The sequence below is a fragment of the Balaenoptera acutorostrata genome, chromosome 15 (genome assembly GCF_949987535.1).
Source record: "Balaenoptera acutorostrata chromosome 15, mBalAcu1.1, whole genome shotgun sequence".
NCBI classification, from domain to species: Eukaryota; Metazoa; Chordata; class Mammalia; order Artiodactyla; family Balaenopteridae; genus Balaenoptera; species Balaenoptera acutorostrata.
In genome coordinates, this window is record NC_080078.1 from 70,205,513 (window position 1) to 70,349,691 (window position 144,179).

The 144,179-nt window shown below is 41.8% G+C and overlaps 1 long non-coding RNA gene across 3 annotated transcripts; it reads right to left on the reverse strand.

Moving 5' to 3' along the window:
- Positions 1-8,692: 8,692 nt before the first annotated feature.
- LOC103016951 (uncharacterized) lies at positions 8,693-81,016 on the reverse strand. 3 transcript variants are annotated; one of them, XR_003624434.2, is made up of 4 exons: positions 80,826-81,016; positions 18,996-19,194; positions 13,399-13,580; positions 8,693-8,980 (listed from the first exon to the last, which is right to left on the reverse strand). It is a non-coding gene; the product is annotated as an uncharacterized LOC103016951 (long non-coding RNA). The 3 variants fall into 3 exon arrangements; XR_452045.2 differs by lacking the exon at positions 8,693-8,980 and adding an exon at positions 12,159-12,892; XR_009005474.1 differs by lacking the exons at positions 8,693-8,980; positions 80,826-81,016 and adding exons at positions 12,159-12,892; positions 47,554-47,706.
- Positions 81,017-144,179: the final 63,163 nt, after the last annotated feature.

Below are 144,179 nucleotides of genomic sequence, written 5' to 3' on the forward strand. Positions count from 1 at the left end.
ACATGCTCAGATGCCTGGTTCACATCAGGCCCATTTGTAACCTCAGAGAAGTGGTTCTCAACCAGGTGGGATTTTGCTCCCAGGAGACAATAGGCAGTGCCCGGAGACAGCTTTGGGTCTAGGGTGGAGAGGGTGCCATGGGCATCTAGTGTCATGTCACTGAACACCCTCCGATGCCCAGGACGGCCCCCAGAACAAAGAGCCATCCCGTTCACAATGTCAGCAGTGCCGAGGCTGAGAAAGCCTGCCTTAGAGTCAACGCCACATTACGTGAAGCAACTGCAGCAACTCTCCGCCTCTTGAAACCTAAAGAATCCAGGAAACACAATGCTTTTTCACTCCTGCCATATCGTTAGTACTTGAGGGCACTTTGGGGAAAGATAGATTTGTATCCTCCACAGCTCATGGCTTGGGGGCCTGGGGCAGAGCAGTCATTTAATAGAGTGGCTTTGCCTTGAAATTGAAGTTGGTTTTAACCTGTGGTTTAAATCGCACAGACAAAGGCACCCTTGGAAATCACTCAAATCACACATAATACTTTGTCCATTCAATGTACGTGGCTTGGTGTATAGACAAAAGGGCTTGGCTAGTGCCGGGTTTTCGTGTTTAAAACTTTGAAGCTTGGGGCTTCCCTGGTGGCGCAGTGGTTGAGAATCTGCCGGCCAATGCAGGGCACACAGGTTCGAGCCCTGGTCTGGGAAGATCCCACATGCCGCGGAGCAACTGGGCCCGTGAGCCACAACTACTGAGCCTGCGCGTCTGGAGCCTGTGCTCAGCAACAAGAGAGGCCGCGATAGTGAGAGGCCCGCGCACTGCGATGAAGAGTGGCCCCCGCTTGCCGCAACTGGAGAAAGCCCTCGCACAGAAACGAAGATCCAACACAGCCAAAAATAAATAAATAAATAAATTTATTTAAAAAAAAAAAAAAACAAACTTTGAAGCTTAATATGGAAGACGCACAGCATATCAAAAGGGTTTCACATCATGAGCTGTACTAGGAAAGCTGGGGCTCTGATGCACAACCACTGAATAGAAGGACTGGGGAGACTGCCGAATGAATGATCATTTCTCCAACTTCTGCTGTATAAGGTGGGGACAATTAATAGTACACATCCCACAAGCTGTTGTCTGGATTAAGTGACCCAGGGTATAAGAGGATGCTATGTATTCTTTCAAGCTGGTATCACCATTTCTATCTGCTAATGGTAATAGTAATACCTCTAAAATCCAAACTGGAGTGTTGCAGATCCAGTGTGATATTAAGGAGAAATGTTTTCTCCGTAGCACAGAGTCATAACTTTAGCGTTCATATTCTAGGGAATCCTTGCAGGTCTATAGGAAGACTCTGGAAACATTAGTCAGGACTAAATTTCTCACATCCAGAAGGAACAGGCTCTAGAGTTATGAGAAAAAGAAAATCTTTCTGTGAGATCTATGTGTCTGTGGGATAAGGACTCTAAAAAGAAAGGAAGCAGATGGGATTCACAGATTCAAAGAAGGAAGGTAGAGGGGAATCATTCCATAAGAATTTATCTCAAAGCAGGACTGTGGGTGATGAATCTAAAAGAATTTTCTTAAACTGAGGTCTGAAGATCAGGAAACAGGGAGGTACAAAATATTTAAACAAAATAATAGAAATGAAAATTATTTTCACATTTACAATTATCTTTAGCGATCATTTATTCAGTGCCCATAAGGCTTTAGAAACCAGATTAAGTGTTTCACACTTATTACCTCATTGAATACTAATAACACTAGGGGCTCTATTTTCAGACCCAGTCACCCCGAATTAACCAGTTACAGAGTTGGGGCACAGAACCTAGCATTTACACTCCAAAATCCAAGACAGAATCTTGACCCTAAACCCAAGTCTTCCCCTGCCCACAGTCAAGAAAACTTGATGTAAAATCCATTTATCTCAGTGGCCATCTCTGCAGAGGAGAAACATATTTCTTTTTCTACTGCTAAGTGATTAGGAAGAAATAAAGAGCATTCTCCAATATTCCTAGCACTCCCTGATGTAAAGCACTTGCTGCCATACATGCATTTGGCTGAGTTCTTCTGCAAGCTAATCAGCTATGAAACACTCACAGCCAAGGATTGTCATCATGATATAGGTTTTGTGAATGAGATGTGGAACTAGGTCAAAGCAGAGATAGGCTGATGTGGAGAAAAACAAAAAGAAATAACAAAATTTTAAAATGCACCTATTTCCTAACATTATTTAACCAAAACGAGCCCTAAAGAACTTTCTTTTTGAACAGATTCCTATACCTTGTGAGAAATTTCCATGACCTCTTCTCTGCGTGTAAAAGGAAGGCACATCACTAGAAAGGTAACTTACCCCTCATTTGTAATAAAGTCTTAAAGTTTACCTGTGCCTTTCCAGATATGACCTTCGACCTCGAGTTGTCAAGCTGACTGCTCCTGGCTTCCTTGGAGCTGATGTCATGCCATGTACTTCTGCATTCAGCAAATCAAGCCTTAGGTCAAATTCCATGCCTCTTTGCAAATCTATAGAAAATTACCTTTCTCAATAACCTGGGACTAATGTTTTAACTCTTAAGTGACCAATCCTTCTTATTAGATATAGAACAAAAACGAGTTTTTCAATAATTGCCTGAAATCTTTTGTGGTCAGGAGGTTTATTCTACCTCATTCTACTCTATTGTATCCTGTTACTAAAATATATTATAAAATATATAACCTGCAACATGTTAAAAATATACAAGTTATAATATTTTGTATTATTAAAATTCTATTGTTATAAAGTGATGATTTTTTTAAAATTTTTGTTGGAGTATAGTTGCTTTACAATGTTGCATTAGTTTCTACTGTACAGCAAAGTGAATCAGCTATATGTATACATATATCCCCTCTTTTTTGGATTTCCTTCCCATTTAGGTCACCATAGAGCATTAAGCAGAGTTCCCTGTGCTATACAGTAGTTTCTCATAGTTATCTATTTTATACATAGTATCAATAATATATATATGTCAATCTCAATCTCCCAATTCATCCCACCTCCCTTCCCCCTTGTATCCATATGTTTGTTCTCTACGTCTGTCTCTATTTCTGCTTTGCAAATAGGATCGTCTATACCATTTTTTAAGATTCCACATATATGCATTAATATATGATATTTGTTTTTCTTTTTCTGACTTACTTCACTCTGTATGACAGTCTCTAGGTCCATTCATGTCTCTAAAAATGACCCAATTTTGTTCCTTTTTATGGCTGAGTAATATTCCATTGTATTTATGTACCACATCTTCTTTATCCATTCCTCTGTTGATGGACATTTAGGTTGCCTCCACATCTTGGCTATTGTAAATAGAGCTGCAATGAACACTGAGGTGCATGTGTCTTTTTGAATTATGGTTTTCTCTGGGTATATACCCAGTAGTGGAATTGCTGGGTCATATGGTAGTTATATTTTTAGTTTTTTAAGGAAACTCCATACTGTTCTCCATAGTGGTTGTATCAATTTACATTCCCACCAACACTGCAAGATGGTTCCCTTCTCTCCACACCCTCTCCAGCATTTATTGTTTGTAGATTTTTTGATGATGGCCATTCAGACCGGTGTGAGGTGATACCTCATTGTAGTTTTGATTTGCATTTCTCTAATAATTAGTGATGTTGAGCAGCTTTTCATGTGCTTCTTAGCCATCTGTATGTCTTCTTTGGAGAAATGTCTATTTAGGTCTTCCACCCATTTTTTGATGGAGTTGCTTTCTTTTTTGATTTTGAGCTGCAATTCTTTGTCAGTTGCTTCACTTGCAAATATTTTCTCCCATTCTGAAGGCTGTCTTTTCATCTTGTTAATGGTTTCCTTTGCTGTGCAAAAGCTTTTAAGTTTAATTAGGTCCCATTTGTTTATTTTTGTTTTTATTTTCATTACTCTAGGAGGTGGGTCAAAAAAGAGCTTGCTGCAATTTATGTCAAAGGGTGTTCTGCCTATGTTTTCCTCTAAGAGTTTTATAGCGTCTGGCCTTACATTTATGTCTTTAATCCATTTTGAGTTTATTTTTGTGTATGGTGTTAGGGAGAGTTCTAATTTCATTCTTTTACATGTAGCTGTCCAGTTTTCCCAGCACACTTATTGAAGAGACTGTCTTTCCTTCATTGTATATTCTTGCCACCTTTGTCAAAGATTAGGTGACCGTAGATGCATGGATTTATCTCTGCGCTTTCTATCCTGTTCCACTGATCTATATTTCTGTTTTTGTGCCAGTACCATACTGTCTTGATTACCATAGCTTTGTAGTATAGTCTGAAGTCAGGGAGCCTGATTCTGCCACCTCCATTTTTCTTTCTCAAGATTGCTTTGGCTATTCGGAGTCTTTTGTGTTTCCGTACAAATTGTACAATTTTTTGTTCTAACTCTGTGAAAAATGCAATTGGTAATTTGATAGGGATTTCATTGAATCTGTAGATTGTTTTGGGTAGTATAGTCATTTTCTCAATATTGATTCTTACAGGCCAATATCACTGATGAACATAGATGCAAAAATCCTCAACAAAATGCTAGCAAACCTAATCCAAAAACACATTAAAAGAATCATACACCATGATCAAGTGGGATTTATCCCAGGGATGCAAGGATTCTTCAATATACACAAATCAATCAATGTGATACACCATATTAACAAATTGAAGAAGAAAAACCATATGATCATCTCAATAGATGCAGAAAAAGCTTTCGACAAAATTCAACACCCATTTATGATAAAAAACTCTCCAGAAAGTGGGCATAGAGGGAACCTACCTCAACATAATAAAGGCCATATATGACAAACCCACAGCAAACATCATTCTCAATGGTGAAAAACTGAAAGCATTTCCTCTAAGATTAGGAACAAGACAAAGGTGTTCACTCTCACCACTATTTTTCAACACAGTTTTGGAAGTCCTAGTCATGGCAATCAGAGAAGAAAAAGAAATAAAATGAATCCAAATTGGAAAAGAAGAAGTAAAACTGTCACTGTTTGTAGATGACATGATACTATATATAGAAAATCCTAAAGATGCCACCAGAAAACTACTAGAGCTAGTCAATGAATTTAGTAAAGTCACAGGATACAAAATTAATACACAGAAATTTCTTGCATTCCTATACACTAACAACAAAAGATCAGAAAGAGAAATTAAGGAAACAATCCCCTTCACCACTGCAACAAAAAGAATAAAATACCTAGGAATAAACCTACCTAAGGAGGCAAAATACCTATATGCAGAAAACTATAAGACACTGATGAAAGAAATCAAAGACACAAACAGGTGGAGAGATATACCATGTTCTTGGATTGGAAGAATCAAGTGATGATTTTTTTAAAGATTGCTAGGCTTTAGGAAAGGGGCTGGCAAACCATGGTCCAAAGCCTGCCCACCACTTGTTTTTATAAGTAAAGTTTTATTGGAACATGAACACACTCATTCATTTACATATCATCTGTGGCTGCTTTTGCATTACAACAGCAGGCTTAAGCAGTTGCAACAGAGATAAGATGGTCCACTAAGCCTAAAATATTTATGATCTAGCCCTTTACAGAGAAAGTTTGTTAACCACTACCTTAAAATTACATAGGAACTGCAATATTGAAACTCATTGTTTTGAGTTAAATGAGAAGTTTTGCCTGAGTGATAGCTGAAACTGAGATTTATTTCCTGCACTCTATTTTATCAAATACAAATTTGGGACCTATCTTGCATCTAGGAGTCCAGTAAAATGTTAGGGCTCTGTCCCCAAATATCTTAATATCATTAAGGATGTTTTATGGATCCGTTAACTTCTCTAAGACTTTTGTAGAAGAAATGACACCTTTCAGGTTATGACCATTTTACACTAGAGTATATGCATTCCTCATGCCACTAAACTCTGGACATTAAATTCTTTATCTACCTCCAAATGTCTGCACCCTTCTCATGCCTCCCTCTTTCTATCCCGTCTGGCACTAGTGCCATAAATTCTGATACCCTGGGAAGGGTTAGATAGTTCTATTAGCTAGCATGTTTATGTCATCAAGAAACCAGGTTTAATGTGATGTAGCATGTGATAGGAACAAACCCGATATGTGCAGCATGAGTGGTGGGTCCACTCTGTGCCCATACCTTGTCACCACAAGGTTCTTCCCCATGGGCTAGGTTGCCAGCCTTCCATTTCTTCTCTGTCTTGATGACCTGTGCCTCTGGTCTTCCCCTGCCATTACTCCAATGTAGAGCTGTACCCTTGCCATTTGGTATTTGGACTGACCCCAATGACTTCTGGTTTGACCTTAATGACCTAAGCTCTTGAACTATCCCTACAGGAGACCTAGAGCATGGCCCCTACTGAACAAGCTTGTCTCCACTGTGGCTCTGGCTCCAGCTGGCATGGGGTAAGAAGTGTGGAGCTGCTGAGAGGCCAGAGGCTGTTTTGGCATTTAATTAGAGGCAGAGGTCCTTACACATTAGAAAGAAGCCGGGCCAATAGGGAAGGAACTTGACTTAGACTTATGGACTGTGCAATTCTTCAGTGAACCTGACATATTCTGCTAAACTCTGTGCCTCATTCCTGGTTTCAGAAAAGCTAGAACCACCTGTGCTGAAAGACAATCAGGGAAAGTTCTTCTGGGGAATCTCAGTAGGGGTAAGAGTAACAAGACAGACTGAGATGAGATTGTTAGAAGCCTGAAATGCCAGACTACAAAGTTCCTGAAATTTCTGGCTAACCTACATTATAAGCATTTCATCTTTAAACTTTTAGGTTAAAAGAAAAAAAAAACACCTCTCTAATGTTTTAATGCAGAGGAGGGACTGCCTCATGGTTGGGAAGATGAACTTTGGAGCCAGACTGGCTTGTTCCAAATTCAGTCTCCATCTCTCACCAGAATACATAATCTGGGACAAGTTTACTTGACTTTTCTGTGCCTCAGTTTCCTCTTCTGTAAAGCAGAAACAATGGTAGTGAGCACCGCATCAGGTGATCCTGCAGAGCTCTTGTTGTTATAATTTAGCATTTGCCAAATGTTAGATCGTGAGCAAGGTAGTCCAACTCACTTACTTTTCACAATGACTAGGAACAAAGTAGGAACAATTAGCACCCCTGTTTTACAAATGTGGAAACAGCGGCTCAGAAAGTGTAAGTAACTTGTCAAAGATCAAAGAGTGAGGAAACAGCAAGATCTAGAAACAAACTCAAATCTGTCCAATTCCCAACTTCAAGCTTTTAAAGATTCTGCTATACCTCCTGGTTTGAGGGGGGAAAAAAAAGTAGTTGCATCGAAAGTGATTCTTTTAACTCTTTAGGCCCTGTGGAGCCTTGCTCTGGAGCTCACCATCCATGGCCTGAGATATGAATGCAGATGGTAGAGGCAGGGGCCAGGGCTGGTTTGTATTCAGTTTACCGCCTTCTCTTGGAAAAAATCAACCACATGTAATGAACAAACAGATGTAGGAAATTGTGGATATTTCTTTTCTGATTTTTAGATTTTTAATGAGGCATTGATCATGATGCATGTTTTGCTAATCTAGAGCATTTACCCTGTTCATTTGCTGCTTCTCCCCTTATCTTCTCACTCTCTTCCCTGTGCAGTTTTCGTCAGTGCCCCTTTGCAGATACAGGCTATTGTTTGATGGATGTTTCACAGAGAAGAAAATCTATCTAATTCTTACAAACAAGGAAATCTAAGAACACACACACACACACATGCACACACTATATCAATATCTATATACATATAAAGAGAGACAGAAATTTAGAGAGAGAGGAATCTTGTGGCTCAGTCCACAAGTTGATGTGGAAACATCATTCTCTTGTTCATACTTACTGAAAGATGGATCCCTATTAGAAAGATTTTTGGTATTAGATGATACTGAGAGGGAACAGTGAATTATAATTTACACATTTATATATCTCATTTTGACTCTGATAGAGAGGAATAATACCATGAGTTACAACCTCTGTAGATTCGTTTGACCCAATTCAAGGGAGCTAAGGCCGGGAGGAGAGCAATGAGAAAGAGACAATGAGGCAGGAGGCAAAATGGGAAACTTCTGCCTGAGTTATTCTGGAAGTGCTTATTTTATTGGGTGCTTACTCTGTGTTTGGCTCAATACTAAGTGCTTTCCATAGATTAACATGTCCCACCAACCCTTTGAGCTAGGTCTTGTTGTTATCCCCATTTTCCAGATGAGAAAGCTGAAGTTAAGAAAGGCTCAGTAACTTGCCCAGAGCCACACTTCTCACCTCAGGTTGAGCTGAAGCAATATGACCCCAAGCCGACTTGATTAACCCGGAAGGTGGTCTTAAGGTAGGCAGCTCCTAGGACAGAGGTGCTCTGATGTATAAATGTATACTTATTGGAGTCTCAGCCCAACCAGGATTAGGACTAGACTAACAGTGTGTGTTTTTGTGTGTGTGTGTGTGTGTGTGCACGTGTGCGAGTGCATGCGCTCTGCAAGGACCATGTATGAATGTGTGCATTTTAGGGAGCCAGCAACATCACTGGTGTAAATGTCATGCACACCTGAATACAAACGAAAAAGAAGGAGGGAAGGAAGGACAGAAATAAAGAAAAGTGAAGTGCCAAGTTGTACCAGATGTCAGTAGCAGGTAAGGTGAGTTTTTTTTTTTTTTTTTTTAATATTTTAGGTTACAAATACAAATTGACTCTTTTTATTTATTTATTTATTTATTTATTTTTGGCTGTGTTGGGTCTTCGTTTCTGTGCGAGGGCTTTCTCCAGTTGCGGCAAGTGGGGGCCACTCTTCATCGCGGTGCGCGGGCCTCTCACTATCGCGGGCTCTCTTGTTGCGGAGCACAGGCTCCAGACGCGCAGGCTCAGTAGTTGTGGCTCATGGGCCTAGTTGCTCCGCTGCATGTGGGATCCTCCCAGACCAGGGCTCGAACCCGTGTCCCCCGCATTGGCAGGCAGATTCTCAACCACTGCGCCACCAAGGAAGCCCCAGGTAAGGTGAGTTTTAAGGACACTTTCAGCTGTGGGAGAAAACCCAATGGGACTAAATGAATAAGCCAGATGTAGGAAGACCTGAAGTTTAGCTAATTCAGAGGTTAAACCACTCCACCAACGACCCAAGTGCTTTCCATTTTTCTGCTCTGCTATCTTCAGCTTAGGGCCTTTGTCCTCAAGATGGTTCCCCTCAGGCCAGACAGTTTGAGAGTTTACATCCGGACATGAAAACATTCAGAGGAAGAAGAAGACCATCTATTCTGATGTATTCTTAAGGATTAGGGAGCCTTTCTAGAACCCACCATCAGCTTTCTCTTTGTGTCAGTTAAAACCAGTCACAGACCTACTTCCACACCAGTTCCTGGGAAGAGAAGTGGATCTCCATGGCTTAAACTGACCCTTTGAGATAGAGCGTGTCCTAAGAGTAAACCACTGTGGCCATCAAACTCCCAACACACTGTGTCCCATGCCAAAGATGGCATTTTTGCTAAATACATGAACTCACAGACTGTGTTGAATGTTGAGTAAAGGGGCCCAATGTCCAACCTCCCAGAAGCAGAGGACTCATGGGAAAGGACTTAGGGCTTGGGAGAGCTCAGCTCTGCATGCTGTGTGCCATGTTCCCTCGGTCCCCAGGGCTGTTGCACACGTATCCATACGTTGGAGCTAGAGAAATGGTCCATACACACAAAGCCCCTGCCTTCAAGGACTTTAAATTCTAGTGGAAGAGACAAAAAATGAAGAATAGACATACAATTTATATGGCAGCAAAGAGTAGTCTAAAGAAAAATAAAGGGAGATAGACTATAACAAAGGATGTACATCCTTCTACCTGGAAAGACCTCTTCATCCCTGCCATGCTATTCGCCCAGCCCAGTTAATTCCTGTTCTTCTTTCAGGTCTTAGCTTATGTTTCACAATCCTTTAGGGTCTTCCTAGCTTCTGAAGCTCTCTCTTCTCCTATAAGAACTTCTTCTTATCACCAGAGTTGCAATCTTATATATATTTATGTGAGTGTTTAGTTGTCCTTGTCTATATCATAAGAACCAAAAAAACCAGGAAGTAAGTCCATGGGCTCAAGATTCTATCTCCAGCAATGAGCACATTGCTTAGCACGTAGTAGTCACTTCATAAGTTTTTTTTTTTTTTGAATAATGGAATAAGAAACTAAATAACATAAAATACTGGCTTCTGGTAGGGCCACAGAAAAGAAGCATCTTTCCTGAGGACCACGTGCCGCTACCTAATACAGCACATCAAATCCCGGGTATCTCCAGCCTAGTTTGCCTGCCCTGAACCGGTTCCCTAGGTTTGCATGCTTTCCACAAATGCCAAAAAGTGATTGAAAAAATATATAGATCAGATAGTATTCTTATATCCTGTTCATCACTGAGTAGCAGAAGTATTTTTTTTCCTGTACAGCCTGTACCCCATGGAGAGGGCACAGGGAGCACAGAATCCTCTCTCTCCTTGGAGGTGTGTTTTAAAAAGCTCTAGAGAATAAAATTGACGGCCAAGACTTTGCAACACCCCTGATGATGAAAGCTGTATCCAGCCTTGCTTCTTTGTATATAGCAGAGCAGCAAATATAGTATTGCAGACCATGGGGGGAAAATGTACATATTGATTGTTATTATTGTTATTATTATTCCCAGATCTATTTTGTCTCAAGCATAAAAGACAGAAAGGAAGCTACATTTCATTGAGTGTTCATGTTGTGCTAGACACTTTTAATAAAAATATTAATGATAGAAAATAAGATTATTTAAAGGCTTGCCTGCAAGATCTCATTCACTCTTTGAGACAGATTTCATTAGTATACCCATTTTACAGATGAGAAAACAGAAGCTCAGGATGGGAAGTCATTGCCTGAGATCACATGGCAGATGAGTGACAGAGACAGGTAAGCCAGGTCAGTCTGTCTCCAAAGCCTTGTGTAAGTCTGTAAACTTACTGCTTTAGTTTGGATTCCCCTGCTGAGAGCAGAGAATTAGAAAGAGTTTGGGTGCAGGAAGTTTATTTGGAGAGTGATCTCCAGAGACAGGATGGAAGGAGCTGGGTACATGTCAGGAAGAGAGGAAATGCCAACATAAGAGTGTTTGCTATGGTTTCAGATTTTAACTCTGTGGGACCTCTGGGAGATTGGGGCATTTATCCACCTGCTTCAGTTCCCCACTGGCTAAGGATAGCTCCTGAGGGTGTTAATTCTTCTACCCTTTCAGGAGAGGGCTGAGTAGGCTCCAGAGATTTTGAAAAAGACCTTGAGCCAGAAAAGCAGAAAGAAGTTCATCAAGCACTTAAGGCGAGGTGCTGTCAAACATGAGTCTTCTGCACTGGACTCTGAAACAGCACCTGAAATCGCAGGTGGGCTGAGAGATGAGGTACTGAGTGGGCAGTGCCCTTTGAGCCTCCATTTACAAGCAGATCTTTACAGTTGGCTTTCTTTCTGCTGTGCCACACTCTGTTCAACTAAGTTTGAACAAGGCTTAATGCACAAGGATGCAAGAAACCAGATCAGAGAAATCCCAGCCTTCACCCTCAGAACAGCTGAGAAGGGCATGAGACAGGGATATCACGACTCTACCATAAGACGGTGCTCATCTAAAGAAGAAAACACCAGGCAGACTTCCTCTGAGATCTGTCCTGGAAGCAGGAGGTCATCATTATCTCTAGAAACAGAGCTGATCTCTGTCTTATTGATATTATATCTTTACAATATAAACATCGATGTTTCATCAGTCTTCAGAGTTCGCTTTGAGTAGTGAAGACACTAGCATTTTCATTTGCCTTTTAATCAGTGAATGGCTCCAAAATTATTTATTTATGCATATCTATAAAGACACAACAAGAATCTTTGGGGGACGGGCATCCTATACATCATGTTTGTGACTCTTCATCAATTTCTCCCCCAGCAAATGTGCAGAAAGGATGGAGCATTCCACGGCCCTGTAGGTTTCTAGCTTTGTCTTCACTCTCAGAACAAGTGAAGAAAAGACTCGAGGCAATTACTAGAGAATGGACTTGAGGATATGGGGAAGGGGAAGGGGAAGCTAGGACAAAGTGAAAGAGTGGCATGGACATATATACACTACCAAATGTAAAATAGATAGCTAGTAGGAAGCAGCCGCATAGCACTGGGAGATCAGCTTGGTGCTTTGTGACCACCTAGAGGGGTGGGATAGGGAGGGTGGGAGGGAGGGAGATGCAAGAGGGAAGAGATATGGGGATATATGTATATGTATAACTGATTCACTTTGTTATAAAGCAGAAACTAACACACCATTGTAAAGCAATTATACTCTAATAAAGATGTTAAAAAAAAAAAAAAAAAAGACTTGAGGCAAGTCCCTCTGTTTCAATCAACCAGGAAGTGATTCTGGATGATAATAAGAGAGGATAGCAAAGAAGGGGAGAAGGGGGAAATTACTGGCTTGGTCAAAGATTGCAAAACGACACCAGTGATTAAAACATCTTATGCTGTCCTCGGGCTGCAGAAGCTATCACTGACAAAAGATCTCATACACACACACACAAAAGGAAAGAAATTAGCCATTAAAAATATTTCAGCATAATGCAATTATTACAGCTGTATAATTGAATGGGGAAACCATTGATCTGTAGTAGAAAAGAAATTGCTCTTCTCATTGTGTTCCTATGAATATGTGAACATTAATCTCCATCTATAATCAACGTTCATTTCAAATCTGATTGCGTGCTACTAAACACCCGTAGCTATGCTAACATTATGTTAATACGGTTCAACATCATAGCTCCCAGCTTCACAGCACAAATATTTTTCTTTGGCAATCAATAGTAATTTCAGCTGAGTGGATGGAAGTCACGTTTTAATGGTAATCTTTCCTCCAAGCCTCCAAGTGGAAACTCAGTTGGTGTCTTAACATGGCTGCAGTGCGTTGCATATAATCAGAAAAATTAACCTGAAAAGAGAGAGAGGAAGGAAGGGGGTGGGGGATGTGGATTAGAACTAAGAAGCAAGCTTGACAAAACTCTAAATCTACCTAATAGATGAAAGTGCTCATTAGGTAGGAAAGAAGTGAGGATGGGTGGGCGGATGGGATTGGATGAATGTATGTTGGCCGGGGGAGAGGTGTGCAGAAAGGGGGCTGGGACTGTTAAGAAATAAACTATTCCTCTGGCTGTAAGCCAATGGGGTGGAGCAGCCGGTACCTGTGCAACCTGGATTTTGCCAAAGCAACAGAAAGGTGTGAGGAAACAATAGGAAGCTTGACAAACCTGGATGCGAGCTCTGTGGAAGCACCTTTGCTTTTGAAGCTAACACTCGGATGTCTCTTCTTTCTCTTACTCTTTCATTCATTCATGTATTCATTCATTTATAGCAAGCAATAGAAAATTTTATAAATTTTTATATTTATAAAACTAAAGAAAATTTGGAAAGTGAAGAAATTTACAAAGGAGAAATTACCTTTTTAAGCACCTGTACTGCTGGGCACCAGGAATATAAGAATGAAATCGGCACATCTCTGTGCACAGAGAGTTGATGTTCCAGAACGGGGGTTAGACACATGAACAGCTTACATTAACAGCCCCTATTGCTTTGGGAGTTCTCTGTACCTTCCCTGCTCCCTTAGCCATGATGTTCCTTTTCTGCCACGAGAAAAAGAGACAGAGAGAAGAATTTTTGCTACATTCATTGGGCAAGCATTAATTTCAACCCCCAAAGACTTACCTGAAGGAATTTTTAGGTGAAATCACTGGCTCAGCTCCTTCATCTAAGGCTGCTGCCCTCCAGGACTCCTTGTCAACCACACCACATCCTCCCATAGCTCCTTAAATCACAGGCTCAGTCTCTGAGAAGGGTCAAGTTTATGACCGTCAAGTCTGTGTGTTGTTTATTATAAGGCAAAGGAAAATAAAACAACACAAGAGGGTTCCCAGACTCTTTTCCTTCCCCTAAGCGTTAACAAGGATTCTAGTGACGTCCCTTTCTTTCACTGCTCCCTCAAGCTCCCCGCCCTCTCTTGCCTGGGTCCTATTTTGAAGATCAGAGGGGAACATTCTCTGAAGGACAGCAGGGTAGACACTGAAATGAGAAGGGAAATCCAGAGACGAGATGACAATGGGCCAATGAGAAAGGATGAGGAGAACACTTCCAGGTAAAAGGCCATCAACGTTAAATATTTGCTTGTTTTTTTTGTAATTGAGCTGCATGAGCTGCTTGTAAATATTGGAGATTAATCCTTTGTCAGTTGCTTCATTTGCAAATATTTTCTCCCATTCTGAGGGTTGTCTTTTGGTCCTGTCATACAGAGTGAAGTAAGTCAGAAAGAGAAAAACAAATACCGTATGCTAACACATATATATGGAATCTAAGGAAAAAAAAAAAAAAAGGTCATGAAGAACCTAGTGGCAAGACGGGAATAAAGACACAGACCTACTAGAGAATGGACTTGAGGACACGGGGAGGGGGAAGGGTAAGCTGTGACAAAGTGAGAGAGTGGCATGGACATATATACACTACCAAACGTAAAATAGATAGCTAGTGGGAAGCAACCGCATAGCACAGGGAGATCAGCTCTGTGCTTTGTGACCACCTAGAGGGGTGGGATAGGGAGGGTGGGAGGGAGGGAGATGCAAGAGGGAAGAGATATGGGAACATATGTATATGTATAACTGATTCACTTTGTTATAAAGCAGAAACTAACACACCATTGTAAAGCAATTATACTTCAATAAAGATGTTAAAATATATATATATATATTTGCTTGTTTGAGTTCAGAAAGAGGAGAAATTTGTGAAAGAGAAACTGCCATGGATATGGGAAATACTGAAAATATTGGATAAAGGGAAAAATTCTTTTAATGTTTTCTTATAGTTTGCTGCTTATTCCACTTTATCAAGCCCTACAGAGACCTCAGTAGAGAAATTAACATCTCTTGACTATTTGTTTTCTTCTTTATAATTCCAAAGTGAGGAAAGATTTGAATTACTTTTACTTATTTCTTGTAATCTCAAAATGCTTTTTATAGGATGACAGTAATAATTATTATCAAATATGATTTACATAACAAAGCTCAAACTATTGGGGAGCCTCTCTCAGATGTATTCTTTATCCCCAAAACTCCTGCTCAACTTTAATTTCATCAGCTCTGCTTGGATTATTGTGACTGTCTCTCCCCTGGCCTCCCTAGGACTTGGGTTTTTACCTTTTAATCTGTCACCTACAAGATTAACCAAAAAGCTTGCATGATCAGGCATACTTTTCAAGACATTTGGAAGCTAAGCATCCAGAACGTGGAAACAAGACTATATATTTCCATCCATGTTTAAAGTCACGCTATAGCCAATGAAGTACTTGACAAAATTTCACTAAACTTTCCGTTAAATGTTTAGAAGCCTATTTTGAGTTTTACTGCTTATTAGCAAAGCCAAAAAAAAAAAAAAAGTCACTGGAGAAAATACTCAATCTTCCCAACACAAGAAAAACAGCTGAAAGATTACACAGAAAACAGTATGGTAACAAATAAAAACGTATTCCTTTGTCAGCAGATTCAGTTAGAAGATGCAGAGAAAACCTTGCTGAAGATCTGAAGAGTCAAGTGTTAAAAGAAATTATTTGGTGTGTGAGGTCTGCTGTACAGTTGGGTGAAAGTACAGATATTTCTAACATTTCCTTACTTGTGGAATTTGAGACATGAAATACAGAATAAACTTCTTTTTAACACTGAAGAATATATGTAATGGAGAAAAAAATATTTCAGCAATACATGACTTTGTTATGAAACCAATATTTTATGAAATAACTCTAAGTGGATCTACTGATAGAGTGACTAATTGAGTGGGATTTATTTTTCTTTTTAACTCCAGGAAGGTTACAAAGAAAGCTCTGGACATGAAATTCATAGACTAGATCATTACATCCATAGCAAAAACATAAAATAAATTAAAATAAAATAGTTGAAGTCGTAGGTGTGCAAAAAATGTTTACAGTTTATTATCATGTGCTTAATTTTGTAAAAGATCTTTAAAATACAAAAGAATATTTACCTTTATAATGAGATAGTGACAATAAAAATAATTTTCATAATGTAGCAAAGAACTTCAAGAGCTGCTAGCTTTAAGGTTATTTATTTTTCTTTTATAAAATGACAAGTGTTTTAAGTTTACAGAACAATTTTTCTGCCACTGAAATACCTGTCAGTATAATGTCACTTATCAGATAATTTAATAATAATAATAACAATGATGTTAAGAATAATAATAAATATAACCTCTCACTTCAAGGTTAAGGTGACATTTTAAAAACAAGGAACAAAGTATCTGTTCAGTAAATGAAACAGGCTATGGAGAGAGTGGTTTGAAAATGAATGTTGGAAAACATCTTCTCTGTTACAAATTTTGTTGCTAAAAACAATATAAATGCACTAATTATAAGAGCTCTGCCTATATACTTGGAAATACATCACAGAGCTGTTTCACCTGTGTAAAATTCTTCTAAACCAAAAGTTGTAGTGGAATTTGAAGTGTTTGCATGAACATATCGGGGCAACACCTTCCGATCATTTTGTGAAACTACTAATTGGCATTATGGAAGATAAATTGTCTCTAGATTCCATCAAAAACTGCTGCATAATTGGTGGATGAAATGAGGTTGAAAAATGAGTTTGATGATGAAGAAAGCAGAGCCTGGGGTGCCCTTCTTTTGCATTTTGATCTATGTGTCAATTCCGGGGATAGATTGCTTTGTAACAAACCACTCTTAACTTTGCATGGTTCTGGTGTTTGAAATCCTCAGCTGAACAATTCTTAGGGTATCTGGAGCAGTTGCAATCAAATGCAGGTGGGGCTGGAGATACCTGAATGCTTCTTTTTTTTAAAAAATTATTTATTTATTTATTTATTTTTGGCTGTGTTGGGTCTTCGTTTCTGTGCGAGGGCTTTCTCCAGTTGCGGCAAGCAGGGGCCACTCTTCATCGCGGTGCGCGGGCCTCTCACTATCGCGGCCTCTCTTGTTGCAGAGCACAGGCTCCAGACGCGCAGGCTCAGTAGTTGTGGCTCACGGGCCTAGTTGCTCCGCTGCATGTGGGATCTTCCCAGACCAGGGGTCGAACCCATGTCCCCTGCATTGGCAGGCAGATTCTCAACCACTGCGCCACCAGAGAAGCCCTTCAAATACTTTTTAAAGTTCGCACAGAGCTCGTGTGATTACAATGACTGATTCCTTTTCTTATTTTCTTTAACACACGTGGACTGACAAAGGATTGTTTTGTTTTGTTTGTGGAATGTAATGCTAACAGCTAATGTTTATTGAACTTTTCTGATATGCTGATATGCTGAGCTCTGTTCACAAATGATGTAATTTGATCCTCTCCACAAATCTTTTAGGTAAGTACTCTGTGTATTTGGATTCCTTAGATACTAAAGACTAAAGCACGGAGAATTTTGTGACATCCTGGGTCACACAGCATCTAGTACCAAGTGGATGAGAGTCACCCAATCTAATAGCAGTGACTGAGCTCTGTCCTGCCAGGAGGTTGAAAAGTGTAAAGATATACATGTTAAATTACATTTTATTACGCATTTCATGAATTAGTTTCATTCTAATTTATTAAAATAGATCACAAAAAAATATAGTATATCTTTTCTGTAGAATACTATATAACTGTCACAAAGGATGAGGTAGGTACTTATGCATTATTTTGAAAACAAAAATTGTAGGAATATATAAAATATACATATAGAATATACTTACTATGTATCTATTATATATATACAGAGAGAGAGATTCCACATTAGAAACTGTTACATGTAGTTCACACTGGGAAATGGGAATTGGGTTTATTTGACAAGAAGAAAGAAAGGCCCTTTTTTCCTTTTCTTACTGTATTACTTAGTGCCATAGTGGATGCGGCTCTGGGCTTGCCTCAGCCCACCCCAAAGATTACCTACAGCTTTGCCTACAGTTCCCATATTTATTACTTTGGCTTCGACCTCAAGGTCCCCAAGCCTGCTCTCTCTCTCTCTCTCTCTCCCTCTTGCCCTTAGGATTTTTCTTGCTCTGCTGGCTTGGCCCAGGTCAGAAGCCCCTGTGAGCAGACCTCAACTCATGAGTGACAGAAGTTATGGATAAACACTCCTACGTCTCTGAAGTGTGTTCTTCACAGCTTCTCATGGGTCTCTGTGGACCCGTTATCCACAGCAACCCCCCTCCCCTTTTCGCACCCCCTTTACTGGCATTCCCCCTTCCCTGTCTCAGTTCCCAGCATGCTTCCTGGGATCACCTCCCAAATAAACTGCCTGCACCTGAATCCTTCTCTCAGCATCTGCTTTAGAGAGACCCCAAACTAAGACAAACAGTATTTGAACTTTTTCTTGTGCTCATGTAACTTAAACAAGCAAACAAAAGACGAAAGGTGTTATTCATTCATTTAAATGAATATCACCATCAAAGAGTGCACTATTTCCAGGCACCAGCATGGGTTGCATTATCCCTGTTGCACACCCTGGACTTCTGGCTGAGGGTCTGAGTAGCCTTCTGGTTTCCACTAATGGACAGGAACACATTCTGAGGCCACATTTGCATCTAAGGAAAACCAGGCTCTGGACAGGGTCTCTCCAGCAAGGCTTGGAGAGCAGGATCCCAAGCTCACTGCCTTGCAAAACGGTAGCATGACTTGTTTCTCTGTTTCCCGTCCCCACCCCCTCTCGCAACCACCTTTGATTTAACACAGCTTAATGCTCATCACCACACCATTACTAAGGGATGCTTGCTTCCCACGAGCACGTAGCCTGGGCCGAGAGACCCCGCAATTCATTGTCTGGCTCTGCCATAGTGCCCTGGGCCCTGGCCCTGGGGAGCCAAACTAAGTCGTCTCAAGATTACAAGCCGTTTCAGCCCAATCAGAGGTTATGGCCCCTACTTTTTAACATCCTGCTTTTATTTGCAGGCTATGAAGTGTAATAGTTCACCATTTTGGTTTAAGTATCACCATAAAAGTCAGTGAGATGGAACAGGCCATAAGTAGTTCTTTTACATAGTGTAGCTGAGGCTGGGAGCTTACCTCTTCATTAACCCGCAGAAATGGCTCTGAAATGAAATGCCGGGTGGGGGCTCCTCAGCGTCAGGGATCAGTCAGGTCCTGTGAAGTCACAGCCACCTCCTTCTGACCCCATGTGCCTCACTTTGTCCCTTCCTGGTGCCGATGGGAGTGAGTTGGGAACTCAGGAAGGAAAGGAGCAGATGAACGTCGTAAGGAGATTCTGTGGATGAAACACCCAGCTCTGGGATGAAAGGTGAAAAACTCTTCCCGATACAGAGCTGTTTGCCCAGGAAGACATCTCTCCTTATCAACCACCGGCCATCAAGTGTTCTGGGTAGCCAGAATCTGTCCCAGAGGCATAGAATCTGCAGGCATAGGCTGTGGTCTGGATGTTTTGTGTCTCCCTCAGAATTCAGACTTTAAAATCCTAACCCCCAATGTGATGGTATGAGGAGGAGGGGTCTTTGGAGACATTAGGGTAGAGTCCTCATAAATGACATAAGTTCTCTCATAAAAGAGACCCCACAGAGATCCCTAGGCCCTTCCACTAGGTGAAGACACATGAGAAATCAGCAGTCTGCAGGCTGGAAGATGGCTATTACTAAAACCTGACCATGCTAGCACCCTGATCTCCAGCTTCCAACCTCCAGAATGGTGAGAAATGAATTTCTGTTGTTATAAACACAGAAGCTACCCAGTTTGTGGTATTTCATTATAGCAGCCCAGATGGACTTAAACAACATAGTATGACAAAACAATTTTATTCTGCTTATCAGGGTGGCATTTGCTTATGTCAGAATTCCAGGGGACATTTTCTACCCATTCCATGGTTCTGTGAGAAAAAAAGAGTTCTTTAGTGAAATAATTTGGTGGAAAAAGTTAACCAGGGATTTTTCACTACATAGAATTTAGGACTCAAAGAGCTTTAATATGTTGACAAATACACAAATTGCCAAAGATTTTTATTTGAAACTTTTCTCAAAGAATTTCTCTTAGAGTTCAAGTTTCATGCCTTACTGACATAAGGTGACCTTCCTCCCAATGCACACATGGAAGATTCAGAACCTTGCCCCATCCATGGTGACCTAACACTTGAACACACAAGAACCAAACACTCCACTGCACTAAGAGATACATATCACCCCCTCCTTTTGCAGCTGCCACTCATACACTAAGGTTCCCATCCCTCTTGCCTAATTCCGCCCCTATCCCTAAAGGACAGGGTGAGAGTTTGTAGCCAAGACAAGTTGTCTTCATTTTCTTTATTGCCAAGCCATTATTATCTATACGTTTATTATCCCATCTCCTTTTTCTCTGCCAGCACCAACTCTCTATATCCAATTTTACCCAACAGATTTTTTTTTAATGAAGAGATCTACCCTTGTCTTATAAAAAGAGCCATTCAACCCACTTTCTCCCATGACTAAAATTTGATAGGTCTTCAGTACATGTTAGTGTCTTGTCTTGTCTTTCCATTCTTTTCTTTTCTTAGAAAAAAAAAATCCTAAGAGCTAAAGCTCTACAGAGTGACTCTCAGATTCGATGGGGCCAAAGGCCCACACTGACCAAGGATGCCATGGTCATGTAGCAAGACATAGGCAACTCCTTCTTATTTTCACATTCATGCCAACAGTGCTAATCTATCACAGCATAACCTACCTCTTTACATCCCTCCTGTGGATCCATTAAATTTTCCCTGAAAGGTAAAACCTGTTTGACCTCTCTGCTTTGACTCTTGCTTCCTTAAAATCCTTTCTCTTGAAAAGCCTTTCCAATCATCTTTATCTTCCTCATAAAGGTGAAGTCATGGTCATGTGGCCATCTCTCAACAAACATGCATTGTCTAAGCCAGAAAAACTACTCTCCTGCCCCTTGTAAGGTCTTCACTTTGCAGAAATGCCTCTTTTATTCAATGTCTTTCAAGTTGTCAAACATCGCCCTTTCTGGTCCATGGTTCCCCATTCCCTTGTCTCGTGTGCACATCTTGAGGTAATGGGGTAAGAAGGAACATCATACACCAGTTCCAGAGCTTAAGCCCAAGAATATTGGAGAAATCTCTGCTCTACTAAGTCTGTGGCTATGGAAAGAGCATTTCTTTTTTCATTGTACAAAAGAGATCTGTAGGAAAGTCTGTCTTTAGACACCCAGAAATAATGTGTGCTCCCTCACCAGTAAGAAAATATGGCATCTAGAATGGGGCAAGTCCAATCTTTCATTTTGCTAATTGCAGAACCAAATTTAGCTTATCAATGGAGGCAGCTCCTTCTATTTCAGCCCAGGTTCTGTACTCGGCAAGAGTGTAACTTGAAGTCACCATTCAGTAGTCCACTGACAATATGGAGTTAAAGAAGGAAGCTAAGATGTAGCCTCTATAATCCACACATAGAAGATTCAGAACCTTTGCTCATCCATGATAACTTAGCACTTAAACACACCAAAACCAAGCATTCCACTGCATGAAAATATACCCAACATCTGGTCCTTTTGTAGCTGTTATCCATTTACTAATGTTCCCATCCCCCTATGCCTAGTTCTTGGCTCCCTACCTCTAGATGATAGGATGGGGGTTAAAACCAAGTCCCAGGCACTAAGCTCTCCATAAAAAACAGACCTCTATCACATTCACTCTGCATGGCTGTATTTCTGATTCACTGTCCTCTAGCTATTTATTTCCTTCAACTCCACACTCCCCAAAATATTCCAACAATAATTTTGCATTTTCTCCTAATTTTGCTTTTACTGTTTTTTTTTTTAAGTTTAGGTTCCCCATTTTCTTATCCATTATACTCTTGATTTAACCTCCACAGCTATTTTGATTATTCCCTTTAGATTATTCCCTTTTGATTATTCCTTCCATCAAACTTATATTGATACCCCCCTGGGCTTTCTCTGGCTGGTACATGGGGGCCTGTAAACTGTTTCTTTGCCAACCATTTACATATTTCCAAGGATGTAGCTACAGCATTATTCTTACTGCCACCTTTTTGTCAAGAATAACATTTCTAATAAACTAATAGCAGCAGATTCTCTCCAGAAAAATTATGGAGCTCTCATCAAAGAACTATGCTATTGTCCTTTCCCCCAAAGTGCTGCCTTTGTTGGTACTTGCATCATTTACCATTTTTCTTCATGTTTTTAGGAAGCTTGGCTTTCTCATCTTTTAATTATTCCTCTGGAACAGTTAGATATGCCTTGGACCTCATACGCACAACATCAAGATGGTGTATTTTCCTACAGGATTAAGGATTAAACTTGCCACTACCCGTCCCTACATGACTAATATGGGTTGGTTTGTGTCCCCTCAGTATAAGGTATCCAAAACACATTGAAATCATCTGAGACATGAGTAAGATTTAGCTTATTCCCAATCCTCCTAGATCCCAGCACAACAAAGACTTCCTTGAACTGGTGACTTTATGATTGTGATCCATTGCCTTGGGCCTCAGATGACAGAATAGAGCAACATTAAGACCAACAGGGCAGAGCGAAGGGCAGTGGGTGTCCAGAACTTGAAACAGCCACCACCGTCTTCCTCAAGTTAACCTCTTGAGAACTCCCTGGGGAGATGAATTTTGTACCCAGGACTCATTTATCTTCTACAGTATTCTCCTAATTGGCTTCCCGTCTTCCTTTCATTTCTTCATAAAGTACAGATACACTACCCCACTAGAGCTAATATCCCTGCTGCTGATTTGTGGACATTTCATCACCTGATGCTCTTGCATCCGTATCCATCTATCTATCTATCTGTCTATTTCCTAAATTATTTTCCTGTGTATTTTTCCAGATGTTTGGAATTGCTAGAAGTCTGAACTCTGATTTACAGAGTGGAGGCAGGGGGAGGGTGTTATTTAATGCAACATGATTTGAAGTGTCACACAGTCTGTCTATATTTGGAAATATCTACTTTCCTGGCATCACACAGAACCAGACACAGCCTAAGGCCTTATGTTTCCTGTTTAACTTAACAACCTACACAAGTGTCTCTTTTACATATTATCAACGTGTCTTTAATAGTCTTGCAATTCCTGAAGCAATCTGAGTCTGATTTGAATATGAAAAATCCTGCAGGCTGTGGTATGTGAGGACCCAACTGGCTCACACAACCAAGTACAGTTTCAAAATACACACACTAGCCCAGAAAAGTATCTTTCATGCCTTTTGAAGAACACTTATTCTTTTTTTTTTTAATTTATTTATTTTTGGCTGTGTTGGGTCTTCGTTTCTGTGTGAGGGCTTTCTCCAGTTGTGGCAAGCGGGGGCCACTCTTCATCGCGGTGCGCGGGCCTCTCACTATCGCGGCCTCTCTTGTTGCAGAGCACAGGCTCCAGACGCGCAGGCTCAGCAATTGTGGCTCACGGGCCTAGTCGCTCCGCGGCAAGTGGGATCTTCCCAGACCAGGGCTCGAACCCGTGTCCCCTGCATTGGCAGACAGATTCTCAACCACTTCGCCACCAGGGAAGCCCAGAACACCTATCCTTAATTGTTGTATTTAACATGTGTTTAAGGCTCATGGTCTGGTAGGATCTTTTCATTCTGTTTTTATCTCTGTTTTGACATGGGATGGGGTGGGGCAGGGTGTGGTTTACGAAAACAGCTCAGTGAAATAGCATAAAAATGATGCACTTTCTTGCTCTGTCATATTGGTCTCCACTCTCTATCAGTAAAATATTGGCTACAAATAATTTCTACAGTCCTCCTTGAAGGCTTCCAACAACAGCACAGATGTGTGTGTTATACACAACATTAGCTGTGGAAAGAATAACAGGGTTAAAGAAGACATTTTCCAGTTATAGGGAGAGGCAGAACCACTCTGACTTTTTTAGGGTGAAAGCAATCAACTGTGAGTCTCATTGGGGTAGCCTTGGTGAGCCCTCCAGACTAGAAATTCAGACACCCAACTGGTATTTTGTCTCCTGAGTGAATGAGGTAGCAATGAGGAGTAATATGAACGAAGCCTAGGGGAAAAAAAATGGAACAAGAAAAAAGATGGCCATAATTAGTCTCTGGACTGGATAAAGTTACCCCTTAAATTCACTCATCTCCAAGTTCACTGAACAACTTTCTAACATTTTTGTTGAATGTTCACACCAGGGAAGAAGTAGAGGAAGAGATCCTTGATAATAAACAGAAGAAATATATTCACCTGGAAAGTAAAGGTGACTGTACATTGGTTCAATGTTATCTGGTTTATACATCCATTGTTTATGAGTTTGGTTACTGTGAGTTGGTTCCAAGAATTTGAGCATCAGACGAACAACAAACAATCAAGTTATATTTTAGGACATGCAAAGTTGAGAGGTTGTCACTTCTTTACCCTGGCCCATTGGACTCCCTCTTTGAGAGAATTTGAATCTTGAGTCAAGTATAAAAATTCATAACTCACTGGAACTATATTTCTAGAGGCACTTTTTGAGACTTCCCATGCATTCCTATTGCTGAGATTCCCTCAAGCTCTCCTGATTTCTATCCTTCTAAAGGTTGAGAAGTGCAGCTTTTCCTTTACTTCTCTGAACTATCCACTATATACTTCAAAAAAAAAATTTTTTTTTTTTTAATTTGCTTTCATTAGCCAGATGTGAATTCTATTTCTTGCAACTTGGGACCATTAAGTCATTCAGGAACCACGAGGGCTTTTCCATTTGGGTACAAATCAAGGTACTTGAAAGCCACAACTTTTTAACTGGATTTCAAGACCCAGGGGCAGGATAACTAACCTTTTATTAGGGAAGCTGTGAAACCTGCCTCCTCCTTTCCAGGCAGAGACAAACAGTTCTCCACCCAGGCCTGACTGAGCAATGTGATGGTCGGAGTCCACAGGCGTTCGCGCAGGAAGGAGCTGCTGGAACTTGCTCAGGAGGCTCTGGCCAGCACCACGTGTTAGAGGGCCCAGGAGGAGGGTTCCTACCTCACCCTGGGCGGTCGGGTGGAAATAAACTGTGTCTACCGCCTGGTTCTGGCAGCAAAAGCAGCACCAGCACCAGAGAAAGTTCGGACTCCAGATCCCCCCAAAACCAGGAAATTCCACGCTGGAGCTAAAATTGTAGCTCCCCAGCCGTGCTCCCAGCTCGCATGCACTGCGACCACGGCACAGCCGGTACCCACACACCAAGTGACCCACGTGGGTTGAATTACGGAAGCACAGAACCGCTGGGGCTGAGGTCCTCTGTACCTCTCCCACCCTCGGAACCGTGGGGCAAGAGGGATCGTCACCCTCCATGTGCTTGAATACTTGGAACAAGCTGGCTGTTCATTTTAACCGCGGCATCAGAAACGGAAGACTCACACACGCGAGCCAGGCACCGAACTAGAGAGTTAATGCAAATTATCTATCCACTCTTTCTGACAACATTTTGTTCAAAGTAATATTAACCCCATTTTACAAAACTTGCCCGGTTTACACGACGTTTATGTGCCAGGTTTGGAATTTGAGCACAGATTTCTTATGCCTGAAGCCTGAGTAACGATTTGATTCTTTCTAACTGATGGACCTGAGAGTGTTTGCACTGATGCTACTATGCTCAAGTGTTTTTTTTTTTAATTAGAAAACCAGACCCCTTACGCTATTAGAAGAGCCAGGAAATGCTTTCCTCTAGGCCAGGAGATTTTCCTCTGCCTGTCCTGACAAGGTCATTGTCATGCTCAGTTCACAAAAGATATGACTTGGAGGAAAGAGCCCTGGATTAAGAATTAGGAATCCAAAGCCACTGTTGGCATGACATGGGTTCTGACACTTATCTTCTTTGTGTCTTCAGCACATTCATTTCTAAGACAGGGCATAACAACATCTAGCGGCAATAGCTGTGTGCTCTGTGAATAAGGCAATGATGGATCAAAAGGTAGGGGAGGAAGCTATCTGCCCCAGTGGAGATAAGTTTTTATTACTAACATTGTTTAGACTTGAAAATGAAGGTGGCTTTTAGTTGGTTTATGATTGCTTTTAAATTGTCTTTAGACAATGCAGCCCTTACAACCTGCCAGAGGGAGTGGGGTGGTGGGGTGGGAGGCACTCCCAATTCTCCTAATTCTGCATGTCCATAGATCAAGGAATCTACCAGAAAAATTCAAGGCTGCTGCTAGAAAAAGACTTATAGACTGCAAACATCAAATCCGTCACTTACAAATCCAGAAATTAAAGCCCCTAAAAGAGAAATGACTTGCCCAAGATCACATAGTAAATCAGTGGCAGAGTGAAGGTTAAAGCCAATCTTCTCAATATAAAAGGGAATTTTGGTACAAATGTAAAGTAATATTATCACAGTATCTTATGGTTGGAAAAGCACCCCCTAATATTTCCAAGGAACCCAGGCCCTTCCAGTTCTGATTCTGACCCTCAGGTAGAGTTTCCTTGGGTGGAGGGAGCACAGGACTTGGATCCCAAAGACTTGGATTCAAGTTCTTGAGTGCTGATGACCTCATTGTGTGGGGAGGAGACATGAACAGCTAATTCACGCTATCAGGTGGAAATGACTGCCCAAGACACCAGCACAAGCAGTGTCCGAGAGAGCACACGATGAGTTGTCAAATTAGCAGAACAAGAAAGTAATGATCCCGGAAAGCAGAGTAAAGCAACCACTTTGCCTCTTCCATGAACCCTTCCCAGCTCACCTTACATCCCTCTGGCTTTCTATGCCCTTCATCAGTTACTTAAATAGGTGATTTGCTTGGTAATGATGTGTTTATGAAACACGATGTTTCAGGGAAACCATAAGAGATTTGGAGTCAATAGACCTATGTTTATAGCTCATCTCTGCCATTTGCTAATTGAATGATCTTGAACAAGTTCCTTTACCTTTGAAACTGAACTTTCTCTTCTGCAAAGAGGGAACAATAACCTATATTTCTCATGACTGGGTGAGAGTTAAGTGAGAAACTGGATAGAAAGCATCCACCACTGTCCTTGGCTCCCGGTGAATGCAGAGTAGCTCCTTTTTCTTCAGTTGGATGGCTAACTCCTTGAGGGTAAGTTCAGGCCTTTATATGACTCAACATCTCTCATGGCTCTTTCACAGTGGTACCCAAAGCACTGTTGATTTGAACTGACTCAAGAATGGTCAGGAGACAAAGGATTAATCTCCAAAGTTTACAAGCAGCTCATGCAGCTCAATATCAAAAAACAAAAAACCCAATCTAAAAATGGGCAGAAGACCTAAATAGACATTTCTCCAAACAAGATATACAGATTGCCAACAAACACATGAAAGGATGCTCAACATCACTAATCATTAGAGAAATGCAAATCAAAACTACAGTGAGGTATCACCTCACACCAGTCAGAATGGCCATCATCAAAAAATCTACAAACAATAAATGCTGGAGAGGGTGTGGAGAAAAGGGAACCCTCTTGCACTGTTGGTGGGAATGTAAACTGATACAGCCACTATGGAGAACAGTATGGAGGTTCCTTAAAAATCTAAAAATAGAACTACCATACGACCCAACAATCCCACTACTGAGCATATACCCTGAGAAAACCATAATTCAAAAAGTCATGTACCACAATATTCATTGCAGCTCTATTTACAATAGCCAGGAAATGGAAGCAACCTAAGTATCCACTGACAGATGAATGGATGAAGAAGATGTGGCACATATATACAATGGAATATTACTCAGCCATAAAGAGAAATGAAATTGAGTTATTTGTAGTAAGGTGGATGGACATAGAGTCTGTCATACAGAGTGAAGTAAGTCAGAAAGAGAAAAACAAATACCATATGGTAACACATATATATGGAATCTAAAAAAAAAAAAAAAAAATGGTTCTGAAGGACCTAAGGGCAGGACAAGAATAAAGATGCAGACATAGAGAATGGACTTGAGCACACAGGGAAGGGGAAGGGTAAGCTGGGACGAAGTGAAAGAGTGGCATGGACATATATACACTACCAAATGTAAAATAGATAGCTAGTGGGAAGCAGCCGCATAGCACAAGGAGATCAGCTTGGCGCTTTGTGACCACCCAGAGGGGTGGGATAGGGAGGGTAGGAGGGAGACGCAAGAGGAAGGAGATATGAGGATATATGTATATGTAGAGCTGATTCTCTTTGTTATAAAGCAGAAACCAGCTGATTTTCTTTGTTATAAAGCAGAAACTAACACACCATTGTAAAGCAATTATACTCCAATAAAGATGTTAAATAAATAAATAATAAAAAATAAAATTAAAAATAGAATGGTCAGGAGAGAGAAGAGGAGAGTCCATGAACAACAGACAAAAGTTGGATTTCCACTATTTTTCATTGAATATCAATCAGAATCTGAGTTGAGTTTCTTGACAACTCTTCATGGCCCTGGGTCACTGTGTGATTCCATCACTGGCTTGATGCAGAGTTATGCCAACAACCAAAGAAGAAAAATTACTTCCCCAAACATCTCAGAACCCAGGTGGTTTTACTGGTGATCACTTTAAAACTTCCATATGGTAATCTCTACAGCATATTCCCTTTCCCAGGACATGTAAACTGATAGAAAACTACAAATTCAATAAAGTAAATGAAACCTTCATGGCAGAACCTGACCAAAAGAAAAGTACCACTTATCATTATAGCCATGAGAGTGCTATACCAAAATTAGTCACAAGTACTGAATGGTTTATGAAAAAATATTATTATTATTTACAGGCATACCTCAGAAATGTTGCAGGTTTGGTTCCAGACCACTGCAATACAGCAAATATTGCAATAAAGCCAGTCACATGAATTTTTTGGTTTCCCAGTGCAAGTAAAAGTTATGATGACACTATACTGCAGTCTATTAAGTGGGCAGTTGCATTATGTCTAAAAACAACAATCTGCATACTTTAATTAAAAAATACCGTACTGCTAAAAATTGCTGACCATCATCTGAACCTTCAGTGAGTTGTAGTCTTTTGCTGGTGAGGGTCTTGCCTCGATGTTGATGGCTGCTCACTGATCAGGGTGGTGGTTGCTGCGGTTGGTGTGACTGTGACAATTTCTTAAAATAATACAACAGTGACGTTTACTGCATCAACTTTTACTTTCACAAACAATTTCTCTGTAGCATGCAATGGTGTTTGATAGAATTTTACCCACAGTAGAACTTATTTCAAAACTGGAGTCAATCCTCTCAAACCCTGCTGCTGCTTTATCAACTAAATTTATGTAATATTCTAAATCCTTTGTTGTCATCTCAACAATCTTCACAGCATCTTCACCAGGAGTAAATTCCATCTCAAGAACCTATTTTCTCTGCTCATCCATAAGAAGCAACTCCTCATCTGCTCAAGTTTTATCATGAGATGGCAGCAATTCAGTCACATCTTCAGGCTCCATTTCTAATTCTAGGTCTCTTGCTATGTCCACCCTATTTACAGTTACTTCCTCCACTGAAGTCTTGAACCCCTCAAAGTTATCCATGAGGGTTGGAATCAACTTCTTCCAAACTTCTGTTAATGTTGGTATTTTGACCTCTTCCCATGAATGTTGAATGTTCTTAATAGCATCTAGAATGGTGAATCATTTCCAGAAAGTTGTCAATTGACTTTGCCCAGATCCATCATAGGAATCACTGTCTATGGAAGTTATAGCTTTAGAAAATGTATTTCTTAAATAATAAGACTTGAATATCAAAATGACTCCTTGATCCTTGGGCTGCAGACGTGTCAGCAGGCATGAAAACAGCATTAATCTCATTGTACATCTCCATCAGAGCTCTTGGGTGACCAGGTGCATTGTCAATGAGCAGTAATGTTTTTAAAGGAATCCTTTTTTTCTGAGCCAAAAGGTCTCAACAGTGGGCTTAAAATATTCAGGAAACCATGTTGTAAAAAGATGTGCTGCCATCCAGGTTTTGTTGTTCCATTTATAGTGCACAGGCAGAGTAGATTTAGCATAATTCTTAAGGGTCCTAGAATTTTTAGAATGGGAAATGCACATTGGCTTCAACTTAGTCAACAGCTGGATTAGCCCCTAACAAGAAAGTCAGCCTGTCCTTTGAAGCTTTGAAGACAGGCACCGACTTCTCTCTAGCTATGAAAGTCCTAGATGGCATCTTCTCCCAATAGAAGGCTGTTTTGTCTACATTGAAAATCTGTTGTTTAGTGTGGCCACCTTCATTGATTATCTTAGCTAGATCTTCTGGATAACTTGCTGCAGCTTCTACATCAGCCCTTGCTGCTTTACCTTGCACTTTTATTTTATGGAGAGAACTTCTTTCTTTAAACCTCATAAACCAACCTCTGTTGGTTTCAAACTTTCCTCCTGCAGCTTCCTCACTGCTCTCAGCCTTCATAGAATTAAAGAGAGTTAGGGCCTTTTTCTGCATTGGGGAATGCTGTGGCTGGTTTGATCTTCTATCCAGACCACTCAAACTTTCTCCATATGAGCCGTAAGGCTGTTTCACTTTCTGATCATTAGTGTGTTCACTGGAGTAGCACTTTTAATTTCCTTCAAGAACTTTTCCATTGCACTTACAACTTGGCTAACTGTTTGGTGCAAGAGGCCTTGCTTTCAGCCTGTCTCAGCCTTCAACTTACCTTCCTCACTAAGCTTAACCATTTCTAGCTTCTGATTTAAAGCAAGAGACATGCAACTTTTCCTTTCACTTAGAGGCATTGTAAGGTTATTAATTTGCTTTTCCATTACTGTTGTGTCTCAGGGAATAGTGAGGCCCAAGGAGCAGGAGAGACTTGGGGGAACAGCTGGTTGGAGGAGCAGTCATAAATTTGCCATCTTATATGGGCATGGTTCACGGCACCCCAAAACAATTACAATTGTAATGTCAAAGATCACCCATCACAGATCACCTTAACAAATATACTAATAATGAAAAAGTTTGAAATATTGTAAGGATTATCCAAATGTGACACAGAGACAGGAAGTGAACAAATATTGTTGGAAAAATTATACCAGTAGACTTGCTGGACACAGGATTGTCACAAACCTTCAATTTGTAAAAAAATGCAATATCTGCAAAACACAATAAAGCAAAGTGCAATAAAACAAGGTATCCCTATATGACTATTTTATTATTTATTACAATAAAAAATAATGTTTGTTCCAAACAATTGAAAAAAAGAGTTTTATATTAAGGAACACACACATGTATATGTCTGTGTGTGTGTGTATATATATATATATGTGTGTGTGTGTTTATTGTATATATTATATATATATATATCATATTGGTCATCTTTTTTTTTTTTTTTTATTGGTCATCTTAATAAAGGGCAAATAAGCATTAATTTGTTTACTGATTATGATGGGAATTCTAAAAAATGGGGAAAATACAATATATCAGTCAGTCAGGGTCCAAACAGGAGACAAAACTCATGTAATAATTTGACCAGGAAAAGTTTAATACAAAGAATTATTAACTATAACATGGGATTACCCACTAAGAGGTAAAGAGATTTCCAAAGACTTTAGGAATAGCAGAGTAGGAAGCAGCCGCTAGCTCTAGGGCTGAGGAAGAAACGCAAGGAAGGAACAGACTTGGAAGACTTCCCAGAACAGAGATCCAGACCTGGTTCACAATGGTGCTGCTTTGGTCCACTGGATGGTGGAGAAGTTCCCCAAAGTGTGCACCTCTGCAGGGCTGGGGGAAGCAGCCCATAGTACTATGTCATGTCCTGGTAGTGAGTATCAGTGGGTGTCCCCTGGCTGCCTCCCACTAGAGAAGCAAAGACTCCATACCAGAACCAGGATAAACAGCCCCTTTCTAGTCCAGTGTCTCTCCAGCACCCTCTACTGACACATCACACCATTGTGTTGCTGACAAAGGAATGACATTCCAGTGTCACAAGCAGGGCAATAAAGGGAATAAGCTAATAACCAGCACATACAACAAAATAGAAGAAATAGAAGAAAATAAATTAAGATCACCAATAATCCCAACAACCAAAATAAATCTTCTCCTGATATTTCAATAAATATTCTCCCAAAACTTTTATTTATTTGGAAGGGGGAGTGTCATTTCATATATATATATATTTTAACATAACTAAGATTATATAAAACATACAACTTACAAGCAAAAGCTAAGAGAATTCAGAACCACAAAACCAGCTGTACAACAAATGCTAAAGGAACTTCTCTAAGCAGGAAACACAAGAGACGGAAAAGACTTACAATAACAAACCCAAAACAATTAAGAAAATGGTAATAGGAACATACATATAGATAACTATCTTAAACGTAAATAGGTTAAATGCTCCAACCAAAAGGCATAGCCTGGCTGAATGGATACAAAAAGAAGACCTGTACACATGCTGTCTACAAGAGACCCACTTCAGACCTATGGACACATACAGACTGAAAGTGAGGGGAGGGAAAAAGATATTCCATGCAAATGGAAATCAAAAGAAAGCTGGAGTAGCAATTCTCATATCAGACAAAATAGACTTTAAAATAAAGACTATTACAAGAGACAAAGAAGGACACTACCTAATGATCAAGGGATCAATCCAAGAAGAAGATATAACAATTGTAAATATTTATGCACCCAACATAGGAGCACCTCAGTACATAAGGCAAATGCTAAAAGCCATAAAAGTGGTAATTGACAGTAACACAATAAGAGTAGGGGACTTTAACACTCCACTTTCACCAATGGACAGATCATCCAAAATGAAAATAAATAAGCAAGTACAAGCTTTAAATGATACATTAAACAAGATGGACTTAAATGATATTTATAGGACATTCCATCCAAAAACAGCAGATTACACTTTCTTCTCAAGTGCTCATGGAACATTCTCCAGGATAGAACATATCTTGGGTCACAAACCAAGCCTTGAAATATTTAAGAAAATTGAAGTTGTATCAAGTATCTTTTCTGATAACAACACTAGGAGACTAGATATCAATTACAGGAAAAAATCTGTAAAAAATACAAACACATGGAGGCTAAACAATACACTACTAAATAACAAAGAGATCACTGAAGAAATAAAAGAGGAAATCAAAAAATACCTAGAAACAAATGACAGTGAAAACATGACGACCCAAAACCTATGGGATGCAGCAAAAGCAGTTCTAAGAGGGAAGTTTATAGCAATACAATCCTACCTCAGGAAACAAGAAACATCTCAAATAAACAACTTAACCTTACACCTAAAGCAATTAGAGAAAGAAGAACAAAAAACCCACAAAGTTAGCAGAAGGAAAGAAGTCATAAAGATCAGATCAGAAATAAATGAAAAAGAAATGAAGGAAATGATAGCAAAGATCAATAAACTAAAAGCTGGTTCTTTGAGAAGATAAACAAAATTGATAAACCATTAGCCAGACTCATCAAGAAAAAAAGGGAGAAGACTCAAATCAATAGAATTAGAAATGAAAAACGAGAAGTAACTGAAACTGCAGAAATACAAAGGCTCATGAGAGATTACTACAAGCAACTATATGCCAATAAAATGGACAACCTGGAAGAAATGGACAAATTCTTAGAAAAGCTCAACCTTCTGAGATTTAACCAGGAAGAAATAGAAAATATAAACAGACCCATCACAAGCACTGAAATTGAGACTGTGATTAAAAATCTTCCAAAAAACAAAAGCCCAGGACCAGATGGATTCACAGGCGAATTCTATCAAATATTTAGAGAAGAGCTAACACCTATCTTTCTCAAACTCTTCCAAAATATAGCAGAAGGAGGAACATTCCCAAACTCATTCTACGAGGCCACCTTCACCCTGATACCAAAACCAGACAAAGATGTCACAAAAAAAGAAAACTACAGGCCAATAACACTGATGAACATAGATGCAAAATTCCTCAACAAAATACTAGCAAACAGAATCCAACAGCACATTAAAAGGATCATACACCATGATCAAGTGGGGTTTATCCCAGGAACGTAAGGATTCTTCAATATATGCAAATCAATCAATGTGATACACCATATTAACAAACTGAAGGAGAAAAACCACATGATCATCTCAATAGATGCAGAAAAAGCTTTTGACAAAATTCAACACCCATTTATGATAAAAACTCTCCAGAAAGTGGGCATAGAGGGAGCTTACCTCAACATAATAAAGGCCATATATGACAAACCCACAGCAAACATCATTCCCAATGGGGAAAACTGAAAGCATTTCCTCTAAGATCAGGAATGAGACAAGGATGTCCACTCTCACCACTATTATTCAACATAGTTTTGGAAGTCCTAGCCACAGCAATCAGAGAAGAAAAAGAAATAAAAGGAATACAAATGGGAAAAGAAGAAGTAAAACTGTCACTGTTTGCAGATGACATGATACTATACATAGAGAATCCTAAAGATGCCACCAGAAAACTACTAGAGCTAATCAATGAATTTGGTAAAGTTGCAGGATACAAGATTAATGCACGGAAATCTCTTGCATTCCTATACACTAATGATGAAAAATCTGAAAGAGAAATTAAGGAAACACTCCCATTTGCCATTGCAACAAAAAGAATAAAATATCTAGGTATAATCCTACCTAAGGAGACAAATGACCTGTATGCAGAAAACTATAAGACACTGATGAAAGAAATTAAAGATGATGCAAACAGATGGAGAGATATACCATGTTCTTGGATTGGAAGAATCAACATTGTGAAAATGACTATACTTCACAAAGCAATCTACAGATTCAATGCAATCCCTATCAAACTATCAATGGTATTTTCCCCAGGATTAGAGCAAAAAATTTCACAATTTGTATGAAAACACAAAAGACCCTGAGTAACCAAAACAATCTTGAGAAAGAAAAATGGAGCTGGAGGAATCAGGCTCCCTGACTTCAGACTATACTACAAAGCTACCGTCATCAAGACGATATTGTAGTGGCACAAAAACAGAAATATAGATCAAGGGAACATGATAGAAAGCCCAGAGATAAACCCACGCACATATGGTCACCTTATCTTTGATAAAGGAGGCAAGAATATACAATGGAGAAAAGACAGCTTCTTCAATTAGTGGTGCTGGGAAAACTGGACAGCTACGTGTTAAAGAATGAAATTAGAACACTCTCTAACACCATACACAAAAATAAACTCCAAATGGATTAAAGACCTAAATGTAAGGCCAGACACTATCAAACTCTTAGAGGAAAACATAGGCACAACACTCCATGACATAAATCACAGCAAGATCCTTTTTGACCCATCTCCTAGAGAAAGGGAAATAAAAACAAAAATAAACAAATGTGACCTAATGAAACTTAAAAGCTTTTGCACAGCAAAGGAAACCATAAACAAGATGAAAAGACAACCCTCAGAATGGGAGAAAATATTTGCAAATGAAGCAATTGACAAAGGATTAATCTCCAAAATATACAAGCAGCTCATGCAGCTCAATATCAATAAACAAACAACCCAATCCAAAAACGGGCAGAAGATCTAAATAAACATTTCTCCAAAGAAGATATACAGATTGCCAACAAACACATGAAAGGATGCTCTCTAATCATTAGAGAAATGCAAATCAAAACTACAATGAGGTATCACCTCACACCAGTCAGAATGGCCATCATCAAAAATCTACAAACAATAAATGCTGGAGAGAGTGTGGAAAAAAGGGAACCCTCTTGCACTGTTGGTGGGAATGTAAATTGATACAGCCACTATCGAGAACAGTATGGAGGCTCCACAAAAAGCTAAAAATAGAACTACCATACGACCCAGCAATCCCACTGCTGAGCATATACCCTGAGAAAGCCATAATTCAAAAAGAGTCATGTACCACAATGTTCATTACAGCTCTATTTACAATAGCCAGGATATGGAAGCAACCTAAGTGTCCACTGACAGATGAATGGATAAAGAAGATGTGGCACATATATACAATGGAATATTACTCAACCATAAAGAGAAATGAAATTGAGTTATTTGTAGTGAGGTGGAAGGACATAGAGTCTGTCATACAGAGTGAAGTAAGTCAGAAAGAGAAAAACAAATACCGTATGCTAACACATATATATGGAATCTCAAAAAAAAAAAAAATGGTTCTGAAGGACCTAAGGGCAGGACAAGAATAAAGATGCAGACATAGAGAATGGACTTGAGCACACAGGAAAGGGGAAGGGGAAGCTGGGATGAAGTGAGAGAGTGGCATGGACATATATACACCACCAAATGTAAAATAGATAGCTAGTGGGAAGCAGCCGCATAGCACAGGGAGATCAGCTTGGCGCTTTGTGACCACCTAGAGGGGTGGGATAGGGAGGGTAGGAGGGAGACGCAAGAGGAAGGAGATATGAGGATATATGTATATGTATAGCTGATTCTCTTTGTTATAAAGCAGAAACTAGCTGATTTTCTTTGTTATAAAGCAGAAACTAACACACCATTGTAAAGCAATTATACTCCAATAAAGATGTTTAAAGAGTAAATAAATAAACAAAAAATACAACTTAACCATATTGCTTTTTTTATGTAACACCATAAGTAATGTTTTATATCATTAAAAATCCCTTTTAACATCATTTTATTGGGTGCATAATAGTCCACAGTGGAACACTTATTTAAGTAGCCTTCTAAATCAATGAGAAAAACACAACACACTAATAATAGATTTTATAAAGGGAACAAACACAAACAAAAGGAACAAACACAAAACACGTTCACTAAATATGAACTACAATCATGAAACCATTAAAGATGAGGAAACGTTAAACTTCATGAATAACCAAAGAAAACTATTCCTGTGATGAAAAATACAGTAAAGCTGGGCATCCATTTGTGGTCATGATTTTCTTGCTAGCACCATCTGAGTTACTATTCAAATCAGTTTCAGACAATGACAAATTCTTCAACTCCAAAACTTGTTTTTCTTTGAGTGAAAATGGCTGTGAGTCATAATTTTTCAAATATGTGTATTTGTGTGAGTACGCCATTGCTAAATTCGAAATAGGCACCAGACAGATGGGAACCATAACACGACCTTCAGCTCTCCCGAGGTTGCCTCCAACAAAATGATTTGGCTTTGTTTTGAAATGTCTTCCCCAGAGAAGGAGTCCCAAAAGGCATCTTATAGACTAAACCTTTGGCTTTTCTTGGCACAATGCCTGCAGTGGCCAGACCCTGGGAAATGTTGAGGATCCCTGCAGGGGAGAGGAGACCCCAGGAAGGGGTCCAGCTCCAGGCCCGTGATTGCTAACTTGTTTCTGCTCTGGCCTCTGTGCTGACCATGAACGGTCTTGCTGCCTCTTCCGTGGACAGTGAAGGAGTTATGAGATTCACTTATAGAGGGACCGCTCCCCCTTCAAAGCTCACCTACAGTTTGGAATAGTGGAAAGAATGCTGGATTCAGAGAATACCAGCTCCTTCACTAAATTGCTATATGGTCATGGGTAAGTTACATAAGTCCATGAGTGCTGAGCTTCTCACCTAGTAAACTGGGTCAGTGCTTGCTCTGTCTATGTTCCTGGATTATTGGGAGAAATACAGGTAATTTAGAGACAATGTGCAAGATGGTTTAGACTCTGAGACAAACCAGATATTTTGGATTCAAATCTTGTTTCCACAGCTGTGCATCCTTGAGGAAGTTTACTTAACCTCTCTGTGCTCAATTTCACCATCTGTAAAATAGAGGTTATTTCTTATAGAATTATTTTGATAATCAAATTACATAATATTTACATGCAAGCACTATAACAAGGCCTGCCTGGAACTAGTCCTGTTATAATTAGTACTCCCCGTTTAAAAAGTCCTACTATTCAAGCATTCTTTCCTATACTCTCTTCTTCATCCAATCATGCTCTTCCATGCTCTCTTTCCAGTTTTACCAAACAGCGTTTTGTATTTTATATTTTTAGTACATTTGATACCATCTGACACAATAAATGGCATTTTCCCAGCAGAACCCTCATCTACCTAAGGTCTGGGACTACATTCCTATCCCTCTCACTCGTTCAACAGGTATTTATTGAGCATCTACTAGATCACAGGTCTTATGCTAGGCCCCTTAAGATATAATTATGACTTACACACAATCCTGGTCACTTGAATCCTAGTGCTCAAGTTCTAACTTAGAAGACAGGCAAGTAAACAAATGATTTCAGGTAATAGAGTCAAGAACAAGGTTCTGTGAGAAATAAAGTGAGATGGGATTAGCTCTTCCTACCAGGATTAAGAAGGTTGTACCAGGTCATCTGAGCAGGGCTCTGAATGTACTTGGCAGGCAAAGAAGAAAGGACACCCTAGAACAAGAGGACAGAGTGTTCAAGGGCAGGGAGGTGTGAGCACACATGACCTAGTCAGGAGATGCTTCAGAGCTGACTCTTGCAAAAGTAAAGGGTACATATGGAAGAATGGCTGCAACAAGTCAAATGGGAAAAAAAAAACAAAAAACAAACAAAAAACCACAGGGATCAGAAGAGACGTTGAAACCTGGGTGAAGGAGTTTGGACATTTTCTTAGGAATTAGGAGCTTTCAACGCATGACCACCAGGCAGGCCTGATCATTAGAAGTCAATGTATTTAAAGTTTGCATTGAATATGGTACACACACTACCTATTTAGCCACAGACCCCACCGTGCCATATTGCCTTATGCTGATCCCCTTCCCACATATCCCAGATGGATTTGAGTTTGCAATCCCTCCAGAGACCAGGAGGAGAAGGTATTGTTCGTAACAGGGCAAGAGACTGTATATGGACAAAGCTGCTAAAAAGCTACTGCAATAAAATGAAAAAGACAAAAAATAAGTGCTTGTAAGGCTGTAGAGTAACCCAAATTCTCATATACTACGATTACTGGAAATATTGATTGGTACAACCATTTTGCAAAACTTTTTGGCAATGTCCATTAAACTGAACATCTGCAGGCCCTATAACCCAGCAATTCCTTTCCCAGATATATACCCAACATCTACATGCATGTACCCAAAGTCATGTACAAGACTGTACAGCAGCAACATTCATCATAGCCCAAACTGGAAGCTACTTAAATGGGTAGTACATTGTGGATAAATTACCATACGTTCACACAATAGATTACTATACAACTAAATGCTCTATGCCTGTGCTCAACAATATGGATAAATCTTATAACACTGAATGAAAGAAGAGAAAATCAAAAGGGTACATATTAAATGAGTCTATGTATAAACAGGCAAAACTAAAATTTACTATTAGATACAATGATTACCCTTGGTTGGGGGCAGTGTAGACCTGGAAGAGGGCAACAAGAGGGCTTATGGGATGCTAGTGAATTTCTTTTTCTTGATCTGGGAACTGGTTTCATAGATTTGTTCAGTTTGTAAAAAAACATTGCACTGGAAAAAGTACACTTATGATATGTACACTTTTTTGGAATATATTTCAATTAAAAAGTTTTCACAAGTGTAAAAGATAAGTTAGAGGTCACTACAAATAATGTTATTGTAGTAGACCAACTAAAAGTTAATAGGATCTTAGGCAGGGGAAAAAACTGTGGCAATGACCCATTATTCATCCATTCATTCAATTTTTGTTAAGATCTACTATGCATCCAACACTCTATTAAGTGTCAAGGACACCTAAAGCTACAGTCCATGGAGGAGAAGGATACTAAACAATCAGCCCCCCAAACTAAACACTTTCAGTGAGGAGAAAATAATTGATATACAAAACAAGGTGGTGAGGTACAGCATAAGTGGGCAGCAGTGAAGGATTTTTTAGGGGACTACTTTAGACAGTGTAATTACTGTGTTTCCTTTGTCTCAGGTTGTTAGGATTACGTTCTTCTGCACAACTGGTGGTGTTAAAACTCATAGGATGCTAGTGTATCCCAAACCAGCAGACTTTGCTTTTTACTGACAGTAAGATAGGATACCCCTAAAGAAGGTATCACGTGTAACAATGGGGCGTGATCACTACCTCATAACCCACAGTGCCCTGTTAGCACAGAACTCTGATGATCCAGGGTTCATAGTGTAGCACTGGGCACTGGGAAATGTATTTTACACAATTCTCAATGGACATTCTCAACCACTGCTTGGCCTGTTTTACAGGAGCCTCAGCTGTTTGCCTCCAAAGTGGACAATGGTCCAAGGATTCCCTGACGGTGTATTTAATATACCCTTCATCTCAACATTTTTTCCTGAAATGTTTTTCCCTCCAACTCCCTGGCAATTCTGAGCATAATTAGTATTGCTTTATTACCAGGGCTTTTTCAATGCATTTTACTTTTGAAAGATTTCTTAAAACTTATTTTTATTTTTAATATCTGAATAATTTTAGATTTCACAGTTAGTCCAAACATCCCACTAACTCTCATACGAATTAGAGAGCTCATTGGGAGAAAAGGTGCACATATTTTGTAAGACAGACCAACATTAAAACTGAAGGTTTTAGTTTTTAATAATATCCCTGGAGCCTCTAAAAATAAATGTGCTATATAAATGTAAAATTCTAATCACAATTTTTCATGGCAGAATATGCAGCAAAGACAACGTGAAAATATCTCAGCTTTTCAGGAGTTATTGCCAGATTCAATTTGGTTTCAACAACATTGGTTCTATCAGTCTGTCCCCACACCCCCAAAGCTTATATATTTCAAGGGTCCAGCTTAGACACTAGCACTTCTGTGAAGAACCTTGGGCAGGAATGCTTTCTGCCAGCCAAACTGTTGTACCTCTTATTTATACCTTTCTCACACATGACTCTATGAGGGCATGTCTATAGCTCCAACCGGCTTGTGAATGTCTCAAAAAAAGGCACCACATCTGAGTTAGCTTTGTACTGATATCTTCCACGACACAGTGTCCTCACCGCCACCATCAACATCATCATCGTCATCGTTATCACCATTGTCACCGTCATCATCCCAGGTAACACTCAATGAGCACAAAGCTTCTGTCAAGCAGGGGGTTCACTGCTTTAAAAGCCTTGTCTCATTTAATTCCCACAAAAGCCCCATGATAAAGGTATCATTACTCCTCATTCTTTACAGATGAGGATATGGTACCATGGAGGACTAAGTAATTTCTTCTAGTTCCTCGGTGCTAGAACTAAAACTCCAGGGAGTCTGGCTCTACACAGGGTCATATCTTCAATGCCACTTTGCCTCTCACCTAGCATGGTGGAAGTTCAGAGACACGTGTTAAGTAAAGTGGCTCCAGAACATGGCAGTGGCTGTGAACTGGTTGGGACAGAAAAAAATAGAAAGTGAATTCCAGCTTCACAAGTGTTGGGGTGAGTTTAAGAGGAAGACTGAGGGTCTACATCCCAAGACTACCAGTGACCCCTTTGCAGTGATGTATCCCAGGGGGTCTGTGATGTATACTGGAAGCACCCCAGTTTTCCCAGGATCATGACACCCTCAGACCAAATGGTCACATAACCACTGTCTCCTATAATGTCTATCCAGCTGCTCCTAGGATTCCCCAAGAGGCACGTGGTGAGGGCAGGTGGGGCTCTCAGGATGGAATGGATACATACTTAAGCAGTTGGCAGTGGTGTGCTTTTTCCATTCCCTTTATTAACTCCCATTGACTTCCATTATAAAAATGAAAATGCATTCCCACAGGATAAAACACTTGGCCTCGCCGCTAGACAAAAATGACCTGTATGAAGCAAACAAATCCTTTCCAATCAGCTGTTTAAAGGAAAAATGATAATGGATGCCAAGGCCTGAAGGAATAAGGAGAATCATCTTTGGAAAGGGATGCTGAACTCCATAAAACATGAAGTAGGAGAAAGAATTCCTTTTAGAAAAAATAAAATGGAGATAGTCCCACTGAAGAAGCTGAAGCAAATGTGAACTTTTATCTCTTTATTTACTTTTTATTTTACCCATTTATTTTCTTATTCAACATATCCCACTGATTTGTGTTGTATGCACCCTGCTTGATACAGGAGAGAAAAAGACAAACTGGAAGTTACTCAAGAAGTAATATGCAGGGGACTTGGGCTCAGGGGGATGTAGAGGTGTTATAACAGAGTAGTTATGATATGGATTTCAACTTTTTTTTAATTTAATTTTTATTTTATTATTTTAATTTTATTTTTATTTTATTGGAGTATAGTTGATTTACACTGTTGCGTTAGTTTCAGGTGTACAGCAAAGTGATTCAGTTATACGTATACATATATCCATTTTTTTCAGGTTCTTATCCCATATAGGTTATTACAGAATATTGAGTAATGTAGAGTTCCCTGTGCTATACAGTAGGTCCTTGTTGATTATCTATTTTATATATAGTAGTGTGTATATGTTAATCCCAAACTCCTAATTTATCCCTCCCCCCAACCTTTCCACTTTGGTAACCATAAATTTGTTTTTGTATCATATGATATCACTTATATGTGGAATCTAAAAAAATGATACAAATGAACTTACTTACAAAACAGAAACAGACTTACAGACTTCAAGAACTTCAGCATTTGAAAGGCAGCATAGCACCGACTCTGGACCTGGGCTGTGTGGGCAAGAATTCTGCATTACGCTTTACCCTGAGCCAGCCTTTAACCTCGCTCTACCTCAGTTTCCCCAACTATGAGGTGGGGAAAAAGTAGTCCCTGACTACTAACAACAAAGGGTTGTTATAAGTGTTAAATGACCTAGTATTTGTAAATCACATAGAAATGGAGTACAAATTACATTCCAATAAAAAAAAAGAGAAATGGAGTACAAATGCAGTTCTGCCATCTGTTACCTGTAACAACAAATAAAATCAGTTTACTCACCTGTACAATGGGTAAATAACATATCTAAGGAATGTATATATATATATAAATCATACACATATTCAGATATATGCATCTATATCACATATATACACCACATATGTGTACACATAGCCATATCTAGATATATACGTGTGTATATGTATTTGCATATACATATGCATATCTAATATGTATGCGTATATTTATATTATGTATATGTATAACATAAATATATGAAGTGCTCAACAGGTCCAACATCCATGAGAGCACTCAAGTAGTGTTACACACTATGCCAACTTCTGCTTAATTTATATAATTTTGTTATTTGATTATTATTTAACAAAGAATGAGGCAGAGGGAGATAATTCTTTATATATCAAAAGAAGAAAAAAAAGGTTTGCGGAACCGCTCTCAAGGGCCAGACCCTGAGATTCCACAGTGAAAAGAGACATGTGGTTGCGGTCCTTGAGGACGCTTATTTTTCAGCCAGTCGGGCTGGCGTGGACGTCTACTCAGATCCAGAAGATTAGGGGGAAGGAGAGTTTGGAGGGGGAAGTTCGCGAGGTCAGTCAGGGGCACTCAGGGGTAACAGAAGAGGTTCCTTGACAGGAAGACACCTGGGTTTGGAACTGAGGGAGAGAATGGGGTGTGCTATGGATCTGGGGGTTCTCAGGATTGGATCAGGGGGAGTGAGATCACCCAGACCGAGCAAAAGGAGGGAGAAACAATGGAAGGTTCACAATGGAATTCTTGATAACTCTACATTTTTTTCAAATGCAATGAGAGGAAAAACAATTTAAACGATGGAGACAGAAAAAATGTCAGAAAAGTAAGAGATCCAGCATTCTGAAAGAAATATACAGAAATTAGAGAAGGATGGAAGAAACAGGATCATGCCCTCACAGTGAAAAGCAAAGACATCTACCAGCAGCTGAGACATTGCACAGGTTTGGTGACATGCCTGTTGTGAGAGCAACTTTAAAAGCTAGACTTGGAGACACTTCCTTGGAGCCTTTCATGGGGCTCTTGCAGTCCAGCAGCATCTCATTTCCTGAAAGTTGTTTCCATTCTGCTCAGAACAAGTCTTTATAGTTTACTAAGGGCTCTCTCCCATCTTGCCTGGGCCTCACCACTGAGAATCAGGCAGGGCCGTGATCATTATCACCATTTACGGATGAAGAGGAAATGGGTTCAGAGAGGCTAAATCATGTCGGAGGTCATGCAGATCTATTGACATCCTGCAACATACTTGTCGTTCTCTACCTGACCTTAGCCTTGGAGAGTTGTGTCTTCTGAGACATATTTGCAGAAATTATGCTCTGCAGGGTCTTTGGGGGGCATTTCTGAGCCACATGATCCATGACATATGGAGAGCTGACATCCTTAAATCGTTTGGAAAGCGAATAGAGAAAGAAACGCATAGGGGACTAAACCGGCGGTGGTCGGGGTGGTGTTCACAGTGATGGAGAGTGAAAGGCAGAGACACACATCACTGTGTATCATTATGTCTCACTCTCCCTTCCCCCCCGCCCCCAACAGACAAAGCAACCAGGCTGAGTCTCCCGGGATAGCCTGGGCAGCCCCTGCCTAGCTCCCTTCCCTGGGGGTTGCATTTCCTCCGTCCAGTGCTGCAAGTCTCCTGCCTTCTCTCCTATGTTCACTCACATATTGCTGCTACTGCTGCTGACTTAGGACCTCAGCTCTGACTCGGGTTCTCCTCCTCCTGGAGTTCAGTCAGACCTTCTTATTTCTGAAATCAGCAGCTTCCCTAAAGCATAGAGACACAGGATGTCGTAACTCAGGTGCCAAACAGCCGGAGCTGCCAGGAAGGGGAGGAAGGAATGAAATGACGCTGGTGGCTGAGCCAAACAAGGTATGCATATGAGTTGGAGGCTTGGTGAGGATGAAACTGAGGTGTCAGGCACAAAAGCCGCTGCGTTAGGTATCCAACTGACACCTCGTGTTCAAAGTCCAGCTCATATGCAAAGGAAGTGAAATTTGGAGCAATCAGACCAGGGTGGGTAGAAGGAGCTGTGTTCAGCCCCTTACTAGACATAGAAGGTCAAGAGGTGGGTGGGGCGGTTTCTAACAGGACACTGAAGCACCTGTGAATGAAAGGAGCCTATCAGAAAGCCAGGCAATGGCAGGACAGGCACGCTGCCCACCAACACCCCAGTGCAAATGATGCCAAGGACCTGGCAGCAGACTCCTTCCGCATTTCACAACCCGGTGGGCCTGCAAGATCGCGCAGGTCAGGGTGAATGAATCTGACCTCGTAGCTCATAGCAGCCAGGACTCAGCAGGGCAAAGTCAGGAGCGAGGAGGCAGGGCCCCAGAGGGGGGCAGGGGCTGCAGTCACTCCAGGTCCCAGAGAGAGGCCAGCATCCTGCTGTCGGATGTACTGTAAGGGAATTACTGTATCTGCTGCACCTCCCAGCTCAGGGTGTTCACGTGTATCATGCTGTCTTGGTCCTTGTTCACAGAATCTTTTAATTAATATGGCAGACATTGGACTGACTGTGACTTTAAGCATTTAAATTACGTTAGATAATTATATTATTTCCCCCATAAAAGTTCAAGTTTTAGATCACTTGCTTCATTCTTTTTAAAAACATTTTAATATACATATAGAAACATATACACATACAGTATATACATATATAGAGAGACGTCTAATAAATGCATAGAAAAGTATAATATACATACTTAAGTGTATATAGCTCATTGAATTTTCACAAACTGAACACATTCATGTAACCAGCACACAGATCTAAAAATAGAACATACCAACACCCTGAAAATCCCTATAACACTTAACTCTAAATATATACACATACACATATATACATAATCCACTCTGCCAGCTCCAAGAAATGCCTTCCTAATTTAAACTGAAAACAAATAAGGAAGAACTCTGCACGATATGGGATTTCACTCTCCCCCTCGCTTCCCCAACAGATCTATTCTACACAGGGAATTGCACCCCGTCTCCAGCTTGACCAGCAAAGCTCCTGGAGGTTTGCTCTGACTACACAAAATGGACCCGTAGCCCTTCATCGTGGCTGTTCTGCTGTGTGGTCACCGGGAAGTTGGCCCTGAGCCTGGCTGAATGGCTTGAGTCCTTTTAATGATTTGTCCTGCACGGTGTCCTTATAAGCGTTGAAGCAGCAGCCAGCACCGAACGGGTGGGTTTTCCAACTAGCACTTATTTCTTTTCATGCGGGTTCCAATAGAGTACTGGGCACCCTTTTCTTTACCAGGACGTGGGCACCTTGGAATTACTGCTTTTAGGGTATTTTGAAGCCCAGAGCCTTTGCTGAGGATCGGGAATGGGGGGAGGGGTACAAGTATTCTTCTGAAACTGTACGCAAGATTTCCAGTATTTTTCTGGGGAGATTCTCAGAGTTACATAATTATTTCCACACCAGGCCCTTCTCCCTAAAAGGTTAAGAACCTCTTTATTTGACTGTGAGTTATTTGTGGGCAGGGACATTGATCTTCAACTTGCATCCACACTGAGATGTTTTTCCTACATTCCCACCCTGTGTGATGGAAAAAACTGGGAATTCGGAGTTAAACCCACCGCCCTCCTCCTGTGTGACTCTGAGTAAATTTTTCAAACTCTCTGAGCCTTAGTTTTATCAGCAGTAGAGTGGATATAGTAATGCTCACTGCAAATATATATATATATACACATACATATGTATACATGTGTATGTACACATATATACATATATATGTATGTATTCTATGTCTGCCAGGGTGCTTGGCTCTTTGAAGGATTTCTGCAAAATCCAGCCACCTCTGCCTCTCTCCACTGCATCTAAGGCAAGCTGAGATGAGGAGGAAGGTTGGGCTCAGGGTGATATGGATATTTTAGACTCACAGAAAGTATAACGTTGAGGCTTTCCCACAAGATGGTAAGTTCACCCAGAACAGCCTCAGAACTGGGTATCTTTGCAGGTCTCAGGTGATTAATAAATCTCACCACCTCCAGGCAGGAACATTTTCTCCCGCTATGGGTGGTCCACAGCCCTTTAATGAAAGGGCCCCTCGTATGCGGCCCTGATCAGTTTGCGCTGTGGTCTGCAGTCTGTCAAGTTCATGATTTCCTGCCTTAAAACAGTGCAAGTGCTTCAGAGCATGAGCTGTATCTGCATCCACCACTGAACTAGCACACTGCTAGGCACCCAGCAGGTATCAAAAAACGCCAGCTGAATCTAAAGTTGTTAATGAGGAAGTTTGTGACTGAGTTTAGCCTGAAATTACAAGTAAAATGGTATATGTAAAAACCTATATACTTGTCTGGTCCCCAGAACAGAGGATGAACAGATAGCCTTCATCAGATTATCAAATGGTGGGAATGATAATGGTGATCTTTGAAGGAGATCAGCCCTTAGTCATCTCTAGATGCTCTTATAGACACCGAATACTTCATGGATGTGAGGTTCAAGGGAGTCGTCAGACTCGCCTGGACACTGCCGTGGCCTGCGTGGACAGGGGGCCCCAAACTGGCTTCCTGTTCCACTTAACAACCACCTAACTTATCCACAGGCCCAGCTTCAGAGAGAAGTGATTCTTGTCCCACAGCTCTCTCCTTCAGAAGGGAAAGAAAGTGTACCCGTTAATAACTCCTTGATTTAGATTTTCAAGTATGCAACCATCCGGATGGTAGAGAGGGTAGAAAAGAATAGCCCACTATGAACGTGATAATAACAGCAATAATAATAATATCTACCATTTATGTTTACATTTAAAGAGCCAACTATTAGACAGATTGCTAATTGTGAATAATCTCGCAATATTTTCTCCAGAAGGCAGTAAAATAAACATTAGTTTTATCTCCATTTTTCAAGTGGGGAGACTTGGTTGAAAGAGGTCAGGGCCTCGGCCAAGAACACAACCACAGAGACCAAAGCAAGCCAGGATCTGCCTGATTCCAGAGCCTCTGCTGGGAACTGAAAAGTAAATCCCCCACAGCCAGTGTCTCACCCAAAACTCAGCGTCGATGATGGGGCCAAGAGTCGACTCCATTATTCTCCATTCCTAAACTCTGCTTCTGCACTTCGAGATGCTCTCTGGATTTCCTTCCAGAGCCTTGTAGGTTATCCAATTCCTATTTTAAGTCAGATCACACAATGGCTGGGCCGACTTCCCCAAACCCTGGCAAAATTTCCTTTGCCCACAAGATGGCGTTGAGGGGTGAACCAAACACCCCTAGGTCTGAATGGCCTACGTGCACAGTTCTATCGCCTAAATGTCTTGTCATTCACCAGCAGGATCTGCTTACAGTTTTGGACCAAGGAAGGAAAAGGGACTTAGTTATACATATCAATTACCTGTCATGTGCCATGTTCTACAATAAGTGCTAGCATCAGAGCAAAGTCTCAGAAACTCCCTAGGAGTTCCCCAGCAGGTGCTACAGATACTTGGTAATCATGTGCTAAACTAAACTGGATTGGTTTAACCCGAACCCCCTTAGAAACCTTCCTTACTTGAGTTTCCATTCTAAACTGACAAGTAGGTGGATACTCAGGCTGCTGAAGAATTGGTGCATGATGTTCCCTACAATCCCTTGAATTTCAGCCTTCTCTGGATACATTGGGATAGATTTCACATCCAGAAAGTAGTGAGGTTGCCACTGAGAGTTGAGATTCCGGAGAGAAAAGAACAGGGTCTTCTGGAAAGACATCTGGAACACAAGGGCCCTGATTTACAGCTCTAGGTCTGCTCCCCAGGACCCTGAACAAATCACAATAAGCATCAACGTCCTGTCTCGACAATAATTGTGTTTGCCCTGAATAGTTTACATTACTGAAATACTCAAATATGCTAAGGATTGCGAATCACTATGCAGAAAAAAAAAAAAGTCACTATGCAGACTACATATGAAGAGAGCATTTATTACCTTTTAGTAGGTGACACCAAATATGGTCATACATTAAGATTCTAGAGTCAGGTCTGGGTCTGAATCTCAGCTGTAGCACTTATTAACAGTGTGACCTTGGATAAATCATGTAGTTCTATGAGCCACAATCTCTACCTCTCTAAAATGGGGATAATAGTACAAACTTCCCGGAGGTGTTGTGCAGACTGAGATAAATGTAAAGTATTCATCATGATGCCTGGCACATAGCTGACACTCCAAATGGTGCTACTAATAATATCTGTATTGTGTACAACTTTTATTTCACGTATATTGTGAGCTATGGTATGCCATACATGGCTTGTGCTGACCATAAGCCAACTGCGTGCATCTCTTTCTAATTCTGTGTTCCGTGACATCACATTGGTAACTTGAAATCGGCCATCGTGGGAGTTATTTACACCATGGGAGTTGGCAGATTCCACAAATCAGAGTTGTTGTTGTCGTTTGTTTTTATGTCCAGAAAGTCAGTTCACTGTCATCCCACTGGTTCTGAATTTTGAACGTGTTTTAGTTTAGGTCCACTAGAAACAGTTCCTGAGATGGAGATTCACATGCAAATAAGTTCTTAAGGGAGTGCCGTCAAGTATAAGGGAGAGGGGAGCTGCATAGGGTAGGCAAAGAAACCAGGTTAAGATGTGTCTTCAGCTGATGGCTTGTCTCAGCCTGATCCCACAGACAGCTCCCCAGCCTGAAAGTCATCACAGAGTTCCCACCGCGACGCAAGGGAACCAGGTTTTTCTACCCCTTATTAATTGGCCATTGGCTACTGGGCACCTTCTGGGGGAAATGTAGCTTTCAGACTTTTCTGGGTGAGGCTTCTCCTGATCTTAGAGTACTTCTCTGGAGAAGTGTCCAGCTATGAGTCACCGACATCCTGTACTGCTGAGAGATAGATGCCCCAGCTCAGTAAAAAGGAGCTGAGCATGACACCAACAGTATCTATCACAATACCAAAACAGTTCATCGTCCTAGACGTTTGACTAGGATAGGTTTGGGGAAACCTCTCCTACATGTGTAATGCAATACAGAAGGTTTGTTTATTCAATCATAAATATTTACTTATTATGAACTACATTCCTGGTAATGGGATAGATGCTGGGGATATAAGGATGATACACTCACAAGTGGGATCCCTGCACTGAAGGAGTTTACATTCCAGCTCTGGAGACAGATATCAACCAAATGCTGGACATAAATAAACATACGTTTACAACTGTGATGGTTGCTGTGAAAAGGAAAAAGAACGTAGTACACAGTCTGCCCTCTGAATCTGTGGGCTCCACATCCTCAGATTGAGCCAACTGGGGATCAAAAAATTTTTGAAAAAAAAAAAATTCCAGGGCTTCCCTGGTGGCGCAGTGGTTAAGAATCCTCCTGCCAATGCAGGGGACACGGGTTCGAGCCCTGGTCCGGGAGGATCCCACATGCCGCGGAGCAACTAAGCCCGTGAGCCACAACTACTGAGCCCGCGCTCTAGAGCCCGCAAGCCACAACTACTGAAGCCCGCGCGCCTAGAGCCCGTGCTGTGCAACAAGAAAAGCCACCGCAATGAGAAGCCCATGCACCGCAACGAAGAGTAGCCCCCTCTCGGCGCAACTAAAGAAAGCCCACGTAGCAACAGAGACCCAACGCAGCCCCCCCCTTAAAAAAATTTTTTTTCCAAAAAGCAAAATTTGGATTTGCCCTATGCCAGCAGCTATTTACATAGAATTTCAATTGTATGAGGTATTATTAGTAATCTAGAGATGATTTAAAGTTTACAGGAGGATGTGTGTGGGTTATACGCAAATACTACTCCATTTTATATAAGGGATTTGAGCATCCATGGATTTCAGGTATCCCCACCAAGTCCTGGAAACAATCCCTTGTGGATACCTAGGGATGACTGTACTCTTGGATGTAGAGAGAGGGGTTTGATAGATAGGGAGGCCCCAGAGGACTTCACTAAGAAAGTGACAGCTGAGCAGAGATCTGAAGCAGGAGTTGGAGCTCTCTAGGCGTGGGAGTGCGGTGGCTCTAGAAGGAGGAGGCGCTGACATCAGGCAGGGAAGTGAATCTTCCCGAGGGTCCAGCTCCAGGTCAAGTTTGTGTATGGAGATTAGTCCCTGAGGCCCAAGGAGTGGGGTGGCTCCCTGAGGCCAGGGGAAGAGGGAAATGAGGAAGCCAGGGGAGTTCTCTTTGCTCTGAGAACAGTACTGAGGAAGGCAGGCCAGCTCTTCTCTATTTCCACTGAGATTCTAGCAATCTCTATTTTGAAAACAAGACTATTTTTATGCTCTTGATATTTTCTAAGATTGGTTACTTTCCGTTTTTCTTTGATGTTTAGAAAATTGCCTTTTGAAAATCTCTGCCTGATTTAGCTGTGCCAAGGAAGGGGGGATGGTATCCTTACTAAAACCGGAAGCTGATAAAAAAGGGGGGAGTGATAGGTTTCTGTATATGTTCATGGATGTGTATGACGTCTATAAACGTGTGTGATCCTGTGAGCACATATGCATGTGTGTGTGTGTGTGTGTGTGTGTGTGTGTGTGTCTGCTTTGGTGACCAGGGCTGGGAGTTGGGGGAGGAGAGTGGACATCAGGGCAAGTCGTGGAGGGAGGAGGGGAAGTGTTCATTGCTGCTGCTCAGCCTGTTATTAAAGAGAAACAACGTTCCCAGCAGGAGGCAGAAGGGCAATAAAACCAGTGGCTCCACAATTTATGATGCTAACTGAGATTCCACAGTATGAAGCTAGACTATCCCCCAAGCATCAATATCAACAAGCCTGCGATGCCCAGGCTCCCAAAGAGCTCCCCAGTGCCCCCTTATTAATCAACCCATTGCTGAACATGCACCAATGAGCTCTGCTCTGGAAACATCATTAATAAGTAGGGACAGGCCAAATGGCTAAGAATTCCAGGATAAGGGCAGGAAGGCAAGGGAAAAAAAAAAATTTATATACACGTATGTGTGCGTTTGCATATGGGGTGTAGCCTATTATGTATACTGGGTCATCTGTTACCAAGGTCATATATAAGCGTGTCTATTCATTTTCCATGTATTTCATATTCTAGGAGAAATTTTCAAGCTTTAGAACTTTGCCAGACGGAATTAGAGCAATTGTTCTTCTGCTGAGACTTTGGGAAATTAATGAGGTCCTCACGCAAAGCCATGAGAAAATAGAAAATTCTTTTCTTAAGTGCCCAGTTTCCAAAAATACAGCAGCCACAATCCCAGAGAGAGCGATCAGTTTAGTGGCTAATCTTGAAGCCCATCAATGGCCCCGGCATATCTTCTGGGTTTATTGCAATTCTGAATGGAGCTTTAATCAGCTTAGCCCAGCCTGGCCGCCCCGGGGCCTTCAGGCAAAGGGCAGTTTCCTATGAATCCTCCGGACACCATCTCCTCTGCTCTAAAGAAATGGATCATTCTTTCTCCAGCTCCATCCTGGAGCGCAGAGCTTAACTTTCTTTTGTGTTTAGGGAAGAAAGCAGGGAGGAAACCTTTGCAATCTGAATCCCAAAGAGCATTCTCTCTGTATTAAGGTTTCCATACTGGATGGGAGTTTGGATCCCAAATTGGAAAGAGCCCCAAAAATGTGTTTCTGTTTTAATGTTCTAGTGTCAAAACTTTCCCTGGATGCTCTCTCTGTTCCCTTCAGAGACCACACTGAAAAAAGAACTGTGTGCCACTTTTGTCACTCTCCAAGCCCCACGGGACAAGTCTTGGGCCAATAGGGTGACCTCCCATTCTGATGGCTCCCTCACAGAATGCAAGCGGTGAGGAAAGGAGAGCCAGCACTAGATCCCCGCCTCCGACAGATGAGCCAGCTGGGCCCAAACTAAGCCAAAAAGCTGGCTTGCTTCCTCCCTCTGCTCCAGTCTGCCTCCAGTTTGGAACAGGAGGGGCTTTTTGTCAGCAGTCAACCCCAAAGGGTATTTTCCTATTGCCTAACAGACCTCAGGATCAGAAATGCTATCTGTTTGCCCAGTTCCTCGGTCCCCTGCAGCTCTGTCTTCTGTTTGGGGCTCTCTCAGAGGGAATCCAGGGAATTTATAATATGTCATGTTTGGTTTAAACAACAGAAAATGACCCAGGGTAGATTTTAAGGGGCTCTTCTTGTTAGCAATGTAGGGCAGGGCATATATATATATATATATTTTTTACATCTATGTGTATTGATATGATTTATAGAGGATTTTTTAAACTGCCATTTATTGAGCATATACTATATACGAGCACTATATGTTAAGTATTTATATCCATCATACAATATCCTTTGATGAAATGAAAACTCAAAGGGTAATTTTCAGAATGGGAGAGTATAGGAGTTAGGGTTTTAACCCAGGTCTGTCTGATCCAGAGCAGGTTCTGTGTCTCCGTGTGTCCTAGTCCGCAGTCATCAAATATCAGAACTTCCAATAAACAGAGTTAAGCTCACTAAACTTTGGCATTTTTGCAGGTGGACCATTGAACTTGTCAGTTGGTAAGCAGCAGAAAAGAGACAAGAGCTCAAGTAAGTCAGGGCTCTTTGTTCTGCATCTCTGCATGATGAACAAGATGGGAGAGGAGAGCCTTTCTCCTTCCACTCCAGTCTTGGCAGAAGGTCCTTACCTTCCCCATTGAGCAAACACAAAAGGCACTTCCTGAACCACCAGGAATGGAATTCAGTCATCTCATTACCCCAAATGTGTCCTGGGCAGGAGTGACCACCTGAGCTAGGAGGATGGCATTTGGAGGACCAAAGGCAGCCTGTAACCAAGAACCAAGTTCAGCACTCATTGCAAGGTCAAGTGCCGCACTCGTTGTGGGAGTCCAAGAGGTCCGGGTTCTCTGCATGCACAGACAAGCTGAGTGCAGCTTCCTGGGCTGGCATCGCTAGGAATGGATCCTAATTCACAGACTTCCCACAGAGAAAGCGATACAGGCTGTGGAGCCAAGGGGGATGGGGTGGACAACGGTTGCAGTGGATGTTTCTTTCTTAATCTTATTAAGGCTAGGGAAAGACCCATTGTGCTCCTAATGGCTGCTGAGATAGGAGGTCTGTCCGCTGATTGGAAGCATTTTGCTTTTAATTAAAAACACAGAGTCTCTGACCTTAACAAGATGAGCTAGAAAATGAGGACCCCACAGTCAGCCTTCAAGGAAGCTTTAGGAAAACTGACTTTGAGTCCTACCTTACCGTTTCATGACCTTGAACAAGCTCTGTTATCATGCTGTGCTTTGGTTTCACCATTCATGTGGCTGGCACTTAATAATTCTTGTTGATCTAAATTGTTACAAATATGTGTTTGTCCAACCCAGCTCTGAGTATAGACTTTGGCTACCATGGGATCGTCATTATTCATATTGTGCCTCATGGGAAGGAAAACTAATCCTCGCTGAGAATTTACTCTGTACCAGGTACCATATCAGACACTTTGCAGGCATTAATCCAGTTTCATCCTCATCCTACAGATCTTCAGCCCCATATATAAATAAGTTTCAGAGAGGTTTTGAAGGTTATCTGATCTCAGACAGCTCTGAAGTGAAGAGCTAGAGTTCAGAACCAAGTCTGTCTGATGCTATGCTCAAGCTCTCTCTGACCCTGGGCATCATACTTAGACATTTTTACACTCACATCAAAAATAAGGGATGATTCCTTTTGTGCCCCATGGTACTCTATATTTTTCCCTCTACATTACTTTCGTTTGCAAATGGACCCTGCTCACTCAACTGGGCCAGTTATTTTCAAATTAATGTCTTCATGACCAATTGTTCACCCATCCCCACTCATCCAAGTCTAAAGGACTGCAGAGGACACTTCTGCAATCTCCTTTCACTTGAAGCTAAATGCCCCAAATCCAACTTGTCCTTGGGCCTCTAGCTCAGTCCTGGAGTAGAGCGGGTGTGAGTGATGTTGGCTGAGAGCAAAGAATGAGCAGGCCTTACCTCATGGTCCCAATCCACTCCCCCGCCCGCCACCGTCGACTTCCAATTTTTTGGTCGATAGGATGATTTTCCATCACCAGTGCCATGTAACTCCTCCCTTGGCCAGGGCCTGGGGCTCAGGTGCTGCCCAGATGATCCCAGGGTCATCAATGGGGATAGCTTAGCAGGTTTGACAATTCAGAGGTGTAGCAATTGCAGGAAGGGAATATTAACTCAGTGCTTGTAATATCAAAAGTCAAGTGAGTCAAGCGGTCATTGATCAATAAAAAAATGAATTACTTAGACTCTGAAGATAAAACAAGCCACTACAGGAGAGAAGGCTAAGAAAAAAATACCTCTAAGGACAAATGGATCCCTTCATCCTTCAGCATCACACTTCCACCTATATAGTTTTTTCACTACTTTTACTATCTCCACTCAAATCTGCTTCCATGTGTTGGAGCATCAGGGTGTCAGGGTTTCAGGCCCTGTGTCTATTATGTTACTGTTTACTGAGAGACAACATCTAGCTCAAGGAACATTTGAGTTTTAGAATTTGATTTCTTTCTTCTTGCAGAACCAAAGGCTCCTGCTCTGCTTGGCTCTATCCGGTTCTGTCTGGCTGTGCTCTGTCCTCTAAAATAACTTCCCTGCTTCAGTTTTCCTTCTCCTTTCGGAAGCCAGTCCCTTCCTGCTTCTCCTCTGGTTTTTCTAGTGGAGCCCATGACGCCGGTTCCAGCTGTTTATAATCACCTCCCTCAGGCTTCTTGGGGTGAATGACTCAGCACTCTGCCTTGTTTTCTGGTTTTTGTTTTTTGGGTTTTTTTTTTTTTAAAGAAACCAGATATTTGTTTAACATAGTTAGTCCCTGCAATGTCATGGCCACTAGATGTTCATGCACGTTTCCCTTAAGTAAGCAGCTCCTACAGTTCTCAAGTCACTGACTAAAGAAGGTAGATTTTGGAATTAGAAGTAACTGGACTTGAATCCCACCTCTAACTGTATGTGCTGGTTATTTAGCCTCTCTGAGCCTCAGTTTTTTCATCGGTAAATAGGGCTCGTGGCATATATTTCACAGGTTATTATGAATGAATGAAAATGAATTCAAAATGAATGAAAAAGGCCCAATGCAGTGCTTACCCACTGGATTTTTTTTTTTACTTGAAACATATTGTTTCTTTTTTGTCTAGATATCCAGTCAGCAATTAAATCAGATGAATTCTTCCTTCCAAATGTCTCCCTAATGCTCCCAATTCTCTCATTTCTACTACTCCTTTTTAATCAAGGTCATAGCGCTTAGTTCTGAACTATTAAAATAACCTTCCAAGTGATTTTTTTCAGCTTCTCAGCTTTGCCTTTTTATATTATTATAGATTAATTTTCTTAAATTATACATTCTATTCCTGCTCAAGTATCAGCCCCCAGCCCTTCAAGGTCACTCTTAGCTGCAGATCTGAGTTGTACCCTTGTGGATTCTGCTCTCCCCACCCAGTCCTCTGAGCCAGCTTCTACCAAAGCAGAGGACCCAGGTTGCCTCCTGGCCAAGCACACCTAAGGCATGCTGTCAGAGACACTCCATTCATTGCCTCAAGGATTTCACCCTGATCTCTAGCCTTTCCATAATCTTGGACCCCTCTCTCCTGCTCTCCTTACCTCCCGTTTTATCTAGTCTTGTCTTTGCAGTCTGGAGTGTCTTCCATCTTAAAACACTGAAATGTCACCAGAGAAAGAATTTGACCCACAGAGACTAGGGTTTGAATCTCACTTCTAAGGAGTAACTTCTACAAGGTCACTTAACCTCTCCGTCATCGGTTCTGTGTATGAAATGAGGATGTTGATACCCATCTCAGATAACATCATGGGGACTAAATAAGAAAACAGGGTCAAACTACCCAATGACCAAGAGAAAACGCTCAACATATACTCATCTTTCTTTCTTTCCACTTTCATGTAACATTTTGTCCCTCATAGGTGAGATAGTATCCTCACAGTTCTCCACATTTTGTGTCATCTCTTTGCTTCACCCTCTGTTTCTCATGTTCTTTTTTCCCCCCACTAACTATATATATTAAACCAATCCACTCTGTAAGGACAATGGGAAAAACAAAATTCAGAGCAAACCACTCATGTATCTTTTGGTAGCATAGCACCAAAATGTACAATGAAACGGCTATAGAAATAACAAGGAGGAATTCCCTGGCAGTCCAACGGTTAGGACTCCACACTTCCACTGCCAAGGGCCTTGGTTCAATCCCTGGTGGGGAACTAAGATCCCACAAGCTGCAAGGCATGCCTCCACCCAAAAATAAATAAATAAATAACAAGGAGGCATCAATGGAAACACGTTCATAAGATCAAGAGACTTAACCTCATCTTCCTCACCCCAATATGCCTTTTCAGGAAATATACATAGGCTACAAACAGAAAATAACTGGTTTTGTAAAATATCCATGGGACATCAACTATCATCCATACATGAGCCAACACAGAAACTCTTAATAAGTTCCAAACTCAAAAATCAATTAAACAACAAAAAATTGTGTGCCCTATTCAGAGCCCAACTCACTTTCTTCCTCTTTTAAGCCTTCTCTTAGAGCTGCATGCAATGTGGATATGATTACTTGTCTGAAACACAGTTGGCCTTGCCTCTCATTGAGAGCACTTCCATGGTTCCTAAATGCACCCTTCCCTTGTGCCTCGTCTTAAAAATTTGTTTCATTCGTTCATTAATCCATTTGCTCGTGTGGTCATTCATTCATTGATGCATTCATTCATTTATTTAAGACATACATCTATTTAAGATAAGGAACCACCCAAAGGCAACCCTGATAACCACTGCTTACTCCAAGAATCATCCTGGATCCAATCCATGGATGGTTTGCAACTTAGCAACTCTGTGTAAGCCACTCGTATTGGGCAGGGTGTTCTACGGGTTTTAGAGTGCTAAGAAAAGCAAATTAGGACACATGCTTCATGAAGAAGGTGAGAATGGGGTTAGCATCACATCCCAACTGATTTTGAGACATGAAGGGCACCTTGACTGCTGGCCTCTTCTCTGGAGCCCCAGGGCCCCAAGTCTTCCCTGTTGCTTCTCAGTGCTCAATGAATCAGCATGAGAAGCCCTGGTGGCCTTGGGTTCTTGCCTGGTCTTTCCATGATCCCATCTCACTCCAGTTCAACTGCCTGCCTCCTTTCATTTGGCTGCTTTTGCTGCCCCAGCCAGGACCAGCCTGGCCTGGAAGGACCTTATCCTCTGGCATAAGGTCTCCCAGAGTCCTCTGTATCTGGTCATCCTAACCCGTCCCAGGTGGTATCTCTGACACTTGCCTCTTGCAAATATACCCTTGCCTTTCCTGTGTCAGTCCCAAACAAGGCAGGCTCAGCCTTACCAGGGAGTAGGCTCTCCACTGAGTTTTGCACTCTTACGCATGGCTTTTGCTGCTGTGTACATGTTATCCATTTGGTAGATAATTAACCATCGCCTGCTAAGTGCTAGTTGGTGTCAAAGATCTTAAATTCAGAGATGAATAAGACACAACATTTGCCCTTTAAAGAACTATTAGATTAGTGGGAAAAATAAACTCCTTTGCAAATAATTATAATAAACACAACTTGAAAAGGGCTCAGATGGTGAGCTATACAGGTTCTTGGGCTTCTTCTGCCAGTCTTTCACTCAAAAACTATTTCTTGAGCACTGAATATATTCTAGGCCCTGGGGATGCAGTAATGAAAACACGAACACATTTTTTCACTCTCACAGAGTTTACAGTCTAGTGAGAGATGGAGATAGTAAATGATTAAATATGTAATTACGACCTGTGATAAATTAATTCAACAGATATTTATTGAGGGCCTGCCATGTCTCAGGCACTGTTCTAAACACTGTGGACATGGGGATAAAATTACATCCATTTCCGAACTTCCTAGACCTTCTAGAGAGCAGTCAAGGAACAAGATAAAAAGGGAAGAAATGATATAATTTAGTGGTCAATGCTAAGGAGAAAAATTGTAAAGCAGGAAAAGGGGATAATAAAATATTGGGGGAGGGGGAGGGTTTGAATTTTTAAATGAGGGGGTCGGGGAATGCCTCCTTGAGAGTGATTTTTGAAAAAGGACTTTGAAGCAGTGATGGCACAAGGCCTACAGATGTTTGAGAGAAGAGCTTTCCTGGAAGAGGAAATGGCAAGTGGGAAGACCTTGAAGTGAGTGTATCTGAATAAAGAAAATACAGCATATCAATAAGGAAGCACAGGGGTATCTACTTGGAGTGGTCAACAAAGGCCCCTGTGAGAAGATGGCCTTTAAGCTGAGGTGGGAGGCTGAGGCAGTGTTTCTACCTGTCACAGGACTGTGTTCCTATTCGCATTTCTGCTTCTCATTCCAACTGTTTCCTATGCCTAGAACTCATTCTTGAGAAGCAGACCCCTCCAATGGTGAATCTCTCCCAGCTCCCTCCTCCCCAGAACTTCTAACCAGGGTCCTGTTCCAAACAAGGATGCCACTCCAGCATAATCATGCCCTGGAGATTTCTGGTCCCTCGGCTCACAACCCCAATCCCACAGTGCCCCACTGTAGAAATGAGACTGCCCTGGAACGTGACAGAATTTCCCATATCCATGTGGACAACTGGGACCTCTCTGTCCGTCAATGGTCAGCTTTCCAGCTGGGCAAGTTCCCTCCATCCTCTTCCAGATGCCTCATACTTCTGAGGTCCCAGCATGCCTGTCAGTCTGTCCTGGCCAAGTTATGACACATTCACACTGCTCTGAAAAAGGTACCAATATAGCTTCTGGAGACTTGATTATTTATGGGGCTGCAGTCTACTTGGAAAGCATACAGAGAAAAATGACAAAGGAACATGAGTTATGACGAGTTATATTTAGTTCTCTTTTGCCATTTACTAGTTATATGTCTCTTGAAAAATTGACCTCACTAAGCCTCGGTTTTTTCATTTGTAAACTGGGGATTCCTTGCCTACTTCATAGCTCTTGAAGGATTCAATAAAAATAAATTAACTGAAGTATCTGACACATAGTAATTGTTCCAATGAATGTTTGTTGATTATGAAACTTCAGTCTCCTCTTTGGTTTATGCCAGGAGTCAGCAATCTATAGCCTATGGGTCAAGTCTGGCCCATGGCTTGTTTTTATAAATAAAGCTTTATTGGAATAGAACTACAATGTTAATTTACATATTGTCAATTGAAGGCTTTTGTGCTACAAAAGCAGAGTGCAATAGTAGCCACAAAGACCACATGCCCACAAAGCCTAAAATATTTATTACCTGGTCTTTTATACAACAGATGTATAAACCCCTGGTTTATATCATCCTGGGACACTCTAGTATTATGGGGTAAGCACAGGCTCTGGAGTAAGGCGGCCTGGGTTTAAATGCTGGTTTTATCACTTACTAGCTTTGGAACTCTGAGCAAGTTATTTAACTTATCTGGATCTTAGTTTCCACATCTGTAAAATGGAAACACTCATTTATCACATTTGGTGGAGGCAAGGATTAAATAAGCCAATCTAATATAGTGAATAGCACACTGCCAGGCAAACGGTTAGTGTTAATCAACATAACAGTTATTATTGTCGGTGTTCTATAATACTACGTGTGCTGTCCAAGGAGTTTCTCCATCAACTGGGCCTATGAATAGTTTTCAGAATCAACCTAAAATCCAAGGATCCTACCTAACATGCTTATTTGGCATATGAACTTTTCTCAAGGTGGCCCATGTGCGGCCCAGGGCTCCAGGATCTGGTCCCACTCTTTCTAATTCTCCCCATGGCTGCTTGCCATCTTCTACTCCCTCCATAGCACCTGGTTGGTAATCTGGCCTGAAGATTCAGGCTTCCAGATGAGGCTTTCCTTGCGGTGCCCTTGGCAGGTGTGGGAATGAGTCTCTGCTAAGCCCACGGCCTTTTGCTAGTGAGGATGCCCCTCCCTTCAGACTGGCTTGGTAACTGGGAAAATCACCAGCATGGACTGCACACCATTATTTGGCCTCGAAGTTGTTCACACCAAGAAAGGAGGAGCATCCTCTAGAGGCCCCTGTGTCCATTTGAGGGTTTGTTGAGCAGAACTTACAGTTGAAGGTCAAGGGCTAATGTGACAGCTCAGATGGAGAGCAGAACTGGGACAAGGTAAGAACAAGTACCTAATGCCCTAGTTGAGACCACCTTCTGGGAACTGGAAACTTTGGTGTCAGGTACCCAAAAGTTAAAACACAAGAGCTCCTGTTAAACAAACAGAGCCAGGCAGATGAGTGTCAATAGCGCCCAAAGGATTAAGAGCAATAATAGTTGGGTTAGGGTTAGGGTTAGAATCAGAACTACTTCTCAAGAGAAAATACAGAGCTGTCCAAAGAGAACAAGAAAAAGAGGAAATGTGTGTGTGTGTTTGTGCACACACACGTATGTGTATGCACATTCATGCATGAAAATCCATTCTCTGCATCCATTAAGAAACAAGATTGTGGAATTACTCTTTAAGGTTTACCAGCTTAAACCCTAGAGCTGCTCTTGATTCTTCCCACTTCTGTCTTCTATACCAGTCAGTTAATAAGCAACATGTAAATGTGGAGAGAGGAACCAAGATGGCGGAGTAGAAGGATGTGCTCTCACTCTCTCTTGTGAGAACACCAGAATCACAACTAGCTGCTGGACAATCATTGACAGGAAGACACTGGAACTCCTCAAAAAAGATACCACGTCCAAAGACAAAAGAGAAGCCACAATGAGATGGTAGGAGGGGCACAATCACAGTAAAATCAAATCCAGTAAGTGTTGGGTGGGTGACTCACAGACTGGAGAACACTTATACCACAGAAGTCCACCCACTGGAGTGAAGGTTCTGAGCCCCACGTCAGGTTTCCCAACCTGGGGGTCTGGCAACAGGAGGAGGAATTCCTAGAGAATCAGACTTTGAAGCCTAGTGGGAATTGATTGCAGGACTTTGACAGGACTGGGGGAAACAGAGACTCCACTCTTGGAGGGCACACACAAAGTAGTGTGCACATCAGGACCCAGGGGAAGGAGCAGTGACCCCAGGGGAGACTGAACCAGACCTACCTGCTAGTGTTGGAGGGTCTCCTGCAGAGGTGGAGGGGTGATTGTGGCTCACCATGGGGACAAGGACACTGACAGCAGAAGTTCTGGGAAGTACTCCTTGGCATGAGCCCTCCCAGAGTCTGTCGTTAGCCCCACCAAAGAGCCCAGGTAGCCTCCAGTGTTGGATCGCCTCAGGTCAAACAACCAGCAGGGAGGGAACCCAGCCCCACCCATCAGTAGTCAAGCAGATTAAAGTTTTACCGAGCTTTGCCCACAGAGCAACAGTCAGCTCTACCCATCCATCAGGAAACTTACACAAGCCTCTTAGATAGCCTCATCCACCAGAGGGCAGATAGCAGAAGCAAGAAGAACTACAATCCTGCAGCCTGTGGAACAAAAACCACATTCACAGAAAGACAGACAAGATGAAAAGGCAGAGGGCTATGTACCAGATGAAGGAATAAGATAAAACCCCAGATAAACAACTAAACAAAGTGGAGATAGGCAACCTTCCAGAAAAAGAATTCAGAATAATGATAGTGAAGATGATCCAGGACCCCGGAAAAAGAATAGAGGCAAAGATCGAGAAGATGCAAGAAATATTTAACAAAGACCTAGAAGAATTAAAGAACAAACAAACAGAGATGAGCAATACAATAACTGAAATGAAAACTACACTAGAAGGAATCAATAGCAGAATAACTGAGACAGAAGAACGGATAAGTGACCTGGAAGACAGAATGGTGGAATTCACTGCCATGGAACAGAATAAAGAAAAAAGAATGAAAAGAAATGAAGACAGCCTAAGAGACCTCTGGGACAACATTAAATGCAACATTCGCATTATAGGGATCCCAGAAGGAGAAGAGAGAGAGAAAGGACCAGAGAAAATATTTGAAGAGATTATAGTTGAAAACTTCCCTAACATGGGAAAGGAAATAGCCACCCAAGTCCAGGAAGTGCAGTGAGTCCCATACAGGATAAACCCAAGGAGAAACACACTGAGACACATAGTAATCAAATTGGCAAAAATTAAAGACAAAGAAAAATTATTGAAAGCAACAAGGGAAAAACGACAAATAACATGCAAGGGAACTCCCATAAGGTTAACAGCTGATTTCTCAGCAGAAACTCTACAAGCCAGAAGAGGGTGGCATGATATACTTAAAGTGATGAAAGGGAAGAACCTACAACCAAGATTACTCTACCCGGCAAGGATCTCATTCAGATTCGATGGAGAAATCAAAAGCTTTACAGATAAGCAAAAGCTAAGAGAATTCAGCACCACCAAACCAGCTCTACAACAAATGCTAAAGGAACTTCTCTAAGTGGGAAACACAAGAGAAGAAAAAGACCTACAAAAACAAACCCAAAACAATTAAGAAAATGGTCATAGGAACATACATATCGATAATTACCTTAAACGTGAATGGATTAAGTGCTCCAACCAAAAGACACAGGCTTATTGAATGTATACAAAAACAAGACCCATATATATGCTGTCTACAAGAGACCCAATTCCGACCTAGGGACACATACAGACTGAAAGTGAGGGGATGGGAAAAGATATTCCATGCAAATGGAAATCAGAAGAAAGCTGGAGTAGCAATACTCCTATCAGATAAAATAGACTTTAAAATAAAGAATGTTACAAGAGACAAGGAAGGACACTAGATAATGATCAAGGGATCAATCCAAGAGGAAGATATAACAATTATAAATATATATGCACCCAACATAGGAGCACCTCAATATATAAGGCAACTGCTAACAGCTATAAAAGAGGAAATGGGCAGTAACACAATAACAGTGGGGGACTTTAACACCTCACTTACACCAATGGACAGATCATCCAAAATAAAAATAAATAAGGAAACAGAAGCTTTAAATGACACAATAGAGCGGATAGATTTAATTGATATTTATAGGACATTCCAATCAAAACAGCAGATTACACTTTCTTCTCAAGTGTGCACGGAACATTCTCCAGGATAGATCACATCTTGGGTCACATATCAAGCCTCAGTAAATTTCAGAAAATTGAAATCATATCAAGCATCTTTTCTGACCACAATGCTAGATTAGAAATGAATTACAGGGAAAAAAACATAAAAAAACATAAACACATGAAGGCTAAACAATACATTACTAAATAACCAAGAGATCACTGAAGAAAACAAAGAGAGAATCAAAAAATACCTAGAGACAAATGACAATGAAAGCACGACGATCCAAAACCTATGGAATGCAGCAAAAGCCGTTCTAAGAGGGAAGTTTATAGCTATACAAGCCTACCTCAAGAACAAGAAAAATCTCAAATAAACAATCTAACCTTACACCTAAAGGAACTAGAGAAAGAAGAACAAACAAAACCCAAAGTTAGCAGAAGGAAAGAAATCATAAAGATCAGAGCAGAAATAAATGAAATAGAAACAAAGAAAACAATAGCAAAGATCAGTAAAACTAAAAGCTGGTTCTTTGAGAAGATAAACAAAATTGATAAACCATTAACCAGACTCATCAAGAAAAAGAGGGCGAGGACTCAATTCAATAAAACTAGAAATGAAAAAGGAGAAGTTACAACAGACACCACAGAAATACAAAGCATCCTAAGAGACTACTACAAGCAACTCTATTCCATCAAAATGGGCAATCTTGAAGAAATGGACAAATTCTTAGAAAGGTATAACCTTCCAAGACTGAACCAGGAAGAAATAGGAAATATGAACAGACCAATCACAAGTAAGGAAATTGAAACTGTGATTAAAAATCTTCCAATAAACAAAAGTCCAGGAACAGATGGCTTCAGAGGTGAATTCTATCAAACATTTAGAGAAGAGCTAACACCCATCCTTCTCAAACTCTTCCAAAAAATTGCAGAGGAAGGAACACTCCCAAACTCATTCTATGAGGCCACCATCACCCTGATACCAAAACCAGACAAAGATACTACAAAAAAAGAAAATTACAGACAAATATCACTCATGAATATAGATGCAAAAATCCTCAACAAAATACTAGCAAACAGAATCCAACAACACATTAAAAGGATCATACACCATGATCAAGTGGGATTTATCCCAAGGATGCAAGGATTCTTCAATATACGCAAATCAATCAATGTGATACACCATATTAACAAATTGAAGAAGAAAAAATATATGATCATCTCAATAGATACAAAAAAAGCTTTTGACAAAATTCAACACCCATTTATGATAAAAACTCTCCGTAAAGTGGGCATAGAGGGAACCTACCTCAACATAATAAAGGCCATATACGACAAACCCACAGCAAACATCATTCTCAATGGGGAAAAACTGAAAGCATTTCCTCTAAGATCAGGAACAAGACAAGGATGTCCACTCTCACCACTATTATTCAACATAGTTTTGGAAGTCCTAGCCACGGCAATCAGAGAAGAAAAAGAAATAAAAGGAATACAAATTGGAAAAGAAGAAGTAAAACTGTCACTGTTTGCAGATGACATGATACTATACATAGAGAATCCTAAAAGTGCCACCAGAAAACTAGTAGAGCTAATCAATGAATTTGGTAAAGTTGCAGGATACAAAATTAATGCATGAAATCTCTTGCATTCCTATACACTAATGATGAAAACTCTGAAAGAGAAATTAAAGAAACACTCCCATTTACCATTGCAACAAAAAGAATAAAATACCTAGGTATAAACCTACCTAAGGAGACAAATGACCTGTATGCAGAAAACTATAAGACACTGATGAAAGAAATTAAAGATGATGCAAACAGATGGAGAGATATACCATGTTCTTGGATTAGAAGAATCAACATTGTGAAAATGACTATACTTCTCAAAGCAATCTACAGATTCAATGCAACCCCTATCAAACTACCAATGGTATTTTTCCCAGACCTAGAACAAAAAATTTCGCAATTTGTATGAAAACACAAAAGACCCCGAATAACCAAAACAATCTTGAGAAAGAAAAACAGAGCTGGAGTAATCAGGCTCCCTGACTTCAGACTATACTACAAAGCTACAGTCATCAAGACAATATGGTACTGGCACAAAAACAGAAACATAGATCAATGAAACAAGATAGAAAGCCCAGAGATAAACCCATGCACCTATGGTCAACTAATCTATGACAAAGGAGGCAAGGATATACAATGGAGAAAAGACAGTCTCTTCAATAAGTGGTGCTGGGAAAACTGGACAGTACATGTAAAAGAATGAAATTAGAACATTCCCAAACACCATATACAAAAATAAACTCAAAATGGATTTGAGACCTAAATGTAAGACCAGACACTATAAAACTGTTAGAGGAAAACATAGGAAGAACACTCTTTGACATAAATCACAGCAAGATCTTTTTTGATCCACCTCCTAGAGTAATGGAAATTTAAAAAAAATAATAAACAAATGGGACCTAATGAAACTTAAAAGCTTTTGCACAGCAAAGAAAAACATAAACAAGACGAAAGGACAACCCTCAGAATGGGAGAAAATATTTGCAAATGAATCAACGGACAAAGGATTTATCTCCAAAATATATAAACAGCTCATGCAGCTCAATATTAAAGAAACAAACAACCCAATCCAAAAATGGGCAGAAGACCTAAACAGACATTTCTCCAAAGAAGACATACAGATGGCCAAGAAGCACATGAAAAGCTGCTCAACATCACCAATTATTAGAGAAATGCAAATCAAAACTACAATGAGGTATCACCTCACACCAGTTAGAATGGCCATCATCAGAAAATCTACAAACAATAAATGCTGGAGAGGGTGTGGAGAAAAGGGAACCCTCTTGCACTGTTGGTGGGAATGTAAATAGATACAGCCACTATGGAGAACAGTATGGAGGTTCCTTAAAAAAGTAAAAATAGAATTACCATATGATCCAGCAATCCCACTACTGGGCATATACCCAGAGAAAACCATAATTCAAAAAACACATGCACCCCAATGTTCATTGCAGCACTATTTACAATAGCCAGGTCATGGAAGCAACCTAAATGCCCATCGACAGACGAATGGATAAAGAAGTTGTGGTACATATATACAATGGAATATTACTCAACCATAAAAAGGAACGAAATTGAGTCATTTGTTGAGAGGTGGATGGATCTAGAGACTGTCATACAGAGTGAAGTAAGTCAGAAAGAGAATAACAAATATCGTATATTAACGCATGTATGTGGAACCTAGAAAAATGGTACAGATGAACCGGTTTGCAGGGCAGAAGTTGAGACACAGATGTAGAGAACAAATGTATGGACACCAAGGGGGGAAAGTGACAGGGAGGTGGGGATGGTGGTGTGGTGAATTGGGCGATTGGGATTGACATGTATACACTGATGTGTATAAAATTGATGACTAATAAGAACCTGCTGTATAATAAAATAAATAAAATTAAATTAAAAATTTTTTTTAAAAAAATGAAATATTTATCATGCTTGAAATGTTTATTCTTGAAGTGAAAATCACTCCAGGTTACAATTTTTCCCCTTCTCAAATATACTGCTATTTCTCTAAAAAAAAAAAAAACCAACAACATGTAAATATAATGTTAGCACAATATTTTAAGACAAGATTTGGATTTAGTTTATCATAATTTAGGATTTTCTAAGACTTTAAAACTTCCTACATAAATTCTGTGAGCTCAGAAAGTTATCACTGTTTCTACAAATTGTTTAAAATTGCAAGAATATAGAATCACGTTTAATTGTATGAACTTGTAATAATACGTGTCTTTTTAAAAATGTTGATCCTGTGAATTCCTGTAATGCTGCAAATCGTATGTATGGTCATAATGTATTAGCTTAAATTGTAATTTCCATATGTTTAGTCAACTTTACGCTAACATTAAGTTAATTAATATTAAGTTAATTAATCCATAAGCTTTGGATTTGTGGGCAATTCTTAAGAAAGAAAAAGATGTAAATATTAGTTATTAAATATAGTTTTAATTGACCTTTATTTTATATATAAATGACTGTACCTTAACAAGATATGAAAATATCTTTAAGTGGTATAATGTATATGCTGATTTTTCTACCTTAAAAATTGGCAAAGTGACCTAAAATGTGTGTGGAAAAAATTAGCTGGACTGTTTCTGGTTCCTGTATTCTAGTTTTCTCTTACATCTGGAAAAACAAAAGCTGTTTACTTTAGTAAGGGAATGATTAATATAAATTGTTGAGATAGTACTAGGTATAATAATTTTGGAGAAATATAAGTATGTAAAATTAAAAAAAAATAAAAGAAACAAGATTGTGCAAGACACCATGGGTACATTTGATTCATCCACAGTGCAAGACTTCTAACATTTCTAAAATGACTGATTTCAATCTTCCTCCCTTGAAGATTAATAACCATATTCTTAAATCAACATAATCTAACCAAATATTATATTTCTCTATTTTGGAATAGCCTTTGTATAAAAGTCTAAGTTATAAATTCAATCACACAGATTTATATACCACTTTTATTGACAAGATCACAGCCTCATGTTAGCAGGTGAGCCCTCAGATCTTCTGAGACTCACACTGCCCACATCAACAGGACATAGGTACACACTTTTGAGCAGCTATCAGATTCCTGGAGATGACTCCTCATGCGAATCCAGAGGAGTCTGATTAAGAGCCAAGCCACCTGTGGGGAGTGTGGCAGAAACTGCCACCACCTCACCCTAAATGGATAAAGATATTCATGCAGCAAATCGGGTGGTCCTGGCACATACCCCAGGTGTAGCAATATTAGGAGGCAACAGTCCTGTCCAAGGATCCACATAACTGTTGAGCTGGTTTTTCTGAACCAAGATATTGTCTTTAGCACGTGAGGACACCTCCTTGAAAAATAAAACCCTCAGCCACAAATCCCGAGAACGATCTTGCCCCAGTATAAGATCGCTTTCTAACTTAAACAGCCAGCCTGGCCCTGGTGAACTCTTCAAACAGGTGATGAAGGCATTTGCTAAGGAAAAAAATCAAATCAATTTCTCCTAAGACACATTCTTTCTCTGGCTTTATTACCACTCCAGATGCAGAATTTAGGGCGAGGGCAAGTGAGTCCCAATGAAGGGCTTCCCTGGTTCCAAAACGCGGCTCTTAAGAAATCTGTGTTGACTTTCTGATTGACTGGGTTTCCCTTTGGGCAAAGAAACCAAAGTCATTATTTATTCATTACCTGATGCTATTCCTATGAAGTGTTGTTTCAAACCCGTTCCTCCAATATTCTCTTTGCTAACAGGACTTAAATACATGTAAATATAATATGCCGGCAGATTTATTTTTCTGATGTTATCTAACCAAATTATCCATTCTGACTTAGAGAGAGATTAGATCTAGGCTTTCATTGGAGCCTGTCTGTCTGTCTGTCAGACTGGTAGCATGTTTGCATTGTACCAGCCAAACCCTTCGCAAAGCCTGCCATTCCCAGAGGCAGCGTTCAATGTACTCAGGAATTTGATTGGGAGGCTCAGGGGGAGTGTGATAGAAGAGGGAATTACCCTTCCCAATTTTAGCAGAATTTTTGACAAGACATCAGATTTCCCACGAACATGTGAGTCCTCAGAATTAGAAATGGGATGCTGAGTATCTCCTTGCACGGATACACACGTGCACCGTCCCTTTGCTGCTGCCTCCAGGAGAAGGGAAAAGACGCAAACAGGCTGCAGAGAGTGTTCATCTAAGGACCACAGTGCAAGGCTGGTCCTCGACTTCTCTCACACCTGCAGGCTCCACAAACACAGAGGCTGCAGAGAAGCGACGGGAGAACATACAACCTGGAAGCCAGGTTCTTCCCTGCCTCCTTCTTGAGGACGTTCAACCACCTGGCACTTTGGAGATGCTTCTCATTAGGGCTGAAGGAGAAGCTGAAGGCAGGATTTAGATTGCTGAGCAGAGTATCAGAAATGTTCTTCCCCAAGGCAGCTTGGGCTGAGTCAGCTTTCAAGGCTCACCAGGAGGTACTTTGGGGAGATGCTGGGTGAGACCACCCTTGAAAGCTTTGGAAGTTCTGTGAGGTCCACAGTGCTGGCCTGCCTGCAAAACATGCTCCCTGCCCTTCTTCCTCGTCTGTGGCTGAGGCAAATAAATCCCTCCAATGGCTGCCACGTGGGGGTGACTCCACTCATGAACGATCATGCTACACTGAGGAATGAAGTCACTGGGTAAACTCAGCCCCACAGCGAGTATGCCCCAGGTTTAAACATTTCCCAAGTGCCTATTGTGAGCTCAGAGCAGTGCCAGGTGACTTCAGATGGAATCACCTATTATTTCTTTATCTTGTTTGATCTTGCCTTCAGTCTCTCATACATGTGCCGCAGGGAAGTTTCGTCTTAGTTCCAGAGCTAGGACCGGGGATACGGTGGTGGATGAAAACCAAGAGGGATAGCTCAAAATCCAATTAAAGAGACATGTATTCATCAGATCATCACATCCACAACTGTGCTCTTCCAAAGTGAGTTACCTGTTTGAAGGGAGAGGACCAGGGTCCTAGGCAAGTTCTGGGAAACATAGCATCGTGGTTAAGATTGGAGACGTCAGAGCCAGTCGGCGTGGGGACAGATCTCACTTCTGCCAATTTTGCTATAAGACCTTGGCCAAATTATTTGGTCTGTGCCTCATCTGTGAAATATGGCTAATAATAGCACCTGCATCAAGTAGTCTTTGTAGGATTAAGTGAGATCATATTTGTAAGACAGATGGAATTGTACAGAGGAAGGATGTAGCAAAGGAACACTCACTAAGGAGCCCTGAGAGGGGGAGACCATTATTCCCATCTAGCTGACGAGGAACGTGGAATCCATGGAGGTGATCTGACCACCCCCAATGCCACACACTCTGTGTCAGGGGCGGCTGAACCGGCTCCCCCCGAAATCCGGCCATCGGCTCCCTTTACCGTGCTGCCCACGGGCTTGGCAAAGGGACAAGCCAAGGAGGCCCAGCCTCAGGCATGGCTCGCCATCACCTCCACAGAAGCAGCCTCCCTATCATAACATATCTCTGTTTAAGAAACATAAACCACCCTTTGGCAGCTTCTCAAGTACAAGTCGGAGTCAGAAAAGAGCTCCCTCCCCTCACTCCACTTTCCAACCTGGACCACAAGACTCAACCTTATGGGGAAACACATGGGAGCTTACCCAACAGGTTTCCCCAACAGAATGGGCAGGCCCTGAGGAGCCCAAGCTGGGAGGGCCCTTCTCCTGGCTGCCAGTGCCCCCTCTGACCCAGTGCAGGCGGCCTCCCTCTCCTCCTGTCTGAACCTGCTGCCTGGGAGGGGCTGATGTCACTCATTCCTCCCACGTAGCTGCAGGCCAGCTCAGGCTCCCAGCAGCCATCACCCATCCCAGCCTTGCACAGGGCATGCCTCCTCCCTGCTGGCATCTGTCCAGCCGTGGCTGAGAGCCCAGCTTGGGAAAGGGATGGCCTGGCCCACTGGTGAGTGTCCTGGCCGTATAACCCGGCCCAAGCTTGACAAATAATATCTGTGCTTGTCTAGCCTGGCAGTGAGAGCCGGGCCAAAGGGCCAAGTTCCAAAGCTGGGTCTTCAAAGGACATAGGAGACTCTGGAAAGTAGATGACCACAGGCCACAAATCTCTACGGAGTTATTCTAAGAAGAAATCACACCCAGTTCCCAAACTGTGAGTGTAAATGGCTGCTCAGAAAACCATTAGCTGTGCCTACCCTTCCATTTCTAATTAGCAGCCTCCTTGCACCCCTGGACTATACTGAGGCCAGATCATGTTCACATTCTCTTAAGATGGAAACTAAGGCCATACCAAGAAATGCCCAAGGGCTCCTAAGGACAGCAAAGGTGGTGAGGAAGCAGGTGCTGGGCTCAGAACTGTCAGAACAAGTCAGAGGGCAATCAGATTTAGCACAAGAAAAAAAATAATAATATAAGAACAATAATAACAGCTGACATTTTATGCTAAACATTTTACCCCCTTGGCTCACTGAAACCTTAGAACCACTCAGGACAGTTGATCTTGATATTTTCCACTTTACAGATGAGGAAGCCTGAGTCTGATAGAGAATTGACTTCCCCAAGGCCTTTCAAATGAGAACAGCAGCCCTCAGGCAAACCTGACATGCTGAACTCCAGGGCAGACCCGCAATGAATAGTGGGGGCAGGCGTCTCCCTGCTCCTCCTTACGGACTGTAGGGTCATGGTTCTACAAACAACAGGAACTAACCTCTTTGCTTCTCTTACCCTCACCTAGATCTCTAAAGATCCAATGCCAGACATGTAAATTTGACACATCTTCCTTGGGTGCTTGAAACTGACCAAATATTGGTCATTGGCCAGGTAACAGGCAACATGGGAGTACTGGAGTCAGATGTGGGGATATTTCCCAGCCATGCTGCAGATGGGCCTTGGGAATGTTCAGAAACTTCTCTAAGCTGTAAGCTTCATATCTATAAACCAGGGGTAGTTCTTATTACATTGGTGGGCAGGGCAGGGGTGGGGACAAGGCAGAGTATACATCTGAAATGCAATAGTCAGGTAGATTGCAAACTCTATGAAGGCAGGAAGCAATTATACCTTGTTCCTGCTGTATTCATAGCATCTAGTCCTCCACCTGATACATACTTTGCTCAATAAATTTCTGTTGAAGGATACACATACAAGGATGTACAAATAAACATGTTGAGGGTTACGTGTACAGCCAGCAGGAAACAGTGCATATGACCATGGATGGGGCACAGCTAAACAAATGTGAGGACTTGCATGAAATAGACTGCTAGGTAGTCATTAAAAAGAGGGAGGCAGCTCTATATGTAATCATGTAGAAAGGTAAGCAGGGTATACAAATAGGCGGATTGCGGAACAATATGCATTTATGGTCACATTCTTGAAAATCCACTTGAGATTAAAATTTCAACAAGGATATGACACAGATGAACTTATCTACAAAACGGAAACAGACTTACAGACACAGAGAACAGACTTGTGGTTGCCAAGGGGGAGGAGGAGGGAGGAGGGATGGAGGGGGAGTTTGGGATTAACAGATGCAAACTATTATACATAGAATGGATAAACATCAAGGTCCTACTGTATAGCACAGGGAACTATATTTCATATCCTGAGATAAACCAAAATGGAAAAGCATATTAAAAAGAATGTATATAGGGAATTCCCTGGTGGTCCAGTGGTTAGGACTCCGTGCTTTCATTGCTGAGGGCACAAGTTCAACCCCTGGTTGGGGAACTAAGATCCCACAAGCTGCATGCCACAGGCAAAAAAAAAAAAAAAAAAAGGAATGTATATATATGTATATATGTATAACTGAATCACTTTGCTGTATAGCAGAAATTAACACAACATTGTAAATCAACTATACTTCAATAAAATAAACAATAATAATAATAAAATTTCAACAAGGCAGGGCAAGTGGAGAAGGAAATGTGGTTGCTAGTGTAGGAATATTTTCACTTTTTACCCTGTGCATTTTGCATTGCTTGATTTGTTCTGACAAGGAGCCTGAGACACTTTCCTTATGTAAAAGTGCAATAAAAATTATTCTTACATCTTAAATAAGTGAATAGAAGACCAAATAAACATTTTAAGTGCCATGCATAAAGTAGGTCCCATAAATGTTCATCCCCTTTCCTCCCGTGCCCCTAAAGAATATTTATCACACCCCTGCATCTCTGTGACTGGAATGAGACATGCAAAGATTTGCAAAGTCCTGCTAAAGTTGGTTTTGTCCCTTAGTGTGTGTGGCCCTGCAAAACCTGACAGCACCCAGCTTTCCACAGTTTTCTGGCTTGGTCTTAAAAGGGCACATGCATTGAAAGCACAGCCACTGGTTTGTCCCAAAGCAGAAACAGAAACTTGGATGCTATGGCCAAAGGTGAAGTCAAAGGTTTGGGTGGGCTCCTGGGGCATTTGTCTTAGAGAGAATTCTCTGAGGTTTTGGCCTGGCCTTGGTGCAAAGGAATATTCATTATTCCAAAACTCCTTACCAAAAAGGTATAACTCCAATTTGAGAAGTTGAAGGTCAAAGAGACAAGAAAAGAAGGGTAAAGTAGCAATGCAGGGGTGATTTCCTAAGTCACAGGTCAGAAGGCTAAGCTAACAGTCCCTCAGAAGGGCAGGGTTCCCCTACAACTAACATGGCCTCCTCCATTGACTACATTTGTGTATCTAATTAACAGACACTTGCACGACTTCCTTTGTCTTTGCTATCTAGACCAAACCATCTCCAAGCAGCCCCTGAATTTGGTAGAGGGGGGCATAGGGAACAGGAGTATAGGAGACAAACATTGAGGAGGTACCCAATATGTTTCTGGAACTGCACTAGCTATTTAGTGTAGAAGATCTCTTAAAACGTCAAAACATCCTGTGAGGTAGGTTAGATTACCCCCATTTACAGACGACTCAGAAAGGTTAAATGCATGTTACACAGGATGTAATGGTAAGACCAGGAAGGAAATTTGGGTTTGTCTTTCTCCAAAGCCCATCCCCACCCAACACAACACACCCAACATGACCCACACACACACACAAACACACACACACACACACACACCCCTCTTCTCCTCACTAACTACTTACCCAACCAGAACAGGTTGTAATGGGTGATGTTTTACTCCCAATGTTTTATACCCTCTGAGAAAAAAAAAAAAAAATTGTCAGGGAAGAAATGTCACACTGTCATTCATCATGTTCCATACGAAAGTCTTAGAAAATATCTTTCATATTGTTTTTGGACTCACTTAGATGTTCATAATCCTAATCTCCTTATACCAATAGTCAGGTGCTGTCTGACATTCTGTACAGGGTGCTGAGCCAGGCATTGACAGGGGAGCAAGTCCCTAATCTCTGTTCCTCCCCCAGAGCTGACAGCCTGGTAGGCGACTGTGGCAAAATTACAGCAGCAACCATCCTTCCTTTTGCTTCTTCTTAGGTGCTGTCAGAGCTTTAAAGTCCCTAACAGAGCATCAGCTCAAAGACCTCAAACTACAAATGAAGAAACTACAGAGAGAAAGGAAGCCCTTTTTTAACATCACACAGCAAGTCAGTGGAAGATTCTGGAATAATTTGTCCTCCATGGCTCCCTGACTCTGCATAGCTGATGTCTGCAAGCCTATTGTGTGTGCATTTTAACAGCTTTTGTTGAAATATAATTTACATAACATTGAATTCACTTGTTTTAAGTGTACAGTTCAATCACCTTTTGTATATTTACAAAGTAGTACAATTATTGCCATCTAATTTTAGAACTTTTCCATCACCCCAAAATAGAAAGCTTGAGCTGGTTTGCAGTCACTCATCATTCCTACCCCAGCCCCAGACAATTACTAGTCTACTTTCTGTCTGATTTGCCTTTTCTGGACATTTCATATATGTGGACTCATACAATATGTCTTATGTGTCTGGTTTCCTTCACTTAGCCTGACATTTTGAGGTTCATTCCCATTGCTGTATGTATTCATACGCCAGTCATTTTTATTAGCAAATAGTATCCCATTACATGAATGGCCACCTGTTATTATCTATTCACCAGTTAATGTATATTTGGGTTGTTTTCACTTTGGGCCTATTGTATTTTAACACACAGCCCAACCCCACATGACTGGTGATGGCTGTCACGTAGATTAAAGACCTTGCACTACATCTAGACTCAGTTGAAGGAGTGCCCTTAAAAATTAGTGATGTCTGCCCATGGTCAGGGAGCAGAAAATTGAGGCATGCACGCAAAGTATGATTACATCATTTCCAAAGGGGTGTCTTCTAGTTCTAAAAGGGATAGTCACATTTCTCCCATAAAAAGAGTTAAAAGAAGGCAAAACGTTGTAACTAGGAAGAATCGCTTCATTTTTTGGTGAAGAACATACCTTGTAGGGTACAGTTTATTATTAAACAATCAGTGGTTGGGACATCTTTAGCATATTTTTCCAGCAAGGCAATGGAGTCACTCTGTCATGACTTCTTCAGGCCAACTCCTTACCAGGCTCAGGATTGGCATCATTTATGTGGCCAAGGATTGGTGAACGCAGCCACAGTTATGGCCCCAAGTGGCTGATGAGTTATCATTCCTGGTGATCATATCTACAGCCAAAATTTTTTTTGTTGTTGAGTAAAAGTCGGAAGGGTAGTTCTTTACTTTCCTCTTGGGAGTGGAAGAGTAGACTTAACTCCTTCAAAACTCAGTGGGCTTGTTGTTGTCTTTGTATTGTTGGCCATGAGAAAAGAGATGGGAATTTGAGTTGGACTGATGGAAGAATGTAGAAATTGTGGTTTATGTGAATATGCCCCAAGCAAAGAACCTGGTGTTACTTTAGGAGAATGTAAAGAAAACATCGTTGATGTCAGGGGGAAAATGGGAGGAAAAAGCAAAGTATTAGAGAAGGATGAAGAAGAAGAGAAGGCAGAAATTTATAACGAAGAGTAAAATAAATCATAAATGTTAAACTAGTGTTTTGTTAGCCAAACGCAGGCCACAACCATCTTTCTACTGTTTGAGACTGTTTTTCAAAAGGAAATGAATTAGTTCGAACACTTAAAAATCAGGAAACTTTGTATCACTTTCTGAATTTCCTATTTGTTAAAAAAAAAAAAAAAGAAAGGAAGGAAGGAAGAAAGAGAGAGAAAGGAAAGAAAGAAGGAAGGAAGGAGGGAGGGACAGAGGGAGGGAGGAGGGAGGGAGGGAGGGAGGGAAGGGAGGAAGGAAGGAAGGAAGGAAGGAGGGAAGGAAGGAAGGAAAGAAGGAAAGAAGGAAGGAAGGAGGGAAAGAGGGAAGGAAGGATGGAAGGAAGGAATGAAGGAAGGAAGGAAGGGAGGGTGGAAGGAAAGAAGTCTGGCAAACATTTGTTAGAGCAGAATAATGACTGCTCCGAGGATGGGGCATGTATGCTCCAGTTTGCCACAGTCCCCACCATACCCTATTGCTTATATTCAGCTGTTTCACAGGTTTGTGACACCCTTTGTGCCTGCAACACCTTAGATAACTATGTTTATATTGGCTCAATCATCCCAGACATCCTTCTGGGCCCCTGTGTTATATCCGATCTTTCAGAGAATGAAATGAAATTCATAGAAATTAAACAACTTGCCCAAGTTCACCATCAGTAAGAGTCAAAGCTATTTCTTATCTCAACAGAGCTACTGCTTTTTCCAGTATATCATACTTTGACAAGCAGAGAAAAGAATTGATTAAACATAAAGCGAAGAATGGAGCAAAACTGAAGGAAAAAACTGGAGCAGAGGGAGTTTTTAAAAGAACAATTTAATTAATTAATTGAAAACAAAGCTATAGCATGGACTTACGCAATGGGGGGGCCAAACACAAGCCTGGATGGACACACACATTCCTTGCCCACTTCTCTAGAAACAAGTCCAGGCCTCCCAGACAGAAAATACTTCTTTTCTTGACTCCTAAAGACAGCTCTGAAAAAGCATTTGGGAGCTGGCTTAGGAATAAAATAACTTGTTCGAATTAGCAAACATTTTCCAAATATTTCTTAAAGAAAGAGTTTCCTACGTATGATTCCCAAACCTCACTGAGTTAGCAAGTTCTCCAGGTGGCTCCAGAAATTCAGCTTAGGCCACGGTTACTATCTGGTGGTATAACCCATCTCTAAATTAGTCTCTGAGACAGACCCCCAGCGCTGTCAGCTGTCAGAGTTTATTGGGGCAGCTTAAGACCCTGTTGCCCACTTATTGGCCTCTGCCAGAGAACCTGAGGTCTCCCCGAGGGTCACCACATGTACAGAAATAGAGGAGAACAGAGAAAACAAGCATTTCTTTTTGCAACTTTGAGATCTATTTCTGGGGTTGAACAGAAGCCATTAAAACATTCCCATGACTCTGTGCCAAGCCCCCAAATTACTAATGAGAGACGTGCTGGCTCAAAAGGAGTCACTGCTGGCAAATAGCCCTTCAGTATCTTGTTAATGGTAATAATCCCGAGCCTTTCATTGAAAGATCTCAAAGCACAGGGCAAGACTTAATTGACTCCCCCCTCAACTCTGTCCCTGAAAAAGGTAATTATAATTCTATCCCTCAGACAGTTTACACAGGAGTTAAATGAGCCACGGAGGTTGAATGACTTATCCTTGTTTCTATTCTAAGTTGAAAGGAAAAGTCTAAATAATGTCATAAGTTGGGGTGAACTCAGCTGTACTAGTTGGAACCAGTAGGAGAGTTGAAGCAGACAAACTGAGAACCTGGGGAGGCTAACATGATTACAGATGCCTCTGACGAGTAGCCACAGGACAAGCACCACGTACAAAGGTGCTGACCTGAACTGAGTTTACCTATAGGATGTTATCCATAACTGCCCAGTCCAGGTTAGAAGGAGGGAGTCAGAACCAGAGTCCTGGAAGGGAGAGACCCTCAATATTGTGTGTACAGATTCCAAAGTGAGAGCCCTTGCTCAGTAGCTTAGAGAAAAATAAGAGTTTATCTCACTGGCAGAGTAGTGTGGCAAGAGCTAGAAGTGTACCTGGTCCCCAGATAGATGAGGGGTTCATCCTAGTGGAGGACCTGAATGCCAGGCATGGCATGCGAGACAGTTACCTGAATCTAGAACCTAAGCCACTATGGAAATAGTCATCACTGACCTCACAAACCTGTTTCTCCTCCTGTAAATCCCCATCTCAATAAATGGGACCTCTCCTCACTCACGTGCCACAACCAAGGTACAAGGATTCATCTTCTCCATCACCTTTTATATATGATCCCCACATTCTAATAACACAATATATCTTCCAAATCAGTATTCTTATCACCATTCCCACCTGCTTTGACTTATTTGAGACCCCATGATATCTCCCCTGGATTATTTTAACAACCTCCTAGCTGTTTCTGTTGCTTTTACACTTCTGTTTTACACTTTTACACTTCTGTTTCCCCAAGCCAAGCAACTCTTTATAATACTGTTCACAGAATATTCCTGAAACACAAATATAGTCATGGTACTTATAACCGCCTGCCCCTCCCCCCACCAGTTAAACCCTTCAACTTTCCTTCCACAGGGAAAAGTGCAAAACAGAACTGCCAACCTGGAATTCCATAGCAACAAAATTATATTTTAAAAATAAAGATGAATTAATGTTTCAGATAAATAAATTGCTGAAGCAATTTATCACCAGCAGAACTTCAGAACAATAAATGTTAAAAGTTCTTCAGATAAAAGGAAAATGCTAACAGATGAAAACTTGGATCTACACAATAAGAACGAAAAGCATTAGAAATGGTATACATTTGAGTAAATATAAAACTCTTTTTTCTCACTTTTAATTTCTTTAAAAGATATATATTTAAAGTAAAAATAATGTTATTTATAACATATGCATAAATAAAAAGTGAATGAAAACAAAAATGGGAGGGGATAAATGGAAGTATATGGTTGTAAGATTCTTACATTATTCATTAAATTATTTATGATATTATTTAAAGGTAAAATGAGATACATTAAAGATGTGTATTGTATTCCCTAGAGCAGTTACTAAAAATAAAAATAAGGAATAGCTAATAAGCCAATAGTGGAAATAGTATGGCACTGATAATTAACACCAAAGCAGGCAGAAAACAGAAAAAATAAAGAACAGATAGATAGGTTTAAAATTATTTAAAATTATTTTTTATCTGTTCTCTGCCAGAAACAAAAAAAAAAAGAGGAAAACTGTAGATTTAAAAATAAAAAACAAAGAGGAAAACTGTAGATTTAAACTTATCACACCAATAATTACATTAAAGTTCATTCACCTTGACACTCCAATGGAAGACAGATTGTGGGAGGGGGTAGAAAAACAATAACCAAGTGTATGACAATAGGACAACACCCACTTTAAATATAAAGTCATAGACAGGTAAGGGAATGAAAACTTATGTACCATGCAAACACTGGACAATAAGCTAAAATGTCTGTATTTATATTATACAACATAGATTTCAGCATAAGCAATATTATCAGGGATAAAGTGGGACATTTCGTAATGAAAAACTGGTGAGTATATCCAGAAAACATAGCACTTTCTAAAATTATACACAACTTTAAATCTTTAAGGAAAGTTTACCAAAATATGTGCAAGACCTCTAAACCTAAAACCACAGTGCAATGCTCAGAGATATTACAGAAGACCTAAATAAAATGAGAGATATGCCATGTTCATGGATTGGAACACTCAGTGTTGCTATGATAATTCTCCCAAAAATGATCTATAGATTCAGCACTATCTCAATCAAAACCTCCAGAGACCATCTGTGTAGAAAATGACACACTGTACACTAAAAATGGGTGAATTTTATGTTTGTAAGTCAGACTCCTATAATTATACACCAATCAAATAATTTTGATTTTTAAAAAGATACAACAACAGCAATAAAGGTAAAACTCACCGGGAAGTTAAAATAACCCCTGTGTGAAGGAAAGAACGAGGTCAGAAATAACATTGTGAATTTAAGCTTTTACCCAAGATAAACTAAACTTTAAAATGGAAATGGCGAATTACTTTAGGTTAGCAAGATTAAGTTCCCTGCCAAGTGGAAACAGAGGCTAAAGAGCTAAACTAGTTTCAGTAATAATGAAATAAATAAAGTTACATTTTTGCACGTCTGAGTATTCTGCCTATGAAAATTCATACCTTATCCCTTGTTAACAAGAAGAGATCTATGCCTCACACTTGAGGCATGAAGATCACTATGTTCTTGGAAGACCAGGTCCCCAGGAAGGTTACTTGTGTGGCAATGTGAAGAACTGGCACTTGGTGGCAGGATTAAATTCTAATATAGAATATCACAGTGTTTGAAAGGACGTAAAAAATTATTTGTGCCTCTGAACTACACAAAGTTTCTGGCAGAGAACATTTTAGCTTCTAGTAAAATAGGACTTCACTGCTTTGAATGGAAACCCATTCCATTATCAGCATGTTTTCTTAAGATTCCCCCTCAACTTGTAGTGTTGAGAAATAAACATATAAATCAAAACTTGGTCTGTCCTAGGCCAAACACAGGGACTTTCACCTTCCTTAGTCTTGACACTACTTATAGTTGATTTTGCCTGGATTTTATGAGCAGTTTTAGAAGTTGAGTTGCCATGTATGAAATTAGATATCTCTTGCACCAAGGTAGGTAAAACAGACGACACTAACATAAAAGCAGAAATGTGTATTTCTAGTCATGAATTCAAGGCGTTCACTTTTATCTATTTTTCTTGACCGACACAGTCTTATTTTAAATGTGAATTCTGTTACACATCTTAGCAATACCTGATTGTTTTATTGAACACTTAATGATATTCACCTTGTACCTTTGAAAGAATACTAGCAGAAAAACATGAAAACATTACTTGAAAGCAAGAGGAACACTTTGAGGTGGCTAGAGAACAATACACAACCACACAATAAGTATTCTTAGGATGCTGACATAAGAAGGATTATGAGTTACCTGAGCAAATAGGCAAGGATTCCTGGAGGAAAAAACATCACAGGAGATTACTTCAGTAGCTGCTTCATCCAGAATTTGAGCAATGCTTTCTTATCTTGAATCTTCAGGATCAAAACACAGCTTCCAATCTAGCTCTACATGCATCTCAGAAGGAAGATGATAGGAAAGAGGTGATCTTTGGTAACACAATGAAGCTGCTTGACTTGGCACTGATGGAGCTACTTTCAAGATGTCTCACTCATATGGCTGGCAAGTTGATGATGACTGCTGGCTGGGAACTCAGCCCAGTCTCTGGGTCAGTGGGCATTGGTTTCTCTCCATGAGAACCTCTCCACAGACACTTGAGCTTCCTACCAATATGGTGGCTGGGTTCCAAGAGCTGGAATCCCTCAAAGAGCAAAGTGAATGGCGTGGCATTCTTATAATCTAGCCTCAGAAGCACATAGTGTCACTTCTACTGTACTCTGTGTGTTGAAGTAGTCACAGAGACCCACCCAGATTCAAGAGGAGCAGACATAGACACTACCTCTTAATAGGGTATAATTCTAATGTTCCAGAAAAGCCTGAGATATGAGAGATATAGTTGCAACCATCTTTGGAAGACATAAAATGCCACATGAAATAACTTTAAGGACTGTCTTCCACCTTTCCACCCCTCTGTACCTACTATAGTGTGATTATTTTACACATAGAAAATAACTATGTATACATGAATATATAGAAAAAGTAAAATAGTGCCCCACCTAGATTTTTATTTTCCTTTTGTACTTTGTTGTTTTCTTACTACCCTCATTGGCTCATATTTGTTTATGGTTAAAAGTATTATAATCATTAATTCTCGTCTTGGAAGGCATAAAACAAGTGATAGCAAGAACATAAGGATTGGACCGGCCAGTGGCAGATAGCTCTTTCTGACCAAATCCAGATATTACCTCTAAATTATTCTTAACACAGTTTTTTTCATTAAATCACCACCAGTAATTTATGGTTATCATGTGGGAAAAGTGCTTTTGCCATCTTGGGTATAGTTTCTGTATCTGGCCAAATCAGGATGCTAGAATCAGGAGAAAACGTGAACCTAGATGGTAGAGGTGGTAGGAACTCAAATGAATGCATAAAAACTAAATAAATCACTACACCACCAAAATACCTGGTGGGACAACGGCCAGTCTGGAATATGAGAGGTTCAATTTGGTTTAAGATGAAGTTGGGGGTGTCTATGGAGACATATCTGGGAAAATCTAGTTGGTGCATAGTTTAGGGGCTTAAAGGTTGTATTATACTGGTACCAAGTACAGGGTAAGACTGTGACCACAGTTCTGATCAAACAGGCATAGTCCTAGGCTCAATGGACAGGGGATGGATGAGAACCAAGCAGTGGTTAGGGACTAGTCTTCTAGATGAAGATCACAGGCAGGACTCCCCTGCAGGAGTTCCCTAATAGGAAAGGAGAAGCCCGAGCATGTGCATTCTCCAGATGGAACAGGTTCCCTCATAGTTTGGATACCAGGTTGATATGATGAAATCAAACTTCAACAGGAAAAGACTGATCTCATCTGGTATTTGGTTGCATTGACCATCAACAAAGTTGGAGTCATGTGAATTTAGGATTAAGACCATGAAAATAGTCTAAATAATCGAGAGTAAAACTAAACAAGATATATGCAGGATCTTCATGAAGACAAGTTACATATTTTGCCCCCTCCCCCCATGCACACACAATCAAGATGCAAAAGGACATGCTCAGCATGGAACATTTTGTACAAAAGTTTTAAATATACAAAACAATACTACACATGATTATGGGTAAATGTGCGTTGTGAAAGTAAAGGTTAATACATGCACAGACAGAGTACACTCCAATTTCATAACTGTGGTTACTGTGGAGGGTGGAGGGAAATTTGGGTGGAGGAATATGCCTGTTTCTGTAACATTTTAGATCTCCATCTTAAGGCATCTAACGCATACACCAAACACAACCTGTCAAGATTTGATCAATATTTTTATTTTCTGTATGCTTGAATATTTATCTTGTAAATAGCAATCCATAAAGATATGAAGATTAAGATGAAGAAATGAGCGAGATGAAGGAGCATGAGAAGAAGGAGAGGAGGAGGGTGAGGGAGAAATAGAGATTCTTAAAAAGGGGTAAAGGAGGAAGAAGGAAAAGAAAGAGAAGGAGGAGGAAAGGAAAAAAACTCCCAAATTAGTGAGAGAAAAAGTTTCAAAATTCTATGTGTATCTTTGTTGAAAACTTGACAGCCTGTTTCTGATTCAGCTAGACAAAAGAAATGCATGAAAATGGCTCAAAATGTAAAAAAATAAAATACAATGAGAAAGGTAAAATCTGCCCTACCAGATGTCAAAACATACTACAAAGCTACAGTAATTCAAATACAGAATAAATATATGAGTATTAAATAATTCAAAGTGTGGAGTAGGATTATTAAATTAAATAAATATGGCATGGATGATTGGTTAAATATTTTGGGGTTTAGAGAAAGACAAATACCCCCCACCACCACTTACCTCATATAATTGACCTAATTTGATTTAAACTGACTAAAATTTCAAAGAGTAAAGATGAAATGCTAAAAGAATTGACGAAAATATAGTATTTGTGTCATCTCAAGAGAGAATCCATAAAGAATATGCATGAGAGGTTTTTAAAATGTTTGCTTTATTCTTTCTTACAGACAAATTTTCTACAGTTAGCATGAATTATTTTATTTATTTTAATCAGATTCTAACTTATTAAATTATGATATATTCATTATAAGGTCAAGAAATACATAAAGGAATAAAAAACAAACTCTAACTTCTCTCCTTTACCCCACTCCCCTACCCCATTCTCCAGGAGTTTACCGCAGTTTCTTATGTGTGCCTTCAGGGACAAATCTATATAAATACACAGATGTCATATATGTATAGAAACATCATACATATATGTGTTTTATATTTATAGTGTGTATGCATATTTAGTATTTTACTTTAACTACACATATAATTTGGTACAATTGTGTTTATGCATATATTGATATATGTATATATACATATATATTTATATATATTCTTTTCTTCATCATTATATCTAAGACTTTTAGGGAGGAGGATCTACTGACACCTGAGATGGCTGGATGCATTTTGGTTCACCTGCATCAGTTATCTCTGGCTAAAAAAATGCCATGTCACCAACACCCACAATACCTTGGTGGCATCCAATATAAGAATTTTTTGCTTATGCTTCTGGGTAAGTTGGGAAGTAATCTAGAGGCTCTGCTGGTCTTTGGCTGGGGGTGCTCACATGTCTGACTTACCTATGATGGTCTCAACTGTAGCAAACAGAGTGGCTCTGCTCTGTTCCATGTATCTCGTACCCTCCAGCCAGATGATCCAGGCATGTTTATAAGACTTTGGCAGATCTTCAGGAAAGCACCTGAAAACAGGCAATGCCTCTTGGGCTTGAAGTTAGAACTAGCACATCATCATTCCACCCCATCTATTGGCCAAAGTAAACAGCATGGCCAAACCCAGAGTCAGAGTTGGATGGGTGGGCACTTCGAAATCATAAGGCAAAGAGTGTAGATGCAGATAGAGATGAAGAACTGGCCGCACTGTTGCAACATACCATACCACCATGAGCTTATTGTGTGCCAGGACAGTTTTGGTTTGGAGAATATGGTCATTCACTCATGGTGATCCCAGCCAGTGTTTAATGTGGACATAAACACAGATACAGGTCTCTCCCACTTTTCAAAAGTTCACTTTACAAAAGACCTACATTAGTATCTGTTTTCACTGAGAGAAATCCCAAGAGAATTTTCACTTTTACAAAAAAAACAAAAGGCAAAATGCAAAATTAGCATTCAGTGTTGGTTTTGCAGTAAGTCTTAGAAAGACAGCTTCCACCCCAAGCATCAAGAGAGGCACCGCCAAGCTTTTTCCCCAAGAACGGAACTCAGCATCTCAGCATCAAGCTGCCATAGCTTTGAACTGTGTCTGTGAGCAACTCTGCTTTAACTCGATTCATTTTGTGCATCCATTGGCAAGACTGTCCTAAGGTAATTGCTTCTTCACTTTATGCCATTTCACCTTACAAAAGGTCTCCCAGGAACCCTCTACTCTCGGATAGCAGGGATACCTGTAATTCTTAGAGGAAGTAAGATAGAGGTAAGAAAGTTAGCATTGGGGATTTAGAGTTGGATGTGATCCTTTCTAATGATGAGGTATGAGGTTGGAGGTATAAGAAGGCCTCTTGGGGGACTTCCCTGGTGGTCCAGTGGTTAAGAATCCGCCTTCCAATGAAGGGGACACGGGTTCGATCCCTGGTTGGGGAACCAAAATCCCACATGCCATGGAGCAACTAAGCCCACTCGCTCTGGAGCCCATGCCACAACTAGAGAGAAGCCCGCATGCCACAACTAGAGAGGATCCCACGCACCACAACTAGAGAGGAGCCCACGTGCCACAACTAGAGAGAAGCCCACATGCCACAATAAAGAGCCCGTGTGAAGCAATGAAAGATCCCGCATGCCGCAACTGAGACTCGACGCAGCCAAAAATGGATAGGTAGGTAGATAGATGGATAGATAGATAGATAGATAGATAGATTTTTTTTTTTAAAGACTCCTTGGAGGAGTTGGCCTTTGATTTGGACACTGAAAAGGGAGATGGACTTTCCATTATTAATTACTCACAGATGGAGATGGGAAAGGATATTTTTGACAGGTGGAAAAGACTAAGTTAGGGACACTGAGAACATGATCAGGTCTGCTGCGCCTGGAGAGTATGAAACTCATGAGTGAAAGCTAAGATAGGAGAGGGTATTTTGGGGGGTTCTTAGGGGATTTAGATGTGGGATGTGGATTCTGGATATAGATCTGTAAGTGACAGGAGGCTTATGACGACTCTGAGCCAGAAGCTGCTGCTTCTGAGGGCGTGGAGGACAGATTGAACTGAAGAGATAGGAGAGGCAGGGAGGTAAGTCAGACAGCGATTAAAGAAATAGTGAAGGTCAGAACTAGGACATTTTTAGTGGGATTAGAGAGATGGAAGAGAGATAACGGTGTCAATATCATATGGGTTAGGGAGGGATAAATTAGGAGTTTGTGATTAACATATACACACTACTATATATAAAGTAGATAATCAACAAGGACCTACTGTATAGCACAGGGAACTCTACTCAATAGTCTGTAATAATCTATATGGGAAAAAAATCTGAAAAAGAATAGATATATGTATACGTATAACTGAATCACTTTGCTGTATACCTGAAACTAACAGAACATTTTAAACCAACTATACATCAGTACAAAGAAAAATTTTTTTTAATTAAAATAATATATAATTAGTGTTAGAAAGCCAAAGTGTGCCTCATATGCCTGATTCCCCAGGAGTGTGGTCAGAAATGACAGACATTACAGGAAAGTGTGATTTTACATTTTCCGACGTGTGATAAATGTGATTAAAACATTTAAAAAATATTTCTTATAGCATTTTTAATATCCCACATGAGTTTCTCCACAGTCACCCTACATCCAAACCTAGAGGAACCTAAGAGACATTTGTAGGAGAAACTGGATGGTGGTGCCTGGAGTCACCTCCAGCTTGGGAGCATGGACTCCTTGCTGGAAAGACGCAGGGATGCCTGGGGAAGCATGCAAATGTGATTAATCCCTTGATCGTGCTGGAAAAGGGAGGACTGACAATGAAATTCACATGGATGCTGTCATTGACAGGGCCCTTATTTCCTAAGAGTCTTCAGTCTAAACAGGTTTCCATTTACCCCTCCCCACTCTCTATATTTTTGCCTGGATTCTTCAGTGGTGGCATAGGTCATAGTTAGAGGGATGGATATTGCCATAGTTTGATCTCGGCAAAAAAAAAAAAAAAAAAAAAAGTGTTTTCTACCATAGTGGTTGACAAGAAAAAGCTTTAAAACCAGCCTGCCCAGGGGTTCACACATGAGACTCACTTAGACTAGTGTGGAACAGAGAAAGCAACCCATGTGTACTGGCTATTGTTATTTTTATTTCGATTAAAATGGAAATACCATATTCCAGCTCTAAAGGTGTCTGTCCAGCTTCTCCAACCCTCCAGCCAAGACATATATTTGCCCTGAGAAGGCAAATGAGCCTAGAATTACTCTTGCTGTCTTAAACCCGGGGTCCCCTGTACCCAGAGCGGGTCTGTCTGTGACCACGCAGTCATGCTGTGTTGTCTGGGTGAATGGGTTTTGACTCAGGCCTACTTTGTACTCAGGCACCTTGTTTAGAACTAATGCCCCATCCTGACCTCCAGTTCATTTGGCTTGGGCCCTGACACCTGTCCGGCCTCTCCCCGCACATCAATGCCATTCCCTAAACTAGGCAGCCTGCCCAGAGCCTGACCTGGCTTGACTGCCACTCCTAGGAGACTCCCGCTGTCCTCTTGGGCCACTAGATCAGACATTTTTAGACTTTCTTTCCAAACTGGCTCATGTCCTGATCACCATGCCCCTTTCTCGTTACTCAATACAAGCGCTGCCCCAACCTGGATACGTCCTTTCTCAATAAGCCTGAGCTTCTGAATTGCCAACCTGACCCTGTTCAAGGCTTGATATCGGGGACTTTTGAATTCCAAGCTCCCTGCTTTATAGATGAGGATCTGTGGCTTAGGGAGGGGAAGTACATTCCCCCATGTCACACCCTGAGTGTGTGACAGATGTAGGAAAAAAAACCCCAGCCCCTGAGAAACATTTGTCTTGGAGTATTGTTACGATTCCAAAGAGCTATGGCTTATTTTCTTCAGCTTGTCCTCATACAACCTCTGAAAGAACTTCTTTCTGAGACCATACTTAGCAGGTAATTCCTTCCCACCAGGTAGTCAAGATCCTCAGATGTAAATATCCTTCTCACCTCTGGTGTTCAGGAGTTGTCAGAGCATTACGGTCTGTCAGTAGCCCGTGGTGGCTGAAACAGAGAAAGAATAATCACTGGGATCCTCGAAGCAGAAAAAAAACATCAAATGCTTCCCTTGGTTTTCTGTGAGCTGGTAAAATCAGGTAGAGGACCAAGGTATCCACAGAATTGTTTCAAATCTCCGCAGTGTTTTGGCCCTTCGTCAGAGCCTATTAACTGACACACTGAGATATTTAACACACCCACAGGAGTCCTTGTGGTCATTTCCAGAAAAGCCAGGAGACGTGCCAAGCAAATGTACAGAAAGCCCTGATTTAGGGGGGCTGTGGCCCACTGGGGTTTGGGGGTCCTTCCATATTTGACTCTGTGCTGCCACTGTGTTCCCAATCCTGGGCATTTCCACATCTGGCCACCTTCTGAATTAGGCCAAAATAAAGCACCAGAAGAAGGAGTCCTGGACTTGAAATAATTCTGAGTCCAGCTTCCTGCATCTATTGGTATGTGGTTTCTCCTCCATGTATTTCACATAACTGCCAGGGACTGCAGTATCATGCTCCAAGAAAGAGAGAAAGAAAGGAAGAAAGGAAGAATGGAAGAATGGAAGGAAGGAAGGAAGGAAGGAAGGAAGGAAGGAAGGAAGGAAGGAAGGAAGAAAGAAAGAAAGAAAGGAAGGAAGGAAGAAAGAAAGAAAAAGGAAAAAAACAATTCTGTCTTGCTCTGCACACAGACTTCAACCAACCAGCTAGACCAACTATGCAAAGGTGCTTTGCACGTTGCAAAAAGTCCAACAAAAATTTCAACTTCCTCTTCTAATATGCAGCACAGATCCTCCAAAGAGAGCAGAAGATAGAGGATGTCAAATGCCAATGGGAGGTGGGGATACACAGTCTCAAACGTTCAGTTTCCTCATCTGCAACATGGAAGCAAGAGTAGTACCCCTTCATAAGGATGCTTTAAGATTCAGAAGATGATGATGGGCTATGGTGACTATTTTAAAATACGAGTCATGGTTTGAAACCATGGACTCTGGAGCATGCCTTGCTGCTGCAGCTGATCTTGGGAGGCATTACAGTCTCTTTATAACTCCCCTGAAATGACGAGGCGAGGACCTTGCCTGAATTCAGAAGTGTTTTGGAGATAAGTTTGTAAGGTTCCAAGGAGTGTCTTCTAAACGCCTTAGGTTAACTGAAGGGAATGAACAGGCAAGAAAGAAGCAGCCAGAAATATTCACTTACCAGATGCAGGGGCGCCACAGTCAGCTTATGGCACAGAGCAGACCAGCCAGCTCCTAGTCCCCATCACACCCCCCCATCAACGGGGTGATCTTGAACCCCTGAAACTCTGGACCACCCTAAGGATATCAAGACTCCTCAAAGGCTGAAACTAAAGTGGAGAGACTGGGAGGTCCCTTCCATGCCTCCTAAAATGGAATTTTCCAGATTAGCATGGCCTGGTGCCCATCTGGTTAACACTGGGTATGCCTCCTTTCTTCAGGGGACACTAGGCCCCCCCCACAGGGACATAGATTTACCAAATAGGCTAGAAGGGATGATTTTCAACGTTCTGCCGCACAGAACATAGACACACACAGTGAGGAACAGGAGAAAGGTGGGTTCCCCAAAAAAGCGCTATACTGATGCAAGAGGCTAGGATCAACTAGGTATTTTTTTAATCTTCCCTGCCAGAAACAAAAATGGAGAAAATATCTCCATAGAGAGAAAACCTACATCTCAACAAAGTATATAAATTATTAGATGTTAGAACCAAAAAGCTGGAAAAAAAAAAGGAAATCAGTCCTCCAATTTAGGACTAAGCCACACTCATGCCCCCGGAGAGAAGATGACCTGGCAGGAGGAGACTTTGAGAAGACAGAGGCCCTGCGGAAGGATTGTTCTAGAACGTGTGAGAAATCCTTGGTCTAACTTCAGTTCCCCAATCCCTAGCTGGGCTGCGTTGGGGTCTATGCATATATGTATGTATATGTATGTCTGTCTTTACAGCGAAGACAAGATAAAGGGAGAAAAGCGTTCCTGCCATAGGACTTTACCTGCATCCCCGCATAACATTCATAATAATGACCCCATCACTCATCAGAGATGCTCCCCAGGCCAGGCCTCAGCAGCCTGGCAGCTCTCTGATCCCTCAGCCAGCTCCGGCTGTAATTGCAAACACCCTTCCCTCGGGACCTGTCTGCTGATGTGAAGACACTCGGGCTTTGCTGGTGTCTGTAAATGCAAGTTCAAGGGGACTTTTTAACATCAGAAGTAAAAATATGAGAGTCAAGAGACAGGTCCCCTGCGCCCTGTAGAAGATCACAGTCAAGATAAGAAGTGGGAGGCAATTACTCTGAAGGTGGGAAAAATAATTTGAAGGCAGCAGAACAGACACAAGGTAATTACCACCCAGACACAGCACAGGCAAAGAGGCCCTTGCTTCTAGGGAAATAAGAAGTGAGCACACCGAGCTGGGAGGAGAGGCCTGGCTCTCCTAAGTGGGGTGAAAAGTCAGTGCTTACTTCCTGATAGGAAGGTAGGCAGAGATAGAAAATGACCCTTCAAATGCCCTTAATGAGGTTGTGAGCCAGGCTAGTTATAGGCTTTTATCTTTTTCTCAACTTTTCTATTCTGTTTTAGAGGAACCGTGAGTGTGTGTGTGTGTGTGTGTGTGTGTGTGTGTGTGTGTGTTCTGAGATGATGGAAGGGGCATGAAGACTTGGGGAAAAGAAGAACAAGAAAGAGACATTGAAAATACTGCATACTGTCTGATTCTAATACTATTACCTTCTAGAAGAGGCAAAACTACAGAGATGGGAAAAAGGATCAGTGGTTGCCAGGGCTTTGGGGAGAGGAGGGAAAGATGAGTAGGTGGAACACCAGAGATTTTAGGGCAGTGAAAGTCTTCTGTTTGATCCTGTATTCATGGATACATGCCATTATGCAATTATCAAAACTCAGAATACACAACACGAAGAGTGAACTATAGGCTTTAGTTAATAATAAGGTATTAATACTGACTCATCAGTTGCAACAAATATAACAAATATACCACCCTCGTGCAAAATGTTAATAAGGGAAACTGCATGGCAGGGGAGAGGGGTATGTGATAACACTCTGTACTTTCTGCTCAACTTTTCTGTAAACTAAAAACTACTTTAAAAAAGAAAGTCTAGTAATTAGAGAGAGAGAGAGACAGAGAGAGATGTAGGTGGGAATGTGGGATTAAACATTTAAACAGTCCCTCCCTATCCAGACAAAATGTTGGCAGTCTTGTGACCAGAAGAAAGTAGGACATTAGGTCCAAGAAATACACTCAAAGTAAAAGATTAGAACTGTCTGAAACTCAACTGTGTTGTAATCTGATTTCACTAAAATCCAGAAAATAACTAAATTCCTCCTACCCCAGCAAAGAAAAAGAGAGAGAGAACGTCACAGGGAACATGACGTCCATGCTTACTGAATTCTCTCCGGTGAAGGGCTGGTTGAATGTGCTCGTTGTTTGTTCATTTCATCCTCATCCATTACCTGCCACTACTTTTATAAAATAAAATAAAAATCAGTTACTAGATCATGAACTTGGATACCAAATACTTATTAAAGTTTATGAATGCTTATACTCAGCTTCTGTGCTTCTCTTATAGAGGGCTGGTAACAGAAGTCCACAGACAAGCCCCAGTCACAGGCAGATCACACTTTGAGAAGCGCTGCGTTAGAGGAGAATGAATCTACCAGAAACCCAGGCACTCCACAAACCCAGGCAGTCAACAAAAGAAAAGAAACCCAGCCAGGAAACGTGGTATTTACCAACAAGTTTTCTTGAAGACCAAGGGCGCCATCCCTTGCTTGGATGGTCACAGTGTCCTCTAGCCTTGCTCCTTTCCAGTCCATTTCACTCAGAGCCATGGAGATATCATTCTCAAGTGCAAGCATGATCGTGTCACTTTCTTACCTGGCCTCGGGTAGGTTTCTGATCTCTCAGGATGACGTGGGCTCTGTTCAGCATCTCACTCATAGCAAACTGGCCCCTACTTGCCTCAGTCCTGGGGTTTGAGGAAGGAGGGATGGGGTTTGAGCCAAGTAATCACACCCAAAAGTCAGTACCCTAGTCAACTAACATATGTTACCAAGTAAGGGTATGTCTGATTTTAAAAGCATAGAGTCAAGGGTAATTACTTAACTAACTCTGATGATGGGGAAGGGGTGGTGAGAAGTCTCTGGGAACATTCACCAAAGGAATTTTTTTTTGAGATAAATGAAGGCTTCCCAGGTGGAAGGACCAGCACCAATAAAAGCATGGAGTCATGGGAAAGCTTGGAGTATCTAGGGACCCTCAAGAAATTCTATGTATTTGACAGTCAGGGAAGAGTTCTGAGTCTTCTTCCAGTAAAGGGAATGGCAATAATTACTGGAGAAAGCCTCGAGGTTTACTTGCTCTGAGTATCTGGCATGAAGATGAGCTTTTCTTGCCTCAAATTGAAATAGAAGACACTTATTCTAAGGACTTGCCAGAAACTAGGGGAAATCTATTGAGGAAAAAGAATTTTCTGAGTTTTTTGAGCAAGAAGATTTAACCTTTACATCAATCCTTTTCTCCCCATTTTACAGATGAGCAGACTGAGGCTCAGAGAGAACAGCTGATCTCAGCCAGTCACACAAGAGTATGCAACACACCTGACTTTCAAACCAAGGTCTACCTGCCACTGAAAGATGTGCGTTTTGCACAAGGTACTGTTTATGCTCCTAAGTGTGCAAGGAAGGTGGTTATTGAGAGGAAAGAGGAGAGTAGAAGGCAAAGAGAAGCACATTTTAATTCTACGTTTGCAAATATGTATTAAAGTTGGGCTACTTCATAAGAATTGACTTTTGCCGAGTGTTTACTGTGTCAGACACAGTTAGGTGCTTTGTATGTTTCATTCACTTAATTCCTGCAGAGATTCTGCAAGGTAGATGTGGCATATTTTATTAATGTTTCCAACTATACACTCTCTCCCATGGTCATGTGACTCATTGTGTTTCTTTGTAGATAGAATATATTTTCCTCTCCTAATAACAGATTGGGCTATGTGACTTTCTTAGGCCAATGGAATGAGGACAGATGTGCTATTTGCCCTGTCTAAGAAGCTCTCAGAGGCTTACATGTTTCTGCCTTCTCTTTTGCTCTCTCCTTCAGCCCCAAGAATAGCTCACAGCCTGATCCTAGGATGAGAAAGCACATGGAGCAGAGGCATAGCAGGGGACATACAGCTGAATGACAAATAGAAGTTTCTTGTAGGTCAATGAGATAATGGGGATGCTTGTTACATCAGCCAAGCTGACTAATACAATTGCCATTTTACAAATGAGGAATTGAAGCTGGGAGACACATCTTTCCCTAGCTCACACAACTTGTAGAGGTAAAACCTAAATTTAGACCCATTTCTATTGGATTTAAAAACCTGTACCCTTTTAATTAGAGTTTCAAAACTGTCATACAAAGTCCAGGGAGTTTAAAGTAGCTCATATAAAGGTACTTCCCAGGAAACCAGAACACTGTCTCTGGAATCCCCATTTTTTCTATGGTTCCTGTGGCTTCTCCATCCTCCAAATCCCTGCCAGAAGCTCTGCACTCTCTGTGAATTGCTCCTTGGTTTAATCCCTGGCCAGTGTCCCTTCTTCCTTCTCTTCACTTCCTTAGCACTTCCAGTTCATGCCCCTTGGCCAGACAGAAGCTCGATAATAGATGCTTGTGCTTAGAAAACAGACACAAACCAATATGGTATTATACACAGAAGAATGACACAATAAACAACCAATTAATGGAGCATAGGGGAAATGAGTATTTGATCTGTAAAGAACAAATTTCAGCATGCAACTTCCACTTTGTTACTTCTGTGATTTAGAAACTGGGAATACAAACGCTGACACTACCACCCATTCTTAGCCCCCATCATCTCCTTCCTCACATCCTGTAACAACCTCATGAGTGGTCTCCCTGCTCCTACTATTCCCCCACAGACCCTTCTCCACACTGCAGTTAGGGTGAGCTTCTAAAAATGGTCATGACAGTCCCTGGCTTAAAACATTTTGATGGTTTCTTACAGCTCTCAGAAGCAAATCCTAAATGACTTGGCTCCTGCCAACCTCTCCTAATTCATCTCATAGTTTTCTCTTCCTTGCTTATTATGTGCTAGACATAATGACATCCTTTTAGTCATCAAGGGCCAAGTTGTTTTCCTCTAGCTTATAGCCTTTCCATGTGGGATTCTTTCTAGATGCTTCCATCTCATCTTTGTGGTCTTGGCTGCAATGTCAGAAATTATGCTATATAAGGGGCTACCAAATCCTTTTCCATGTCCCTCTTCTAAGTCACCCAAGAAATGTACTTTCCAGCCTGCTGGTCATTCATTCAGTGTGATCATATGACTACTTCTAGACAAATGAAATGTAGAGTGATGTGTATCTAGCAATCGGGCTGTACTACCCTCCAGCCTCCTTCTTCCCCTGCCTCAAATCCTGACCACACCATCTACTTATAGCTCTACCATTACAATGTCTTTGCTTCATGGGTAACATTTGTCATCTTCTTAAACTTTCTTCTTAATTTATGGTTACCAGATCCTTTTCTGTCTTCCAAGCCAGACTCCAAGCTCTTAGAGGGCAGGGCCTTTGTCCATCCTGTTCATAGTTGTATCACAGGGCTCAGCATAGTGTTAGCCTCAATAGATGCTCGATTAATATTTCTGAAATATGTAAATATGTGATAGAATAAGTGAATAGCCTTGGGCATCAAAATCACACAGGTAGGCAGAACAGAAGTGGCCTGTGAGAATAAACACGAGACAAAGTAGATGGAGGGTGAGAAGGGACTCCACTCCATGAGTAAAAACATTTCCTTATAACATCAACATGACACTGGAACTGTTAGTAAGGGTCTGAGATGCCAGGGCTAGGATATCACCCACCTTCTGCATCGGCACCCCAAAATTATTGCATACATTCAGCATGTACTTATTGGGCTTAGACTATGTGCCAGATTTTGGCTGGGTTTTGCAATTAAGGTATAAATAAATCTCCATCCCTTCCCTCAAGGATCCAGAGGGAGAGACAGACATGGAAACAAATAATTAAAAATAAAATCTGACCCATAGTACGACAGAGGGCTGGGCAAGAGGAGACTGAAGTAGAGAAAACAGAAGGAACACCTCTGTCTATGGATTCACAAAGGCTGAGGAGACAACCTCTCCACTGGACCTAAGGAAAGGTCAAATTTCCCAGGAAGACATAGTGGGAAGGGCATTATAGGCAGAGGGAAGAGCATATGCAAGGCATGGAGTCATAAATAGCCTCACAAATCAGGAAAAGCAAGAAGTTCTGGTGATTAAAGCATAAGGTGAGGATATCTTATACGTCCTTGAATGTGTGGTCTTGCCTTTTACATTTAAAAGACACATGGGAAAGAGACGTATAAAAAATTTACACACAGAGGAAAAAGTAATCTACTGGTGAACAGTAAAAGACTTACTGATTGTGTTGGGATATTTTGTTTTGTTTGTTTGTTCAAGCTGAAAATAGAGATAATTTCTGAAGTCTGATCTCATCGGGGTTCTTTTTAAAATGTATTACTCAAGCAGTGTTATACCAGCAAAACAGAAAACTCAAAATTAGAAAACAATGACCCAGAATACCTCCACCCTAATAACCACATGTGTTCATATTTCCATGTTACTTCAAGACATCACTTTGACTGGCCCATCCCTCTCTCAGGGGACAAAACAAATGGGAACAGGATAGGACTGCATTTTAATCATGGCAGAACACCGCAGGGCCCCCTGAAGGAGATGCTTGGAATTCCTGTCCCTGGAGAACTTAGACTAGAGATTGATTATGTATAAACCTGCCTGAAAGAGGGCTGCCATTGTCCACTCTTCAAGGTATGGATTTCTAGAATATGGTTTTTAGATTTTTAAATCGTGGATGCAGAGACTTATGACATTCCCAGTGCTGGTCAGGATCTGAGGCAAGGGAAGAAGGAGGCTGGAGGATGGTACAGCCTGGATTGCTAGATACACATCACTTCCACCTGACATTTCATGTAGGGGGGCAGAGGTCCATGGTGGGTCTTCGGGAATCCAAAAGTCAACTGAAATTGTACACCAAAATTTTCGTAAGTATGCATGTACATTTTCCAGAGCGAGGGTCCTCTGCTTATCAGAGACTTGGTGTGTGATTTAAGTCTGACTTTTTGTTTGTTTGTTTTCTGTCTATTCCCCAGACCACACTGGATGAACACATTTCTCACTCATTCTGAGGCCCAGGGTCTGAACAAGGCTAACTCCTAGTTCTTGGCAAAGGATTGAGCTCTTTCCTATGTAGCCCTTCAGAAAGTCCCGCTGGGGACTTCCCTGGTGGTTCAGTTGTTAAGAATCTGCCTGCCAATGCAGGGGACATGGGTTCGATCCCTGGTCCGGGAAGATCCCACAGGCTGCAGAGCAACTGAGCCCGTGCGCCACAGCTACTGAGCCTGTGCTCTAGAGCCCGCGTGCCACAACTACAGAGCCCGTGTGCCACAACTACTGAGCCCACGTGCTGCAACTGCGCACCTAGATCCCATGCTCCGCAGCAAGAGAAGCCACTGCAATGAGAAGCCTATGCACCACAACGAAGAGTAGCCCCCGCTTGACGCAACTAGAGAAAGCCTGCATGCAGCAATGAAGACCAAACGCAGCCAAAAATAAATAAAATTAATTTTTTTTTAAAAAAGTCCCTCTCTTCCTACTTCCAAAACACACCTCAAATATGTCATGTGTCTGCATTTCCATCACCTAACGCCTGGCCAGACCACCATCATCATCTCTCACCAGAACAAATACAACAGAGTTCAAGCAGGTCTCCTTGGTTTCAGCCCTCCACTGCTGCAATCTAATTTTCATAGAGTGTCTTGAGGGACTTTTTTTACTTTTTTTTATTAACTATTTTTTAAAATTGAAGTATAGTTAATTTACAATGTTCTGTTAGTTTCAGGTGTACAGCAAAAAGATTCAGAATCTGAAAAGGAACATATATATATTCCTTTTCAGATTCTTTTCCATTATAGGTTATTACAAGATATTGAATATAGTTCCATGTGTTATATCCGGTCCTAGTTACTTACCCATTTTATATACAGTAGTGCGTATATGTTAATCCCAAACTCCTAATTTATCTCTTGCCACCACCACCACCTCCCCCCACTGCTATCCCCTTTGGTAACCATAAGTTTTTTTCTATGTCTATGAGTCTGTTTCTGTTTTGTAAATAAGTTCATTTATATCATTTTTTTAGATTCCACATGTAAGTGATGTTATACGATATTTTTCCCTTCTGACTTACTTCACTTAATATGATAATCTCTAGGTCTGTCCATGCTGCTGAAATGGCATTATCTCATTCTTTTTTATGGCTGAGTAATATTCCGTTATATATATATATATACATATATATATATCTATATCTATATATATATATATATATATATCACATTCTCTTTATCCATTCAACTATCAGTGGATGTTTAGGTTGCTTCCATGTCTTGGCTATTGTAAATAGTGCAGCTATGAACATTGGGGTGCATGTATCTTTTCAAACTAGAGTTTTCTCCAGGTAGATTCTCAGCAGTGGGATTGCTGGATCATATGGTGGCTCTATTTTTAGTTTTTAGGGAACCTCCGTACTGTTCTTCATAGTGGCTGCACCAATTTACATTTCCACCAACAGTGTAGGAGGGTTCCCTTTTCTCCACACCCTCTCCAGCATTTATTATTTGTAGACTTTTTGATGATGGACATTCTAACTGGTGCGAGGTGATACCTCATTGTAGTTTTGATTTGCATTTCTCTAATAATTAACGATATTGAGCATCTTTTGAGGGACTTTTTTTAATGAAGAAAATTATGTCAGCACAATAAGGAAAATTCTCCAGCGGTTTCTCATAGGCCTCCTATATAACGCAAGTTCCTCAGTTTGGCTCAAAAAGCCCTTTTAACCCATCTCCTTCCAACTTCTACAAACTTATCTAATGCCACCTTCCCCCTCACTCACTAGGATGCTACTGGGATGGACTTACTTCTGTTCCTGAACTTGCCCAGCTATTTCTCCCCTGAAAAGCCCCACGCATGTTGTTCTATCTTCTGGAATGCTCTCTTCCTCTCTTCACATCGTTAGCACCTTGCCATTATTTCGGTAGCTCTTAGCTTAAAAACATCTCCTCCACAGACAGATCTCCACTGACCTTCCTATCTTGGCAGATTCCCATTCTCATCACGTTTATTTTTCGATTATGAAGTCTTATTCATTTGTCAAAATAGTTATTTTTACAATGTATTTTATGCTTGCTTATTTTTTTGTTTGTTTTCACTTCCAGATGATAAGCTCCATGGGGGCATAGGCATTGACTTTTTTCTTCGTGGACACATGCCCTGTCCCTGACACAATACCTGCCACATAGTAGGTTGAATGGTTGCATGGATAGAGCACTAGATGAATGAATGAACAAATGCATGCATGAATGAATGAATGAAGAAAAAAAAAAGGGCCTTATAAGCATCTCCATGCCCCATTTTTATGCATAGAACTAAAGTTACAACAGCATTATGCCAGGTTCTCAGGTATGCTGGGATGGCATTGGTGGTCAGTGGGGATGAGAGTTAGCGAGAGCTGAGAAGGGTGTGCTGAGGTCTATTAGAGGCTGCCCCTTACAGGGTGTGCCTCCAAGTCCCTTGGAGCTTTCAAGGAGTTCAAGTGGATTTCCAGCTCCCACAATCTGTATTTATAAGGCTGAAGGTCAATGTGCCTGTCTTTAAGATTTGGCCAAAACTGCAGAAAGTTTCTGTGTGTGTGTGTGTGTGTGTGTGTGTGTGTGTGTGTGTATGCGCACGCACACGCAAACACACAGAAGGCTGGAAGTGCTAAAAATTACTCCTTCGGCAACAGGCTTCAAGCAGCAACCTTGGCATCCCATGTATAAATACCACGGCTCCCTGACTCCTCATGGGGGATGACTCTGAAATGTGCGTATTACACAGCGCTCCAGACTTTCCCCACAGGGGTAAGCGCCAATCCCCCACTATGTTAACTGGCGCGATACTACACTCTATCCTGCTGCCTTCATTTCCTTGTCTCATCTCCCCATTTCCTTGTCTGGGTTGGACCTCCCAAATAAACTACTTATCCTGGAATCTTGGTCTTGGGGTCTGCTTCTGGGAGAACCCACCCCAAGACAAATCCTCAGCATAGCACTAGGTTCTTTGTAAGCCCTCAGTATCAAATGGCTCAGCTATTAGGGGTTACAGGAGAAGCCTACACCTCACCTCAGTGGGAGAAACCTCACTCCCTGCCACCCAAACACGCATTGCTCATCAGAGTGAATAATCAGCCTGGGTCAGCCAGCAAAGTCCAGTCCTTTCCGCACGTGCCACCAGGCAGGCTACGTCCATGTGCTGGGAGCTCGGTGCCTGCTGAGGGAGACCACCAAGGCGCTCCTCCCGGGCACTGCCCTCCAGCCTCCAGGGAAGCCAGCTACAGGCCTGTGAATAAACCTGTCTCTTCAGGTAAAGCAAGAAGCTTCCCCACCCTGCCCTGGCTGCCAGAACGTGCCTGGCCAGTTGCTTCTTTGGTCCAGATGCCGATCAAAGGTAAAGTCAGGACACTTTGTCCAAAACTTGGATTCAGAGCCTCAACTGGACACTCCCATGACTCCGTCTGTACATTTCTTTTCACCCCTTGCCCATTTTGGAGCCTCAGAAGTCGCTACCTAGAACTTTATCTCCCATAAAAAGAATTGCAGGAGGGATCACCACCAAAGACTCTTCAATTTTGCAGGCAGGTTGCAAACTCTGCAAACTCTGAGCCTAGCTCAACCATCCTGAATGCACAGTCTTTACTCCCTTGAGAAGCCCTGAGGCTGGATTCAGGCTGAGCACTTGCAGACACAGGCTCTGAAGAATCATGTAAGTTCTTCGCAAACTTCAGCCTCAGGTCTTCTGGGTTCTCCCAGTGTTCATGGAAACAGAGCCACGAACTCTTTGAGCCAACTGTCTGGTTCCTGGCCACCATGCGCCTTTTCAACTATGAGGGCAGGGACTTTTCCATAGTGTAAATGCAGAGACTTAGGTAAAGAAAATCTCTTTGATTCCTCTGTAGTTTGAAGGTGTCACAGCTTTCATTTTGATTGTGAAAACACTCCTGTTAGCAAACACTTTTGAAACTTCCCTTTCACAGCCTGATTCCAGATGGTCACCACTCTTTCACCTACTCCCTAAAACATGCTCCTTGTCCATTTCTTGGTCTGCCCTACAGATTGATAATGTAAATTAAACTGAATCATATTTTACTCACATAAATTTAACATCTATTGCATATCCAGCAGTGCTTGAAGTATTGTATGGTCACTAAGAGAGAAGGCTCCTGGGGTCAGATTACCTGGCTTCATATCTTTGTGCTGCCTCTTCCTCGCTCTGAAATCTTGGGCAGGTTAGTTAACCCCTCTGGTGTAGTTTTAAAACATGGTACCCAGTTCTTTGACTCTTCCCCCATTGAAAGTTGAAGACTATGTCCCTTTCCCTCAAGTCTGAGTGGACTTGGGACTGCTTAGATCTACAGAGTTTAATAGAAGTAACACTATGTCACAGTTCCAAGGATAGATCATAAAAGGCCAAGCAACTTCTTCCTGGTTTCTAGGAGCACTCACCCTTGGAGTCCTGGGCCACCATATAAGAAGCCTGACTATCCTGAGACCACCACGTTGGAGTGGCCATGGTAGATGCTCCAGTCTACATTTCCAGCTGAGCCCGGTCTCTGGCCAACCCAGCCCAGGCACCAGGCATGGGAGTGAAGAAGCCATCTTGGAAGTCTTAGAAGCCATCTATTCCAAACCCCAGCTGTTTGCATTACTCCAGCCACGCGTGAAATCCCAGGAGAGGCTGCAGACCTCACAGAGCAGGGGCACACTGCCCTGCTGTGCCCTGCCCAAATTCCTGATCCACAGAATCTATGAACCTACTCAAACAGGTGCTGTTTTATGCTATTAAGTTGTGTGATAGTTTGTTATGTGGCAATAGCTAAGCAGAACGTCCCCTAATCCTCAGTTTCCTTATCTGTAAAATGGCTCCATTAAGGTGGCCGCCTTGTTGAGTTCTATGAAAAGTAAATGACGGCCATGCATCTGGCAAACTGGAAGCACTCAAACGATGGTAATTATTATTCTCATCATTTTCATTGTTTCATTTAATTAAAGAACATATGGATTTGATTATTATTATCATCACTTTCATCATTTCATTTAATTGAAGAACATATGGGTTAAATATATTTGATGAGAATCCCCCAATTATTTTTTTGTGCAAACAGCCTCTCCTAATTAGATGAATAAGAGATATTCATGGAAAAGATGAACCCAATTTTCAGCTAAAAATAATTCGTCTGCAAGGTTGCAGAATGTTATTAGCGTTTTAAAAGATGCTAACACGGATTTGGTAAATGTATTTGTGTTGGGGGTTGGTATGCGCGTGTAGCTGTGACTCCACGTTTGTTTGACATCTTCCCCAGGAAGAAGCTTACAAATTGATTGACGTAGACATAACAAGAGGCACAGGGATCGTGCAGATATACACAGCCATACACTCACGGATGCCACTGCAGCGTGCAGAGGACCCAGAGTGGTAACTGACGCCCCCATTAGTGGGCTTCATCCTTCCCTTCCAAGCTTAAACGCTTTTATTTTCTCGTCCGCAGATCAATAGGGCTGGCAGGAAAGCGTCTGCCTTCCATGTCAGAACAGTGAGACCCCAGTGGGTCAGAGGGCCCCAGCCCCTCCTTGGGGTCCTTACACCCAGCCTAGCTGAGCAGGAGTCTGAGACGCGGGCTGGACCACACTTGAGCATCCAGCCGTCAGAGTACAAAATCAGATCTGATCGGGCCTGCGGAAGATAAATGAGCTGGAGTCCCCCAGCTCCAGATTTGGTCATCTCTTTATGAGCTCTGAAGGGCCTATTAGCAGCTCTGATGAGGACTGGGTGAGATGAAGTCGGCCTTGAACAACATTAGCTGGCAGAATCAAATCAGTCCCAGTCTCCCTGGGGAGAAGGAGACTGGCGGGCTTTCAGACACAGCGTCCTCTCCTCTCCATCGCCCAGAAGGTTTATATGAACACTCAGTGGGGGAAAAAAAAAAAACAGGTAAGCACTTTTTTTCCTAAGAATTTCCTCATATATCTAATAGCTTCCCCTCGGGCAATTTGATGTCCCCGCTTAGACAGGTGTGCTCTTATTTTCCCTCTCAGAGTCTCTACTTAGGAGGGGCTGTCACCATCTAGAGAGGCCAGCTAGAGCCAGCTCCCTCGTCACCGCTTCTGAACCCTACATCCCACTCAATTCTTTAGAAACCGGACTGGCCTTCAGGGTGCTGAGGCCATGTGGGGTGGGGGATACAGGGCAGGGATTGGAGGTCCAGCTCTTGGTCACTGGGAGACCGTGGGCTGGTGACCCTCTCCAGCCGCAGTAAACTCTTCCGTAAAATGGGACAGTTTGTTCCATCCCAGTGTGGCTGCCATGAGGAGCAGATGGAATCATGGAGTCACGTGTATACAGGTCACGAGACATTCATTAAAGATCCCTCCGTCCTTCCCCTCTCATCCAGCGTAACTGATCAAGGGGCATCTAGAGAAGACAAACAGCTCCACCAAGGGTTTCACCAAGATGAAGAGGAAGATAATTAAATCTAGGACAAGATCTGGGGAGAAGGAAACACCTTCCTGAAGAAAATGCAGGCCATACATGGGACTGAGTGAACTGATGAGGATGATTATAATTTTTGTGACTTTCTGTTTGAATTAAAAGAAAAAAAAAATCCCACAAAGACTCAGAGGCAAAAAATGTACAAATCAATTTTCACTGCAAAGTAATGGAGCTGTTACAGTGGAGGATTACTGGACTGAATGTCAATATTATGACATAGTATGAGTGTGTTTCGTGTTTGGTAATTGCAATCATTGTTCCTTTTGTTGTGGTCATCCATTTACAATGCTTGGTGTCAGTTTATTTATCTCTTGTAAAAATAAAATACAGTGTGTGTGTGTGGAAAAAAAAAGAAAAGAAAATGCAGGCCAATTAATGAATACATTGCCCCTACCCTACATCTCAGGTCACATGATATATAGACCAAAGAAGACTTAGGTATGAACGCTGACTTCCCAGCTGTGTGACCTTGGTCTGGTCACTTACCCTCTCTGATCCTCCACTTTTATCTGTAGAATTGGTACAATAATACTATTTATGTTGAAAGGTTGTTGAAAGAAAAGTATGCGAAATCCCTGACTGAGTAGCTGACACCAACATCACGCTCCATAAACATCAGTTACCTTCTCCTTTCTTTTCTTGTTTCCGTCTGTGGAATGTGAGATGTTTGCCCTCCTGCTTTGCCCCACACCCTTGCTTCTCACTGTGTGTCTGTCTCTTTACCTTACTTTATTCTTTACCCACTCTGGGGCTACTTGCCTCTCTCAGGCTTCCTGCTGAGAAATCCCTCCAGCCCTCTATTATTCAGACATATGGCGGTCATAATCCTCCTCATGTTATAAGTTATGATTATTCGTCTAACTCCCCTACTTGATTGTGAGCTCCCTGAGGTTGGGGACTGTCTCTTATTGATCAAATGATGATTGATTGAGAGGTTCTAAGTATTTGCTTTTTAAATCCAGAGACCACTATTTGTGTGCCAAAAAATAGGAGTGAGCAGAGAGTGAGACAGACAAGGAACCTGCCTTCTTAGGACTTAAATTCAAGGTGGGGGGTGGGGAGGGAGACAGAAACCAAAACCAAAGTACAAGTAAACAATAAGATAATTAATATCTGTAATATGTCCTTCCAAAGATGGAAACCAAAGGATTGAGATGAGAGAAACTAAAGGAAGTCGCTTTTGATGGGAAAAGCTTTCCAAGGAGGCTCCATTGAACCAGGATGTCACATGAGACACAAAGGGTAACATCTGAGGGGCTCCCATGATGACAGAAAGAATGAAGAAACACAGTCTTGGCCAAAAGCCAAAGCGAGAGAATTTCTTCAGGGAGAAGGAATAGGATATGCAAAGATCCTGAGGCAGGGAAGAGCTTGGTGGCTCTCGGAATGAAAGGAAATTATCGTACCCAGAACAGAATGAATGGTCGGGAGACCGTGTATGGTAAACACGAGGAGGCAGGTTACAGGGCTCAGTAGGACAAAGTAAGGTATTGAGATTAGAGGTCGGCAAACTACGGCCCTCAGGCCAAGATTGGCCTGCTGTCTGTTTCCATAAATCATGTTTTGTTAGAACACAGCCACACCCATCCATATCTAGACACATCTACATGTCGTCTACGGCTGCTCTCAGGCTAAATGCCACGGCCAAGTACATGCAACAGATAACTCACAGCCCACAGAGCCAAGAACACATACTCTCTGGCCCTTTACAGAAAAAGTCTGCTGATGCAAAAAAGTTTGAGGATGCAAAAAGAAGCCAGTGTGAAGGGTTTTTAACTGAGGAGGGATTTATCTGATCAGACACTCAGTGCCTGGTGCTGACTAGCTTCTCAAACGTGCCTGTTGAAGGAGTGAGTGGATACTTAGATGAATAACCCTTCATTATCCACAGCCATATAATACAATTCCCTCTGGGAGCACAAATAATCTGGGGTTTACGGGACTGAGGGGGCGGCCCCCAATCTATCCATCCGGGGAGACTACGTTTTTCACAGCGCTAACAGCTGAAGGATACTTAGAAAATTGAATGTTTGATGCAGCTTCAAATTGGAAATAGCAGTGTGGTTTTCACCACAGGGAACCCTCTTAATGTAAATCCAACCCAATTACACACACACACAGGCAGGCGCCGAATTTGCAGCAAGACTGAGTTTTGCCCAGCAACAAACTAGGCACAGCTTGGGAGATGGAAGGGAGGACTGCTGGGGAGGGTGCAGGAGCTACAAAAGGCACTTCCCGCCACCAACCCAGGGGCCACTCGTGTGACTCACGTGTGGGGGGTTTGCTGGGTGGCTTACAGAACCCCAAAGAAAAAGGATAGAGTGGTTTATGCAAAGGCACGCCAAGCTGCACTCGGCAATTGCAAAATCACGAATAGGGGAAATTGCTTGAAAATCGTAACTAACTTTTGGACCCTGAAGGCCATTCCTCTGGCCAGTTACTGATGACCAAAGCCTTAGGGAAACTTGAGACTGGGGCTTTTTTTTTTTCTCGATCAGTGGCAACAGGCTTTGTGGGTTATATGCAACACTAGACATGTAGAATGATGGGTGTTCTCAGGCTGAGGTAGGCTGGACACAGAATTGGGTAGATTAAACATCTGTGCTGTGGTCATGGGGGTTCTTATGAGGCTAATGCCTTTCTGAGTGCTACAGGGTCCCCCATTCAACGCCCACTTCCTGAAATATAGACATGGGGGCCCTTGCCACCACCTGCTAAGTATCCAGGGTTCCACTGGATTCTCCTAAGAACCTATGTTAGTCAGTTTGGGCTACCATAACAAACTACCACAAACTGGGTGGCTTTAAAACAACAGAAATTTATTTTATTTCAGTTCTGGAGCCTAGAAGTCTAAAATCAAAGTGCAGGCAGGGTCATACTTTCTCCCAAGACTTGAAGGGAGGATCTTCCTTATCTCTTTCCTAACTTCTGCTGGTGGCTGGCCAGTCTTGGTGTTCCTTGGTTTGTAGTTGCATTATTCTCCTCTTTACCTCCATGGGCACATGGCCTTCTCCCCGTGGGTCTCTGCATCTGAATTTCCCTCTTTTCACAAGGGTACCAATCACTGGATTAGGGACCACCCTAATTCAACATGACCCCATCTGAACTTGATTATATCTGCAAAGACTCTATTTCCTAATAAGGTCATATTCACATAGGTGCCAGTGGTTAGTGTTTGAACACATATTTCAGGGGACATAATTCTACCCATGATAGACTTGTAGGTCAAGGTCCTGTGGAAGGGTCCTATAGAAGGAAGAACCCACCCATGGCAAGGATTAGACATTATTCTCACTGGCTAGAGAGGGCATTTGGAGAAGGTAGTCGTGTCCCCACTGGTATGAAGGCTCTGGGTGTGGGTAATCTTGAGTGTCTAGCAGACCAGACCAGCTCATGGAAGACTTGACCTCCAACCCAACACAGGTGCTGGGCACCCAAATCAACCCCTTCCCAGAGGTCCTCTTCTCAGCTCTTCCTCTAGCACCTCCCCAGACAGACACCTCACTCTCTGTCTTTTGCTGACCCTCTACTCCCCTGTGCTCCCAGTCTATCTGCCTCTTACCCACATCAAAGGCTAATTCTTGGGCTTCCCTGGTAGCGCAGTGGTTGAGAATCTGCCTGCCAATGCAGGGGACACGGGTTTGAGCCCTGGTCTGGGAAGATCCCACATGCCGCGGGGCAACTGGGCCCGTGAGCCACAACTACTGAGCCTGCACGTCTGGAGCCTGTGCTCTGCAACAAGAGACCACGACAGTGAGAGGCCCGCGCACCGCGATGAAGAGTGGCCCCCACTTGCCGCAGCTAGAGAAAGCCCTCGCACAGAAACGAAGACCCAACACAGCCAAAAATAAATAAATATAAAAATAAATTTTTTAAAAAAAGGCTAATTCTCTTCTTTCCCTCTGCAGCCTTTGGTGGCTCATGGGAGAGCCAAATGATGCTCAAAACATGACCTTAAATGGGTTTCCTTCATCAAAGGTAGGAAGGGCTCCATTATTTTTTTTAAGTCATAATAAAAATAATAATAAACACTGACTGATTTACCTTCCTGGCGTGAAAACATTTTTCTTCCATCTTAGAAAAGGCATCTTTCTGCCCAAGACATGTCTGATTGACAATTTCTGATGCAGCAAAGAAAAAGTAGATTGAGTGCCACAGTAATGAAGCTTTGAAGTTCCTAGGCCCCTGCCAACCTTTGACAAGTAGTGTGGTCAGCACCTAAACTCTGAAATGTTCAGAGAGGGAACTCCGTGAAAGGCCTAGAGCTTATTTTCAAATGGAAACCTCCACTCAAAGCTAAAGGCTCAGAAAAAAAAAAGCCATCTGCATCAGCTTGTCTCAAGCTGTCATGTGAACACAGATCACCTGGAGCTCTTGTTAAAATGCAGATTCTGTTCTCTAGGGCGGGTTGGGCTGGGGCCTGAGAGGCTGCTCTTCTCACAAGATCTTAGATGCTGCAGCTGCTTCTCCCCTGGCTGTGCCTCGAGTACCAAGGGTCTATACAATTGCTCACCCTGGAGCGTCTGTATCCAAGTCATGAGACAGCCGGCAGCCATGCTGATTCCTCTTAGTCAATATAGGAAATCATCCAAGAAAAACGGTTCCCATGAGAGTCTACAAAGCTACCTTCAGCTTGAACAACAAGTGAGGGTTTGTAAATACGGTTATGTTTTCCTAAATTGGCGTTCATGCCAACCAAGGTTCTACCAGTAACTACACAATTTCTATAAAATCCTATGATTCTAGGAAAAATAAAAATGTTGTCATTTTACAACGATCCTGATTATGGCAGGAAGTGGGAGAAAGGTTTCAGATTGAGGTCTGTGTCCATGCAGATGTAGTGAACCCTCACTAAAACCCTACAGGAAAGGTGAAGAAACTGAGGCCCAGGGAAGCGAAATCCAAAATTGGCTCGAAGCGCCAAAATGATTTCACTGGAATGCATTGGTCCTCGTGGTCTCTGTTGATTGGTTCCTCATTGGTTTTCCCTCTCTGATGCTCAAGCCTGATTTCTCCTTGTGGGGACCCGATTAGAGTCAGACAGCAAGCAAGTTTGCATCTTCACTTTCTCCGAACCTCAGCTTGCTCCCATTAAAACTGATAACCGAGGGCTTCCCTGGTGGCGCAGTGGTTAAGAATCCGCCTGCCAATGCAGGGGACACGGGTTCGAGCCCTGGTCCGGGAAGATCCCACATGCCGCAGAGCAACTAAGCTCGTGCGCCACAACTACTGAGCCTGCGCTCTAGAGCCTGTGAGCCACAACTACTGAGCCCAAGTGCCACAACTACTGAAGCCCATGCGCCTAGAGCCCGTGCTCCACAATAAGAGAAGCCACCGCAATGAGAAGCCTGCGCACCGCAATGAAGAGTAGCCCCCGCTCGCCACAACTAGAGAAAGCCCGCACACAGCAACGAAGACCCAACACAGCCAAAAATAAATAAATAAAATAAATAAATTTATTTAAAAAAAAAAAAAAACTGATAACCGGGCTTCCCTGGTGATGCAGTGGTTAAGAATCCGCCTGCCAATGCAGGGGACATGGGTTCGAGCCCTGGTCCGGGAAAATCCCACATGCCACGGAGCAACTAAGCCCATGCGCCACAACTACTGAGACTGCACTCTAGAACCCGTGAGCCACAACTACTGAAGCCCGCGTACCTACAGCCCGTGCTCCGCAACAAGAGAAGCCACCACAATGAGAAGCCCGTGCACTGCATCGAAGAGTAGCCCCCATTCACCACAACTAGAGAAAGCCCACACACAGCAATGAAGACCCAACACAGCCAAAAATAAATAAAATAAAATAAATGAATTAAAAAAAAACAACAACTGGGTAACCATAGGGTGTACTCCATGGAGCTGACAGGAGAATCAACCTTAGGGGAATCACCCTGCATGAATCCCATAAAAAGGAGCACAAAGCCTATCCCATTCCCTCCATTCAACCACGGAGGCAGAAGGAAGGGAAGGGCAGGAGCCCGAAATCACTGTTCTGGTCCCAGAAATCCACTGCCCAGTCATTTCCTGCATGTGCTAACTTCCCCTCCACGGTGCTCAGTTACAAGACTCCTCGCCCATGACAGCAGGGCAGGGAGTGGCCAGGGCTGACATAAAATTGTGACTAACTTCTGAATAAACCACGGGGGTGCCGGGATTAGGATTTCCACCCCCATCCCATAACTCCTTGACCTTTTCTGAGTGGGGATGTTAGGGAAATGACCAAGGAAGTGGTGACTTGTACGTATCTGGGGTATCTGAAATTTCCTATTCCTTCTAAACCTGCACAGGCTGGAGTTTACTGGTTAATATCTCAGCTCCAGAACCCAGCCTGGAATCCTGATTCTATCGTTCCAGGTGTATGACCTGGGTCAAAGCTCTTAGCCTTTCTGTGCCTCAGTTTCCTTATCTGTAAATGTCATAATATTATTGTAAAGGGCAAGTCAAGTAACTCATATCATACACTTACTTTTTTTCCTGGCTCATAGTAAACATTTGATAAATAATAGTGATCACTATTATTTGTATTTTGTTATCATCATTGGCAACTCTCCCTGCCAATATAGCTTAAACCTTTTCCCCATAACTCCTGTCTTTTCACAGTCTGGGTTTAGAGAGTCAAACACTGTTTGATTTCTCTTTTTCTTCTTCCCCCCAGTAAACATAGTCAGAGTTCTGGAGTTTTTTGTGAGGGTTTTTTTTGTTGTTGTTGTATTTATTTTAATTTGGCAAAAGACAAATACTAATTTTTCCAACCTTACTGAGATATAATTGACATGTAACATCTTATATATTTAAGGTATACAACACAATGATTGATATACGTATACCCAGCATTTTCAAATTGAATAGCCACTGGAAATAAATTCCCTTGAGTTCTGGAATAGGTTAATCTTGAAAAAAAGAGCAAGGAAGTCTGATTTAAAATGCTAAATCTTACAGGGAGGTGATATGTTGCAGGAATGTGGTAGAAGATTCTGAGGTTACACTTGGGCTCAATGGGGGAAAAAAGATGATTAACTGATAATGTCCAATATGGCCACAGAAATGGGAAATTGGCAACAAGACAAACATGCAACTCATTTGCTTTCCATGTGGTATAGAAGACAGAGCACCAGCCTTAGAGTCAAAAGAGTTGATTGGCCCCTTAATGGATGGTGTGGCTTTGAAAAAGTTAACCAATATTCCAGGTCCCAATTCCTCATTTTTATGAATGGGGGTTGCTCTGAATATTCAGAAATTAATACACATAATTTAGTTTTAGGCATAGCATAGGGACTAATGGTATCAAATCTCTCCTTCTCTCTTCTTCCACCTCCATCTCTCCTTCTCTTTTTCTCTCACCCTCCCTCCCTCTTTCTTTTTCCCTTTATACTCTCTGAACGCTGGCCAGTCATCCCATTCTTTCGCCCCTCACTTTCTCTGATGACCTATCCCCACACAATTTCCACTTGAACAGGAATATTTCAGTCCTTCCCCCAGAGCCCATGTGTTGGCCTCCAGTTCTGAACCTACAGGATCAGGGAATCTCATCACATTGCTGGTGGCTTGCCCTCCACATCCTTGTACAAAATAACATTGCTAAAGCTTAACCCCTCAAAGTCTTCACTAGCTATTCTAAAAAACAGGCCATTCAATCACCATTACTGATTGACTAAACTCCTCCTAACTGTCAGCTCTTTTTTGGTCTTCGGGGATAGAGACATGAAAGAGATCTTCTTGTACTGGATACTTGGAGTAATTAAATTACCTTAGGGGCTGAAGGCAAAATTCTTAGAGGAGGTCACAGCTGAACTGGGTCTTAAAATTTATTTCAGCAGAGCAGGGAGAGTTTATGAAAGGCACAGGGATTCCCAAGCATAAAAGCATAGAACCCCAGAATTGGATGCATTCTAATACCACCAGCTCCCCTTGGAGTGCCTTCTCCCCACTCCCAAGACCATCCTGCCCCTCAGTCCCATCCCATTTCCTAGAATACTTCTATGCTTCCATCCCATAATCCAGGTTTACATCTTTCACCCCAATCACCTCTCCCAGCATGAGTTACTTATCCTGTGTCCCAGACTCTCTGGCTTAATTACCATATAATCCATCAACCCAGCCCAGTGAATTTCAAAGAGTAACCCAAAAGCAACACCCACATAAGAATCGCCTGGAGAGCTTATTAAAATTGCAGTGTCTGTGGCTCTACCCATGATTTTCTGAGTCAGAATAGCAGGGAGGCAACTACAGGAGTCTACATTTTCAGAAGATCTCCCCACGACTTCACCTCACACCCAAGATGGAGAACTGCAGCCCCCATCCTTGCTAAGGTCACATGAGTTGATAACGGCTTACCCTTCCTGGGAATTTATTGAGCACCTTCTATAGACCAAGCATTCTGTGAAAAATGTTCATACACATCATCTCTTTAAAAGTGATCGTGCCATTAGTTTGTGCCCTGTTTGAGCCAGGTTCAAATATCATTGCCTTTAATTCTCCCAACAACTGTATTGATAACTGCATTGAATAAGAATAAACTCTTCAAGAAATCTTTTCCTCCTAAATAGTTTGAAGTTAGGAAGCAACACAAATAGCTTTGGTGCGTGCATATCTTTGTGCCTCCAAGACTGACCATGTAGATCCACCCAGTCTGGACAAAGAGCAGAGAAGAAGGGAAGCCACCACGCACAGCAATGTGCCCTGGGTGGGCCTAAAAGGACTCAGACATTGTCCCCTGAACTTTCATTTTGGCCTGTGGGCTTAAGTTTTGACAAATGAAACAGTCAGATAATGGCAGGGAATGTTCTTAACAACCCTCTGCCCAAGCGTGTAGGGTATATGGTGTCTGGTATAGGGCTCTTGAATAAGAGATTTGCATTTAAAACAAGACTCTGTCACTCATTTTCTGAAAGAACGTGAGTGAGTCAGGAGAGATCTGGATGGTATAGGATTTACCCCTAAGGGTTTTAGGAGAATTCAAAGAGATACTACATGCAATGTATTCAGCATACTCCAGGGTTTCAATACGAGGATGATGGTGGACTTCACGGCCCCTCACTCTGAATTCACACCCAGCCTCATTTCTGCCTGTGCTCAGAGAATCCCCAGACCCCATTTCCCCTTTTGCAGACCCTGATCTTCTGTTTTCTCTTCTCTGTTTGCCCCTGAAGCTCAGACCTGCTCAGCAGGGAGATGAACTGCTAGACAAGAGGCCCTCATCACTTGGGCATCACCATGAACGGGGAGAAGTCCCCGGGGACTACCTGCATAGCATGAAGTGGGCTTCAAGAGTTGGAGGCCGAATGAAGTGGGATGAGGAACTGGGTCTCACCAATGGGCTGCCTTCAGCCTGGCTTTACAGAAATTGTGACACTGAGCCTCACAACGTTGACAAGAGGGTTGGTTACAAATGAGTGACTTGGGGAGGGTTTCAGCCATTTCCAGTGGAGATGGAAGAGCCTGGCTGAGCTGGAAGTGGAGCTGAGTGTTGTGCCAGGAAAGCAGAAAGAAGGCCTGGCGTTTGCCAAGAAAGCACACACCCCCATCCCTAAACCCCCAACATACACACCAACGCAGGTCATAAAGGTGGCCCATATCCATGAAGGTAGGGATCCTGTCCACCTCATCTGCCATTCTAGCCAGCTCAAAGAAGAGTTGAATGAATGAATGAATCTAAAGGGCCAGAAGGACTCTCAGCCTTGGTTGCACAAGGATCCTCCCAATTCTGAAATTTCAGCCAGGAGTGGCCTTCTCACACATTTTGTGGGGAAAGAAAATAAAGTTGACGCCTCCTAGAGCCAAGCACGCCGCTAGGAAGCTTACACCCATTCTTCCACTTAATCTCCTCTTAGCAGTTCTGCTAGGCTTACATCCCCAGCTTTGTTTTATTCAAAGGAGCCTGACCTACTTCAGAGAAGTTAAGTGACTTGCCCAACATCACACAGAAAGAATAGGCAGATCAGGGTTATGAATCCATGAAGCTCTCCCTACAATGCTGGTGCTTTTTTCCATCATACCACTTCAAGGCACTGGAGACTCCTCTGCACACCTTACCAGACAAGGGGATTCACTTCACCTTTCTCCTCTATTTATATAGTTTAGAGAGAGCTAAAGGGATTTTTGTTTGTCTTTGTTTTATTGGACCCTTTTCACCTACTTAAACCCTAGACCAGCTCTATCCAATAGAAATATAATGCCAAATATACAAGTTTTAAATTGTTAGTGGTCACATTTAAAAAAAAAGTCAACAGAAACAAAGTGAAATCTATTCTAATAATGTATTTCATTTAATCCCATGTATCCCAAATATTATCACTTCAACATGTAACCGATGTGGGAAATTATTAGTAAGGTAATTAACATTATTAATATCATACTAAGTTTTTGGATATTCAGTGTGTACTTTACCGTCCAGCACATCTCAACTTGATGAGCCAATTTTCAAGCGTCTGATAGGCCCTGTGGGACAGAGAACCCCTGCATGTATAAGATACGGTCTTGTGTTGAGGATGGAACAGAAAAGAACCCTAAGGAGCCTGCAGCACTCGCCTGGAGTCCTGGCCTCGTGGACCCCTGCTACAGGTGGCCTTGGGTGGCTACAGCCTGGTAGGGTGACCCCCATCTGCAGGCTGCCTCCTGTTCATATTCCTGGGGAGGATCAGAGAGACCCCTGAGTTGGCAGGTTGTAGGGCCTCCCATTTCCCCACTGGAGTCTCAAATCAACCCAAGTGGTCCTCCCCTGGAGTGTGTGGTTTGTCCCTGTGTGCTGTCCCTGCCTTTCCTTCTTCAGGTCTGGGCAACCAGAGCCCCATGGGAACCCAGCACTACAGGCTGTCACTTGGCCCAGACCAGCAGGAAGGCAGTGAAGTGGGGATCGTGGGCCAGAGCCAGCAAGGTAGGGATTCCTTCCTCCCCACCGTGTGTTTGCTCTGCCTTCCATATTGGAAGCTCTCGCTCACCCCTGTCTCAGGCCTGGCTGGGTTCCCTTTTGAGTGTCTTCAGCTCAACAGGAAAGCTGCCAGCCTGGGCCAAGGAGGCTGGAACGACTCCGTCCCTTTGTTAGACACAGGAAGTGCCTGAGGCCCATTTGCTGAACTACCATCCACTCCCAACAGGCACCTGGCAGCTAACAGATTAATCACAGCAATGGATTATGTTTCCTGAGCACTTACTGTAGCCCCCAGAACCTGAGCAAAGCCCTTGACACAGATTATCTCATTCAGTCCATTTTCCACCTGGCAGCCTGAACCAGCTTTTTGAAACACAAAACTGATAGTACAACCTTCTTGCTTCAAAGGCTTCAGTGAATTCCCAGTGCTCAGTACAAAGACCCAAACCCTCAGCATGGCCTCTGAGCAGGCCAGGCTCCTGCTGGCCCCTGAAGCCCGTCTGGCCCTCTCCCCCCGCTCCCCTCTGGCCTCCCACAACCATCCTTGCCGGCTGACAGGGGACTCGGCAGGGCTGGGGGCTCGCTTTGAGACGGTGGCGGGAGTTTGTGGGCCGTCTCTGCTATTGACTGGCCGTCCCCACCTCCTCGGTTGTCATCCAGGGTGGCTCACACGAAGCGGCCAGTTATTATTCACTGTGACTTTGCACGCGGCACACCGGCACAGACACACGCCTGCAACACTGCTCTGAAGCTTCTTCAACCTCGCTCAGGTGCTAACTTGCCAGAAATCCCCGGTGGATTCTCCCAATCAGTATAGCTGCCAAATGCAGGCAACATCACCACCTACCTGGGCGACAGAAGAGCGCACCTCTCTGAATTAAAGGGATGCTTGATGCCCAGGACCCAGATGCAACTTGCTCTGGAGGAAATACAATGATGCCTCCTGTCACCTGTGCAGAAAACACTTTCCCTTCCCCTGTCTCACCTCACCCTCCTCCAGGATCCTGAGACAGCCAAGCCAATCCCTAGTCACTTACGATATCCATGTCACAGATGAGGAAACTGAAGCTCAGAGATGGGAAACAACTTGCTCAAGATCATACAGTCAAGAAGCAACAGAATTGTGCTTTGAATGCGTGTTCAAATGTGCGTTCATCTTTGAAGGAAAGATGACACCTGGGCAGGAGAGGCTCTGCTGCAGGGACAAGCCTGCACACCTGAGCCCCACCCTCTCGGAGAGCTGCAGCGGAGGGAGACACAGGGTCCAGAGGCAGAGGGTTTGCCTCCCAGCCTTTGCTAATGTGAGAGAAGACTCAGTCTTTTCTCCTGGCAACTCCGTACTGCCTGGTAGGGTTCTTAACTCTTCCTTTACATCCCAAGTTTTGAGTTTAGTGTCCTCACTTTCCCACCAAAGACCTCCCGGCCTACACCAGGGTCAGAGTGATCCACCAAAAGGAAGGTGATTGCCAGCGTTGGTCCCTCAGAGGCCCCCCAAGGGCACGACCAAGTGCTGCTCTCTCCATCTTTAAGATGTTTCCAGGCTGACTCTCTCTCAATGGCCCAGAGCCCCAGTGCAGACTGTAGTATCGTTCACCTGGGCTCAGGTCCCAGCCCTCCCTGGCCTCCCAGCCTCCAGTCTCAGCACTTCCATGGGACCCCGGGTCCTTCTATGCAGAGCTGGGACCACATGCATGATCAAAAGTGGCGCTGCAGCAGTGTGACCATTGAGACCCCCGGCCCCCCATCCCCTGCAAGGTCTGGACCCACAGGGGCTCGGTTTGGGCCTCTGATCCACCACGGACTCACTGAGCTCAGTTCTGGGGCTCAGTTTCTTTGTCTATTCTTTGAGAGTTGTTCTATTTGTTCTAATTAGAGTGGTAATGAGAATGAAAAGGGTTAATAAGAATAAAGTCAGGTACTTAGTATATACTATTTTTTTACCTCCCTTTCTAGAGCCTCAGGGGCTGCTACTCTATGCCCATCACTCCAGAAATTGCTCCTGGTGATTGCTCCTACCTCCAACCTTCCTCTCCTCTCCAACTCATGCCTCAAAACTGAAACCCTCATAATTGAATCTGCCCTCACTACCCAACCAGCCACTGATGATTCCTAACAGACTTGCGATCATCTGTCTGGCGTTCTTATTCTGGGGCTCCTCCATCTCCTGTTTCTCAGATTATCCCCTCATACCCGCTAACCCCAGGCCCATGGTCTAGCTTACCCCACGCCCAGGATCCTGAGACCCCAGACCCTACTCCTCTACCTGGGGAGGGGGGGGATTCCCAAGCCCTTGCCCTGTATTCATTCTGCATCATCTGTAGCCCTGTTTCTCCATGTCTTCCTCTGACCACCTGCATGGCATCACGCAGGAGCTGGTGTTAAAGGTAGATTCCTGGGCCCCACCCCAGGGTGCTACATTTTTAACAAACTCACCAGATGATCCGCAAGTCCATGAAGTCTGAGAGCCACAAGCCCTTGTCATGTGATACAGCCTGATGCCCTCAGTGGCTGAGTCTGAACTTCTCCATCCTCATCTTCCCCATGTGCCCGTGACATGCCACTCAAGCCCCACTCCCAGGAACCCTCTCCTTCTCTCTCCTCTGGGGAATGTCTGTACTTCCTCCCAGGGGCAGCTCCCTTGCCACTCCCCCTAAGAAGCCTCCTTGGCTCCAGAAAGCTGAGCCACTCATGCCTTTCTCTGTGTAGTTCATAGCAATTTGCTTATCTTTGTATGATGTGGATGACCTTCTTCTGTGGGCCTGGGGATCTGGAGCCATCCAGGCAGGGTCTTCTACTTCAGATTAGATGGGAGGGTGGGAAGAGGGTCAGATAATGATCTGAAAAGAAGGTGAGCCTTTCTGAGCAGCCGTGGTGCCTATTTGCCTTTATGGATGGCTTTGCATGAGGCCGTCCATGCAATGTTGTCACTCAGATCTGACAGGTGAGGAGACTGGAGCTCGTGAAAGCTTAAGTGATGACTGTGATGCTGATATATGTCAGAGCCAGGCCTCAACCTCAGCTCCACCCATCTGCACAGGTATTGTGAAGACATGACACTGAGCGCTGGAGACAGTGGCCATCAAACGGCTAAAGATAAGCCAAAGACCTCCATTCTTCCCCATGCCTGTAGGGTCCCTGAGGACCCCTCTTTGCCCACAGCACATCTGTGACTCTGAGCCAGGCCTTTGATGCAGGGTGACCCTGGTCTGAATGCCAATGTCACCATCAGAAGTGTGGAATCTATTCACCACTTAGATTTACGGACTTGCTTTATACTCCCACAGAAATGCAATCCAAAATGAATGCATCCATCAAAAATCTGTGTGATTTCCCTCTTTATGATGGGGAAGGAAGGGTTGACCAGAGAGGTGGAGGGCAGAGGGGGAGGAGAAGTTAACTCGATGTTGGGTTTCAATTTTTGAGTTACTAATCTAATCAGTGACAGTTTACCCTGTTAGATGTACAGCTTTCCAAAAATTAGAAATATCTTTTCTTTCCAAAAGGCTGTTGGAGAGGAGATAATTACCCCAGTACAAGCTGTGCTTATTCTCATAGTTCTCTTTCTTTTTTTTTTTAAACACAACAACATTTCCTACATGTGTTCAATGAAGCTGAAAATGCTATTTTGATAATGGGCTCACAGAACATTTAATAGGCCTGGATGACAATGTGAGACTTTCTTAAGGAAAGAGAAGGCAATGAAAAGCTATTACAGGAGTCAGCAACGGGAACTGGAGGTCTGCCGTAGACATCACGGCAGTTCTCAGTTTTGCTGTTTTCTTAATAAGGCTCTTTGGCGATCAGCTCTGAAGTGTGATCTCACTAGAACCCAGAGCCCTTGGCTCTGTCCTTACTCAACCTGACCCTCCCCGTTACCGAGATTGAAATCTCCTTCCTGACCCTCACCCCGCCGCCATTCCATAAAAATTGACTGAGTACCTACCATGGGCCAATTTCCCTATTATGTGCTGGCAGTACATTAAAAATAATCTTTGTCCCTGCATGTCACAGCCCCAAGGAAGGCAGATAAGAAAAGAGAAGAGCGAGCCCGTGTGATGGGTTCTCTGAGAGGGCAGCAAAGCGCTCTGCGGAAGCAACTCAAGTTTCTAGTCTCAAGAGATGCGTAGGACCTTCCCAGTGTGAGAAACCAAGCCTCGTTATCTGGCTTCAGTTCTATACCCATCCCTGGACCCACTCCTGAGGCCAGAAGTATGAAAAACGCTCTGGCCACACGATGACAATACCCTTCCTTGAAAATAACAATGACGTCAACCCTTGGGAAAGCCATGGGAGACTAACTACAGGGGAAACATGGTTCCCCAAGGAGTGCTGTGGTCCTGTTACCAGAAACAGGGGCAATAGAGGCTGAACGGGCTAAAATAGCAGTTGTCCACTAAGCAGGTAGCCATGTACTACCCCCACCAGAAGTCATGCCATTTCTATGCTCTGCAGATATAGGAATCCACAACTCCTAGAACTTGAGCCCAAAGGGAGTTACTCTCAGGCAGGTCAGCCTCAATAATGCTCAGGGTCCTAAACCAAAGGTCCTGATTGTCCCTAGGATAAGGGATGTTTGCCTGTCTGAGGTTCATGGGCTTGGTTGTTCTCCCAGGCAAGAGGAGGAGAAAATTACCTTGCCATTCTATCTGACTTCCTAGAATAATAATAATAATGACTGAATTAGGCATCTCAAGAAACTTTCCACCTACATGAATAAATAACAATCCAGTGGGGAAATATTATTCTGGAGAAGTGTATAAGTTCTAGAAGCCTTGAGAAAGGAGAGAGAAATTTGGCTACAAAGTGAGTGAGGAGTCAAGTAAACTTATGGAAAAGAGGTTACGCTAGGAGTCTGGATATAAACCTTATAGAAATGAATCATGACAAATGCGCTGAGGTCAGAAGAACTGATTAGCAATTGTTGATGTTTGCAGATGTCAAAATACTCTCACACACAACTTCTCCACACACTCCTAAGAAGCCTGAAAAGTGAGCCAGTTTTCTATATGAGAAAACTTGTCATCCCAAGAAATAAAGTAAATCCCTAGTTATAAGAGAGGGTAATGGAAACCACCACCAAGGGGATTCATGAGTGTCTACCAAATTGAAAAGATTATAATGAGACTGCATATCCACCAGTGGATGCCCGAATTCCTCGGAGGGAGGTAACTACCTCTGCATGGGGAAAGACTTGATAAGTTTCTTATAAGAATAGACAACCCATTAAGGTGGGGAGGTTGTTTTGCATGAGGCAAAGGATGGGGATGTATTTATTTTGTTCACAAAGAATGCAGTGAAGAGTGACTGGAGAAGAAAATGTGTGGAAAGAGGAAGGAAGAAGAGGCAGCCCAATGGGTCCACAGCTAGTAGAGCTCTATGATGGGTACCAGTCATTTGGAGAATAGGGATGCTCTTATCCTTTTAAATTTGTTTATGTTCCTGGCATGGAAACCCTTCCTGCATTCAGAGTTTGACCAAAGTGTGTGGGTGAGTTTTTGTTGTGGTTGTTTGGGTTTGTGTGTCAGTTGATTTTGTTTGGGAAAAAGGCTTGAAGAACCTTTGTCTGACGTAAAAATCAGTGTGGTTCAGAACAAAGATTGCATATGAAGACCAGGAGGTCGTGAGTCTGAGAGATAGTGAGGACTCAGGGAGATCTTGAGGAGGACCACAGAAGTGGGGATTTGAGGCTGTCTTATCCCGGTCCCAAGGGGTTGGCTGACATCTGGGTTACAGAAATCAAAAATGAAGAAATGAATGAATTACTGTTTGTTCAAGGTCCTTTTCATGGTACTATAAAGTATCTTTTGAAATATCTGGGTACTTTTATCTTTTTTTCTAGATATTACACTTAGTACCTTTAACTTCATGCATATAACCAGGGCTTCCAAACACTTCCTTCATTCGGAGAGACAATTCTTTCTGTCTTATGTTATTCTATTTATATCGGTGGGCTATCTACAGCAGCATTTGCTCCAAAATTACTGTAACACGTCTGATCATTTAGCATGTCTCCTTAGCCCTGAAGAACTGCAGAAAATCAAGAAGATGGAGAAGCCACAGTGGAGACTGAGAGGAGGATTTCAGGGAAGGCTGGGAAGGAAGCAAGGCTTTGTTCTCACAGGGCAGGAATGTGACCGCCCAACCCCTGAGCTCCACCAGGGCAGGAATCCTATCTGTCTGATCTATTCTCGTGCCCTCAGAACTTGGGGAAATGGCTGGGAAAATGCATAGGTACTCAATAAATACTTCTCAAATGAATAAATAAACTCCACAGAGCTCAATGAATTCAGTATTATGACTCATAGAGATGAAGAAACTGAGGTAAAATGGAGTTCTCCAAGTCCCAGAATCCCAGGGCCGGGAAAGGGATTCTAGTGGGTTTGGCTGCAAAGCCTGCATCATTTTCAGCCTCTCACATGGCTCTTTCTTCCTATTTAAAGAATTGTGCTTCTTGTTGCCTTGACCCCCCACTTGCTGTTTGCAATGATCTAATCCTCAGCCCTTTGCAACACTTAAAGCTGTGGTTCTCCACCATTAGAAGGCATTAGAATCACACAGAGAGCCAGACAAACTTGCAGGTTTCTGGGCTCCACTCCCGGAAATACTGATCCCGTCGGCCTCGGTGAGAGCTGGGCATCTGTAGGTTTAACCCGGGTCCATTACATGACTAATCCCTTTATGGGAAAACAGTTTGGGTGGTGCAGCCAGATCCTTGCAGAACCCCTTTTACCGTTTGTGCGTGTCCCTTGGCGCCTGTGGTTTTTTCAGGGGACCACCCCTGTGCTACTTGAGCCCACTTTGTCCGATTGCACAGAAAGCTGGAAGTTCCTAGGAAAATATGTCCCCCCTGAGAACTTTTAACATGACTGTGGTGTGTAATTGCATGAAAACTCAACTCCCTTACTTCAAATCAGGATACCTCTGAGGTTTAACTAAGAATCCAGTATCATTGCTGGATCAAGCCGAAGTCAACCTCGTAGGACTTTGCCTGAGATCACACTCTTGCTTGATCCCCTGCCCATTCCTGTCTGATTTTCCCCTCTCTTCCCAGTTTCCCTTCACAAGTTACCTGCTAATGAATCCTCATCTCAGAGTCTGCTTCTGAGCATTTGACCTAAGACACGCTTCCTGGCTTCAGTCCTTCATTGCTTATGCCCTGCCTACGCACCTTCCCAGAGCTTGGTCTTTCAGAAAGCTGCATATAAATAACTCAACCCCAAATCAACACAACTTGAAGCTTAAAAGTGGGTTCTCCCTCACTCCCAGGGGGCCATACAGATTTTGAGTTAACAGTCTTTGATACGGGGGAGGCAAACTGGAGGGCGGAAGGAGTCGTGCCTCTTCCAGGAAGACAGAAATCCTTATCCCCATGCTTAGCGTAGGCAGAGTTGGGTCTGAACTGCTGTTGGGAGCTGATGCAGCACCATGCATCGCCTTCTGTGACAGCTCCCCTTCTATCTGGCAAACCTGGAATCAGACCCGTCTGCAATGAATCCACTGGGCTTAGCCCCTATTTCTCTCCTGTCCCCTGTAGGAGAAATGCACTTGACATCCTCATCAAGACCCAGAAGTTTATCTGTCATTATTTTCCGTGCTTTCCGAAAAGAAGAGAGAGAAGAAAAGTACATCTATTTCTTCATAGGGAACTGCGTGACTGAATGACACATCTCTCTGTTGTGAAATCCAAGCTACTGTCATAAAAGATCTAGAAGAAAAAAAGGGAAGAGAGGGACAAGATGGCCTGAAGAGGAAGCACTCGCTATGTATTTGCATTTCTATGGAAACGGCCTTGAGCAGACTCGGCCTTGGTCCTCTGTGGTCAGAGGGACGTGAGGTCAGGTGCCTAGCAGCTGGTCGGAGGCTGCTGCAGCAGCAATTTGCAGGGGATGGGATGGCACAAGAGAACAGGCTCCAAAGGCCTCTAAACCTGCTATCAACAGGAACCAGGAACTCATGGGTTTCTCTCTCCAAATGTCTAGCAAGTCTTGTGACAATCTCTTCCCATAAGCACTTGCAAATGGGCCCCCTCTTCATTTCCCCCTCCCTCTAAAAAGACTGTGCCGTGCAACAGGGGATGCAGACATCAGAGAGACTGCTGCAGGACCAGGGGCTGGAAGAGAAGGAAGGAAGTGTTTCATTTGTACTCAGTGGACCAGGTAGAGTTGGTTCCAGTAATGCAAGGATGGTTGCATATTATTAGCATCAATCACACAGATTAGCAGATTAAAGAAGAAGATGCCATAGCATCACTTTGAGAACTGCTAGAAACAAAACAAAACAGTTAATAAGGGTTAATTCCTGATCAGGAAAAAAACAAACAAACAAAATTTACTACAGTAAAAATAGGAAAAAAATGTAGAATACAATAATGCTACTAGAGTTTGACAACTAAATCATACCTAATGATAAAATATCAGAATCATCCCCACTGATGCAAAACAGGAGAAGAAGCAGTGACACCATTATAGCTTAGCATTGTCCTAGAAGTCCTACTCCCCACAATGAGAAAAAAAGGAGGCTTAACTATGGATAATGAATGTGCAAAAGTATCACTATTTACAGATAATCCTATCTATATGGAAAATCTAAGAGACAACTAGAAAATTGGTAAGATATTTAAGAAAACTAGAAAGATATGTGGCTTAATATACACATATGTTGAATGTCGACTGTGGTCTTTTGTAGCATGATGTACACCATTTAATCCTCACTACAAACTAGCAATGTGGGTATAACCTTCTGTTCTTACAGATGACACAACTCAGCCTCAGAGAGGTTTAGTATCTTAGTCAAGGTCACACAGCTTCTAAGCACTGGAATGTGAACTCATAATTGACTCCGTCTCAACTCACATTCTTCATGTACTAGTCCAAACTGACTTTTATTATTAATATGAATGTTACTATATTAGTAATATTAATTTTTAAATGACCCTTTAGTAATTACTTTTTATGTGTCATGACTGTACTATGAATGAATGAACTCCATCTCCCCAAAGACCGGGAAATATTCCTTGGAGTTTCCATGATTAATGTACATTTCTTCAATACGTAAAAGATTAATACCATCAAATTGCTCACTTCCCTTAAATAGTATTTGTCACGTGTAATCCATGAACAGAAAAGTATATCATTTGGAACCAGAATAGGTCAAAAAAAATGAAAACACTAAAATTTATAGATGCTTCACTTGATCTCCCTAGAAAATTTTCAAGACAAATATTATTTGTATAATTCAAATAAAAGAGGCTGATTTACAGGTACAAACTATTGCACATAAAATATATAGATAAGCAACAAGGATTTACTGTAGAGCACAGGGAACTATATTCAATACCTTGTAATAATCTATAAAGGAAAAGAATCTGAAAAAAATATGTGTATATAAAACTGAATCACTTGACTGTACCTGAAACTCACACAATATTGTAAATCAACTACACTTCACTAAAAAATAAATTAATTTTAAAAAGGAGGCTGAGAAAGACAGAAAATTTTGCCCAACATCTCATAGTCAGAGGCGACACTCAAACCCAGATCTGTCTGCCACCTCCTGCCACTCTTCCATGGATTAGACGTCACTGTCTAGTCACATATGTCAATTCTCATAGGAAGCATACTTCACTAGACTTCAGGGGCCCATCTATTCCTAGAGCGAAACTCAGCATTTGGCCCAGAGAAGATGGGAGATCCTTTCCCTACTCAGACATAGTTACTCAAAGCCACACCATTAAGACCCACTGCCATCTATGGACCACTTACTATGTGTCAGGCACTTTATTTGCACAACTTCATTTTATGCCCACGGCAGCCTTGATAGGAAATACGGTTACTGTTCCCATTTTACAGCTGAGAAAGCTGAGACTAAGAGAGAAGAGGTACCTTCCCCAAGGTCACACACTTAGTAAGCAGCAGAGCCAAGATTCACATCCAGAGCCATCCGAAGTCAAAACCAATTGATACATGCATTCCATGGTCATCCTCAGTGCGAGGGCAAATTTGCTCAAAATTAACCTCCATTCCCACTCCTAACCCCTGCATCACACAGATTCCTAAGGCCTACACCCAGAGGTTCTGATTCACAAGGTCTGGGGAAAACTCAGAAAGCTGCAGCTTCACAAACCTACCAGGCAACTGGTAGGGTCTCATGGAGAGGGTCTCATTGTTAATCATGGTTAATTAAATCTCTTGGGCCAGTATTTAGTTAGGAAGACCCACCACCAGACAAGGAGTGAGTCGAGTCCACTCTGCTTTTCTCTGGCCTTTTAATAGCTTTTTGAGTTCTCTGTTCATGAATGGCCAGAACATGTAATTTGGGGACAAGAAAAAGAATGAAATGTCTACTCTGGAACGACTACTTCTTGGAAGACATCAGGAACTAAAGCCACAACTTATGCCTTGCCTGAGGACGTGGAAGGTTACTTTACCTGCTCATCTGGGATGGCCAGTTAGAGAGCTGAACAAATAAGCTGACCCAGAGAGGTTAGGAGAGGAAGGGGGAGGAAATAGTTTTCCTAGGGCTTGGGTGAGCTGTCAGCCTGTATCAAATATGCCCGATCTATTTGGCAAGGTCTGCTGATAAACAACCTTCCGTGCTCTCTCCTGCTGAAGAATTCCTGATATGAACCATGGCATGTCCACATCCTTCCTGTAATCCACCTCCTGTGTGAAGCAGAAACTTCTCCTGGTAGGAAAGCCTGCTTGGCCATCTCAGCTGCCAGGTTGGCATTAGAATAGTGGAATATTGTAAGCTGCAACCCTCCCTGAGGGATGCCGCCACGTCGTGCGTTGCACTGGGTCTGCTGTTTCCAGCCAAACAAGCTGCGTGTGTGGTTTACTGCCTTCCATGGCATGTCCGGAAGGAGGAAAAAAGTGTCCCCACCCCTTCCAGAGTCCCCTGTTTGACTCTCCTCCCTTCTCTGGGGAATTTCAGCTCACTGAACCTGGTCCTTTGCTTTCAGGAAGGCCAGGAATATTCTGTGGAAGGGGAAGGTTAAGGAAGATAGAATGCATGTTGGTGCAAAGAACTGCTTTTGGATGGTTGTCCATTAAAACCTTGTGAGTATGCAGTATGTCCATAACAAGTCTACACTGGCAGTAGTTCTTGTTGAACTATTTCTAGCTTTTGATGGTTTTCAGCTCTGCACAGTTGATCTGTCTAGAGCTGGAGAGGGAGACAAGGCCCCAACTCTAAAAGCTCAAAGGTTTCTGGATGCACACCCCCCACCCCAAAATGCATGCCGAATACATACAGATGGTTATTTTTCTAATGAGAAGCTGAAACCCACAGCCCTCCATAACAGTTACTACCTTTCCAAATAGACTTTGCACTCAGAGAATCAAGGCCGATGATAAATATCAGAGTGGGGTGGAAATCAGACACTCTATTTCTCTGGTGAGTCCGGTGAGAGTGTGGCTCATACATTCATTCATTCATGCAGTCACTAAGTCAACAAATGCTTATTAAACAACCACAGATGAACAAGATTGATGTCCATTCAGCACAATGAGGGTTTGATAGGTGATGCAGAGTCGCTGTTGGACCACAGAGACAAGATCTAATCTAGTCTAGCCGTAGAGAGTGAGGGCTGGCTTCCCTAAGGAGCTAACACCTAAGCTGAAATCTGAAAGATGAGTGAGAGCACATGCAAAGGCCAAGGAGACCTGAGGAGCTGGAGGAAGTTCAGGAGGCTACAGGACAGCGTTGGGAGAAGTCTCGTTAACGCTGCAAAGGAGGTTTTACATCATATGGAGCCCAATGGGGAGTCAATGAGATATTTTAAAAGGCGAATGGGACGAACAGCACGTAGACTTAGAAAGGCCACCGGGCAGCAGAGTGCAGACTCGATGGGAAGACTGATCCAGGTACCAGGAACCTAGTGTGAAGTCTTTACAATGACCTGAGAGACAAGGATAACACAGCTATGTGATGTCAATGGAATGAAGAGAACTGGATGAATTTTAACTTATTTTGGAGATATCATATTTTTTAAAATCTGGGCATAGAGACTCATTTTCATGTTAGATGGTGTGGTAGGCTGAATACTAGCCCCTCAAAGATGTTCACATTCTAATCCCTGGAACCTGTGAATATGTGACTTTATTATTTTTTTTAAACATTTTTATTGGAGTATAATTGCTTTACAATGGTGTATTCGTTTCTGCTTTATAACAAAGTGAATCAGTTATACATATACATATATCCCCATATCTCTTCCCTCTTACATCTCCCTCCCTCCCACCCTCCCTATCCCACCCCTCTAGGTGGTCACAAAGCACCGAGCTGATCTCCCTGTGCTATGCGGCTGCTTCCCACTAGCTATCTATTTTACATTTGGTAGTGTGTATATGTCCATGCCACTCTCTCACTTCGTCCCAGCTTACCCTTCCCCCTCCCCGTGTCCTCAAGTCCATTCTCTAGTAGCTCTGTGTCTTTACTCCCGTCTTGCCCCTAGGTTCTTCAGGACCATTTTTTTTTTTTTTAGATTCCATATATATGTGTTAGCATATGGTATTTGTTTTTCTCTTTCTGACTTACTTCACTCTGTATGACAGTCTCTAGGTCCATCCACCTCACTACAAATAACTCAATTTCATTTCTTTTTATGGCTGAGTAATATTCCATTGTATATATGTGCCACATCTTCTTTATCCATTCATCCGTTGATGGACACTTAGGTTGCTTCCAAGTCCTGGCTATTGTAAATAGCGCTGCAATGAACATTGTAGTACATGACTCTTTTTGAATTATAGTTTTCTCAGGGTATATGCTCAGTAGTGGGATTGCTGGGTCATATGGTACTTCTATTTTTAGTTTTTTAAGGAACCTCCATACTGTTCTCCATAGTGGCTGTATCAATTTACATTCCCACCAACAGTGCAAGAGGGTTCCCTTTTCTCCACACCCTCTCCTGCATTTATTGTTTGTAGATTTTTTGATGATGGCCATTCTGACCAGTGTGAGATGATATCGCATTGTAGTTTTGATTTGCATGTGACTTTATATAGCAAAAGAGACTTTGAAGATGCAGTTTAGAATCCTGAGATGGGGAAATGATGTTAAATTATCCAGTTTGGCTCAAGCTACTCACAAACATCTTTATAAGGGAAAAGGGAAGAATCAGAGTCAAAGAAAGAGAGATTTGAAGATGCTTTGTTGCTGGCTTTGAAGACGGAGCAAGGGACCAGGACCCAAGGAATGCAGGTGGCTTCTAGAAGTTGGAAAAAGCAAGGAAACTGATTCTCCTCTGGAGCTTCCAGAAGGAATGCAGCTCTACCAAGTCATTTTGGGTTTCTGATGTCCAGAGCTATAAAATAATAAATTATGTTGTTTTATGTCACTAAGTTTGTGATAATTTGTTATAGCATAATAGGAAACATACAGAAAAAGTAACTAAGACTTTGCCCAAGAGGTATTTAGTAACTATGTGTTTAATTAATGAATAAATGAGGCTTAGAAAGGTACAATAGAGCCCCTAAAGTAACGAGGCTTATAAGTCCTCAAGCTCACACTTAAAGTTTGAAATGGTCCTTAGCTGATAAAGGTAGTATGAGTATGGGGACAGGAGAAGGGAGACTGATTTTCACTGTGTAACTCATTATACTGCCTGATTTCACCATGAGCACATGCTAAACATGTATTTTTTTTAAGTTAATGACCCTTGTCTTCAAGTCCGGGGGATAAGACAGGTATAGAGATCAAAATGGAAGAAAAAGTGATCAGTAACCACAACTCAATATCGGTTGGATGTGCTCCATTAACTAAATCTGAATTCTGGCCCCTACCCACTCAAGCCACTCTCTGCCCTCTCTTTCTCTTCCCCACCAAATGTTTCAACTCTGACTAGTTTACACATGTACCACCCTCTCCCTTCTTCACCGCATAAAATTTTCCTTACACTCTACCTCAGACAAAATACTCAGCTGTTCATCCTCATAGGGATATGGTTTTACATCATGGACAGGACATGCCTTTTAGAGACATGAGCCCTAGGTTTGAATCCCACCCCCCACCCCCCAGCAGGATGACCAAGGAAAAATGTATTTAAACTCCCTGAACCTCAGTTTCCCCATCTGTGAAATAGGCATCAGGATATATTATGAGGATTTGTTTGTTTCTTTGTTTTGATAAAGAACCCAATCAAGCAATATATGTCAACCATTTGGCTCAGTATCCAATACTAAATAAATATTAGGTCAATTTCCTTCTGTGTCTTTAGGTTTCTTCCCCTTTCCACAGGAGTCCAAGCTCTCATCTGAGGCCTTATCCTCTTCAAACTTTCTTTGGTACATGACAACTTTGATTTCTCTTTCTTATCTTCTCGTTTTTTTTCTCTCTCATTTTATTTTTATTTTTTTTATTTTGTAATTCTATAATTTGATATACATCCAGCAAGACACAACAACTGCTCTGGTTCTGTCCATGGCCTGAACCAGTTTGCTCCACAATCCCCCTCCCCAAGGGCTCAAACCAGAGCACTTCACCCACTTCATCCCAGAACAGACTTCCCTGATCACCTGAATTTGTACAGCCTTGTCTGCCCCCCATGACTTCCCTAGCCCATCCCCCATATTATTTCCAAGGACCTATCTAATTACTTGCCTTCTCTTCCCACTAGAATGCAAGGTTCATGTCCTTGTCTGTCTCTTTCCTACTCTTAACACAGAGTCTGACATATAGTAGAAGCCTAATAAATACATTTGATTTATGGAATGAATGAATGAATGTACACCTCACTGGGACATGCCAGATGCAGGGAAAGCCTACTGTGGAGTTCAAGGATCTCTGAGAATGGTCTTCCCAGAATGATGGTGGGAATCCTGTAAAAGGGTGTGTCCAAATACACACACACAGTGGATGGGATAGGAGAGAATGAAGATTGCTTAACCATCTGTGTTATATTCCTGGCTTGACTGGTGAGTGATTGGCTTCCAAAGAAAAAGGCATTTCTTCACCGGGTGATGAACGCAGGCATAGGCAGCTTGCAGTCGTGGTGAGAGGTAATTTCCATATAACCCACCTGCAGAGGGCTCCTGACAGTGGGGGGGTCCCTGTGTGGGGTGGGCACCCAGCCAAGGCCACATGCATTGTAACCTGTCAACACTATAAACAGGTCCAGGCAGCAGAAGGATCTGCCATGAAGCTTCAGGCTCAGAGCTGGGCCAGGCTGCATCCACCACGCCGGGGGGGAGATGAGGACCTGGAAGGCCATAGACTCAGATGCTTCATAGGTCTCTGCTCTGCATTTTGGATGGGGAGGATTTCTGTAAAATTGTGCAACTGGAGATTATCTCAGGTATTTGAGATACTTAGGGCTGGGCTCCTAGGATCACCCTTCCATTTTGAGTAGGTTGCTTAATATCACGAAGCCTGGGTTTTAACATGGGAATCATAAAACCATCATCATTGTGAGGATTAAATAGGATAACATATGTAAAACACCAATACAGTGTTTAGGACTGAGTAAGCCTTCAATAAATGTTAACTTCTGCTGTTCCCAGGACTACTCTCTTTCCATACTTTTCCTTATATTTAAGAATTGTTCATATACACCCTTATCTATCCCATATCCTTCTCTATTCATCCATCCATCTATCCATCCATCTATTCAGCCAGTCAGAAAAAATTTGGCCTAATTGTCAGGGTTGAGGTTGGATCTCTGGATTTCCATAACTATCCAGGTGAGCTAGTCTACTGACCAAGTATTTTAAAAAAACATATTTTCACATATTATACACTATTGTTCTTACTCAATAGATCTGTAAGAGCAATTATACTGGTTTCTGAGCCATTTTAGAATTATCTGACAATCCATTCATTTAATAAATATTGCCTTTGTTCAACAACTGTGGGTCAGGTGTTCTGCCATGTCCTAAGGGGTATAATACCCCCAAGAAGCTGGTAGTCAATGGAGAGACAGCCCAGGAAACAGATGATTATAGTACAGCATGAGGAAATGTTGTAAAGTGAATATATGCTAAGTGTTTTATATAATTTGTGTCATCCTACTAAAGTTTATTTTTTAAACAATGAATCATTTGCGTGCCTTCAAAAGGAAAAAGCTCAGGTTTTGCCTTATTATGATATTGACACATTTAATATTTAACCACTACTCTCACTCACTCCCTACCCCTCACCCCACCACACACATCAGCTTTTCCTACATGTGAGTTCATCTTCTAGGCTTGTGGTCCTCAACCAGGGGCAGTTTTGCTCCCCACCCCCACCCCAGGAGACATTTGGCAATATCTGGAGACATTTGGCAATATCTGGAGACATTTTTGGTTGTCACAACCTTGGGTAAGGGTGCTAATGCATCTAGCGTGTAGAGGTCAGAGATGCTGGTAAATATCCTACAATGCACTCCGCCCACCACCACCACCAACAAAGACTTCTCCAGCCCAGAATGTCAATAGTGCCAAGATTGGGAAACCCTGTCCTAAACCCAGAGACTCATATATAAGTACAAACATATCCATGTCATGGTTGGACCCAAAGGTCATTCTGTTTAACCAACTCTCTAAACTCTGCTCATGGATGTCCAGGTACCAGTCTGATTCTAGAAATCTCTTATCTTTCAACAGTTTTGACAGACATTTACTGGACAACCTCTTATGAAGCTAACACTTTCATACCCATTCTCCCACTTGCAGAGTATTGCAAAATTCCATTTTACTAATGAGGAAGCTGAAACTCAGAGAAGTTAAGTCATTTGCCAAAGTTACACAGCTGGAAATTGCTGAGTCAGAGTTCAAGCCTAAGTTTCACTAAATCATGCTCAGATGTCTTTCTTCTGGCCACTAACACTTCATCTTCTTTTGAATAGTTTTGTCTTCAATTAGTTTTCTCCGTCTGGAGGGCCCCAAGCTGACTTGCTGAATGTCAGAGCTCAAAGCAGCACTCTTGTCTGCTCAGCTTCCCTCGACTGAGATACAGAAAGCACCCCGCTAAAGGGGAGAAATGCTTGCTGCTGCCAGGGCAGAAGCTTCTATCTCAAAGTATGTCTTTATTCCATTTTATTATATTCTATTTGCACAACTTTGAACAGTTTCAGAGCTCTTCTCCCAGCCCTGATGTCTATTACTGTGGATAGAGTCATCTCCAGGTCTTCTAGATTCAAGAGAAGAGACTTCCCTGGGAAGGTGGACCTTGGAGAATCTCTGAACCCAAGTCCCCAGCACCCCAGTGCTTTCTTTCCAGAGATGTTCCCTTGATCTTACAACAGGACAACACCGCTGTAGCTGCCACATCCGAAGTCTGCCTGCCACGAGAGCCACCATTGCTCCCAGTACCACTGAGTAAAACCTTTAACTCTTTCCTGCCCACCACGTGCAAGTAACACAGCTAAATACACAGGCACATAGTAAGTGCACAGTTAATCTAGAAGATAAGGAAACAAACAACAAATAAACATTCATACCTGAAAGCATTGCTGTTCTTAGTGTACTTACATTTTAAAGGCTTTCCTTTTGTTTAGTCCATCCAGTCATTCAATGATTAATTACTAGTCTGCTATGAACGTCTACCCCTGTGCTCAGTGCTAGAGAGAAAAGGATGAGTAAAAGCAGGTCAGGTCCTGCCCTCACAGAGCTTGCTGTCTGGTGGCACGTCTGGATTTTGGTCAAGTCCTTTTTTTTTTTTTTCAAGTCCTTTTAAATGCATAATTGTGAAACGTAATAAAGGATCTGAGAAAGCAAGCAGCATGGGGTCTCTGAGAGTGTTTATCAAGAGAACCTCACTGAGTCTAGCCAGGCTGGGCAAGGAAATGTTCAGTAAGAAGGACTTGCGAACTGAAGCTTAAGGAAGATACTCCAATGTGAGTGCACTCTAGAGCTGAAGCAGTTGACAAAGAATGGCATTCTGAGTGGGAGAGATCCCCTGGGGTGTCACTCGTCCCACCTGTTAGTGACACCCTTTGCAAAGAGGTGGAGTCAGGCTGACTTTCCAGTTTTCCAGGAATATACCTTGGAGCACTGCTCTTCAAACTTTTTGCTCGTTTACTCTCCAAAACGACTCTGGAAACTTTGGTGCCTCCTGGCAAAGGATATTATTTTGGGTATATTGGGAATGTGGACATTTTTAAGCAAAACTGTGAAACATTTTTAAAAATGTAGTCTGGGATCTTTAAAACTCATCGTAATTTCATAACCGCATCATCCATGAAAAAAATGAATAAGTGCTCTTGTAACAATCAGATAGTTTACATTTTTCTTTTTCTCCATAAACTAATAGTTTCATTTCACTTCCCACACAGACGTTTAAGCTCATGTAATATATTTTGATGCTTAAAAACCTTTAATTGATCATATTTATCCACTGCAAAATATGTATATAAATTTATTTTTAAACTTTGTTTGTAATTCCTAGAGCTATATGGTGCTAAGTATTAAAAAGAATTTCTCCTCCATGTAGATATCATTTTTATAATTACTAAAGCATGGATTAAAATAACCCATGTAAAATACATTACACATTTTGATAACTATTTATTAAGGAGAAATAACACAATTGTATTGGAAATGTATCTTTTAATGAGATGGAACCATGAGTCTGTTGATGTTTCTGAAGATGAGTATGACTAATTACATGAAAGATACATTTAGTATCATTCTATTCCCCTTTGGTTTATTTGTTTTGTAGATGTTAAATGCTTAGGAAATGTGTTCACAAAAGCAAGTACATAGAAATGGAAGCTTCTTCCCCAACCATTGTTACTCAAATTATTATTACAACTGAGTTAGGTAACAAAAATCACACCGTGATCTAGCATCAAAAAATATTTTTAATGTTTTGAATTATCCTTTTGTTTGGTTCCCTGGAAGTTTTTCTTGTTATTATAATGTACCATAATAAGAATCTCAATAAGGAAAAGGTATGTTATTTTTTGTTTTTCATGGGAAATGGGAGATTGTGAAATAAAAAGGAGAAATTCAAGGACCAATTCAGTTGGACCAAATATTAGAAAAGGGTTCATATGGAAGTTGATGATCCAAAACCAAAATTCTTTATGTATTACTTGGAAAAAATGTCTATAAATCTTCAGAGGTATATATACTTCAGTTTAAAGACCACGGGCTTTGAGGATCAAATAACACTCCACTCAACTGATAATACCCTTGGTTTCATTCCAACATGCTGACCTCCCAATGTGTGGAGAGAGGCCACCTGGGTGGGTGTTACTCAAACCCCCCTGGCCTTCTTCAGGCTGAGGGCTCACTCCTGGATTCTTCAGGACATATGCCAGTGCAAGGTAAGGTCCCTCCCTGGGAATTAAATACCAGGAAGGGAACAGGTTGGGTGAAATGAAAATGGGTAGCACAACTTGATCCTGGAGGTCAAGGAAAGCTTAACTGAAAAAGTGACATCCAATCTGAGATATAACAGATGAATAGAAGTCTACAGGGCCATAGAGGGAAATAGAAGATGGCGAACACTTCAGGCAGACACAAGGACACATGAAAAAGAACTGAAAAAGGGAAGGGTATGAGGGGCCCTGTAAGTTGAGAGGAAGAGGGCACAATTTATTTTCAGTGCAACGAGAAGCCATCAAATGTTTTTAAAGATTTTCACTTCACTGAGGTCTCTCTGGGAACTAATCATGCCCAAGAAAGAAGCACAAATCCAGAAAGGAGGTGGACTGGCCAGCCAAGAGCAGGAAAGGACTGTCACCTCCTGCATTCTAGACAGTAGATCTTGCTTTATGCAACCTAAGATAATTGCTTGACTCTTTGCAGCCCCTTCTCACTGAACTCCAGCCCCTGATGTCTCCCTCTATCTCGGTGCTGTTTAGTTACTTCTCCCCAACCCTGTCCGTGAACATTTTGGCTTTCTGGTTCCAGAACAGGACTTCACAGTTATCCTTGAGCCCCAAGGGAATTCCAAGTTTTGAGAAGACAAGTGAGCCTGGCTCTCCCTACATTTTACTATGGCCTCAAACTTGCAACCAGCTTCTGGGGCTTCTGTAGACTGAGTGCCAAAGCCTATTGCCTCCTCTTCTACTGCTGGCCTATGCATGGGTATCAGAGCAGACCACTTTTTACAAATTTTCTAAGGTATGAAACATTTATAATTAAAATATAAGATTTTCAAGGTGCTGTAAAGACCTCCCTCTCCATATCTGTATCTCTAGTCCTCTCTCTATTTCTCTCTATCTCTACCCATCATATATACTTACCAAATGTGGATTTACATTTTCCTCCTCCATAAGAGTTAGATAAAATCAGTCAAACCCCCATTGCACTTCCAGAGCTCTGTAAAAATCCCACAACTTCCTTAGAGAAGCCTGGGCTCCCACTTCTACTGAACACTTCAGTTTGGGGTATCCTCAATCCATTAGTGTTTATCCCCATTCATTCTGCATCAGCTCACGGAACTCTTTTAAATTCTCATCTAATTAAACATTAATTCAAAGTGTGAGTGTATAAAAATCCTTGATAATAAATTTAGGAAGATGCAAGCATTCACATTATAGCAACACAAACAGCTGGAAGTTGAATCTGAATTGGTTAAAACCAATTTACTAAAAATTACTAAAACTCTAAAGCTTGAGCACCAGACTTCCACTTTATCACTTGACATACTTCTTGTCTTGACATATTTCTTTCCTTGTTCTCTCTTCCCAAACCAAATTAGTGGTCACTTTCCTTCTCTGATGACCAAGATGCCTGATTTGGGTTTCATCTTATCCCCAAAAGTCTTCTCTCGATCCCATTCCTTTCCTAAGCAGAGTGCTGGTACGAGCTCTTAATGTAATAAGTATTTTCACCTGAGTACAGATATGATCATGGGACTTGCTATAATACATATAATATATTTATAATGTAACATAACACAACATCTTTGAGTTAATCACAATATATCCACAATGAACAGTTTATAGCCCCAAGTAAATATGTACATTAATAAAAATAATTGTGAAATATGTGTTTGACCCACTAAAAGCTCCTTTTGGACAGGGTAGTGTTCCAAGTTGAACTGCTTCCATGTTTTATAAAATAGGATGAAAAAAATTCCAAATTCATGGAATGTGGATAAGTATTAAGTGACAAAATAATATGCTGTAGAATAAGTCTGGGATGGCCTGGGTTGGGGGGTGGGGGGCTGCTGGAAGCAGGGAACAGATTTTTTTTCTTTCCTGTAAAATTTCCTAGAAGTCCTTATTATGTCATGTGAGCGTTCTTATACGTGTCCATGATATGATATGCAAAGTTTCCCAAATATATTTGACTGTAGAACATTATTACCTAGAGCATCTTGCTGGCTGGTGTTCTGTAGAATACGCTTCAGAAAACACAGTAGCTAGAGCATGACTCAAATTGTCCCCACTTCCTAGTGCCTTGGGATTCTCAGACCCCACCTAAACTTGTTAGCGAATCCCCTTTCTTGGCAAGAACACCCCTTATTCCATCTTCTACCTTCAATACCTTCTATCATCCTCTCTGGCCATCTCCAGTGCAAAAGTATTTGGTCCAAGTTCCAGTGATCTAGATTGATAACCTCTGTGTCTTTTTAAGGCCCATTTAAAACGTGAAGTAGACTCAATGAATAACTCACTAGAGAAAATTGAATTGAATTGGAGAATTTGAGGTCCTTACAATTGTAATAGGGAAAAATAAATCTGAGTCCATATTGGACCTGCTTCTTTAACCTTTGTATTTTATTGCTTTTGCTACAAGTTATGAATGTTGCCTATAACCTGAAATACACAGGATAGCCCATTCTCAAGGTTCTGACCTTTAAAGGTATAACACTTTTCCATTCATATAGAGATAGAAAGTTGCAGAACAGAGAATAACATTTATATTTTTGGAGGTTTATAAGAACAGCTGGCCAGCTGCAAGAACAAAGGATTCTAGGACCAAGAAGTTTGCAACAACTAATCACACCTGCTCCCCTTTTAGTGTAAAAGAAGCCTGAATTCTAACTTGGGTAAGATGGGTCTTTGGGACACTCGGCCACCATCTTCTCAGTCTGCTGCTTTTCCGAATAAAGTAGCAATTCCTTTCCCCAACAACTCATCTCTCGATTTATTAGCCTGGCATTTGGCAAGCAGTATGAGTTTGGACTCAGTAACCCAATCAGAAACCAAATCTCAATCAACTTTGTGGCTAGCTTATGGGAAGCACTTAATAAACAGTTGTTAAATGAATGAACAGCAACTAACATACAGTAGGTACTCTAAACTGTGACTCCCCTCACCCTTTTCCTAAAACAGAAAATAAAGCATTGCTTGAGTTTGCAGAGTGTAGTTCAGGGACTGATCTTAAGGCATTTATTGCAAACAATCATTGGTGCTCACAGTCTCCACACACCATCAAACCTGTCTTTGCGCTTGTGAACCTGATAGCCATGGGGCAAAGCATTCTAATACTCCCACATCTTTCTGATTTCTTAGAGCTGCATTGGCCTTTGACCTGTTTACATCCAGTCCAAGTTCTAGGTAAATGACTCAGGATAATTCTTCTCCATTTTTTTTTTTTTCACAAGTTCTTGACCAGTGAAGATGAGGAGCTTCAGAGATGAACTGGGGAAGTAAAATGTAACTTGAACATCTGAAGAAAACCACTCTAGTTTCTAAATGCATTGACTTTCCTTGAGTTACAGTAAAAAGAAAAAAGAGAAAGAGAGAAAAGCACATCTTGGAAACTGCTGTGGGTGCACATTTGTACTTTGAAGCCCTCCACCCCAAGAAAGTCATGCAAAACATGTCCCAGAAAAGTGAATATAGGCAGCAGGATGAAAGGGGTCCTCCCAGACCACATCCATGTGTCCTCTCCTAGCTCTTTAGCTGGGCATTGAAGTTTCTTCCCCTCTGGTCTGCTTAAAAAGACATTTTGTTCTTGAACAGAAAATGTCTGGGCAGGAAACCCACACCCTGACTGCTTGGTACCTGGTCTTGGGGCAGAAAAGGAGATCACAATCACTTCCTCACCTTGGTATCCAGAGAGGTTAGGATCCTTCCCGACTGGCTTTTATCATCTTCTCTGGAAAACTGAGCCATGCCTTCTAATGACCCACACCCCATCTTTGGCCACCTTTGGCCAACTGTCTGTAGCCATGTCCATGGGAGGTTATAGGAGGCAGAAAATATAAATACTTCCCTGAGGATCTCAGACCTGTTTACCATGAAAAAGACTTGAGACTTGCATTTCTGATCCATTGATCCTTGGGTTCCTTCCCCTCTAGCTCTGTCTGAGGAGCAATATACAAGAACACAAACTTTGGTCAAACAGTCCTAGGATCCCGGGAGTTCCTAAAATATTCCAGATACAGTAATCTGCAATAAATTTACAAAGCTGAATAAGACAAAGCTCTGCTCTTGAAATGCTTCCAGTCTATTGGGAGAGGAAGGGGGTCTAAGAAAATGTTTTACAACATACTATGAAAAGAACATTTTGGAGGGAGACATGAATCTGGATTAACCTCACCTGTGGTTCTCAGGAGAGCTAGACAGAGATGGGAATGTTTTAAGTGGATTTGGAGTATGAGTAGGTGTTTTAGTTAGAGTAGGCTATTTTATTTTACAGGAACAAAAATTCTCTAAGTGTAAATGGATAAACACAATAAAAGTTTATTCCCTGCTTGTGCAAAGTCTAATTCAGATGTTCCTAGTCAGGCAGCTCTCTTCTCTGCAGTGATCTAAGATCCTAGGCTACATCATTCAATCAGTTCTACTGTTCTTTAGGACCTCAGAATTCTTCTTCTGGATTTTCACTGGATCCTCTTCCTCTTCACAATGAAGACACTGGATATAGACATCTCAAGAGACTTCAGGGGCCAGCCAAAAATTGCCTTACATCACTGCTATCCACATTATGCTAGCCAGAAATAGTCACATGGCTCTACCTAACTGCAAAGGAAGCTGGGAAATGTATTTTTCCTGTATGCCAAAGGGTGTAGAAAAATGGGTCTGGTTAATTCATAGTACTGATTGTGCCAGAGTAGGATTTACCAAGGAGAAGGGGAAAGACATGTCATGGAAGCTTTAAAAATGCAGGTGTGTGGTTATCCAATGTGAGCACTAAGTAAACAGTCTCTCAAGAAAAATATATTTGGAAACCAGCCAGGAAAACCAAAGATAAGGCTTGAGATTTTGTGAAAGAGGTTTGCAAAGGGTAAAGTGGAAAGTTGGTCCGGGGGTCAGCTGAGATATAAGCTAAGCTATCCGACTGGGGCCAATTCTTTCTTAAGGAGCACACGTGGCCTTCTTTCCTCGCACAAAGGGACAAGTCCCCAGAGAAGCTCCCACAAAAGGTGGCATGGTCTATTTAAAAACAGAAACTATTCTTTCCTTTTCTTTTCACATGTCCAGATCCCAATGCCAGATACCTAAAGGCCTCCAGGAGAGTCCAGGGCTTACCTCTCAGCGCAGGAGCTTTTACCACTGCCCTGAATCTCATGCAGCTACTCATCCTCGTGTGCGCCTAGAGGGCTTAAAGTCATGAGTACTTGTGTCCTTGAGTCATGGGTACCGATAGCTTCCAGTTGGATCCCAGATGTTGGGTTCAGAACAGGGAACTTTGAAGACCACTGGAAGCATGGTCTGAGATACAGTTCAGAGGCCTTTGCAGGAGAACTCTTTGGAAGAAGATGCAAACCATGGCAACCAGACCTGATGCCTACACTCTGTCTTCTCACCCATCTTTGGCAGATTTTGAGATCTGACATATTAACTAACTCTAATTCTCAAATGATCTGTCAAAGAGGATTTTTTTAAAATTTTTTTTAATTAATTATTTATTTATTTATTTTTGGCTGTGTTGTGTCTTCGTTTCTGTGTGTGGGCTTTCTCTAGTTGTGGCAAGTGGGGGCCACTCCTCATCGCGGTGTGCAGGCCTCTCACTATCGCGGCCTCTCTTGTTGCGGAGCACAGGCTCCAGACGCGCAGGCTCAGTAGTTGTGGCTCATGGGCCCAGTTGCTCCGCGGCATGGGGGATCTTCCCAGACCAGGGCTCGAACCCATGTCCCCTGCATTGGCAGGCAGATTCTCAACCACTGCACCACCAGGGAAGCCCAAAGAGGATTTTTTAAGTTTAAATGATTATTGACTTTAATTTCTTTTGATAATACAAGATTATTAGATTATTACAAAATTTTTTTCATGTAATACAGAAAAGTATTTTTTTAAGTTACCAAAAATCTCACCACTTAAAAAATGAGCATTGAAAAATCATTTTCCTAGATCTTTATTTCTATATAAAGGTAGATGGAAGGAAGAGAGAGAGGGATGGAAAGAAGAAGAAAGGAAAAGAATATATTACAATGGACTGTACTTTTTCCTGGTGTGGTACTTTTATATTTTAAAAAAAGTAATATTTATTGACTATTCAAAAAATGCAAATTCAACCTCAAAGAAACTCTTCAACTCATCCTTCATGTTAATAAGAATTCCTAGACTTCCCTGGTGGCACAGTTTTTGGGAATCTGCCTGCCAGTGGAGGAGACACGGGTTCAAGCCCTGGTCCGGGAAGATCCCACGTGCTGCGGAACAACTAAGCCCATGCCTCACAACTACTGAGCCTGTGCTCTAGAGCCCACAAGCCACAACTACTGAAGCCCACGTGCCTAGAGCCCCATGCACCTCAACAAAGAGTAACCCACGCTCACTGCAACTAGAGAAAGACTGCGTGCAGCAACGAAGACCCAACACAACCAAAAATAATAAATAAATTTATTTTTTTAAAAAAGGAATTCCTTCACCTAAGAATTCTTCATACACTAGCCATGGGAACCACTATGCCACCCATCAATCTTCTGACTTTCTAAATTTCTTCATTGACCAAATAGTTCTTGAGGGCCTACCATGAGCTAGGCACTAGGCTAGTGCAGGGAAAAAGCAGTAAGCAGTCCACATTCTCACAGAACTTAGGAGCAGAAAGGTGTTTCCTGGAGGAAACTTCAAGGTCTTAGGGCATCTGACTTCATGGTATAGTGTGAGCTCCAGGAATCTGCATTTTGCAAGCTCTCCAGGTGATTTGGTTGCCTACTGGAGTTTGAGAACCACTGTGCTTGTAGAGTTGTGTGCTAGTAGAAAGAACATTGCCCAGAAAAGACATGGCAGGAGTATAGGACTGGCCCAAGTCAGGAATCCAGGTCAAGAGTAGGCAAAGGTCAAGGCTGATGGAGCTAGACTGACTACTTTAGATAACCCCATGGTATAATTATGAGTCCAGTCTGATCCATGTGCAGATCAGAGTTACCACTGAAATGGAGAGAAAGCACTTTTGCAGGTAATGGACTTTGGCAGGTGTTCATGGCAGGTTTCATCCTTAGGGTAATCTGGTGGATACATTTTCAAGAATTCTGATGAAGGAATGTAACCCCAACTTTTATGACTATCTGCCAGCAGTGACTTCTTTGTGCCCTGGCAAATGTCCTGAGGACTTAAACTCTTTAGCACAAAGATTCTCAGAGGAAGAAACAGTGAACCGCTAAGGATTAGGGTCAACTTCCCACTAGAATCTGAGTGCTCTCCTTGAAATATGCAGCTAAAAAAAAAATTGTTTTTCCTTCTCTATTTCGTTGAAATGTTAATATCCAAACTAATGTGCAGGAGAGGTTGAGACCCAATGTTTATCCAGGGCCCATCCAAAGAGAGGTTTAGGTGAGAGGGGAATTGTGCTTTCCACATTTAAACAACTCTGCTTAACATGGTAACATGAGACCAGGCGGGGAATCCACCCACGGGATTCATGCAATTATGTAAATTGAATTAACACACTATTTGGAGAATATATTATATTCAGATGGCAACACTCAGTTTTTAATCCCTCTAGCCTTTTAAAGATACATGTCTCTAGAAATATAGATCAATGGAACAGGATAGAAAGCCCAGAGATAAACCCACGCACATATGGTCACCTTATATTTGATAAAGGAGACAAGAGTATACAATGGAGAAAAGACAGCCTCTTCAATAAGTGGTGCTGGGAAAACTGGACAGCTACATGTAAAAGAATGAAATTAGAACACTCCCTAACACCATACACAAAAATAAACTCAAAATATAAGACCAGACACTATGAAACTCTTAGAAGAAAACATAGGAAGAACACTCTCTGACATAAATCACAGCAAGATCTTTTTTGATCCACCTCCTAGAGAAAGGGAAATAAAAACAAAAATAAACAAATGGGACCTAATGAAACTTAAAAGCTTTTGCACAGCAAAGGAAAACATAAACAAGATGAAAAGACAACGCCCAGAATGGGAGAAAATATTTGCAAACAAAGCAACTGACAAAGGATTAATCTCCAAAATTTACAAGCAGCTCATGCAGCTCAATATCAAAAAAAACAAACAACCCAATCCAAAAATGGGCAGAAGACCTAAATAGACATTTCTCCAAGGAAGATATACAGATTGCCAACAAACACATGAAAGGATGCTCAACATCATTAATCATTAGAGAAATGTAAATCAAAACTACAATGAGGTATCTCCTCACACCAGTCAGAATGACCATTGTCAAAAAATCTACAAACAATAAATGCTGGAGAGGGTGTGGAGAAAAGGGAACCCTCTTGCACTGTTGGTGGGAATGTAAACTGATACAGCCACTATGGAGAACAGTATGGAAGTTCCACAAAAACCTAAAAATAGAACTACCATACGACCCACCAATCCCACTACTGAGCATATACCCTGAGAAAACTATAATTCAAAAAGAGTCATGTACCACAATGTTCATTGCAGCTCTATTTACAATAGCCAGGACATGGAAGCAACCTAAGTGTCCATCAACAGATGAATGGATAAAGAAGATGTGGCACATATATACAATGGAATATTACTCAGCCATAAAAAGAAACGAAATTGAGTTATTTGTAGTGAGGTGGATGGAACTAGAGACTGTCATACAGAGTGAAGTAAGTCAGAAAGTGAAAAACAAATACCGTATGCTAACACATATATATATGGAATCTAAAAAAAAAAGAGTGGTTCTGAAGAACCTAGGGGCAGGACAGGAGTAAAGATGCAGACGTAGAGAATGGACTTGAGGACACAGGGTAGGGGAAGGGTAAGCTGGGACGAAGTGAGAGAGTGGCATGGACATATATACACTACCAAATGTAAAACAGATAGCTAGTGGGAAGCAGCCACATAGCACAGGGAGATCAGCTCGGTGCTTTGTGACCACCTAGAGGGATGGGGTAGGGAGGGTGGGAGGGAGATGCAAGAGGGTGGAGATACTGGGACATATGTATATGTTTAGCTGATTCACTTTGTTATAAAGCAGAAACTAACACACCATTGTAAAGCAATTATATGCCAATAAAGATGTAAAAAAAAATACATGTTTCTAAAGATTAATTATAAATATTATGTCTTAAATGCTGAAGTTGTAGAGGTCTGTATAAACCTCTATTTGATAATAATATTTATTATTGAAAGGAGTGAGTGAATGAATGCTTGAGAAAAGTAAAATTAAAATATCAGAAATTTGTTTTTAAAAAAATCTCTGAAATGTTAAATAATTATCGTGAGCTCAATAGCTTTTTCATACTAGACTATAATTTTTGTTTATACATACTGCTAGCAAGAATTGGTATCTCGGGGGTGGCGGGTGGCGGTGGGATGAATTGGGAGATTGCGATTGACATATATACAGTAATATGTATAAAATAGATAACTAATAAGAAACTGCTGTATAGCGCAGGGAATTCTACTTCACTTTGCTGTACAGTAGAAATGAACACAACATTGTAAAGCAATAATATTCCAATTAAAATTTTTTAAAAAAGAATTAGTATCTCATTTTTTACTGACATCAGGCTAGGCAAAAGAAAAGTTTAGTGTTTCTAGACTCTAAGAAAATAAATATTGATGGCCACAGGGGGTTTAATTGATAACCTGATAATGAGGGGAAAAAGGAAAAAGTGATAAAAACCAGATTTAAAATTCTAAAGTCACAGATGTCTGGTGGCATTTGGTATAGAGACAAGCAGCCTGAATATCCTCTAGTACAGGGGTCCCTCTAGTACACGGTACCGGTCCATGGCCTGCTAGGAACCAGGCGACACAGCAGGGGGTGAGCGGTGGGTGAGTGAGTGACGCTTCATCTGTATGAAGCTTCCCGCTCCCCGTTGCTCACATTACCATCTAAGCTCTGCCTCCTGTCAGATCAGTGGTGGCATTAGATTCTCATAGGAGTGCGAACCCTACTGTGAACTGCACTTGCAAGGGATCTAGGCTGTGCGCTCCTTATGAGACTCTAATGCCTGATGATCTGAGGTGGAGCTGAGGCGGTGATGCTAGCATTGCAAATACAGATTATCATTAGCAGAGATGTTTGACTGCACAGAGACCATAATAAATCAATTGCCTGCAGACTCATATCAAAACCCTACCAGTGAGTGGCAAGTGAAAACAAGCTCAGGGCTCCCACTGACTCTGCATTATGGTGAGTTATATAATTATTTAATTATATATTATAATGTAATAATAATAGAAATAAAGTGCACAATAAACATAATGCACTTGAATCATCCTGACACCATCCCACCCCACCCCACCGCCGGTCCGTGGAAAAACTGTCTTCCATGAAACTGGTCCCTGGTGCTGGAAACGTTGGGGACCACTGCTCTAGTAGATTTGACTACATCACACACTGTAATAATTAATATTCAGGTTATCAAGAAAGTTTTGTGATGCAGCCATATATTCTAATTCAAAAGACAGGGAGATGTAAATACAATTAATATATCCTTCATGGTTATTTTTGAAAGTTTTGGTATTATATGGGTTTGGCTTCCTTCATGGGTAAAATTCACTTGGCCAGAAAAGCTCTTTCTCCAATGACTAAGGTTGCCAGGTTTAGCAAATAAAAGTACGGGACGTGCAGTTAAATTTGAATTTCAACAAAACAACTAATCGCTTTTGGTATAAATAAATCACATCCAATATTTGGGATTTACTTATGTCCTATGCAATATCTGGTACACACGTATACTAAAAAACATTGCTGTTTATTTGAAATTTAATGTAATTGGGTATCCTGTATTTTATCTGGCAACCCTACCAGTGACTCAGAAGGTACCCAGTGTTGCATCTCAGAGTTAGTACATTCTGGAATTGTTGCATTTGAGAAAGCCTGGCTGATTCTATGAGTCAACTCTACAGAGCTTTTCAAAAGAAATCTGTAAACTTTAGGATAAAATAACCTCCTAAAACATTAGCTTACCTCTGAAAGTCTCAAGTCAAGCTAGATTAAAGCTTGAAATAGACCTGCAGGTATGCAAATAGAGATAAGCTCTAGGGCAATAGGTTATAAGGAGTAAATTAACTCATTATGGCCCCTTGCAAAATCACCTCCTTTGAACCGAATTCTATAGTGAAAACTTTGACTCTTACTGATGGAAGCCCCAGGAAAGAGTATCATGAGAGTTGTTACTGTAACTGCCACAGAATGTTGTTGAGGACACTGTGCTCTGTTGTCCCCCTTCAGGCCTGACCTGCCCGCAAGTCTTGTCCAACTCTCCTGGGCTGCTCCCTTTTCTAGAAACCTCCCTTTTAGCCCGAATTCTGTTTCTGTAATTGTCTGTGTTGTCCTCTCGCTAGATTCTTTAAAGGACTAGGAATGTATCTTTTGACTTTGTATTCCCAGTGGTAGAACATTGCCTGGCCTGCAGTAAGTACACAATATGTGTTTGAAAGGATGGCAGAGAGGATAGCTGGATGGATGGATGGATGATTGATGGTTAGATGGACGGATTATACAGTTGAAAACATTACATTGTGTTTATGGAAAGGAAAAAATTAACTCTTCTACTTGTACAAGAAAACTTATATTCACTTTATTCATATTAGGTAAAAACTGAAAAATTCAATGTGTCCAAATAGGA